General features: G+C 46.3%; 1 protein-coding gene and 1 pseudogene across 1 annotated transcript; one reads left to right on the top strand and one right to left on the bottom strand.

Moving 5' to 3' along the window:
- Positions 1 to 54,224: 54,224 nt before the first annotated feature.
- Nol10 (nucleolar protein 10) lies at positions 54,225 to 136,917 on the bottom strand. The gene is made up of 21 exons (XM_051143807.1): positions 136,762 to 136,917; positions 134,201 to 134,246; positions 131,622 to 131,720; positions 127,744 to 127,821; positions 126,774 to 126,811; positions 125,271 to 125,407; positions 124,225 to 124,290; positions 122,048 to 122,108; positions 120,308 to 120,393; positions 116,802 to 116,880; positions 115,484 to 115,633; positions 111,682 to 111,748; positions 106,490 to 106,542; positions 82,739 to 82,865; positions 80,984 to 81,063; positions 80,700 to 80,798; positions 79,206 to 79,295; positions 68,958 to 69,131; positions 68,171 to 68,418; positions 58,806 to 58,908; positions 54,225 to 54,590 (listed from the first exon to the last, which is right to left on the bottom strand). The coding sequence occupies exons 1-21, from the start codon at positions 136,825 to 136,827 to the stop codon at positions 54,471 to 54,473; spliced, it is 2,067 nt and encodes a 688-aa protein (XP_050999764.1). The 5' UTR covers positions 136,828 to 136,917; the 3' UTR covers positions 54,225 to 54,470.
- On the top strand, positions 91,952 to 92,860 carry LOC127187708 (endoribonuclease LACTB2-like; annotated as a pseudogene).
- Positions 136,918 to 144,179: the final 7,262 nt, after the last annotated feature.

Genomic DNA, 144,179 nt, shown 5'->3' with positions numbered 1-144,179 from the left:
TCTGATGCCATCTCCCATTCCTTTCTTTGTGTTCTGGAGTTTGGCTGACAGAGTTTGAACCGGAAGGCAGGATCCAAACCCCAGGCCACACACTCAAGGCTGTGAGGCTGGAAGCCTCAGCTCTGCTTGCAGAAAGGACATGACGAGCTCCATCTGAGCTCTCCCATGAAGCCTCTGGTGGGTGCTGAAGTGGAGAACTATGCAGTCCCTGTAGACAGTCTTAATTGAGCTGATGGGCTGAGAGGCTGCAAAGAACTTTTCACAGCTCCTTATCCAGGGTGTCACCAGGACATGAGAACATGCTTTGTTTTGTTTTTCGAGACAGGGTCTCTCTGTCTTTGCCTTGGCTGTCCTAGATTCGCTTTGTAGGCCAGGTTGGCCTCCAACTCACAGCAACGTGCCTGCCTCTGCCTCCCCGAGTGCTGGGATCAAAGGCGTGTGCCACCACCGATGAGACCATATTGTCTCTAATAAAGGCAGTTTTGCTTTATAGATCATTCTTGAGAGAAGTTGGACATAAACAAACGGAAGACAGCCGGTGCTCATGGGCTGACAGGACAATTCCTCTAGAGCGGACTGCACAGGCAACACTATCAGCACTTCCCCCAGAAACTGGGAAGCTAATTCTAAAGTGTATGTGGAAATGCAAATTTTCTACAACCAAACCAATTTGGAAAAGAAGAAGAAAATCCAGGACTCACTCATGCTTTCTGATTTTATTTTTTCCCCTTTTGTTTATTATTAGAGGGTGTCTGAGTGTGCACTACAGCAAACAAATTGAAGTTTTGGTTTCTTTAAAAACTCAGTTATGGAGCCGGATGTGGTAGTGCACACATTTAATCCCAGCACTCAGGAGGCAGAGGCAGGCAATCGCTGTGAGTTCGAGGCCAGCCTGGTCTACAAAGTGAGTCCAGGACAGCCAAGGCTAACACACAGAGAGACCTTGTCTCGAAAAACAAAAACAAACAAACAAACAAAAAACAAACAAACAAACAAACAAAAACAAAAAACCTCAGTTATGGGGCTGGAGAGATGGCTCAGTGCTTAAGAGCGTCCTGAGTTCAATTCCCAGCAATCACATGGTGGCTCACAACCATATGTATTGTTATCTGATGCCCTCTTCTGGCCTACAGATGTACATGCATGCAGAACACTGTTTACATGAAAACAACAACAACAACTCAGTTATGAATTGGGTGTGATAGCTCACATCTGTAATCCCAGCACACCAGAAGGCAGAGACCGGGGGATCTCTGTGAGTTTGAGGCCAGCATGATCTACAAAGTGAGTCTGGGACAGCCAAGGCTACATAGAGAAACCCTGTCTTGGCAGGTAGGGGTGAGAGAACCACCACCACTACCAAAAAGAGCTCAGTTATGTTATGTAAATATATATATTTTAATCCCACGTGTGGAATATGGGACTGCTTTAGTATGTCCATAGCTGATAATTGCTTAATTTGGGCCATGGTCTGTACCAGCTGCTAACAGCCTCTTGCCGATCAGAGAGGCTCATGGTCTTTGCCAGCTGGAGTTAGTGAAATTCTGAAGACTCTGGGAGAGTATAAATATCAGAGCCCAGAGAGAAGAAGTCAGGCTTTGAGGAGCCGGGTGGAGGGGAAGAAGGTTGCTTGTTTGTCTTGCAGCGTTTGCCCTTTGCTGTTGCTGGACTGCTAGATATCCTGACGACAGAAATTGGTATTGTCCCAAAGAACCCAACCACCCCAACCAGCCATAACTAAATCTAAACAGGTCTACATACCTTGTCTCTTCTAACTTTTTTTCTCACCTACCTAGGGCTGGGAATTGGAAGGAAGGGAGAGGCATTAAGGAACCCCAAATAAATTAGAGTTAAAAAAAAAAAAAAAAGAAGCTGAGAGATAGTGGCACACGCCTTTAATCCCAGCACTCAGGAGGCAGAGGCAGGTGGATCGCTGTGAGTTCGAGGCCAGCCAGGTCTACAAAGTGAGTCCAGGACAGCCATAGAGAAACCCTGTCTCAAAAAAACAAAACAAAAAAAAGCACCTACAGAGGTCAGAGGTCAATTCTCAAGAGCCAGTTCTTTCCTGGGAATTGAACTTAGGCAGTGAAGGTTAGCCTGACATGTACAGTAGGGTCCAGGCCAGACAAGGCTACCTAACTAAGAACCTGTCTCAAAAAAATACAACACACACACACACACACACACACACACACACACACACACACACACACAAAACAAGCAACAACAAAATCTTTGTGAACTCATATTGAGAGTTCTTAGATATATAACAAACAAACAAACAAACAAAAAACAGGGAAATTCAACTTCATCAGAATAAAGCCCTTTTTTGCTTCAAGACACACAATTAGAAAGGTGCAAAGACAGAACAGAAACTGGTAGAAAACATAAGCAAATACACTCCAAATATTTAAAGAATTTTACAATTTAGTAGCATAAGGCAGGCAACCAAATTTAAGAGAGGCGGAATAACCCTGCTAGCTCAGTCAGCAGAACATGAGACTCTTAAAATAGGCAAAATATTTGAACATAAATTCACAGACAAGTGGCTTCACACGCATAATAGATGTTCAACACCATTAGTCATGGGAGAAATGCAAATTAAACCCATGCTGTGGTGACACTCCACACTAGCAAAGATGACAGTGATTTCAAAGATTTGCAATTCTAAACATCTGCTGGAGCAGGGAAAACTTAACCCTTAAGTATGGCACTTTGGCATGCAGAGTATTTTCAATTAAATGGCAGCCGAAGGCTTCAGAAAGCAGCCGCTGAACAGTGGCTTAGCTGGTAGGGTACTTGCTTATCATGCACAAAGCCCTCGCTTCGAGCCCAAGAAGCAGAGAAAAGCAGATATGGCGGTACTTGGGAGGAAACCCAGCTCCCAGGAGGTGGAGAGGAGGATCCAGGTGATCTGCTGTAAGCAAGTTTGAGGTCAGTCTGATGGACATGAGATCCTGTCTCAAGAGTCAAGGTCCTACCGAAGCTTGAAAAGCAATCAAGAAAGACCCTTAAAATCCATCCCAGGCCTCCACACACATGCGTACACACAATGCACACATATATACAAGAAAAATAAAACCCCATACTTTCTAACTATAAAAACATGAATTTGAGACCTCAAATCCCCAAAGCATTCAAGGCCAAGTGATTGTAGGCCAAAAGAAACCTTTTCTCGTTATAAGTTAATTATCTCAGGTATTTTTATGATAAAATATGAAATATAATATGATAATTTATGATAAAATATAAAATATGAAAAGCGATAATACAGACAATCAGAAAAACAGTAGTGTGTGTGTGCTTGTGTGTGCATGTGTGTGTGTGCATGTATATATGCATGTGCATGCTGTGTTTAAATGTGTGTATGCACGTGTGTATACCTGTGTGTGCATGTGTATGTATTTATGCATGTCTGTTATGCCTAAAGATTAAGATAATGATAGATATAAGGGTCAGATATTATATTGTAGAGGAGTTTATTAAGTGAGCATAGTGGGGGGAGAAGAAAAGGGGGAAGGGGTACCCCAGAGAGAGACAGAGACAGGAAGAGAGAGGAGAGGAAAGTAGAGAGAGAGAGTAGAGGGGGTAAGAAAGGGAGGGAGGAGGGGGTAGAGAGAGAGGGGGGAGGGAGGAGGGAGGGAGAGAGAGGGGGGAGGGAGGAGGGAAAGAGAGAGAGAGAGAGAGAGGGGAGGGAGGAGGGGGAGAGAGAGAGAGAGAGAGAGAGAGAGAGAGGAGAGAGAGAGAGAGAGACCATGGGCAGGGTCTATCCTTTCATATGGCCCTGGGCAGGGTCACACCCCTGTGGCAGGTAAGCAATGACATTAGAAGTAGGGGGCCTGAAGCAGAATACGTACATTGTCTGTATGCGTGTGTGTGTGTGTGTGTGTGTGTGTGCGCGCGCGCGTGCGTGTGTGTTTGAGCACGGGCGCTCATGAAGCAGGATGCAGGTGAGGTACGACTTGTTTGTTTGTTTGCTTCGGTTGAGGGGTTGTAACAGCCAAGTTTCCAACAGGATACATCTTCAACAGGAAGAGCACATGGCCCCCTCCACTGGCCTCCCTGGCCTTGGAGGCGGAAGAGTAACAGACATCCACGATTTTGACAACAGCTGTCCCCAAAAATATCTCTTGCACTGCAAAACGACTGCACCACCAGCAGAGATGAGGACAGCTGGTAAATTTCTAAACAGTGGAAGGAACCTCAGAAGTAAAGAGAGAGACCTTGACTCTTTTTCTTTTGAAAAAAAAAATATTTTTTTTAACAAATACTATAAATCCAGCATGATGCTGCATGCCTGTAACCTCAGCATTAGGGAATCTGAGACAGGAGGATTACAAGTTCAAAGACAGTACGGGCTACATAGCAGAGGAGCTGCTGAAGAGGGTTCTCTGGTTGGCTGGTGGGGGCGGGGGGCGGGGGTTGGGGCTTAGCTTGGACAATAGCTGAGGCATGTGAGAATGTAAAGCCACAGACCTGGATGAGAGTCACACACAGAAATGTGTCAGACATAGAGGGGTCCCGATTAAGCCAATCTAACCAGATTCTTATCATAGGTGGGTCTTGGTGGCCAGACATCCGAATGAGGGCCCCATCTGTTATCAAGGACACTTGGAGGCCAGGGGTAGGGAATGCCAGCCATGCACCTCCTCAGTGTTCTTTACTAATATTGGGTTTTACAAAGAAGCACATAGGTGGGCCTAGGAGAGGGCTCAGACCCTGGCTAAAGTTTGGCTCAGCAAAGAATCTTTGTCATGACAGGTCATCAGGGAGCATGTGTCAGAAGCGGACAGCTCAGTAAATTTTCATTAAAAACCAGCTCACTGGCTGGGCGATATTGGTATACATCTTTAATCCCAGCATTTGGGAATAAGAAGCAGGCAGATCTCTGTGAACTGGAGGCCAGCCTGGTCTACAGAGTGAGTTCCAGGACATCCAGGACAACCCAAAGAAACCCTGTGTCAAAAAACCAAAACCAGGAGCAGGGCATGGTGGAGCATGCCTTTATTCACAGCACTTAGAGGAAGAGATAGGAGGATCTCTGTAAATTCAAGGCCACCCTGGTCTACAAAGCGAGTAAAGGACAGACTACACAGAGAAATCCTGTCTCGAAAAAAGTAAAAAACAAACAAACAAACAAACATAAAGAAAAACAAAACCAAAATAAACAAAAACAAAACAACAACAACAAACCCCAACCAACCAACCAACCAAAAAAACAAACAAAACATCTCACAGGTCAGATCCAGAACATTCTAGATGCTCCCCTGGTTCTCCTCCCTAAGTCACTAGCTCCTCCAGCATTAACCTCTCCCCCAACTCCTTCCAGCACACATTTGAATTTGGCTAGCTGAAGGTGTGCAGTGGGGACTAGAGTGGTGGATCAGCAGTTAAAAGCACTTGCTGCTCTTGCAGAGGACCTGGGTTCCGTCCCTGGTGCCCACATAGCTACTCGCAACCACCTACAACTTCAGTTCCAGGGCTACTTGGCCCGAAGTGGCTGCTGCTATCGAACTGCCTCTCCTCGGGGCTGTCTGCATCCCCTGTTGACCTGGTATGTGCTAGGGATGTGAAAGTCTGGGGCCTGGCGAGCTCAATGATTTGTAGTAGGTGTTCTTGGTGTCCCACATAGCAGAGAGAGGAGGCACAGGGGAAAGGTGCAGACATGCTGAGTAGGTGCAGGCAGAGGCCCCCACTCTTGCCTGTACCCTAACAAGTCACTGCCAGGCCTGGGGCCTATTGCTTGAACTGATGACAACAGCACTGGACCAAGTGAAATTGTCCCATCCATGCTTGGCTACAGCCTTCAAAGTTGCTATGTGAAACCAGGAAGGAAGGAAATGGGGCTAGTGCCTACAACTGGGCACAAAGGACCTGAGTCTCCAAAGATCAATGACAATTAGGACAAAAGCATGCTCTGTTGACAAATTTTGATATTTGAATCCTGAAAAGAGTTGCAGCTGGGGTGGTGAGTCACAGGAGGGCTATATCTACGCAAACAGAGCCACCCTTTAGGCCAGCGGAGTGGTGTTTCTCCCACCAGGTTGAACAACTGCCTCTGGAAAATGGAAGGTGAGTTTCTACCATACACCACAGGCCGGAGAAAAGAACCATGGGCGATCTCTCCAAAGTGCTCAGCAATGGTGTTGAATACAAGACTGTCTTCCAGGACTGTGCATAGAGTCTGAGAAAGTTGTTGAAAATAAGAGTAGCAGGGAGATTCCAGCCTTGCTCGCCATTAAATTTTTTAAAAAGTCAGGGTGACCTCCAAAAGCAATATTTGGTCCCTGTCTCATTCATGCTTCCAGTCGCTTCAGCAGCATTTGAGCTATGAGGGTGGTCCAACCTTCTCCGTGGACTTGTTCTTCCCAGGGACAACCACAACTGTTCACAAAGCCAGCCAAAAGTTTGAAAGGAGGCCTCGCAGCCCAGTTAAGAAGGCTGGCCCTCGAATGGAGTGGCTTTGCTTAGGGGATCCTGTCACTACCATTCCCTCCCAACTGTGACATTCTGCTCAGTGTCGGAGCCTTTGTGGCCTTTATTCTCCATGGGGGTGGGGATGACACTTATTGCATTGAGTAGTGATAAGGACCTATCAGGACAATTCTGAAGAGCCCAGGCAGGCATCTTTGGAAAGGCAGGCGGCCTGTTGATAGCAGCTGCTATGGCACTGGCAAATAGGCAGAGTTGGTGTGGGGCTTTGCTCAGGCCCAGCCCTCTTTGGAAATTTACATCCCTTGCGAAGCTCCATTGTGAAACATCAAAACTTCGACGTGGAAGAGAGGAAGACAAAGGGCAGACTCTGAATCAACCGGCAGGTGTCTGCCCTTCAGAGACTCCACCGGAGGGTGGGCCCGTGACTCACCGCAGATCCTTTTACTTTTCCTAGTGACCAACCTGATTTTCCCATTACAGGGCAGTGATTCACCGCTTGCTGTCGCGGTTATGTAACTGGGTCTGTTTTGATCTGTTGGGGTGTCTCTATCTCTAGTTCTATGTCGCCTCTGAGATGCTTCGGGGACTCTTGTACTTTACATAACTTGGTCCATGGTAACAAACAGTTGTTGAAATGCCTTCTTCCCCTTGAGAACGAAACAACCTGTTTCCTCCATCTCCAGGATGTGAACCACTGGGTGGCGGATGAAGGCTCGGCCTAGAGCCAGGAGGCCCCTCGCTAGGCCTGGCTGGCCTGCAGACATCATCTGTGTTCCCCATCTTCTCAGACCTTGGTTCTTCCACCTTCAGCGAAATGTTGGCCTATACAAAGCCTAAACTTTGACATGTAAACAATTTACAGTGCTGTTAATGCTTCTCAAAGACTCTAGGCAAGCATTCCAGCGATGGCAAACTTGATGTTTTCCATCAGGCTCAAAGGTGGACGTGGAGGCTAAATTCCCAGACAGACCAGGATAATGCAGCAGGGAGGGGAAAATGGCAGATTTCTGCGAGAGTTCTTAAAAGAGAAATCTTAAAAAGCCCAGAGGTGGGAGGGAATGGAATTCCTTCCCCCATCCTTTTTGTGCTATAAATGACAAAACGAAGGCTCAACTACACTGGTGCCTCCAGTGTCATTTGGATCTTCACATTCAATGCTTTGACCAGACCAGGCAGGAGAGGTCTTCACAGAGCTGGCTGTTGCACACACTCTTGCTTGGCTCATCCCCCAACAGGAGAACATGTCCTGGGCTTGGTCAAGTTACAGTAGTGCCTTGGACACATCACTGGACTTCCCTGTTGGTGATGAAGGCTCAACAAAACTTCCAGTATTTCCAGTCTGTGGCATTTACTAGTCTTCTTCGGTTGACATGAGCATCTTTGATCTGTTCTGAAAAGTTCTCGTACACATTGTCTTTTCCACAGCACGACTGATCTCTCCTTTTTTGCTTCTTTTTTCAGTGTCAGTTGGGTGTATTTAGACTATTTACTCTCTTTTTTCTCTCTGAGCTGCTTTTTTATGCTTTATTTTGGACTTCCTACACTGTCGTTTGAATAATTTCTTCTGGCCTATCTTCCAGTTCACTGATTTTCTCTTTGCCTGTATCTAATCAGCTATTAAGCCCATCAATTAAATTCAATGTTCAGTTATTATTTTTATTTTTATAAGCAAGCTCAGCTGGGTGTGATGGCACACATCTGTGATCCCAGCACTCAGAAGTCTGAATAAGCTCTTGAGTTTGAGGCTAGTCTGGACTCATGGTGAGATCATGTTCAAAGAAAACAAAAAAAGCTTTGTTCTATTATTATTTTTTAAATCAGCTTTTCTTAATTTTCTGTTTCTGGAGTACACTTTAAACTTGATGTTCTGTGGTTCACTCAGCACTCAGGAGGCAGAGGTAGGTGGATCTCTGAGTTTGAGGCCAGCCTGGTCTACAGAGCAAGCCCCAGGATAGCCAGAGTTACCCAGAGAAGCCTTGTCTGGAAAAAAGAAAGAAAGAAAGAAAGAAAGAAAGAAAGAAAGAAAGAAAAAGGATGTGTTCTGTCTTTTAACATAACAATTTTAAATTTTGTTATTTCTGATTCTATTATGTGAATTATGCGGGATTTAATTTGTTGCTTCTGCCTCTATGCTCTGTCCACCTTGTTTCCCTGGAAAGTACTTACCAGGACTGTCTCTGGGGCCAGGGTGACCGTGACACCTGTCAGAACAGGAGCACAGTGGCTCCCACAGTGATCCCGGGACTGATTCCACTCCAGGATCTCCTTCATGTAAACTTGCTTATTGACACATGTGGGCTGTTCAGGTAAAGTGAACTGAGATGCCAGTGTGCACACATTCCTGCAATGATCCTCTCTTCTCATTCCTTGGGGACAAAATGATTGGGAGGAATCGCACTTGGCGCCCACTAATCCTGGCTCTGTAATCCAGCATTGTTCTGACATAATGGCTGAAGGCCTGCTAGGCTATGGCTCCTGGGCTAACTTTCTTCATCTGAGCATGAGGTGAACTTACTGCCGGTGCACAAACCCTTACATACTATAAGGAGGCAACGTCCCTCGAAGTGAAATACAGGACGCTCTGTTAGAATAGTCAGACGTGGGTGATGCCTGCGCAAATTAAATACCCCAGAACCATAAAAGCCAACTTGCAGAGTAGCCGAGGGATTTTAGAGATACAAAATGAAATGGTCAGCAGCAGCACTTTCCCCTCTGAGTAGAAAAGCGTGAAGGTAGGAACCTGGCATTATACTTAAAAAAGAGGCTGGAGTTGGTACGGTGCCCATGGGCTCAAGGCAGACAGGACCGATTCCTGAAGGTTGTCCTCTGACTTCCACAAGTGCACTGTGACACGTGTACACACACACACACACACACATACACACACACACAAATAATAAAATGTAATGCAAAATAATAAAGACATTCAGAGGTAAAAGTCAGGAAAGTTGGGCTTTATGCTCACAAGTGTCCTAGGGAAGAAGGAGAGTTCCGGGTTCTGTCTTTTTTGTTTGTTTGTTGGAGTGGGAGGAGGGGGTGTCTCATGCAGTCTAGGCTGGCCTGCAACCAGTCAGCTGCCTCAGCCTAGCTCCCAGAGTCTCTCTCTCTCTCTCTCTCTCTCTCTCTCTCTCTCTCTCTCTCTCTCTCTCTCTCTCCTCTGCCAAAAGAGATTGCTCTAAAAAAAAAATCTTCTTCTTTGATGCAGATGATGGCATGTATGTAAGTAAAGAAATCTTGACGTTCCCAGGCCAGGCCTGTGGGTGATGAAGCTATCATCCTTTCCTCTCTCGGTGCCAGGGAGAGGCGTCGTCAGTGATACTGGAATGAGAGGAGCTTCTTCCCTGTGGGCAAATCACACCCACAGCACTTGCTCTCCAATAGGAGCATCAGATGGGGCTGGGTCCAAGAGGACGCACCTGCCCTACTTTGGTGAATTCTGCTAAATACCTGTACAGTCGTACCCTTCCAGGTAGAGAAAGCACTTGGCCTGTCTGCTCCAAGATTAATGGCTGTCACTATGAAAATCAATTTGGCTGATTCTCAGGAACCTAAGCATCGATCTCTCTTAAGATCCAGCACATACCCAAAGAGCTGTGCATTCTACCACAGAGACATTTGCTCATCTATGCTCATTGCTGCTCTATTTACAGCCCAACATTGGAAATAACCTAGACATCCACAAACTGATGAATGATAATGAAAATGTGTACATTACACAATGGGATAGTATTCAGCTGTTAAGAAAAAAGTCATGAAATTTGCATGTAAGTGGAGGAGTTAGAAAATTTTATCCTGAGTAAGGTTACCCAGACTACAAAAAGACAAATATTGTATATTCTCTCTCTCTCTCTCTCTCTCTCTCTCTCTGTTTTATTTTTGTTTTGTTTTTGTTTTTGATACAGGGCTTCTCTGTGTAGTCTTGGCTGTCCCGGACTTGCTTTTTAGACCAGGCTGGCCTTGAACTCAGAGAGATCCGCCTGTCTCTGCCTCCCAAGTGCTGGAATTAAAGGAGTGCGCCACCACCACCCGTCCATTGCAGCAGATGGAAATTAACGCAGAGACCCACAATTAGACAATGAACAGAGAGTGAGAGACTCAGCCATAAATGGAATGTCTTCCCCAAACCCTTCTCACCAAGGTTCAGGGATCTACACTGAGATGGAAAGATTGTAAGAGCTGAAGCTAGCAGATGACTCTAAGGACACAGTGTCTCCCAGACCAACAGGGCCGATGGACGTATGAACTCACAGAGGATGTGACAGCACACGCAAACATGCACAGATTCAGGGCAGATGGGGTCCCAGCACTGAGAGGGAGAAGTAGACACAGGGTCCCTCACCTAACCAAGATGCTATTTGCAATCGATACCTGCTGGCAAAGAGAAAATCAGTTTTCTTCAATGAAGCTACGGTTCCACCTAAAATGTTACCTTATCCCCACATTAACCATAACCTGACTTGGATTCTTCTGTGAAGGCTTCCAATCTCTGTGTAGACCTCACTCCTTCACGGCCCACATGGAGGAAAGAAAGAACCCATTTCTGCAAGTTGTCCTTAACTGCCACACACACACACACACACACACACACACACACACACATACACACACACAGACTCATACACACACACACACAGACACATACACATGTTCATATACACACACAGAAAGAGAGAGATACACATACACACACAGAGAGAGACATAGACACATACACATATATACATATACACACAGATAGAGACAGAGAGAGAGGCAGAGAGAGAAAGAGACATAGACACACACACAGACACACACAGTGTAACAAAAATCAATCAATAGAATTTAAAAAAGAAATATATATAAGTGAGTGAAGGAAAGGCACAGATTATATATGCAATATAATATAGGTCTAGAAAAAAACACCCACAAGAAAATACTGGGAGAAAAGAAAGGAGGAAACACAATAAAACATTATCCATAATTAATTATGAATGAGCTATAAGAGAGTTTAGTATTTAAGTAATCTCTCATAACTGGGGCTGGAAAAATGGCTCACTGGGCAAAAGTGCTTGTTGAGCAAGTGTGGGGACCTGAGTTCAGATCCCAGGGCTCTGGCGGAACTTCAGATATGGTCACCTGTGCACCTACAACTGCAACCCTTAGATGGTGGAGCCAGGAGAGACACTGGGGGCTGCGGCTGCCAACCTAGCTCAAGTTTCAGTGCGAGACCCTGACTCAAAAGAAATCATGGGACAGCAAGGGAGCAAGACATGGCTGGCCTTCCTCTGGCCTAGGTATATGTGTGGATAGGCACATGTGTCTGCACACACATGTATATTTCACACACACATAATTAATCATCTCTAATAATTTCCTAATTCTCTGTAACATACTTCTTGACTTCAAAATTATAGCCCATGCCTATAATCCCAGTACTGAGGAGGTCAAAACAGAAGGACGGTCAGTCATTCAAGGTAATTCTCAGCTACATAGTGAGTTTGAGGCTCGCAAGAGCCATGTGAGACTCATCTCAAGAAGACAGAAAGCAAAGAAAATTAAAAATGTGAAAGCAGGGTGGAGAGATGACTCAGGGGTTAAGTAAGAGCACTGGCTGCTCTTCCAGAAGACCTGGGTTCAATTCCCAGTACCTACATGACAGCTCACAACTGTCTGTGATTCCTATTTCAGGGGATCTGACACCCCTACACAGACATATATGCAGTCAAAACACCAATGTACATAAAATAAGAATAAATTATTATTTTTTGTTTGTTTTTTGGTTTTTTTTCAAGACACGGTTTCTCCATGTAGTCTTGGCTGTCCTGAACTCACTTTGTAGACCAGGCTGGCCTCGAACTCACAGCAATCCTTCTGCCTCTGCTTCCCAAGTGCTGGGATTAAACAAATTATTTTTTTTAATGCAAAAACATGGCCAGATGGCTATAGGGAGACTGAACACTTGACAGAGGTGTGCTGGGTGGAGCCAGGAAGAGAACAAATCACAGTGGGCCATGTAGTGAAAGCCACAAAAGTGCTACCTTGGTAACGGGGAGACCCCAAGGGAAGACTCTGGCTTGAGCAGGTCCCCAAAAAGACATGCTCCCCAGACTCAGATGACAGCTGAGCAGGTGAGGCCAGGCAGGCCACCTGAGGGAGGCCCAGACTCAAGGCACAGCAGGGTAGGAGGCACCCAGAGCAAAGTCCTCAGGATAGAGCCCCCTCCCCAAAGGTGAGCTCTGTCGGTCTGCAGAACTGGGGGAGCGGGGCGCTCAAGCCAGGGTGGATGTTAGTGGACCTCTGTTCTGTTTTGTTTCGTTGAGCTTCATTCTTTTGTTGTGTGGCTCACGTTAGCCGAGAACGTTTAGGCTTTGTGTTTCAGCCTCCCAGGGCTGAGACTACAGTTGTGTGCCACTGCCCTCAGAGTTAGTGGCTTCTGATGTGGACCGGGCAGCTATGTGGAGGAAGAATGGAGGCAAGAGGCCAGGAAAGAAGAGCTTCAGGCAAGGCAAAGAGGGGCAGAAAGATCCCCTCAAACCAAAAAGACAAGATTAAGGGGAGCAGTTAACAGTTGGCTGTGGTGCACGACAGACAGGAGTAGCAATGACCCCCACATCCAGGCTCAGGAGAAGCCATATCTCTTACAGGAACATGAGGGAGAAGCATGGTCCTGAAGGAGAAGTGAGGTCCTCAATCTCAAAAGGTTTCAGGAAATATCCCTGTGCCGGATGAGCGGACCCTACCACCTGGGCTGGGGAGAGTGGACATAGGGCTTGGCAGTCACTATGAGTCAGGAGCCATGGAGCTTAAATATTATTTAGGATGGTGCAGGGCACAGAATGGGTAGGGACTGAACTCTGAGCTTGGGCACAGGGACATGGAAGAAGCTAGAAAAGGAGGAGGAGCAAAGGACAAAGGCAAGCAGGAGTGACCCCGTGGGAAAACCGAGCGGAAGTGATGGGTGGGCAGGATGCAAGGCTGAGTCTAGCCCTTGCCTTCTCTCTGGATTTTGGTTCATGGACCTCAGACCTGTCAAACAGTGGCTTTGGCTAGGTGGTCACCAAGGTCTACTGATTATTAGAGCTGTTGCTTTTGCCCCATGTATGAGTAGCTGCTGCATTCCAGGCACTGTGCAGTCCTCTGTATACACAGCCTCCTGTGGACCACAACCTTGTTAGGAGAGCATCATTATCCTGTCTATGAGACAGAGACAGACAGAGACAGAGAGACAGAGACAGAGATAGAGACAGACAGACAGAGAATATATGATGTCTAGGGCACTGAGGCAAAAAGTCAAGTTTGTGGCTCTCATTCTCCCCATCTCAGCAGCCATCCTGAGTCTTGCCTACACAGAAGGGAACCTTCCTAGATATTGGCTTGGGGCACCCCTTCATGTTCAGTCTGCCAAACACCATGGTTAAAGCCAGCTTTGTCTTGTTCCAATGCCAGGAAGTGAGCGAGGCACAAATATCCCTCCTGTGGTGACTGGGATGCAGTAGGCAGGTCCTGTGAGGGTGAGATTGGCAGGCCCAGTAGGGGCCCAGGCAAGAGGCCCCAAGCAGAGGGTGCTGGGTAAACAACCACTTGAGGTCTCTCCTGCATGGGACAGCGGTCATTTTTTTTTCTCCCCTTTACAGTATTCACTGGGGCTCAGAACACATTGCATAGTCAAGCCACCAACTGGCTGCTTTCCCTCTAGGCTATGGTTTCTCTGAATCTTGCAAGGTGCTCCATGCTGGTATGAACAGGTCGCTGGGCTAGGAGATTGTCTGCACTTTGGATGGCTCACAGTTATCACCCACATTTGAACTGTGAGGAGCTGGGCCTGGCCCCAGAGTCACCTAGAATGTCAAGGTTCCAACCCCATAGCAGTCCAAGGAGGGTACCTCCCCCTCTGTCACACATGAGCTAGTGTAGCTGAGCCACATGCTGTTCACAGGGGCATGTCACTAACAGTCCATGGCAGGGCTGACATGAGTTTGTGCCCACAGGACAAGAGCACCAGCCTGTCAAGCTTCCCATAGGAGAGAGGGAAACTGAGGCTCCAGCCTCATACTAGAGACTCCCTTTCACAGCACCCATCATTTAGCGGCATCTACCGTTAAGGGACTTTTTGTCCCTTTGAGAAAAGGAGATGCCTTTGCCCAAGGTCATTGGCGAACAAGCACCCTAACATAGATCTTCTGATTCTTTGTCCCACTTCCTCCTTTGCATCCCATAACCAGCTTGAGCACCTGCAGAGAGCTGGTCATCCTGGGATGGGCCCGGCAAAGCACAGAGTCCCGTCAGGAGCCTCCTCTGTTTGACAAGCAGAGGCCTGTCCCAGGAAGACAGCCTTGTGTACGGTAGACCGTGCGCAGCCCAGACGGATGTTGTGGACAAGGCTGCTGTAGTAACCGCAGGATGCTGAGCTGCGGGTCTTCATCCCTCACCCCACACCCCCACCCCCCGGCTCCCCCAGGACCCAGGCTCCTAATTTGGCCACCGAAGCCAAGTTCAGCTCCAAGTAAGGCCGCGTCTAAGCACAGACCTTTGAAGACACAGTTCCTCCTAAAACTTTGGAGAAGCCAATTACAGTGGCGGGAGCGGTAATCACTGCAATAAGGCTAATAAGCGGATTTATTATAGCTGACGATGGTTTTTTTTTTTTTTTTTCCTTGAGAAAGAAAAGAATTCACTGATATTAAAGCCTGATTTAAGTTTTCCTTCAAGGCCCTGAGAGGTGGCTCAGGTTCTGGGGTTCCTCTCAAGAGGGAAGCTGGTGAGAAATACAACAAACAAAGCACCTTTGTGACCCGGCTCTCTCAGGTGAGACCCTTGTCCTCAGAAGTGAAGCGGGTGGGTCAGGAGTTAGGACCATGTAGGGAAGAGGTGGGAAGAGCAGACATGGGGCCACCAGACTGGCATTCACTGTGTGCTTGCTCCTCAGCCCCCTGGGAGCCTTGGCTTCTTCATCCAGAGTGGGGATAACACTCCTAACGCTTCGGGGGTTTGGAGGAGAATTAAATGCAGCTACATTACATTAAGTTTAATTAAAGTATGTGTACATGTCTGGCAAGCAGGAGACAATCTATAAATATTAGCAGCCTTCCCTAATAGCAGGGAATGCTCTGTGGAAAGAGCCCAGGGCTTTAAATGCTCACTGTAGGGTGTGTGTGTGTGTGTGTGTGTGTGTGTGTGTGTGTGTGTGTGTGTGTGCGCGTGTGCATGTGCGCACGCATGCTACAGCACATGGGTATAGATGTCAGAGGACAACTTGTGGCATGCAACACTTGCTTCTCTCCTTCTACCAAGTGGCTCCCCGAAATCAATCTCAGGGCCCCAGGTTTGGTGGCTGGTGCTTTTACCTGCTGACCCAGTTTTTTGTTGTTGTTGTTGTTTTGTTTTTGTTTTTTGTTTTTGTCTCTTGCCTATAAAAGCCTAGAGGTAAATAGACCAGAGCTGATGCTGTGTTTGCACAACCCCCTGGGATTCAGGACTCTCTAAACTTGCCCTTCTGCCAAGATCAGCAGGAAGCTGCCATCTCGTGGTCTCAGGTAGCTGCCAATGTCCAGCAACCACATCCTATATCCAGCTAGCAGGAAGGAGTAAGGGTGCATGGTGGGGTTTTCCAGCTCTCTTTGAAGGGATAGGCCGGAAGTTAGAGATGACATGGTTGGCCATGTGGTCCCACTGGCATCAAGGCATTCTGAGGAATGTTGTGTCTCTTCCAGGAGCTGTGTGTCCAGCTATATCTGAGGTCCTCTCTCTGAGGAAGTGACTAACACTGGGGAGAGCAGGCTGCCTTGGCCACAGTGCCCCATGTGACAGGCTGCCACATGAGCTAATGGGGCAACAGGTATGGAATTCCTCAGAGTACCCGCTCCTCAAAGGGCTCAGCCATACTTTCCCTCTCTGTCCTAAGCAGGCCTATCTTCTGAAGGCTCTCTTCCCATGAGCCTCTGGTGCTTCCAAATCTCTTGTTTGGCTCAAGTTACAGGGAAACAGGGTTAGCTTAGAGTTGGGGGAGGGGAAGGGGATTGGGGACATGGCGCTTTTTCTTCCACAGATTATTTGGCAATAGTGCGAGTCAGGTAGCATGGATGTCTTAACCTCTAAACATTTAAATTAAATATAAAAAAGAAGCCAGGCGTGGTGATGCATGCCTTTAACACCAGCACTTGGGAAGCAGAGGCAGGAGGATTGCTGTGAGTTCGAGGCCAGCCTGGCCTACAAAGTGAGTCCAGGACAGCCAAGGCTACACACAGAAATCCTGTCTCAAAAAACAAAAAGCAAACAAACAAAAAAATAACAAAAAAAAAGTAACTTTGTTTTGGATAATACTTATTGATGCGGAAAATTTTAATTACTAATATTATCAGTTTTCTTTTTAAGGAAATCAAATATACAAAGCAGTAGGTGACCCCAGCTATGACAATTTTGGAGTTCCTTTTTTTTTTTTTGAGACAAGGTTTTACTATATAGCCCTGACTGATCTGGAACTGCAATATAGACAGGCTGGCCTCAAACGCATATCAGGCCTGGCCCTGAAGTCACATTCACACATTGCAAAGAATCTAAAGATGATTTTTTTCTTTTTTCTTTTCTTTCTTTCTTTCTTCTTCTTCTTCTTCTTCTTTTTTTTTTTCTCCCTGAGACAGGGTTTTTCTGTGTAGCCTTGGCTGTCCTGGACTCACTTTGTAGACCAAGCTGGCCTCGAACCCACAGCGATCTGCCTGCCTCTGCCTCCCGAGTGCTGGCATTAAAGGCGTGCGCCACTGTACCCGGCTTACCCTGGTTTCTTCCCAATATGATCTTCAGGGATTTCTGTCTCCCCACCCCCCTTTTGGTTTCCCAGGAGCCCAGGCTACTTCCACAGTCATAAAAACAAATAAATACACCCCAATGTACAGGCCCAGCACCTAGTAAGGCAGGTGGGCAGAGCCCCCAAACCTACAGTTCTTCACCCCAGGCTTACTTTTAGGTTTGGGTCAGGCAAAAAATAAAGGCAACAGCCACAGGTCCCCAGAGGCCTGGAAAGGGTGGGCCACTAGATTCTCTGAGCTAAGGAGGAAAATGTCTGAATATGCCCGTGAGCAGGCTAGATGTGACCCTGTGAATGGGACCTCTCTTTTGCAGACCCTCACACTGAACAGCCCCTCCTCAGGCCTCTGCTCTCCTCTCCCCCTTGGCTTGGGGTGGGGGTTAGTTATCATCCCAGGAGAAGACAGTCAGAGTGGCTAGCTGGGGCTTCTGGTCCCAGCTTCTGGCCTCAGTCTTCCTAACGGTGCAATGGGGAGTTGGGCCTGACCTCCAGAGCTCTCAGGCCAGAACTGCAAAGGCTCTTCACTCAGCGCTCAAACCCACTGCTCCTCCAGGCCAGGTTCGCTCTGAGGAGGCCACTCGCCTCCCTTTAACTAGAACAGCTACTGTCACTTTTCACATCATTTATTCACAGACAATCTTGCTTCAATCCCGTACACTTGGGCACTCCACTGCTGCACTATAGGAGAAGGAGCAAACTTGTGCTGTGCTGTGTGTGTGTGTGTGTGTGTGTGTGTGTGTGTGTGTGTGTGTGTGTGTGGTCTCTGATTGAGGCAGGTGAAGGGGTGGGAATGGGCAAGATGTGGGAAAGGTTTCAGGAGAGAGACTGGGCACTCAGTCACTCTCCTATTTTTTTCTTCTTGTTGTTTTTTGTTTGTTTGTTTGTTTGTTTGTTTTGTTTTGAGTCAGGGTCTTCTCTGTAGCCCTGGCCAGCCTGAAACTCACATCAGTCCTTTGTCCCCAGCCTCCCAAGTGCTGGGATTACAGGTAGCAGCTATCACCTGCCTCTTCTTCCCTTTGCTTTGAACTCTTCTTTTGCCTCCTCTCCTCTCTTGCTCTCTCCCTCTTTTCCCCCACATCAGCTGCAGATGCTCCAATGCATGCCCCACCATCTTCCTCCTGGGGTGGAATTCTGTCCTCCTTCCTGATCTCAGCCTTGCAGCTCGGAGCCTTGGGCTCCACCAGCTGCAGGCGGACCCTGCCTTCTCAGTGCAGAAGCAGAACACCTCCCTTATAGGACACTACCTGCCTTGTCTTTCAGGGCACCCTTCATAGCAGGCCTCTAATTTACTCAACTGCTCCGGAGTCTGCTGCTCTCCTGTAATCACCTGGCTGCCTCCCCACACAGGCTCCCAGGAGCCTTTCTGTGTCCTCCCCTCTCAAGTCCCCGAGGGCCCTCTGAGCTCCACAGCCCATGCTCCTGTCTTCCCCGGTCCCCACTCAGGCTCTTTAACTGGGCCCTGACGCTGCTTCTCCCAGTGTGTCAGCGCCTGGCCCCATTGGTCGCAGCTATTCTAGGAAGCTAGTGGAGCCAACAATTTTGTGCTCATAATTGTGTGTTATTTTTTTTTTTTTAAACAGGGCTTTGGAAACAGAGTAAGCCCCAGGGCCCAGAAAACCTGGATCCACCCTGTTTCCTGTTCTGGCAACTATCATGAGGCTGGTGCCCCATGTCCAGTGTTCCCACAAAGGGGCCAACTCTGAGAGTCAGAGCCTAGGGTGATACAGGACATTTGGGTGTGCATTTGAATTTGAAGGAGGCTTTCTCCCTGGAGCAGGGGTGGGTCTCAGGAAATTCAACAGCCACTAAAGCTGTCCTGAGCCAACGAACAGAATTCACTGACCACAGAAGAATTTTAAAAAATTTTCTACAGATTCATAACTTAGAGCTTTTGGGTGGTGGGGCACAGCTCCTGTGTAGTAGGAACTGGTCCCCACAGATGGGATACCCTCAGAGACGCTAGTCTGGGGGCTGTGTGTGGGGCTGATGGCAGAAACTGAGGTGAAGCATGTGGAGGGGGTCAGTGCAGCTGGCACACTTGTTAGCACACCTGCCCCCAGTCTGCCTAGCAACCTATGATGTCATCACCTGCCCACCACTAGGTGGGCCAGCTACACAAGGAACAGTTTTACTCCCTCCCACCTTGCAGTTCAGTCCCCTCTTGATATTTAACAGAAAGATATTTTTTGCAGGATGTTTGATTTCCAGAAGACCAAAGAGCAAATCTGGATGGATGCTCTTTAGCCTTGCTGTGGATGAGGATCACCATGTGGTCTTGACCTCTCAATACCTTGGAATGGGACCTTGTTTGTAAATGAGGTCATTACAGAATTAAGGTGAGCTTTTCCTGCAACATCTCAGACCCCTAATCCAGTATAATGCATGTTCTTATAAGAGGAATTAAGGAGACCCAACACAGAGGGAAAGGCCTGGAGTAAAGGAACAGAGGTCAGAGGGACACAGCCACACACCGAAAAACAACAATCCCTACTTCCGGCAGGAACCGGAAGACACGGGAGAATCCTGACACACACACTGATTTCCAAGGGAATGTGGCCCTGCCCATACCTTGACTTGGGACAATGTAGTCTGTCATTTAAGTCATCAGACCATAGCACTTTTCTCTGGTAGCCCCCAGAGAGCTAAATACACAAATGGCCATTGTGACTCTCTTTGGGATACAGGGCTAGGGAGTGTGAGCCACCTGACCATTCAAATCACCTATGCCCTGAACACTTGGCTAGCCTAGACACATCACCCCCCAGGGTGTAGCCATATCTAGAGCTGCCTTGTTACCACTGAGTTCCCTGGGCTCCCCACAGCTGACACCCATCTTTCAAATGGAAATAGGTATTCTCTGAAGAGTGCATGGCTTTTCTGTGGTCCCTCCTTTCATGGGGGCTGGCCTCAGGCCTCCAGTGTCTTCTGGGTTAATGTAGACATGTACACCACCACTGGCTTTGCTAGGCCACTGGACCCCCAAACGTCAAGAGGGCTGCACCAGCAAGAAAGTCTGTTACTGCCCAGGTCACAAAACTGAGAGCCTTTGGTTATGGGTGTTCAGGAAGCGAGACAAAATGGCCACAAGGATATAGAAAGTGAGCTGTGTTTGAGGGGAACTGGCATGATCTGCCATGCTCCCTCTCTGTAAGTAACAGCAGCTTTCAGGCTGTACTCAGCCTTGCCTGACGTTACTCCCGCTCACAAAGCAACGCCAGTGACCCGAGTTATTCTGTTTAGAGGGCAAGTTTCAAGAAAGAATGACTCAACATCTTGTTTAATAAATCAATCACATCTGCCAGGTGCTAGGAGGCACCAGGTGATAATTGCTATCTAGATCAGTAAATAATGACACCTGAGAATCTATTACGCTGTGTCAGGAACGAATGCCAGGCATATGAACTTGTCAATCACCAGGTGGACCTCTCGCCTAGAACATGGAGAGCACACAGTACCTCTGGCAGGCTGAAAACTTTTAACTTCAGAAAGCCTCAGACCCTCAATGTCCCTGACGTTCTCTTCCCCTCCTGTCTCTCACCCCCACCCCCATTCTACCTTGAGGAAAGCCTTAGAAACTAGACTCCACCCCTGACACAGGTGAGTCATAAAATCCAGTACTTTCCCCTACAGACAGACATGACATCTAGAAATAAGACTGGAAGTGTAAAGCAGTGGCAGACCACTTGCCTAGTATTTGTGTTGGCATATAAGCGGCCTGCTTCTAGGTTGCTTAGCAACCTCTGACGTCATCACCTGCCACCACTGCCAGGGGCCCAGGATAAAAAAGGACACATATCTCTTAACTCCTTTGCACTCTCTCTAAGGGGATCCCCCTTTCCCCTTTCTCTCTCCCACTGTCTCTCTGTCTCTGTCTCTCTACTCTCGTGGCCCACCCAGGTCCTAACTCCTCTTCCCTTCGTTCCTCACACTTCCATAACAAGTCTTTCCACAACAGATCTGTTATCTCACTCTATTTATTTAATGGTACCAGTTTTATCCCCAGCACTCAGGATATGGCTGACACAGCCATAGGAGCTCTGCTGTCTGCACCCTGAAATTTGTGCATGTCATTGAACCAGCTGGTTCTAACTGGACTGGGTGAGGCAGGGTTCTTACCGCATCCAGAACTGTCAGCAGAGCCCCATATGTCATCTAGTAGAACATAGAAGACTCCTGGAAAAGGACATCTGGAGGGCCGGAATCACCCTGAATGGGGTGACTTGGTGTTCAAGGGCACTGAGAATCAGTGGGAAAGCCACTCAAAGCTTCGTTCCTGGAACAGGCAGTTCCATTTGTAGTTAAGGATACAGGTGGGATATAGCTCAGTCTTTGAGAAACAGATTAATCATAAACGGGAATGAGCCTAATTTGTGGTTTTGTTGTTGTTGTTGTTTTGTTTTTACTATAAGATGGCTTTCAAGCCTAAGACAGAAGCAGACTGGTTCTTTACTTCCTGCCACCCAACCTCCTTTCCTTTGGCTTAGCTGGGATGATTGAGGTGTGTGCATTAGTTACTTTTCCACTGGTAAAACACCATGACCTTATACAAGGAAGGATTAACTTGGGCTTACGGGTCCGGTACAGCAGACAGGAAGTGTGGCAGCAGGCCGGGCATGGTGGCTGGAGCCGCTTAGCGCTCACATCTTAAACCATAAGCAGAAAGCAGTAAGATCACACTGGGAATTGAATGAAAACGAGGACGTGACCTGTCCTGGGTATGGTTGAGGAGAAGGATTTTACTGTAGACACGAGGGAGACTATAGCCAGAGGCATCTGGAAGAGTCCAGAGCCAGAAGAGAAAATAGTAGCCTAGAAATGACCAGGAGAGTGAACTGGGCCATGGGTCAGGGGTCGGGGTGGGGGGAGCAGGATACATGGAGGGAGGAGGAGAAGGAAACAGAGGTGAGAGAGGGCCAAGGGGATCAAGAGAGAGGCAAGGAAACCAAGAAATGGCAGAGAAGTCCCTGGGCTGGAGAGGTTTAGGGTAAGGGGGTAAGAAGAGGTGTGACACAGGTACTGAGTGAGCCTGGTAGCCGCTGTTCTCTTTAAGGATTTCTCTGAGACTTGACAGAAATGGCAGAACCGTCAAAGCCTGCCCCAAGTGGCATACTTCTTTTAGCAAGGCCATCCTTCTCAAGCCTCCACAAATAGCACCACCGACTGGGGACAATGTATTTAAATTCCATAGACTATGACAGACATTTATCATTTAAACCAGGATAATGTGGGTTGAGCCACCTGCCTACTCCCACAGGTAAGCAGACTGGGAGCCTGCTCGTAAACTTGTTTGCCTTTTTCTTGTTGATCTGTCTCTCATCAGATGAGTGGAGGAAGAAACGTTTGTTTTCCCTGTGAACTTGTGCCTGGAAAAAAAAAAAAAAAGAAGGACCAAGGGCAAAACCAAAGCTATCGCCTGAAGGATAGATAAAGTGAGGATAGATAAATGGCAGAACCAGCCTCTTTCATAGTCAGGCAGGGGAGTCCCAGGGCAATGTGAGTCTGGGATGTCACAGTTGATGGTTGCCTTTACTTACAGATACTGTCTCAGTTTGCTTTCTGCTCCTGTGACAAGACCATGACCAAAATCAATTTGGGTAGAGAGGGTTTACTTGTGTAACACATCCCAATCGTTGTCTGCCATTGAAGGCAGCATTCTGGAGGCAGGAGGTAATGCAGAGACTACAGTGGAATACTGCTTATTAGCTTGCTCAGCTTTCTTTTCTTTTTAAATTTTATTTATTTATTTATTACATATACAGTGTTCTGCCTGCATATAACTCCTGCAGGCCAGAAGAGGACACCAGATCTCATTGTAGATGGTCGTGAGCCATCATGTGGTTGTTGGGAATTGAACTCAGGACCTTTGGAAAAGGAGCCAGTGCTTTTAACCTCTGTTGTTCAACTTGCTTGCTTTTCTTTCTTTTTCTCATTCTTTCTTTCTCTTCCTTCCTTCCTTCCTTCCTTCATTTCTTTCTTTCTGAGACAGGATTTTTCTGTGTAGCCTTGGCTGTCCTGGACTTGCTTAGTAGACCAGGCTGGCCTCGAACTCACAGCGATCCACCTGCCTCTGCCTCCCTGAGTGCTGGGATTCAGCTTGTTTTCTCACGCATTCCAGGACCATCTTCACAGTGGCTAGATCCTCCCATATCAGTCATTAATTAAAAAAAAAAAAAGCCCCATAGACTTGCCTACAGATTAATGTGATAGAGGCATTTTCTCGGTTGACTTTCCTCTTGCCAGATGACCCTAGCTTGTGTCAAGCAGACAAAAGATGCTAACTAGGTAACAGACAGGATGAGATCTTAGAGCCATGCTTTGTTCTAAGAGCCTGAGATCTAAGAAGACAGCGGGTTAAGTATCCTAAATATCCGTCTTTCATCTCATCTCCAGCCAGGATGTTAAATATGGAGGAGGAGAGGACCAGTTCAAGAAAGTGGTTTTCTGATGTGCACGTGCACATAACAGCACTCACCCACATCCTGTAACCCCTCAATAATAATAAATAAAATTAAACTAGCCCTTCAATACAGCACACTTCTGTGTCCTGGGAGTCATTCTAAGGGATCATAGAAACATGGGGGAGTCTGTGGAGGTCTTTGCAATTAGTCAGCTAAAGGAAAGTGAGGTGGCCTGAGACCCCTGAACTTGTAACTGTATAAATGAGGCCATCACTGTGTGGATTGTGTCCTTAGTCCTGAGGCTGGCTGACTCCAGGTAGCACCTCCTCTCTGGAGACCACATCTTCTTTGTCTCACTCCATAGCAACATTGACCTCTCTGATTGGCCTCATGCCTCTTAGCTCTTCCTATTGTGAGAAGAAACTGTGCTAACACTTTAACAGAGCCTAGCACCCCTGGCTTCCCCTGAATAATGCCTGTTACCCTCTGGGAGAGTCAAAACTCCTTGCCCTGCACACGAAGACCTGTACTGAGGCCTCCCTCTGACCTTCCTCTTCCTCCAGGCCAGCCTCAGAACTCTCCCCTTGACTTCGCTCTTCCCTGGTAGCTTCCTGAACCCTGTTGATACAACATAGGTCCAAGCTCCACTTTGACCTTCAAAATTTAGCAACAGGCTTGACTTCCTCCGGAAAGTTTATCTTTGACCCCTTCCCTATGACTCAGAACCAACTTAAAGCCATTTCCCCTGCCCCAACTTCTCCAACCCCCAACTATACTTGTATCCTGTGATGGAAGTTTTGGCTGGCCCTTTGATGACTGAACCGCGGCCTCTCAAGGGCAAGGGTGCTGTCATCCAACCTTGTGATTTCACCCTGGGCACATTCATGGTGTGGATGGACCCACGCATGAGTCATCCCTTCTTAAGAAACCTGCACGATTCAGTAAGATTTACAAATGTTTATCACATGGATTATCGCCAGTACCCTCTCAGCTGTAGGTCAAGTTAACATCGCACGAAGAAGACACAGACTCCCACCTACATCCTTTGTATCATCATGTGACATTTATCATCACATGACTCCAATGAAGAGGATTCACTATGGAGATATTGGACAATATTACCTAATTTTATGGAGTTTTGTTGGTTTTTGAGACAGGGTTTCTCTGTGTATCCCTGGTTGTCCTGGACTTGCTTTGTAGACCAGGCTGGCCTCGAACTCATAGAGATCCACCTGCCTCTGCCTCCCAAGTGCTGGGATTAAAGGCATGCACCACCACACCCAGCTAATATTACCTAATTTTAACTAAAGCAACTGAAATAGAGAAGTGGATGGGCCTCGCTGGAGCATTCGCTCAGTGGGTAAAGGTGTCTGCTGCCAAAACTGATGATCTGAGTTCAATCCCCAAGATGTGCAAGGTTGAAGGAGAGAACCAACTCCCTTCACGTTGTCTTGTAACTTCAACAAAGATGTCATGCCATGGTACCTGATGCAATGGGCATCTACACATGCACAAAACATGTAAAATATTTCTAAAGGCTGGGCGTGGTGGCACACACCTTTAATCCCAGCACTCAGGAGGCAGAGGCAGGTGGATCTCTGTCAATTTGAGGCCAGCCTGGTCTACAAAGCGAGTCCAGGACAGCCAAGGCTACACAGAGAGACCCTGTCTCGAAAAACGGGAAAAAAAAATTTCTAAAGATAAAGTGAGATGGCGAGTGGGTACATTTAAACTGTAAAATATGGGGTTCATGGTGCTTTCAAGTTGCCTCACACATCCATGTGCCAGGGAAGATGTTCCAGTTCTGGGGACCTCCTCTGGCCTTGCTGATGAGACACCTCTTCTGGTTGGGCTCTGGCATTCTCTATGATAGAAGGTGACAGAAATCAGAGTGCTTCCCTAAGCCCCGAGAGCCCTTCAATGAGTGATCCCATTGCAGCTGAGGGCCAGGGGCTGGGACTGTATGCACCATACTCTGGTGACCCCATGGCTGGCTGGAAAGTGACCTGAGAGGGCAGTCTTCCTGGGACTGAGGCCTTCAATTTCCGAAGTCTGAGGTTAACTCCAGAGGGTGTCAGGCTTGGATTAAATTGCCTGACATTGGCAATTTAATTACACTGGTGTTGGAAATTGACTGGTGGTGAGTACAAACACAACTCAGCAAAACAGGTGAGCTGAGCTGTGAATCACAGAAACAGTACAAAGTGAATCACACAGGATGTCAGTTGCCTCTATGTCAGAGTGTGGCTTCAGAGCTGCTGAGCTTGCTAAGGAGCTGCCTGCCTCTCCGCAGGTGCCGTGCCCCTGATGAAAGCTCATGGAGCCACTTCTGTGCTTGATCCAAGACAAACCTCAGCAAGGCTGCTATTTCTGGAAGGACTGTTCTGGAAGGACTCTTCACAAATCTTATGCACTTAACAGAAATTGTGGAGAAATTCATTTGGGCTGTTTTCAACTTTGCTTTGCTTTAGTAGAATATGTCTAGGAGGTGATAACAGTGGGCAAGGACTTAACATGGACTAAATAACTGGAAGATAAAAAGGCTCAAACGCTGTTGGGAGTGTTCATGGAACAGTATTGAGGTTGGGGAGATGGCTCAGTGGCTAATGTGCTTGCTGTGTGTCTTAGTTAGGGTTTCTATTGCTGTGATGAAACACCACAACCAAAAAGCAAGTTGAGGAGGAAAGGGTTTATTTGGCCCACACTTCCACATCACAGCTCATCATCGAAAGAAGTCAGGACAGGAATTCAAACAGGGCAGGAACCTGGAGTCAGGAGCTGATGCAGATGACTTTCCTCATGGCTTGCTCAGCCCGTTTTTTTTTTTTTTTTTTTTTTTTTTTTTTTTTTTTAATAGAACCCAGTGCAAGGATGATAGCACCTACAATGGGCTGGACCCTCCCCCATTAAGAAAAGGCCCTGTAGTCCTGTCTGTAGCCAGATCTTTCTTTTTTTTTCCAAGACAGGGTTTCTCTGTGTAGCCTTGACTATCCTGGACTTGCTTTGTAGACCAGGCTGGCCTCGAGCTCACAGTGATCCACCTGCCTCTGCCTCCCAAGTGCTGGGATTAAAGGCATCCGCCCGGCTTCTGTAGCCAGATCTTATAGAGGCATTTTCTTAATTGACGTTCCCTTCTCTCAGATGATTTTAGCCTATGTCCAGTTGACATGAAATTATCTAGCACACTCAACTGAACTCATGAGGCCTGAGTTCAGATCCCCAGAACCTACCCAGGAGCCAGGCACAGTCGTATTAGTCAGTAGCCTCAGTGTTGAGGGACAGCTTCTGGTAGATCCAGGAGGCTTGATGGCTCGCAAGTCTACCTGAAATGACAAGCTTCAGGGTCAATGAGTGACTCTGCCTCAAAGAATGCGGTGCAGAGCAATTGAGAACAGCATGCCAATATCAACAGCTGGCCTGATACGTGTCTGTGTTGGTGAGTGTTCAAACACACATATACTATACACAGTACATTAAAATTTAATTAATTAAAAACTAACAAATAAACTACTATTGACAGCTAAGGATGCAGTTCAGGTGGTAAAGTACTTGCCTACTATGCACAAAGCCTTGAGTTTAGTCCCCAGAACCACATTAAACTGGTTATAGGAGCATATACCTATAACCCCCAAAACCTGGGGGGCCTAGGTAGAAGGATCAGAAGTTCAAGGGTTATTCTTAGCTACACAGGGAGTTTGAGGTGAACCTGGACAACCCACTGCTCAAAAAAGGGGGAACAATCATGCGAGCAGTCATCCAGTGGGAACGTCTCTGTGTCCTGGGTGCTGCAATTGGGGCTGACAAGGTTTGCTTTTGTTGAGAGGCACTGAGGACAGACAGGGAGACAAAGCACTTTCCCAACTGCAACTGACCTCTCCAGGTAAAAACAACGTGTTATTGAAATACTCAGAGACATTCAAGTGACATTTGACCTGGAATTTTAAAAGAAAAAAAAAAAATCAGGATCCAGTTACAGAGATAGGACAGGAATTCATGACCTTGTCCCGAGGCAGGGGAAGGGAGGCCACATAGTCCACAGGGCTGCCCCTGTGATAAAAACAGGAACTTAAGGTAGACATGGGTTTTTCCAATGCTTTGAAATGGGGGAAAGAGGGAATAAAATCTTTTGTTCCAAAGATTCACATACGATCAGAGGGCAAAACATTAAAAAGATCCAGTGAGTTTAAAACAAATAAACCAAAGATTAACTTTGTGGATTCATTGACCTTTCCTCTGATGTCAGTTGGTGTGGATTCTGAGAAAACACACACACACACACACACACACACACACACACACACACACACACGCACGCATGCACGCACGCACGCATGCACGCACGCACGCACGCACATGCACTCGCGTGTACCCACATGAGCATGTACACACATATACATACATACACACACAAACATACACATGTACAAACACACATGTGCACACATGGGCACATTCCTGCACACACTTGTGTGCACAAATATACGGGCCTGCATGCGCACATGTGCGCGCATGTGCGCACACACACATATATATACAGACACATGCACACACACATATGTACATATATACACACACACAGGCACAGGGAAAAGTGATGGGCTCTGAGGACAGACAGGGAGACAAAGCACTTTCCCAACTGCAACTGACCTCTCCAGGTAAAAACAACGTGTTATTGAAATACTCAGAGACATTCAAGTGACATTTGACCTGGAATTTTAAAAGAAAAAAAAAATCAGGATCCAGTTACAGAGATAGGACAGGAATTCATGACCTTGTCCCGAGGCATGGGAAGGGAGGCCACATAGTCCATAGTTGAGGATACAGCTCAACCCTGGATTCAATCTCCAGCACCGTGAAAGTTTTAAAGTAGAGGAAAGCAACTGCTTTATTTGTACAATTAAGCATATTGGAAAATACATTAAGAAATATTACTGCACTGTGTAAACAATTAACAATCAGTGTCCAGTAAGAAAAATTCATATCTGCACACCTAAATAAACCTGAGACCAACAATGACAACGTGATGGGAAGCACAAATTCTCTGACTTAGAAGCTATTCCAATGAAGAGAACAGGTGGGTTTTCAACACAGCTGTTAAAAGTATAAACACTGAAGCTAGGCACAGCGGCACATGCCCTTTATTGTAGTTCTTGGGAGGCAGAGGCAGAGGCAGAGGCAGAGGCAGAGGCAGAGGCAGAGGCAGAGGCAGAGGCAGAGGCAGAGGCAGGCAAGTCTCTATGAATTTGAGGCCAGCCTGCTCTACAGACTGAGTTCCACAACAGCCAGGGCTACATAGAGAGACTCTGTTTCTAAATATATGAGGCAGGTGGAGTTAGTCAAACCTCCCTAGATAATTCGCAAAAATAAAAGACTGATGACAGGGATGGTAGAAAGTTAATTAGTCATGTTTTTAGAGGAAAAGAACTAGTGGATTTAAGGAGTTCAACCTGGTGGACAACTGAGCCCTTCCCTCTTCACCTGCCTGTATCTGTGGCTGGGCAATTTTTCATCTACGAAGGCCATCTCACCCAAATCTGAAATAAATCAACAACTTAGAAGCCTACCTTCAGCTCAGTAAGCAAGCTACCAAAGCGGGTGTCTAAGGAAGGGACTAGCCCCTGCAGTGGTGTTCCACCACCGACAGTCACTGTTGACGACTGAGGGTGAAGGTTTTGTACTGTTAATGAAGACAAGCATTAGAATGATTAAAAGGCATTACCACTGAGACTCCACTGTCTCCATGTTAGTGTCATCTCCATGTTAGTGTAAATTTGATAAACACACATGAGAACAATAACTCTTGTGCATAGTTTGCAATTAAAAAACACACACAAACATGGCTCCAAGACATTCTTTTCTGTTCCATAATAATCTCCATCTCACCTACTTTTGTTTTAAATTAACTAATTAATCTAGTGAGTGTGTTTAAGTGTATATATTTACACATATACCTGAAGTGTCTATGGAGGTCAGAAGAGGAAATAGGATGCCCTGGGCCTGGAGCTCCAGGCAGTTGTGACCCATCATGTGGGTGCTGGGACCCCAACCCACGTCCTGTGAAAAAGCATCAAGTGATGTTAACATCTGGGCCATCTCTCCAACACCATATCTTTTTTTTTTTTTTTCAAAGTGATTTGACCTCTCTCCTTGTGGGGGAGGGGGCAGGGGGGGTAGCTTCTCACTTCACTTTGAATTTGGGTCTTTCGTTGGGCAGTCGAATGCAGTGCACTAATACATGGCATTAACATCTGGCTCTGAGATATTCAATGTCTGCATTACTCACTAGGAGAATTTATTCTTGGCTCCATCCAAGCAGTTAGCAGAGACAGGTGCTTCCATCCGTCCCCGCAATCTGAGTTTCCATGAGTAGACCATCTTGGATGGCCCAGTCTACAAATGACAGCAAGCCAAGCTGTCTCAGTCAGGGATACAACTGCTATGATGAAACACCATGACCAAAGCAGCTCAGGGAGGAGAGGGTTTATTTAGTCTCTACTGCCACCTCACAGTTAGTCACCAAAAGCAGTGAGGACAGGAAGTCAACAAAAGGCAGAAACCTGGAGACAGGAGCAGATGCAGAGGCCACAGAGGGGTGCTTCTTACTGGCTTGCTACCAATGGCTTGCTCAGCCTGTTTTCTTATAGAACCCAGGACCATCAGCCCAGGAGTGGCACCACCCACAACGGGCTGGGTCCACCCCCCCCCCATCAGTCACTAGTTAAGAAAATGTTTATGTACAGCCGGATTTTTTTTTCCCCATACTGGCCTAAGGCACTGACTTTCAGCCCACATATTATGAACTCCTCAAAATCCAATGCAATTTAAGTTCCATTCTTTATTTTTTTAAAGATTTATTTATTATTTATACAGTATGTATGCCTACATGCTAGAAGAGGGCACCAGATCTCACTATAAAATGGTTGTGAACCACCATGTGGTTGCTGGGAATTGAACTCAGGACCTTTGGAAGAACACTCAGTGCTCTTAACCTCTGAGCCATCTCTCCAGCCCCTACAGCCAGATCTTACAGAGGCATTTTCTCAACTGAGAATTACCCCTCTTTGATTACTCTAGCTTGTATCAAGGCAAAGTGAACCTAGCCAGGACGCAAGCCAACACTATACTGTACCACAGAATTTCCCTGCTGAGCCCTACCCAGATTCCCAGCCCTGCAGAGCTGTGGCAGATGAAACAGTAGCTATTGGGAGACATTAGGCTTTGAGGTGGTTTGCTGTGCAAACTCCTTAGTACGTAGCATTTAGCCTTTTACACAAGCATGTATGTGCCACATGAAATTTATCGCTACAGGGTCTCACTGCGTGGCCTAGGCTGGCCTTGAACTCGGGGTCCCTGTGTTCCAACCTCCCAAATGCAAAGATCGCAGCCTGTATCACCATTCCCCACTCTGTGTGTGAGTGTGCGGTTAATAAGTACTACATGCATTCAGGCTGTTGTGCAGTCATGGTCAACATCCATACCCAAAACTTTCTCATCCTGATGTCAGACTCTATCCCTACGCAGGACCACCTCCTCATCCCTCCTACTACCAGCCCAGGACAGCTGCTGCTTAACTTCCTGGCTTAGGCATCTGGCCACTCTAGGGACCTCAGGTGCCTGTTTGTCCTTTTGTGTCCCCTTATTTTGCCTTGCCTAATGTCCTCAAAGGGAAGCCACAGGGCATGCCCCAATCTCCATCTTTTTAAAAGCTAAATTGTATTTTATTTTGTGTCCCAAATATCTCCCTCCAGGCTGTGCCACAGCTTTGTTGCTCTGGCCAGGCTGCTCCATTGTTACACGACCCCGCTTCCCCCAGCATGCCTTGCAAATGGCTGCCTCTGAGCCTTGCTTATCCCATCTCTCCCTTCTTGAATGTTCCCCCTCATCTTCTCAAGCCCTTCCTGTGTGTTTACAGCTCAGCTCGGCCCCAGTTTCCTACAGGAAGTATTCCCCCTGCCCTCCCCCTCCATGACAGCTGTGTCCCTGGAGTGGCTTTCTCTGTCTCCATGTGCATCTGCATCCTAGCCACATGCCAGCTCCTGGGAGGGAAACCTGGTGTCACTGTTCTCATGCCTCAGCTGAGCTCACTATAGGCTTTGTACACAGCAAATGGCTGGCAAGTAAACCTAAAGTGTGGGAATAGGGACGGCCTCAGTCTAACTGCCTGGTCAGTTCTGAGGTGCACAATGTACCTGCCAACCCATTCAGCCAGCCAGACCATGGCTGCCTGGAGTACATACAGTTCAGATCAGAGGACTAAGAGGCATAAATTCAAATTCCTTCTGGGCTATTCAGTGGCCATTTGGGCAGTGGATAGACAGCAAGAAGGAAGGATCACACACAGTATTTAGCTGTGAGAGGCTATGTTGGCTTAGGATAATAGCTAATTTTATGTGTCAACTTGACTGGACTACGGGGGATTTGGATAGCTGATTGAATATTATTTCTGGTGTGTCTTTGAAGAGCTGTCCAGAAAAAAAAAAAACTAGCATTTTAATTAGTAGATGGACTAATTAAATAAGACCTACATTCAACAGCATGGATAGGCCCCAATCAACAGAGCAGACAGGCCAAGGAAGGGTAAACTTGCTCTCTGTTCAGCTGGGGCATCCTGGGATGTTGTCCTTGGATGTTGAAGCTGCAGGTTCCCAGGTCCTTAGTCAGACCAGACTCATGGCCTTGTAGATGATGTTGGGACCTCTTGTCCTCTCTAATCACAAGCCAGCTTTTATGATTACCCTCTTTCTGGGTGTGGCCATTGGTCTTGTTTCCCTGGGGAACCTATTTGCGAAAGTCAGGTCCCCAAGATGTATAGCATAGTAGAAGGCACACTTTCTTCCTGACCCAAACTAGGAAGTAACCCCAGAGCTCTGAGGCAGCCAGATTTCCTTATGGGAACAATTTAGTAGCTATGAGAGAAATTTAGCAAAATAATTAAGGTAGTCTCTAGTCCCGCCCTCAGAACCGTCCATACTGATTCTCCCATGCTCTGCTCAGTCTTTGTGGACTACCAGCTTCATCCAGCTCCCAGGCTCACACACCCCTACCACTAGATCTGTTTCATAGGAAACAAAACCAAGTTGTGACCTTGGCTCCTGGTCACATAACAAGGAGGGCATGCTGGGAGCTGGGACAGCCATCTGATGCCTGTTTGGTCTTTCTTTTTCTTTTCTTTCTTTCTTTCTTTCTTTTTTTTTTTTTTGAGACAGGGTCTCTCTGTGTAGCCTTGGCTGTCCTAGACTTGCTTTATAGACCAAGCTGGCCTCGAACTCACAGCGATCCTCCTGCCTCTGCCTCCCGAGTGCTGGGAGTAAAGGCGTGCGTCACCACTCCCGGCCTGATGCCTGTTTTGAAGTAAATATTTTGCTCCAATGGAAAGAGCTGAAGCAACTGGAGTTACTAATGTTTTTCTTACCAGTGACATTTTGTCTGATGAACCAACCACGTGGTTGTCAAGTCCCCTTCTCAGGGTCTAGGAGTTGGATTTTACTTGTTACTGAAATGTCTCCTTTAAATGGTTCTAAGTGGTAGGAATAAGTGAATAAACTTTTTTAAAAAATATGGACAATAGTGATGTGTATATGGGAAAAAAAACGAAAACCATCCCAACTTCCCCACCAGCATCCGGAGAAGGAAGGAGGCCCAAGCAGGGTGAGAGTCTATGCCCCAGTTATTTCACTTCTAGATTAGCCCCAAAGAAAGTGATCCTATGGACCTCATAGATGGGGACCTGTTTATTCCTGTCACTGGAACAGCCTTGCACAAGGGCAAGTGTCATGCCGCCCCAGGCATCCTTCAGCTTTCAGTGGCTAGCAGGACCTTACGCTGCGGCCATCCCACGTGTGGAGGTCCTCGCTCCTGGGGCTGTGCTTCTATTTTGACCTCAGCCCTTCCTTCCAGGAAGCCTTTCTTTGCTCCCTCTTGGGCCTGACGTGTGGCCTCACTCAAATGACCCTTTGACTTGTGCAGCCAGTGCTCCATGCAGCAGCCCCCGGGGCCTTCCTATCCGGAAGATTAGATCAAGAAGTGAGGTCATTTGGGTTTAGCATGAGCAGCAGGGACTGGGTCAAAAATGAGCTCTGCATCCCTTAGAGCGAGCCTGTCGGGGACTGTCTGTCACAGGCAATTTTTTTTTTTTAAAGGAAAAAGGAAGGATTGTTGGAGATAGCAGGAAGTCATGTGAGTCATTGTCATTCTTCAGATTTTAAAAGCACATCTCAAACCAAGCCAAAGTACTATATGCTACAAGGAGTGTAAGAAAATATAAGGCACTGTGTCTCCAAGGAAAACCAGTCACAGTGCTTATGTCTGGCAGTGTCTAGGCAGAAAATTCCGAAGTAGTGTCATCTCATGTTCAAGAGATTAGGACTGAAGCCAGGTTCCATGGTGCTCGCCTTTAATCCTAGCATTCTGCAGGCAGAGGCAGACAGATCTCTGTGAGTTTGAGGCCAGCCTGGTCTACAAAGCGATTCCAGGATAACCAAGGCTACACAGAGAAATCCTGTCTTGGGAAACCAAAAGAGAAGAGTGGGAGAGAGAGAGAGAGATTAGGACTGGGGTTAAATACCATACATGAAGCTTGGTTTAACTCTCAAAACAAACAAACACAAAACAAACAAACAAAAAACCTTAAAGCCGGGCATGGTGGTGCACGTCTTTACTTCCAGCACTTGGGAGGCAGAGGCAGGCAGAGCGCTGTGAGTTCAAGACCAACCTGGTCTACAAAGCAAGTCCAGGATAGCCAGGGCTACACAGAGAAACCTTGTCTCGAAAACCAACCAAACAAACAAACAAAAAACAAAACAACAACAACAATAAAACCCCGGAAAAAAAAAAAAAGCAGGCTTGGTGGTGGAAGACTGTGATTGCAGCTCTTGAGAAGTGAAGGCAGGTGAGTGAGAAGTTCAAGGTCATTCTCAAATATGTAGTAAGTCCAAATGCAGCCCAGAACCACAGGAAACCTTGTCTCAAAGGGAAAAGGAGGAGGGGAGGAAGAGGAGGAGGAGAAGCAGGAGGAGGAGAAGGTAGCTATTCAGTCTAAAGTCCCCCAGTGCTGGCTCCGAGTACTCCTTCAGCTGTGCTCCTTCAGCAGTGCTCCTTCAGCTCTTGTCTTCCTGTCCCAGTGTAGCTGCTGGAACTTGATCCATGACCCTGAAGCTCCCGCCACTGTGGAGGAAGAAGCCATGGGAGAGGATTTCATGGGTGTTTTGCTTGCATGTATGTCTGTGGACCACATGAGTGCATGGTGCTCACAGAGGCCAGAAGGGGCCTTAGGACCCCCTAGAGCTGGAGTTTCAGATGGTTGTGAACTGCCATGTAGGTAGCTCACATATACACAGTGTTTCTTTGTGTGGCCCTATCTGCCCTGGAACTAGCTGTAGACCAGGCTAGCCGCCTTGTTTCTGCCTCCTGAGTGCTGGGATTACAGGCGTGTGCCACCACTGTCTGGCAGGATGTTCATACTTAAAGAATACCAGCATCCAGATTTGGCATGCCTCACTTTGGCTCAGATTAATCACCTTGTACACAATAAAATGGCTGCCCCCGCTTTTTGTTTGCTCAGAATGTGTTGGGAGAATGGGTGGAGGACTGGGGTGTAAGCTTTGAGAAGTAGGGCACCCATACCACAGGACACACGGGTGCATGGCAGTCAGCCCCCCGCCCCCGGCAGCTGGCATGGCTGGCTGTACTGGGGTCCATCCACAGAGGTGTAATGCGGGCTAGCCTGCGGAGCTCTATCTCAGTGACTCTCAGGATCTCCACCCTCAAAGGCCTTTGTCCCCAAAGCTCTCATTCAAAGACACCTGTGTACAGGCTCTTGCCACCTGCACAACCCTGTCTTGTTAGTCCTCAGCTTGAACTCCTGTGTGTTCTTAACACTCCTTGGTGGTGACGAGACACAGCCTGCTTTGTGCTAGGCAGGGAGGAGCTGGGGAGTGAAGAGGGATTTCCCATTCCAGTGTCACTCTAAGTCCAGTAGCTGAGGGATGGTGACAGGTGACAAATAAACCTTTGCCATATCTGAGGTGTGTGCATGTGTTAGACCTTGAGAAACAGACCCCTCTGCAAAGTTGAGGGACAGAAACCCAAAGGGAAGGTGAGGCTGTGAACGGGCAGAGGCACGATGGCTGGTGCCAGGGTCACTGCTCTTAAACAGAGTCACGGGCCATTTCTCCACAGGGAGCTCCACTCTGCAGGTCCTCTCCCCCCCCCCCCCACTGTCTATTCTACAATCTTCAAAACCCTAGAGGCACATAAAAGCACACACTGCCACAGGCAGTGGGGAGCCACACACCCCGAATGACAGCCTTCCCTTTGTCCCACCAGACCCCAAAGCTCTCTGGTTTCTCCTGCTGCAAAGGTGGGATGTGAAAACCCTAATCTCACTGCTGTGAGGTGGCCCTCAAGCTTGGAGGGTTAGGGCCTGCCAGGACTGTGGCAGGGCGGTCGGACTCACAGGAGGGCTATACCTTCAGGTGACCTGCTCAGGCTCTGCAGGCTTTTTCCATATTTACCAGTGAACTTTCCATTAAACAGTCAAAAGTACATATTCTCAGCGCCAGATGGCCAGGATACACGTGTCTGCAGCTTTTTCCAGGGAGGGAGCTGCTAGGCCGGGGCTCTGGCCACAGGAAGGAAACCTAACCCTCGGCATCAAGGAAGTAATAATCCCACCTCACTTTCTGGAATGTCGAATGCAGCTCATCCTCCAGACCTTGAGAGAGGCTTGGCAGGAAACAGGCCACGGTCTGCAAATCCTCTCCCCGCACTAGTAAGCACACTCCTTGGATGCTGCTGGAGCACTCCCAGCCCTCCTCCCCTTGCTGCCTGGGGGTGGCAGGTAGGAGGGCACTTAGGATTCCCTCTCTCTAGAACATTCAGCATCACAGGACCAGTCCTTTCAGGTACTGAGAAGGAGCCATGAATGCTGCAGGGACCTGTAAGGGTGCTGACAGAATACAAACTTGACCACGGTCCCCTTGAATTAATCCAAGTGCTGTGATTAGGGCCTCCAGATCACTGGCTGGCTCCCTGTCACTGGAGTAATGAATCACTGCCAACTGATGGCTTGGACACCAACCCATTATGGTGCTAGGAGGTCAGTGGCCCTGATGTAGCAGGGCTTGCGCCTTCTCAGACCAGGAGGCAGGGTCTGTCCCAGGTCTCTCCCAGCATGAGCACTTTGCCGGCCATCTTTGACACAATGCCTCACCTTAATCCCGGAATCTTAACTTGATTGCCTCTGTGAAATTGGGATGTAATATTTGAGAGAAGAATTTTTAAAAAAATCGGATTGATAAGTAAGGTTATATATTTGGAGAGTCTAGGGAACCTAAATTTAATGTGTAAAATTGTCAGGGAAGGGTAGGATGGGACCCAATTCAGAGCCTGGTTCATATGTGGGGATCTGATGCAGTAATCGCAATGTAGCTCTAACTCAGGCTTGGTGGTGAGCACCTTCATGACGTTCACCGAGCTCTGCCTGTGTGCCCTACTCTCAGGAAAATATGTGCAGGTCACAGCAGCCTGAGCACGGGACTGTCATATCAGTCCACCTTCAGGGTTGTGGATTTGAGTTTCATTTAAAAGGGGGTAGGGACTGGAGAGATTGCTCAGAAAAGTTAAGAACACTGGCTTTTCTTCCAGAAGACCCAGCCAGCTTCAATTCCCAGAACCCACATGAAAGTTTAAAAACAACAACAACAACAACAACTTCTATAACTCCAGTTCCAGGGGTATCCAACACCTTCACACAGACATACATACAGACAAAGCACCAATGCACATGAAAAAAAGAAATGAGTATGTACACACACACACACACACACACACACACACACACACACACACACACACACACACACACACTCAACCTGGCTCTGGCCCAGAAGGAAGCCAGAAACACGAGCCCAAGGACACTGAGAAGGTGTTCATTATGCCTTCCCTTGCCTTCAGGGAGGAATCATCTAGACCCAGCTGGACAATGAAGACCCTGGTGTTGGCACGTGCACTTGGGACACGCCATGGGAGTGTCATTCTGGGAGGAACATACCTGTGTGATGACTTTTAACCCCAAAGATGATGCCACCATACCAGGCCTCCTGCATCCACCCCTGCTGCTCGTTACCAGACCAAGAACATACTGAGGTCTTTGGAGAAGATGAGGTTGGATTCAACCCTGTGTCTGGACCAGAGTTTGCAGAGAGTGATTCTGCCAACACTGTCGTTCTTGATTTGAGTAAGAAACTCACCTACTCTATAAGATGTTAACCTGGGCAGACGCAGAGCGACCCCCCTGAGAGTGGCCACTGTTGTGCCCCCGGAGGCCTGCTGGAGGGGAGCCTTGTTGAAAGGATGTGCTACTCCTCAGCCAGGTATTTTTGCTGATCGTGCTGAAAGCCTGGAACTTCTGGGTTTCTTATTTATGACTGTGTCATGCCGAGTAACAGTAACAGTAACACTGAGAACTGTTAAAGGTGTACAGAGACCCATGAAGTCAGATCATAGCATCCTCCACTTGGTATTTTGAAAAGGAATTTAACATGGAAACTTTCATTTTTCCTCTACAATCAGGGAAAAGAGGGGGGCCATTGATGCCACTGTGGGTTCCAATACTTGTTTTTCTTTTTTGTGTTTTGCATGCATGCATGTCTATGCCCCACATGCGTGCATGCCTAGTGCCTATGGAGGTGAAAGGTGGGCTGAAGCTATAGGTGGTCTTGAGCTGCCATGTGGGCACTGGGAACTGAACCCATGTCATTCACAAGAGGAGCAAGCGCTCTTATTACTGAACTGTCTTTCCAGCTCCTGTTTTGTTTAAGACAGAATCTCGCCATGTAGCCCTGGTTAGCTTGGAACTTGATATATAGACCAGGCTGGCCTTGAACTAAGGGATATGCCTGCTTTTGCCTTTTGAGTAGGTGGGTCTTACCATGCCTGGATCACTGATTGTTGTTTTAAATCTCATTCTGTGCGGGTAGCAAACACAGCGGATTCTTTTTATCTTATTAATTCAATTAAATTCACTGTAAGAAGCCAGGTGTCGTGGCACGCACCTATAATCCCGGCACTTGGGAGACAGAGGCAGGCAATCTCTGTGAATTTGAGGCCAGCCTGGCCTACAAAGTAAGACCAGGAAAGCCAGTGCTACAAAGAGAAACCTTGTCTCAAAAAAACAAACAAAAAGTGGCAGCAGGGCTGGAGAGATGGCTCAGAGGTTAAGAGCACTGGCTGCTCTTCCAGATGGTCCTGAATTCAATTCCCAACAACCACATGGTGCCTCACAGCCATGAGGGAGAGGGAGAGATAGTTTAAAAGTACCCTACTCCTGAGAGGTACTTGGAGGCCAGGATTCCTTTCATCCCTGGCTTCTGCCACAGAGATGCTCTCATCTTCACAGCCCAAACTGGATTAGCACACTTTTGGTCCAGATCTCAGAGGAGAAAGAGGGAGAGTGGGCAAGCCACTGCTCTTCTATCTAGGCATGTGGACTCTGTTGGTGCAAACCTGCCACACCCAGATCTATTTATTTGCCCAGCTAGTCCTTTTATGGGATGAGAGAAGTTCCAGGCAGTTAGGTGTTAGACCACACCTGACAGCATCGGTCAGAGTCAATTGTGAACAGTCTCCACCACTGGCCATGCCATCAGCCTACTACTGGTCATAACTACTGACAGTTTGGACAGGTAACTTATGAACTTTCACTCCTACAGAATGAGGGAGCTGTCTGCTTCTGTCTCAAGGGGTACCGTATGTTCCTGGGATATTCTGGGTACACCACTGTGCCAGAAGTTAACAACTTTATTTATCCTCACAACCTTAAAAATGGCCATTCAGTCCAGATGGGTGAAGGTTTATTGGGTACATGTTAATATACAAATATGCAGGTACAGACTGGGCACATCCTTTGTCAACCTGAAGCAAGGCTCCTAAGATGACAGGACCCCTCCCACCTACCCACCCCTGCCGCTCCCTTAGGCATTCATTCACTACATTGGTCTTGGTTGAGGAGGTACAGAGCAGAGGCCTTTAGTCACAGAACTGACATTTGTCTCCTCCATGAGACACTACTACTTCCCAGGGCCAACCTGGTGCCAGCTGGTACACACCCCAGGACAGGTCTCCCTACTGGGAGAGACTTACAGGTGCTTTGTCTTGGTAGCTTTGACCCTAAAATCTGAAAGGTCAGGTAACCTCTGCACTTGCCTGTGGGAATAGGACAGGGGCAGCCTGTTGTGCCTGGAGGGAGCCCGCCAGAGGCCAGGCTGGGAGAAGGAGCATGACAGTCATAGTGACCCTTTCCCGGGAGTCTGGCTAGGGTTACTGGAAAAGCCCTGCAAGCAGTTCTCTTGGGTGATGTCAGGGCTGCCTGGGTTGGACAGCCCAAGGATCTGATGGCCTTTGTGGCTATGCTGTCACTTTTGGAAATTCATTGTGGAAGCTGGGAAGAAGCAGGTTCCAGGCAGGGCCCTGTTAAGCTTACTTGTCTCCAAAGGCCCTGCCTTAGTTTAAGGTACTATTGCTGTGGTAAAACACCACATTGAGGAGGAAAGGGGTTATTTGGCTTACACTTCCATCACTGTTCATCATCAAAGAAGTCAGGGCAGGAACTCATGCAGGGCAGGAACCTGGAAGCAGGAGCTAAAACAGAGGCCATGAGGGGGTAATGATTACTTCGCCTGCTTTCTTCCTTCCTTCCTTCCTTCCTTCCTTCCTTCCTTCCTTTTTAAAGACTTATTTATTTATCATATATACAGTGTTCTGCTGCATGCCAGAAGAGGACAGCAGATCTCATTGTAGATGGTTGTGAATCACCATGTGGTTGCTGGGAATTGAACTCAGTACCTTTGGGTGAGCAGCCAGTGCTCTTAACCACTGAGCCATCTCTCCAGCCCCCTCTGCCTACTTTCTTATAGAACCCAGGACCACCACCCCAGGCATGGCCCCACTCACAATGGGCTGGGCCCTCCCCCACCAATCACTAATTAAGAAAATGCCTACAGCTGGATTTCTTATTTTTATTTTATTTATTTATTTATTTTTGAGACAGGGTTTCTCTGTGTAGCCATGGCTGTTCTGGACTCGCTTTGTAGACCAGACTGGCCTCGAACTCACAGAGATCCACCTGCCTCTGCCTCCCAAGTGCTGGGATTACCGGTATGTGCCACCATGCCCAGCTTACTGCTGGATCTGATGAAGAAGGTTTTCTCAATTGAAGTTCCCTCCTTTCAGGTGACTCTAGCTTGTGCTAAGTTGACATAAAATCAGCAAGGACAGATACTGTACTGCAGATATTGCTCACCCAAGATGTAGAAGATTTGGGGGGCCTTGCCTCTGACATTGCCCTTCTATTCCCAGGTTAGTCTTTGAGCCACTCCGTTAATTGAGAACCCCTTCTCTTCCCTGTGAGTCAGGAGGAGAGAATCAGATACATGTGGCTATGTGTGTGGCTATGAGTCAAAAGAATTTAACTTCAGGACCCCCAAACAACTTGTTGTTCAGACTGCCCTAGACCACCACAATGATTATACACCTGACTCCAGCCAACAAAAAAAATCTATCGCCTACAACAGCCAAAGAGGGGTCCACCCTTCAGCCTCTGGACCCCAAACTGGGACTCTTAAGTCATAGACGCACTTCCTTTATGTAGACTGCATTCTATGCTTCTATACTCCCCTCTAATAAATCTGTACTTCTGATCCTACTCTGTTCTCATCGGACTGTTTGCATGAAATTAAAAGAACATGAACACTGACCATGGCATACCCTCTAGTAATACTGGGAGCAGGAAGTGCCTAAGAAGCCTTCTAGTTCACTCCCCACAAATCTGACTTCCTGTTGCAGCTATAAATGCATGGCATACACAGGTACAAATTAAATACCAGAACACAAGACAGTGTCCATAGTATATAGAAAACTTCTACAGGGGCTGGGCATGGTGGCACTCGGGAGGCAGAGGCAGGCGGATTGCTGTGAGTTCGAGGCCAGCCTCATCTACCAAGGGAGTCCAGGACAGCCAAGGCTACACAGAGAAACCCTGTCTTGAAAACAAAACAAAACAAAACAAAAAAACCCCAAACTTCCATAAAGCAATAAATAATAAAAAAATGGTATATACATGCCTTTAATCTCAGCACTGGGGAGGCAGAGACAGGCATATCTCTGAGTTTGAGGTCAGCCTGGTCTACATAGTGAGTTCCAGCACAGCCAGGACTACACAGAGAAACCCTGTCTCAAAAGCAAAACAAAACAAACACACAAATAAAATACATACATACATACATACATACATACATACATACATACATAAGACCCAGCTGGAAAATGGGTAAAGGGCTTGGATAGTGGCTTCTTCTTCTGGTAGTCCCTATGCACCTAGAAAAATGCTGAACAGCAACAGGGAAATGCAAATCAGAGACATGGGAGGAGCCTATGAGATGGCTCTGTGGGTAAAGGTGCCTGCTGTCAAGCCTGACAACCCGAGTTCAATCCCCAGGACCCATATGGTGAAAAAAGCAAATCAACTCCTGCAAGGCGTCTTCTCACCCAGATATGGACACACAGACATGCACACTAAATAAATCTTTCTTTACAATGATGGAGGGGGAAAAAACCTTGGTAACTCCTCCCTCACAGCTGCACAGTGCATGCTAGCCAGGAGAGAACGAGCCGGTGTCCCCAGGAACAGAGGAACAGATGGACAGAATGCAGTGTGCGTGCATACAACAGGGTTATTACTCAGTCACAGGAAGGAGTGGCATGCCACATGCTACCACAGAGATCAACTTTAAACACAACATGGTTAGTGAAATGAGCTAGACACAAAATGTCAACACTGGATGATCCCATGACACGAGGCAACTGCACAGTTAGCAAGTAGAACAAAGGTCACCAGCTGCTGGACAGATTAGGGGTCGAGGGGCACAGGGGGTCAGCGGGGCAGATAACACAGCTGTGGAGGTGGATGGTGGGGATGCCACACAGCAGTGTGGACATACTTAGTGCCACTGAATGTCATGTTTAAACACGGTTAAAGTGGGGGCTGGAGACACAGCTCTGCAGTTGAAGTAGCTTGTGTTTCAGGAGGATCCGAGTTCAGTTCTTATCACCCACACGGGACAACTCTTAATCATGTCACTCCAGCTCCTGGGGGACCCAGCACCTTTTTCTAGTCTCCACAGGCACCTACACACATGGCACACACATATATATCCACACACATGCATACATACATTACAAACTTAAAGATCTTCAAAAAAAAAAAAATGGTTAAAAGGTCATTTTGGCACCTTTGGTGGTTAATTGCCAGTCTGACAGGATCTAGAATGTAGGAGACAAACTTCTGTGTGTGTCTCTCTCTCTCTCTCTCTCTCTGTGTGTGTGTGTGTGTGTGTGTGTGTGTGAGAGAGAGAGAGAGAGAGAGAGAGAGAGAGAGAGAGAGAGAGAGAGAGAGAGAGAAAGAGACAGAGAGAGACAGAGACAGAGAGACAGAGAGACAAAGACAGAGAGACAGGGACAGAGACAGAAAGAGAGAGAGGAGAGAGAGAGACAGAGACAGAGACAGAGAGAGACAGAGACAGAGAGACAGGGACAGAGACAGAAAGAGAGAGAGAAGAGAGAGAGAGAGAGAGAGAGAGAGAGAGAGAGAGAGTGTGTTTCTAAATTGATTAATTGAGGTAGGAAGACCCACCCTAAGTGCAGGAGGCACCAGTCTCCCTGGCTGGGGTCCTGGACTGAATAAGGAGAAAGAGCTGAGCACCAGCATCCACCTCTCTGCTTGACATTGCAGATGCAATGTGCTCAGGGGCCTCATGGCCCTGCTGCCATGCCTTCCCCACCATGGCGGACCTATACCTTCCCCACCACAGTGGACTGTACTCCTGAACCATGAACCGTGAGGCAAATTAAACCCTTCCTTTCTCAAGTGGCTTTTGTCAGAGATGTTGTCACCATTCACAGCGTGAAGCTGCTGAGCTGGGTGGGCCTGCTTCCTAGGCACTGAACGTAGGGGAAACGGCATGGAGTGGGAGGCCCGCTGTGCTGCCTGGCTCTCCCTGGGCCTGCAGATGTGGCTCCTTCAAGCACTGGCCTTTTGCATGGAAACCACTTAAGAGTCGGGAGGGAAATTCAAGTTGAGTCATTATTGTGGGATGTGCAAAGGTGGTGCAGGACCCCCCCCCCCACCGTCCCCCGCCCTCAAACTTGGCATCCTCGGAGGAAATGATTTTGTTTTGCAGCCTCCCCTGTCACCTAGCTGCTCATCAGGGACAACTGTGTTTCCTATCTTAAGACGGTTCCAAATGGGGCATGCTGGTGAGCACTTCCGCAAACACATCCAGGAGGAGCCTGTTGTGCTCCAGCTCTGGGGCCCACGGCCTCCAGGGCTTCCACAGGAAAAGGCTGCAGCTGGCAGGAAGCCTGGGGTGTCCTAGGCTGCTTTCTGGAGTTGATCTAGGCTTTAAAAAACAAGTATCAGCTATCAAGTCTCATCTTGGTAGCCTTGACAGCCTATGACCATATATATAGTGGGGGAGGAGGTTCCCCCTTGGTCATAGACCTTAGGGGAGGGGAATAGGGTGAAAGCTGGAGGGAGGAATGGGAGGATACAAGTGATGGGATAGCAATTGAGTTGTAATCTGAATAAATTAATTAAATTATAAAAAACAAAACAAACAAAAGGATACCCAGTCCCTGAAGGATGCTCACTCTACCTGCTCCCAGTGAAACCGGAACCCCAGAGGGTCCTGCCTATGTTTGGATTTCAGCCACCCCCCTTTTCTCTTCCCGGGTACCTAAACTCACAGATCCTCTCAGGAGATTCCCCTGCAAATGCCCTCTAGCAGAAGGCCTATAACAGGAGCACCAGCCTCCGCCCCAAACCCTGTGGAGTCTCCTCATTGCTCCACTTCCTTATCTCCTTTCTCTTTTAGTATTTCCAGGACCACAGATGTCACCTGCCTGATCAGGGCCCTGGCAGGGAAGGAAGGATGAACACCCAGATGGACATCTCGTCGCTCACCTCCAACATAACCTGCTGGTACCTTTGTTTCCCTCAGTTAAATGCAAATTCAGGTACTAAACTTGTTCCTATTCCTAGAACCGTGTGTGTGTGTGTGTGTGTGTGTGTGTGTGTGTGTGTGTGTGTGTGTGTGTGTTCAGCATGGTCCTTGGGGTTCTGCGGGGAAGGGCACAGCGCTAGGGTTACATAGTTGGTAGCACTCAACCCAGGCAGGTTGGTGGCTTTTCAGGACACTCAGCTCCCAGGAAGAAGACGTGGTCTGCTCCCGACCTTGCCCATTATTGCTGTGCTCAGCTATTATCACTTGGCCAGGAGTCAAGTGCACAGAGCACAGCGTTCTTCCTGGAACCTGCCAGTGCTGGGTGTGGCTAATGTGACGGGATAAGTCAAGAGAGGAGGAAAGATTTTAAAGTAATATTAAAAGGAGAGCGGTGGGGGATGGGCCACTCTGGGGTGCTGCCCTGTGCTTTGAAAGTGGCCCTGAGAACTCCCAGAAGTCAGAGGAGAGGGTGGGGGTGGGCTGGGGTGGAAGGATATGTAAACCATAGCAGTCTCCCAGTGAAGAGTCCCGGCCCCCTCTCCCTGGCTCTTCACATGGAGCTCTGCTTGGTTGCATTAAAGGCAATGACCCCACTTGTGAGGTCAAGCCCTGAGGGGGAAAAATCATTATTTTTCAGAGAAATGTCTTCAGTGACTCTTCAAAGAGCATCTTGCTCTCTCTCTCTTTCCCTCCATGGATGAGAAACTCACAGTACTGGGGTAATAATCTACTCCAGGCTTGAGACTCTTCACCAGCTGGTGTCAAAATAAAGGAGGCTCCCCACATCTGGCCTCCACAGTGAATCCCCTACTGCCCCCCCCCATACTGCTTCAGCCTCTGGTTCTTACCTCTGCATGACGCTCTGTTAGGGAGCCCCAGGGTTCTGTGCTCGCCTCAGTTAGCTCTTTCTGAAGCAGGCCTTCTCTGTGGGTCCTAGCCACACAAGGGACTTTACTGCCATTGTTTCATCCAGATCCCAAGGACTCGTCAACGGCTTTCAAATCTCAGCTCTGCCTATTACCTGCCAATTATTTTTTTTGTCCCTCGTGGAACTCAGTTTCTTGGCACAGCTGCTTCATAGAGACTGTGCCAGGCAGCATCATGCCCACTGCTCAGGCAGCTGGGCCCCAGCTCTATCTACTCTGTCCCTCTTTTTCTTTTTCTTTTTTTTTTTTTTTTAAACCTGTGAATCTATGACAATTTGTGACACCTAACATCTTCCCAAGGTACAGTGGGGACCTCTAACCACAGATCTGTGTCCCTAGGAGTGCTGCAGGTATAGACATCCTGGGGTTCCCTCCCTCCTTCCAGTGAGCACAGCAGATGTGGCCAAGTTTCACATGCATGAGCCAAAGCCCCACGGCAGGTTGCACAATCCCATAGTTGAGGGCGAGCAGCCTGCAAACCTGCTTGTGGTAAATGTTCTGCTGGTGACTGCTCTCCTTGTGGCAAGTGCTCTTCTTGTGGTGAGTGCTCCACCTGCGGTGAGTGCTCTGCCTGTGGAGAGTGTCCCATCTGGGATGAGTACTCTGCCTATGATGAGTGCTCCATCTGTGATGAGTGCTCTGCTTGTGGTGAGTGCCCAATCTGTGATGAGTGCTTTTTGTGGTGAGTGTTCTGCCTGTGAGTGCTCTCTTTGAGGTTAGTACTCCACCTGTAGTGAGTGCTCCATCTGTGGTGAGTGTTCCGCCTGTGGTAAATGCTCCACTTATGATGAGTGTTCTGTCTGTGGGAAGTGCTCCACCTGTGATGAGTGCTCTGCCTGTTGTGAGTGCTCCACTAGTGATGAGTGCTCTTCTTGTGGTGAGTGCTCCGCTTGTGGTACTCTGCTTGTGATGAGTTCTTCCTACTGACTTGTGATTATGGCTCTAGCTTTTGAGGCTTGGGAGGAATCTGTGTCGTCCCGTTAAGTTCATGTACACAGAACATTCCATAGCAACACCAGGATCCGAGTGTGAATGGACACTGGCCCTTGCTTATCTCTGATCCTGACGTCTCCATTGTCCTTAATGTCACTAATTAAGAGAGATGTTCTCTAATCTGAAATTTCATTTCTAAAAACCAGTATTGAGTTTTCCATCTAGTTCCCGAGCCTTCATTGATGCATCCAAACACTGACAGAGCGCAGGTAGCTGCTGAAGCCAGTGGGCGGGCTCCTCTAGGTCCACGTGCCTGATCCACAGACTGGTTTAGTGAGCCTCAGCAGAGAGAACCCACCATCTGAAGCTCTCCTGAGTCAGCCCAGGACCTGAGGAAAGGCAGAGAAGGGGAATAGGCAGGCAGCAGGCTAGGTGCTCTGTGGTGTGGGGACTGCCACCTCATGTTCAATTTGAGGAAGCTGATACTCAGAGAAGGTAAATGACATCCTGAGGGTTTTGTTTTTGTTTGTTTTTTCAGCTTCAACTACTTTTAGACTTGGCCTAGAACTGATGGGTGTAGTTTGGGAGGACTCTTAGGGATGGGCTGGGAGGACTTAGGATGACTCTTAACTGCTTCCCTTGGTGGTGGCTGAAGGGTTCCCTATGTGAGTGCTGCCCACCGAACTCACAACAGCTGCCTTTGCCTGGCTTAGTTTTCACTGACTTCCTTACTTATCTTTCATTTTATGCTGTATCAGAGGTCAAAGCGAGAGTTGAGCTACACCTCTAGCCTCTGACTTCCACACTCCCCTGTTGGAGGAGGTTTTTGTGCATTGTGTATTCAAACGCCCATTGCTCATTTCTGTACCCAGAGATCTGGCTGCAGTTGGACTTTGGCACTGTCATTATTATGAAGCCTCTTCTATCTTGGTATGTTGTAAGCATTGTTCTCCATCACCTTTCTGATTGGTCAAATAAGCTGCTGAACAGCCAATAGCTGGGCAGGAGAGGATAAAGCAGGGCTTCTGACTCAGGGAGAGACCAGAGAGTCACTATAAGAAGAGTGGCCAGGGCAAGACTAAGATGCCAAGTAACAGGCCACATGGCTGGGAAGTAGGCCAGGCCATGATTGTCGGGCTAGCATAGCTGAATTCTGCCCAGCTACAGTGTCTGAAGCTTTTAATACAACAGGCCCCATGTCATTATCCAGAACAAGGGTGGACATAGACAAGCCATACATTTATACCCCTGAATTCCATTAATAACAACTGTGGAGGCCACAGGGCCACCTCCTCAGCTCAGCCTTCCTCCAAGTGTGCCCCACCAGCTGTGTGCGCACTGCTCCTCCCTCCACACCAGTCTCCTACCGTAGTAGCACAGTGACAATAGGGCTGCTGCCACAGTATTTGAGAAGTCAAGGTTGCTCTGGCCTCAGCTGACCCAGGGTGGCAGGGTCACTAATGGCAGAGATGACCCTAGAGGGCTTTGGAGGGACTTGTGGATCTTGGTTTGGGGGGCGGGCGGGAGGAATGGGCCTTAGACAAGGCTCTGAAGCTCCTGTGACACACAAGGGTGGTGAGCTGGCTAGCTGTTGATGCCTTGAGTGACAACTCCGAGTACGAGTTCCTGGTTCCATCCCTTGGGTAAGGAGATGAAGGCCCAGACAGGAAAGAACTTTGCCTCAGGCCAATGAGCAGGTCAGTGAGCCCAATTCTAACCTGGCTGACATCAGATAAAACAGCATGGAAACCATTCAGCTCCAGGCCTGTCATGTCACTGGGTATGGCACATGTTAGTGTGCTAGGTCTATGTCAGCTTGACTGGGCCCCACCCATTCACTGTCTAAAATGATGATGTGCCGGTCTCACCTAACCAAGGTCTGAGTGGAAGGGAAAGGCATGTGTGGCTGACTGCCCCCAGCTGGGACACTCACTAGCCCTTTCTGTAGGCAGAGAGGGTCTGAAACGTCAGCTCTTCGTAGGCCTGCAACCTGTGGCCAGTGGACTTGCAGTTTTCTATCACTAGCTGCCCTGGATCTCCAGCTTGCAAACTGCAGCCCATGGAGGCGTATCACCTCTCAGAATTCCATGTAACAACTTTCTAGCAAATTCCGTTTCTCACAAAATTGGGACTGTGTCTCCTCCATGCAGCCAGCAGCCACCCTGAGTTTGTGGCATGCTGGGTGCCATGGATTTACGAATTGAACAACGTTCATTAGGAAGCACCAGGTGCTTGGGAGGGGTAACATAGTTCTTGCCACTCAGCAGCAACAGTGACTGTTACATGAACAGTCCATAAGTGGCTGAGAGACTCTGCCCACCCCACTCCCTACCCCCTAGCTATGAGATTCCAGACCCCACTGTGACAAAAAGCAAAATGAAATTCACTCCTTACTGCAGACTTACGGTCCTGGAAAGTCAAGTTTTTAAAGCAAACCCATTGTCATAGCAACCCTCTTAAAACATGATGTGGCCTGGCGCGGGCGAACATGCAGGGTAATTACAATAGTGCTTTGTATTCGGCTCCGCCTTTCTTCTGAGGGGTTTAATGGACCTCACTCATTAAGCTCCACAAACACTCTCTGAAGTCTTCAGGGGACAGATACTATTAAACCCATTTTACAGATGCACACACCAAGGAACGGCAGGTTAAGTGGCTGTGCCACTAACTGGCAACTTTGCTGTGAGCAAGTCTAGACCAGACCCAGGTCTCCTCTTGTTTCCTCTGTTGTCTTCACTAACAGACTCCATGCTAGCTTTGGAAAGCCCTCCATCATTAAAGGATTAGTTTCTCACAGCCTGGGATCCCTGACTCTTCCGTCTGTGCACAAACACTGATGGGGTGCAGAGGGAAAAGGAGGAGCAGGGGCCATGGTCCTGGGGCCAGAGCAATGGGGAGATCTGCAGAGGGCACACCCCCCCCCATGAGGGGTGACATGATCTAAGACTGTGGGGTATCACTCACCATGATGTCCCAGGGGACACAAATCTGACATCAAGCCACACCTGTTCTAGTCTGAGTCCTCTGTTCTGTTCCTGCCACAGTGGCCAAGGCGCCATCCGACCTGAGCACCACTGCAAAGCTCACCTGAGTCTCCACTGAAGCCTGGGGAGTCCCCAGGCCAACCCAGACCACTTAACACTAGAAACATGTTTTCAGAGCCGGGTGTGGTGTTGCACGCCTTTAATCCCAGCGCTTGGGAGGCAGAGGCAGGTGGATCGCTGTGAGTTGGAGAGCAGCCTAGTCTACAAAGTGAGTTCAGGACAGCCAAGGCTACACAGAGAGACCCTGTCTTGAAAAACCAACAGCCAAATCAAAACAAGAAATGTGTTTTTCAGGCCCTAAGGCTTCAGAACTGTCTACAGTTTACAGGGGGTGGGGAGGTGGGGTGGGGCTTTTGGTGCATGTTTTGGGGTTTAACTCTGATTTCATTCAGCCTTACTTTGTAGAATACTCACTGTAGTGCCTGTATTTTTTTCTTTCTTTCTTTCTTTTTTTTTTTCTTCTTTTGTGGGTGCTGGGAGTGTGTGGGAACCTGTGACTGCAAAAGCAACAGGTGCTCTCAAACACTGAGCCATCTCACCAGTTCCAAAACTATTTTTGTTTTATCCAGACAGTGTTTTTCTGTGAAGCCCTGGCTGTCCTGGAACTCACCTTGTAGAGCAGACTTGCCCAGAGCTCAGGGATACGCCTGTCTCTGCCTCCGGAGGGTGGGGACCATAGCACGGCTGTGTTGCCTGTGTTCCTGTGACTCTTCAGTCTCCTTGCTGCACAAGATCAGGGCCTTTGTTTGGTCATTTGCAAGGAGCATCAATGAATCAACTGAACAAACCATGGTTTTGCTGTTGGGTGGATGGTGAACAGGAAGGAAGGACAGCACGGAGGGTGGGGGTGGTGGTAAGTTTTACTCTGAGTACTTTGAACTTGAGGGACCAGATGGCCATGAATTTGGTAGGTGGCTTTAGAGCACTGAGAAGAGATGACAGACACTATGTAAGGAGAGGAACGAAGGCTCGAGGAACTGGCCCAGAGCCTGTCTGCTGTGTGAAAGGGCCAGGCAGGCCCCATTAGAAAGGGAAGTCTCAGAAAGAAGCAATCACTGCCCAGGCAAGTGAAGCTTGGCTAGACTGGAGGGACACAATGGGACACAGTGTCACTGGAGTAAGGGTACAGAGCAGGAGTGGGGCCCTGGGGAGGAGAGTTCAAGGTTACACTCATTCAGCAGAACCTGGATAGGGCTGTGCGAGCAGGAACTGGGCAGTGAGCTGAGGAGGGCTGAACAGGGAAATCCAACTGGGTGGGTGTTCCGGCTAGCTGGACTTGAAAACTCCTCAAATCCCCAGTCTAGGATTCATCATTCTGTCCTATATCTGAAAGAAACTTAGAGCTACTTGAAGAATATAGCTGGACTCCTTACCACCTGTCAGCTCTGAAGTCCTATTTGGGTTGGGCTGGAGCAAGGACAAAGAATAAATTCCTCTTCCATATGGTGTGTGTATGTGTGTGTGTGTGTGTGTGTGTGTGTGTCGTGTGCACACAGTAGGTCTCCACCTTCCTGTAACTCCCACTCCAGGATGCCATGCCTCTATAGAAGCCCACTCACTGGCCATTGCTGGGCACTTTCTCAACTGAGGGTCCCTCTTTGAAAACGACTCTAGCTCATGTCTAGTTCATAGAAAATTAGCCAGCACACCATCCATTTATAGTCACTACCCTAGGAACTGACTTCTCTCTCTCTCTCTCTCTCTCTCCCTCCCTCCCTCTCTCTCTCCCTCTCTGACCCATCTTGGACTTGCTTTGTAGACCAGGCTGGCCTCAAACTCACAGCGATCCGCTTGCCTCTGTCTTCCAAGTGCTGGGATTAAAGGCATGTGCCACCACGCCCGGCTGGAAGTGACATCTCTGTTATGTTTTCTCCTTTAAGTTTGCACGCATGCATGCATGCATGCAGCGCACATCTCATGTGAATCAATTCCTTCCTTCTACCATGTGGGTTTCAGAGTCCAAACTTATCTGTTCCCTTATATTACAATTTCTCCCAAGGGTTATTTCCAATTTCCTTTCCCCCTTTCTTCCTCCAACCTTTCTGTCTTAATCCTTTTAAGTGTCTTATCTCTTCTGGAAGCTCCAGTGGGAATCACTCCTCAGCATAAAGTTTAACTTCTGACACTAAGCACAAGGTTTAATGTTCAGGCCCATCCCAGTCCGCTATTGTGACAGGACAAGGCAACATAGGGGTTCCTCCATTTTGTATTCTTGCTTAAGCCACTTTAGGTTTAACGGAATTTGATCTCCTTGCTGGAGAATCCCGTGGAAAAGAATTACTCAACTCTAACAACCTGAGGTCAAGATGCTCCAGCTAATTTATCTTGGCTTCTGTTAAGCTGCTTTCTTGTGCAAACCTTCCCCAGCAGCTGCCAAGTGAGATGCCAGGATGTGGTTTTGCTTTAAAAACAACAAACAAACAAACAAACAAACAAAACCCCCCAAAAAACCTTATGCCAAACGCTTGGTGATGCACTTGGGACCCAAATACCGGAGTGTCGTCCCAGTTGGCTGGAATAAAGACTCTCAATTGGCTGCAGACTACATTTGAGTGGTTTTCCCTAGTGGGCACCTCAAACAGCTTAAGTAAATATCCATGATGTGGCAGACGTTGCTCTAGAAATTAGATACATAGCCAGCCACAAACAACACATACTAATTAAAGCATCCTCCCCAGCCCTCACTGAGCTGACATTCTGGGAACAGGAGCCAAGACTGGACAAGACGATGAACAAGCTGCATGCTGCTGGGACACGCTGGCTTGTTCAATGTTCTCCCTCCGCTTTTGTATGTACATTTTCTATAGAAAGGTTTTACATTTATTTATTTGTGTGTGCATGTGTAACTCATGTGTAGTTGGTTTTCTTCTTCCACTCAGGAGGTCAGCTCTTGGTCTTTACACTGAACCATCTCTGAAGCCACCACGGTGAGGTTTTAAAAGTGTATTTATATGGTGTATCATTTGTAATCTTGGCATGCTGGCACTGAGGTTTGATAATTTAAATAGGGCAGAATTGACCAGACAGGGGGAGAAAGTAACCGGAGAGGACTGGGGGAGCTGAGGGGATGGCATGTGTAAAGGCTGAGAGAATGCCTGGAATGTTCTACAAAGAGCTAGGTCAGTGTGGTGACAGCAAACAGGGAGTCTGTGCCAGGCAAGGGTCCTTCAGGGACTCCGGGTGGCACTGAATGAGAAGAGAGCCACTGGAGGAGTCTGAGAAAAGGAGGAACATGATCTGGACTTAATGTTCTTCCCAGAAGCCTTTCTTATGTCTTAGTCCCTCACCCCGGCACCCTGCACTTTCGGCAAGCCGCCCCGTGTCAATCATGCACCTCTGAGCATGCCTCTGAAACTACTTGAAACAAAAGATTTAGGCACTGGGTCTGGGATATTGAAGCTTTGAGAGGGATCTGGAGCAGAAGAGGACCCATCACTCTGGAACCCCAGTCCCCAGGGCCCCGGTGCCCGGCTTTGGGGCCGCACTCCTCACTCTAGTGTGTAAGTGTTCACCTAGAAGGAAAGCAGCTCGCAGGCCTGGGCGGAACAATGGCTGGTGACTAACAGTGTCGGGTCAGGGATTGAATCTGAAAAGTCTTCCACAGGCCTCTAACTTGAACATCTGTCTCTAGATAATAGTTGGGAGATGCAGGGGGTGTTCTTGAAAGTGGGGGCTAGCTGGCAGAAGTCACAGGGTGCTCAGGAAATTTTGTTTCCTGGCCTGCAGTGATGTGAACAGCCTCTGCACATGAGGCAGCCTCTGAAACCAAGAGCCAAGGTGAATCCACCCTTATGTTGTCCATTGTCTGTATGTGTGTGTGTTTGTGTTTGTGTGTACACATCTCAGGCTCAAGAGACAAGGGGCCACACTGAAAGAGGAAGACAGTGTGACCACATCCACACCCTGATAAGTGGGGCATTCTGAGGCCATGTGACTTGACAGTGCTAAATTAATGTGTCCCACCTGTGGACACACCGCAGGTATAGTCCTATGAGCCTCCATTTCATTTGTATACACAGCAAACTCCAAACTATGGAAGCCGGAAAATTAAAATTTCCACAGACAGACTTCCTCAGAGAAGCCATCCAAATGAAAGTGCCCTCCTTTATAAGCTTTGCTCCATCTCAGTATTTCATCAGAAAATAACTATGTAATTTTGTGACAAGTTAAAACAAATAGCCAGTAGCATTCATTTATTATTTATTACCATTAATTTATATTCTTGGTACAAAAATAGTTTTAAAAGTATACCAAAGAAATACAAAAGCAAGCAAGTAAACCTGCCAACACAGACTCATGGATTTAAACAGGCCAATCAGCAGACACCAGGTAAATAGGGGTGTGGCTTCTGTGTGTCTCAGTCCTAAGGGGCAGACCACACTGAGAAAAAACATTCTGGCTAGGCAGTGGTGGTGCACTCCTTTAATTCCAGCATGCAGGAGGCAGAGGCAGGAGGATCTCTGTGAGTTCAAGGCCAGCCTGATGCACATAGGAAGTCCAGGACAGCCAGGGCTACACAGAAAAACCTTGTCTCAAAAGACCAAACCAACCAAACAAAAAACAAAACCCAAATCAACCAACCATTCCTACCACATGATAATGCCTTGTTTTCAGCAGAAGATAAACTTCATTTCATGTAGATCTTTCCAATATTAGACATGATGCCTGCTTCCCCTGAGCTTCTCCAGGGGAGAGGACAGTATTTTAGAGGGTAACAACTTAGAAAAAGCACTCAGGACTACCCAAGCTGGATGGGGCCCAGGTCAGACCACCAGCACCATGCACACACATCTATGTGGAGGTTGAATTAGCATATTCCCTCGCCTGGGTATGACGCCTTTGTGAGAATCCACGGGAGAAACGCTGTTTCCTAGCCGAGCACTGGCACACTTCTCTGGTCAGTGAAAGGGCCGGCCTCTTCTGGGTCTGGACCTCAGGTGGCCAGCAGACCGACGCAGCTTTTTCCTCTCCTGGCGATGCAGTTTCTCGGCCTCCTGTTGCTTCTTTTGCTGTTCAGACTAAAAGGAAATGAGGTGAGCAGAGGAAAGAAAAGAAAAGGGTTTGCTATAACTTTCAGGATGTAGCAAAGGGCTGCCAGCCACAGAGTCCTGGGACCTGCACTGCACAGCGCAGCATCGTGTTCTGCTGGGTAACAGCCTGGGCTGGTGGTGGCACTTGGACAAAGGACAATTTTTGCTGTCAAACGGGATGTTCTGAATCCCTGGGCAAAAGGAGAGCCATCCACACACCAGCCTGACCACAAAGTAGGAGACTCCTGGGATGCTCAAATGGGATTCATGCCTACTTCGGCTTGCACACCAGAACTGTGAGTTCATTCACACAGACTTAAAGGCAAATGAGAAATACTATATTTTGGGGCTGGAGAGATGGCTCAGCGGTTGAGGGCACTGGCTGCTCTTTCAGAGGACCCAGGTTCAATTCCCAGGACCCACATGACAGCTCACAATTGTCTGTAACTAGTTTCAGGGGATCTGAGATCCTCACACAGACATACATATAGGCAAAGCACCAATACACATTAAATTCATTAATTAAAAAAAGAAATACTGTATTTTTATCAAATCAAACATATGTATTTTATCAACTACATATCAAAATGTGTTAGAACCTACACCTGATTAAATAACTCACTCATAGGACTGACTCTGAAGAGCTTTTGGGTGCTAGGGAGGGCGGTTGGGAGGGAGGATGGCTCAAGTCTCCCAGGAAAGAACAGACTTGCTATATTAGTAAGCCCGGGCAGGCTTGGCAGATGGTTCGAGGTTCACAGCTCTGACATGCACCGGGCTGATGGAAGGCATGGAAGGCATGGCTTCCACATGACTTTTCCATCCTCATGGGCCTGCTTGAGAGGCGGGAATGCTCCCAGACTCCACTTGCTCCCCAGTGGCATCCCCATCTCAGCAGACAGAACCCATTGACTAGAGGAGCTGTGGAGTCTGGAAACACACCAATGCTTGGCAGCTAGGGGGAGGCTGTTGGGTGGCTGGACACCTGCTGCACTTAGAGCTTTCGTAACACACTTTGATGAAATGCGGCCATTCACCAGTGCTTCCCCTCCTGAAGAAGAAACTGTCTGTGTTCAAAGAGTCAGGGTGGGGAGGTGAGGGAAGCCAGAAAGAGCCCATCTCTGCATTCTGGGAGCTTCCTGCACGGGTTTCTAAATACTATTCCAGGATCAGTTTCTCCTGTGCATTTGTAGAGTAAACCCTTCCAGTTGTATGGAGGCCTCCCAGTGCTCTATCCCAGGGGGCCCCTTCCTCACTGGGTGAGGGTGGGGATGGAAATGCAACCCCATCTTCCTGGTTCACTGCTCTGGTTACAGCCAGTATGTGTTTTTAAAAATAAAAACATTATGTCAGGCTGCTGAGGGGGCTCAATAGGTTAAAGATGCCTGCCACCAAGCTTGATGACCCGAGTTCCACCCCAGGGACCACACATAGAGGAGAGAACTGACTCCACAAGTTGCCCTACCGCCACATGCATGACATGGTAGGTGTGTGTGTGCGCGCACACACTCACACACACAAAATAACATAAAATATATCAAAAAATGTTCTATGTCAGCTTGGGCCTCTGCTCCCTAAAACTGATTAGATTCCTTGCTATGGGCCCAGAGGCACCTCCTCCTCCAGAGTACTTACTTTGGGGTAATTCTGTAAATGTGCCATTTGCCCTGTCTTTTCCTTAGCAGAGAGGACTGCAGGGAGACCCAGGCTGACCCTTGGGGTGGTTCAGAGTATTGTGTTGGCTTCCTGTGTTACAGGGAGACTCCAGAACCTGGCTGGGGGCTGCATCTGCCCTGTGGACCAAACTGCACATTATCAAGATGCTCGCGGAGTTAGCTAATTCATTCTGATGAACTCCGTTTGTCTGGGTTTGCTCCAGCGAGTATTTGAGGGGGCAGGAGGAGAAGAGGAGGAGCATATCCTGCAGCCTCTCTGCCCTTGAAACTGTCTGTGTAGCTTACACTAGCTGCACACTCGTGATCTTCCTGCCTCAGCCCCAAGGGCCAGGATGAGGGTTACAGGCACGCACTACTATGTCTGGCTTATAAAACGCACTTCTTTAGATACTTTGGGGAATGAAATGCTGACTCCAGATAGGCAGGATGCTAGGAGCTGTGAGGCAAGGGCTTTCTGGAGTCTACACGTGCAAGCGTGGCCCTGTGTTACTCAGCAGGACAGCGAAGAGCAGCCAGAAGCTGGGAAGAGGCCACTATTGTTTTGCAGACAAAGCTCCCCACACACAAAGGGCTGTCATTAGCTTCTCTCCCCAAGGCTGCACTGGGAGACCATGCCACTGTGTCACCCACTCATCAAGATTTACAGGGCAATTAGCTCTTTTCCAAGTCAGCTTTTCCTCCTTCTCCTTGTTCCTGCCCCACTACTCGGAGGCAGCCTACAGCCCTCACAGAGAAGGAAGGAGGACACATGGTAGCTGCTAACCCATAAGCAACAGCTCTGATTCGAGCATCTGTGCAGACTGCCTCCCTGAGAATTCTATTGGCACTGCAGAAAGCACCTATGGACATATTGGGCAACTCCATGATCCTGCCTCAATATGTCGAATACAAAAAACAGAATAAAAAGAAACTTCTATAAACAAACACACAAACATATCTCTAGACATATTTAACACTGATATACTTAATAATAATTAAGAGCATGCCAATCAAGTAATAAAACACACAAATCAGACATTAACTGACATGGCATATTTTCCCAGACTTTCAAAGCCTCCATTTGATTCGGCTCTGACACCACTTCAAGCAAGTCTCAGGGTATCCTCTCATCTCTTCATTTTACCACAAAGCGACATTCAACTTGGTGCTTTCTGACTTAAAAGTTCAGTGGGGTGGGGATGAGTGCGTCTTCTCAGCGCCTATAGTCGGGGCCTCGAGACCAGCATCCTCCCACTGGGCTATCTCCCCAGGCCTGAGACAGGTTTAGCGTGAACATACTAGAGAGTACTGGTGGGCTTGCTGAGTGTGGGGATGTGGTGCAGCTGTAGGGTGTTAACCTAGCAAGCCCAGGGACCTGGGGGACTGATAGGAAGCACCGAAAGGAAAGAAAAAGAAAAAGAGTGAGGGGGTGGCATGAGTGTGCATGTCTTTTTCTGTCCTGTTTTCCAACTTCACTGATGGATTTAACCGGCTTACCACCTCAAAACCAGATTACCAGCCTGGCTGGCTCAGGGCTACTGCTTGTCTTACCCTGTGCTTTGGGGGTGGGGATGGGAGAGCTATGATTGCTATAAGAGCGGTGCTGCACTGCAACTGGCCGGAAGAGCCACACAGAGAGAGACTGAGGGTCTGTTCTGACAGATTGCGCTTCAAGGCAAGATAAACTCGCCCCTTATAGAGTATAGACAATAAGCCCTGTGAAACAGGTCATACTGTGCTCATCTTATTTCAGAAAAAAAGGCTAGCATATCAAATAGTTTAAGCTTAAAAATTTTGATATATTAAAAAAAAAACATTCTGGCCAGTCGTGGTGGCACACGCCTTTAATCCCAGCATTTAGAACTCTCACTGTAGACCAGGCTGGCCTCAAACTCACAGAGATCCACCTGCCTCTGCCACTGCTGGGATTAAAGGTGTGCGCCACCACACCTAGCTCTCAGTTGCTTTTGCAGTCACCCTTTTTACCTGATGACTTTGTGGAGGAGCCTGACTGGGATGAGAAAGGAGACGACAATGTTTTACTTATTAGCTAGCGGTGGGAACTCAGGCATCTTAGTCGTGCCGCAATGTGCAGAAGGCATTATCCCTACAGCTACTTTAGGAAGTGGGTCTTCAAGACAATTTAAAACAGATCACCACCGGCTGAGAAAGCACTAGGAATTGGCCATATTTGGGCAAGCTGGATGGGATCACAACAAAGCTAGTCACTTCCTAGTCTTTCCAGATAAGCACTGGGTGTGTTTAATCCCCCTTCCCGGTCAGGGCTCCTGTGTAGCCAGGCTGCACAATGGGCCACAGAGACCTGGAGGGCCCAGGACCGCAGGTTACTAGGCAGGGTTGACTCCGGCATAAGGTTGCCCCTTGCCCCACATCTTCACTGCCCTACTCTTTCTCGGCTGTCACCCAGCAGGGGCTCCGGCTATAGAGAGGCACTGGAGTAGGGAACAGAGCCTCTTCAGTGGGAGAAGCTTGGAAAGCCCGACACACACCAGTAGCTTTCCTGTGTGAACATTATGAAGCTGCTTACCCTCTTGAGAGTAAATGTCAACTGCTTGCTGCCAACAGTGGTGGCCGACACACTCAAAGTCCCGTGCTTTGCTTCAAGTTTCAAACGATCTTCAAGAGTTTTGCTGTAGAGGATTTAAAAGAACGACACATTAATTAACATGCTTTGACTTACCATTTGGAATAAGATTTAATTAGGACTGATCAAATGAGAAAAGTCTTTCATGCACATGGTAAACAGTAACACTCATCTAACAGAAGCCAGAGAGAGGCAGAGACACAGAGTCAGCTGCCCTCAAACTGTCATTCTCCATAAGCACACTGTAAAAACAATGGCTGACAAAAACACTAATTAATTCAACATTTAAGGAACTAGACCTCAATGGCTACCACTTATTTGACTGAATTTTATTTCTGAAGCTAAAATGCAAGGAGCAGTGTTTCCAGCCTGTGGTTTCCCATGGTGGTCTGCAGCGATGGTGATTCTCAGTCACTCTATTTCAACAGTGCGGTGGGTGGACATGCGGGCCTCTTGTTCACCTTCTACAAGGCACTGACTGGGTACAAACTGAGTTCCCAGTCAGACGGTTGTTGATACTTTTGGTTTTTCCTCACCAGCCTTAGTCAACCCCTATCTTCTGCATGGACAACTGAACACAAATCCGTCCATTCATACTGACAGGGAGCAAAAACAATTCTCACTTTGGATAAATTCTACCTGATTTCTGCCGAGACATCTGCTGGTATCTTAAGGTTCTGACACATTTTATTGCAGAGTTGAATCTTAATTCACGTCTTGATCAGGTTTTCCAATCAATTCTCGTCTCTTTAATACAATGGGTATCTTTGCTACTGTTGGCTGATCTGTAATTAATTTTCTTCTTTATGACTAAAAATTCTTCAAATGATCTTGTGTGTGTGTGTGTGTGTGTGTGTGTGTGTGTGTGTGTCTCAAAGACTTTTATTCTGTAGCACAAGCTGGCCTTGAACTCTAGGTAACCTGGCTTCGGCCTGCTTAGTTCTGGGAATGCACCACCATGTCCAACTCTCCAGGAACAATATTACATTCAAATCTCAAAGCAGCAATGATCCATAAAACTTACCTGCACATTACTGAAGTGCTTTATCATAAATCAGCACGCCGACCCCTCCCCATTACCTCGTGGTTTTGTAGTGGGAAACTGAGGTAGATGTAGACGTGTGCAGTGCGGTTTGGGCTGCTCAGAATGGCTGCAGCACCCACCCACCCCGCTGTCAAGACCAGGAGAAGAGGGAACCAGAAAAGAATGCTGCTTCGTTCTCTTCAGAACAAGTGAACGCACAGAACGAAACCAAGCCCGAGGACAACCTCTCTCCCTTCCCTCCCCTCCTCAAGGCAGCCCACTGATGGACAGAAAGCAGAGCCAACTCTGAGATGTCCTCTCCCCTGGGATGGTCAGCAACCAAGTGTGGCGGGAACCCTGTGCCTGCGGGCGCTGCTACCCAACCAAGTTCCTCTGAGACTTAGAGGCCGATGTTTGATGTTCATACCCTGAGAAATTGGTCTTGCTTTATAGCTACACATAACGTGCTAAGCACACCTTCTACACAGTCTGAGGCCTAAGTGGTCAGCATAAATGTGGCGCTCTTTTCTAGGCGACAATGTTATTAAGAAGCACTTTTAAAGCACTTTTCATCTTCAAAGTTCTTTACAGACTAACTAATTAATCCTTTCAACATCCCTGAGACAGAAGTATTTATCCTTTATAGATGGCAAAAGGGAGGCAAATGTTAAATGACTTGCCCCAGGCCGTATGCGGATCAAGTCTAAAATCAGGGTTCCGGGAAGGAGTTTGCCTTTCAGGTGGGTGTCAGCCCACGGATTTATGGACATTTCTTCAGGAGACATGTCCATCAAGTGTTCTCAGTGACAAGCTTCCACATGACAAACTGGATGAAATTGAAACCCAGTTTCATCTTTTAAAAATAACTAAAAAATGAGGCGCAAGCTGACTGCAGTGCAGCAAACCATTCACCAAGGCAGATTCCTCAGCCTGTTCACGTTTGTTCTTTTTACAGCTTTAACGGTGAGCTTCAAAGCCAACAGGAATTCTGTACAACCATGGAGCCACTGAGACAAAGTGGGCCACAGAGAACCTTAATTTGGGAAGTAAAAGACTTTCAGTCAATTGTGGGAAATTACTACTCTTTCAAGAATGCCCTGACTTCCTCCACTAGGGCACGTAACTGCTTTTCTCCCAATGTTCCCCTCTCCTGTGCCTGTAAAAACTTGTTCTGTCTAGGCTGCTCCGAGAGGGAAGCTGAGTTTTAGGACGGGCCATGGCAGAAGATCAGAGACAGCCAGGGATAGTGTGCTCCAGACTTCTACATTAAAGCAAGCTTGGCGCCCTCCCTTTGAACGTCAGCTTGCTGAGTGTGGCTGCCACCCAGCAGGTCGGTCTCTGCTGCTGGAGGGTGACTGGTCAGAGAGAAGATGGACAGACACAGCTGCAGCAGCACCTAGGACAGCACACAGAGAAGCTCGCACACGTAGGGGACAGACTGGCTTCCTTTCTTGCCCCAGGCCCTTTTTAGTTGCCCTCATGCCAGGCTTCAGGTCTGGGGCGTGGGGGTGCCAACACATGACACTTTCTAATTTGTACAATTATGTATTTCAGGAAGAAGAAATGTAAGCAGGACAAGGTAAGAAAAACCCTATTATGATGGTGATTGCAAAAAGAAGGTACAGGAATTACGATTAGGAGCTAAAACACCCAGCTTCCCAGGGTAAAGCATAAAGGCCGCTTGCGGGAAGAACCGACTGGCAAGGACACCTTAATATAAAAAGAAAACGGGCATGAACTACAAGGGGAAAAATCAAATGAGATATTTATTAGCTGCCCCAGGAAAGGAGAATGATTTACTTCTTTGAGGTTTTAAACATACACATACTTTATAATTTCTTTAATTAGCAACATTTAATTAAAAAAAAAAATCACTCCTCAACCAAGTTTTTAAACCCCTCTGCAGGGGAGGGCAGGTCGAATAGCAGAAGGCAATGTACCTTATTGCTCCTCAGCAGAGAATCCAGTTACATGGCAAATGGAATCCTAACACAAACAGTGCTTTAGTATTTAAAAACTTTAATTTTAGGTACTCCTAAATAACTAACTTTGGGGGCTCAGTGGTTAAGACTGCAGAAGACCTGAGTCCAATTCCCAGCACCCACAACAGCAGTCACATCTGCCCACAACTCCTGTTCCATGTGACCGGACACCTTCTAGCTCCCACGGGTGTCTACCTGCACATACATCGTGCACATAATCTCACCCAGCACACGTACTTACACACTAAATAAGTAAATATTTTATGTAACTGATAAATCTTTGCCATTCCTATAAAGGTTCTTAATGTTCTCAATACTGCTAGTTTGAAAGTGGTGCTTCAAAGGCTAGAGGGGGATCTATCCAAGCAGCCAAAAAATGGGATGCGTTACCTCTCAGCACACTTAGCACTCAACAGCTGCTGCAGCCATGGGGCAGCAGGCACTCTGCTAAGGACAGCCTGACAGGAGCCGTATCATGTACAGCTTTTGATCCATCACATACATTCTGAACAAATACCTGAGGACACTTGTAGCTGTGAGAAATGGAAAAGCACAAACAACCTAAAAACACATGCCAAGAGGAAAGGCTACATAAGAGCCACACCCCATCCTAACGACTATTACGCCGCCACAAAGCTGACTTAGGATACTCATAAGCACAATTTCCAAGACTAGCTGTTAAGAGAACAAGCTAAGCAATATGGCTGACATGACCTGTGCATGCTGAAGGAGGAAGCTACAACTCATGGGAGCAAAGAAGGCTGCTGTGTGCACACAGCAGCGCCACCTGACAGGTGCATTCTTTGGAGTTACAGCCTGTGTTCACGTATGACTGGTATATGCCATTACACTGTTCTTAAAATATGGGACTAGCTGGGCACAGCGGTGCACGCCTGTAAAGCACACATGGAGGCAGTGGCAGGTGGATCTCTGGGAGTTCGAGGCCAGCCTGGTCTATAAAGTGAGTTCAGGACAACTGAGGCTAGGCAGAGAAACCCTGTCTCAGAAAATAAAACAAAACCCAACAACAACAAAAAAATATGGGACTAATGTTAAAATTGCAGTTCTGAAGTTGTACCTTGTTGAGCATGCCTGGAATTCTAGCACTTAGGAAACTGAAAAGAAAGAAAGAAAGAAAGAAACAAACAAACAAACAAAGAGTGTGGTCAGCTCTCCTTCACTATCAGTGCGGAAAGCTGGCTGAGGGTGACAATGTGCCACAGATGGATAATGTCGTCACCATAACGAGACTCAGTAAGAGCTACTAAACTACCTTTGCAGAATGGCTCCTCAAAAGCAGGAACTACTTCAGAAAATCTGTGAGTTCCCCAAACCTACCCCAGAGCAGCAGTTCAAAGAACAAACAAACACACAGTGGACCAGAAGAGCCACCTAAGAACCATTGGGCTTCTGTGCCTCTGTGCTGCGTCCTGCAGGTCTTGGCTGCCCCACACCCAAAAAGGCCTATGTCCTAGACCCCAGCTGAGGCAAGTAAGCATGGTTCCCGTCTCTTGCCCTGTCACTACATGCTTCTTTCCTGAACCCACCGTCAATCAGCTCCCTGCTCTCACTTCTCTACCACCCAGTTCCTGAGGTTGAGTCCTCCCTGCCTGTAACAAACACCCTCTCAAGTCTAAAGTCTTTCCCCATCAAGCTGTGGATTCTTATCCTTCCCACTGCCAGATACTGGGATTAACTGCACTGTTTAAAATATGCTTAAGATCTCCTGGGCATCAACCAGTCTGCTCCAGTTAGGTGTTTGGTTTGAGAAAGAGTCCCAGAGGGCAATCCACAACACAGCCCTATTCAACCTCTGCCCCACAGCCTCCCTGTGGGCTCTCTCTAAGATGAGCTCCATTTCCCTCCTACCTCACCCCTGTTGCCCCACTGAATTGCAACCATAGGCCTTTACACAATTAGTAGGTGCTCTCTCTAAAGTTCTGTACATCACTTTGCACATGTCTTGTTTTCTAAATAGATGTATATGACTTTTATCAGACTCACCAAGTTGCTTTTCCTAGGATTCTACTGTCACCACACATTATCCTCAACACAACACAGCCTTTCCTGACACACACAAAGGGCTAGTGTCTCTCAACCCAACACATGCTGCGAGCCCACTGGACACCAAGATGACACAGGTTCTTAAGAGTTCATATGCTGAAACCCAGTTCCATACTCTGAGTGTTAGATTTGCTTCACCTCACAGAGAACATGCTAGATGCTTCAACGCTACCCTCAACTGTTCCATTCCGCTTTTGGATTAAATCAGAGGCCAGTGCTATAGTTGGTGCCCTTCCCCCACCCCCACCTGGCTCTGAGTCTGTCAGCTCTTCTTGTCTCTCAGCTTTGGCTCTAGCTCTTCTCAGACCCTCTGACAGTGTGAGGAGCTCCTTGGGAGTTCAGTCTTTCCCGTACAGGGGCCTCTTCTGCTTCTGTGATGCACTTCTACCACAACATGCAATGTTGCTGTATAAAGTGCCTCCGCTATTGGGGGAGCGACTGATGAGAACAGGTCTGATGGTGTTAATCTGAGTTGGACAGTTAGTCGTCCATGGCTCTCCAGGGCCTGGTGGGACCTGCCCCCACTCCACTGAGTGCTCAGCTTTATACCTTTCAAAAAAGCCAGTTCCAACATGACTCTTACAAAGACTGTGTTGAATTTCCCCCAAATCAAGCCCTTTCTTTCTTTCCTCTCTCTTGTGCACATCTCTGACTCAGAGGCCATCTGCTAGGACAGGAACAACACAGACAACTGTCCTTCCTTCCTGTCCCCAGGGTCTGGAGGAGGGGTCTTAGCTTGTCCATACAAGGTACTACTTGGAGTTTGATGAATGGATAGTGGGTGGGGAAGCTGATAAGTGAGTGAAAACCTCACAAATACAGTTAGCAACATACAAAGCATGACATGTGTGTTGATGGACACGTGTAGTTATCTAAAACCTGCTGACTATGGACTGCATTTACTTTTTGTCTTACAAAAATAGTTTTCAAGCTGGGCAAGTCTAAGTGAACATTTAAACACAACACACTCCCTTTTGATGCTGTCTTTTCTGGGCTGCCTTGTGGCGAATCGCAGACTACACATAAGGAGTCATTTCAGTTCTCTGAAGGGAGCGGTTCAATACTTTATTAAGCAGTATTAAGATTTGCTTTGGCCAATGCAAGCCGACTCCAGTAGGTTAGTCCTTTAACCAGCAGGACTTTTCAGGAGAGCACAGGTACTGTGACTTCCCCAGCTCTTTTCAGGGTGACTGCATTACTCACTAAGAGCTGAGGTGACTCCCTCGGCCATGGCTTATTTTCTGTTTAAAAATAAAAAGTTTACTCTATTTTATTTATTTAGTGTGCAGAGAGGGAGTATGTGTGATAGCCAAGCAACATATATTAGCTAGTTCTTTTATTCCACCACATGGGACCTGGGGTCAAACTCAGGTCATCAGCAAGCGTCTTTACCCACAGAGCACCCTGCTAGGCCGGTGATATATTCTTCAATTAAAAAAATTATGTGTGCAGTCTGTGTGAGTGTGTGCTGTGTGCATGGTATCTACAGAGGCCAGAAGAGGGAGTCAGATTTCCCAGAAGCCATAGTTACATGTGGTTGTGAGCCCTCTGACGTCAGCACTGGAAATGAACTCAGGTTCCTGAGAACAGCAAGCACCTTCCTTCAACCATGGGGCCATTCCTCCTGCTCCATTAAATAAAAACATTTAAAACCTTTAAGTTTTTCTTAGATGGCATTTTACATGTATGAGTGTTTCACCTTCATATACGTATGTGTACCATGTGCAGGCCCCACCCTACAGAGGTCAGAAGACAGCATCAGGTCCCCTAGAGCTGGAGTTTCAGACGGTTGTGAATCACTTTGGTGCTGGGAACTAAGCCCCCCTCCCCCATTGCAAAAACAACATGTGTGCTTTTGTGTGTGTGTAAGTGTTTCTAAGAATGTGTGTTCTTAACAAGGCTTATCTCTTCATCCCTAAATACAAAGTTTTAACCTGTTTTTTACACTGACATCCAGCTCTGGCCCACAAGAAGAATGTTAGCAAGCTCAGTCACACTCCCACCCCCAAATGTATCTGATTCCAATGCACTGAGAACAACCACTGCACTTTCCTATCAGCGGTGTTCTTGAGCAGACCACGAAGGGGTGCCTGGCAGCCTATCTATGCAGCGCCTGTTCTGGTCCACACTCTAGTTGAGAAGACATAAAGGGAGACAAACGCAGCAGAAAATCTAACCAACAGTGCACTCCGCAGAAGCTTCCACACACTGTCTGTCCACACACACAGCCTATGAGCGACATCTAGACAATGTAAGTTGCACAGTTGTGGACCTCCTTGCAAAGCTGTTTAGCAGTTTCTCAAAAGGCTGAGCACAGAGTGGAAATAGGGCTGCAATTCCATTCACACATAGCTGAAAACATTCCAGCCTGAGCTATGGTTAAATAGCTTGGGCTTTCTGTAGAGTGAGGCTCCGTCTCTGAAAACGACAAAACCAAACAAACAGGAGCCCCCAGACTATGACTCTGTGTGTGTGTGTGTGTGTGTGGGTGTGTGTGTGGGTGGTATCACTAGCTTCCTTATAAAACAGCTTTGATTAATTAGAAGACACATGCGCTTCTAGATTCTAAATGGAAGGAGCCACTCACCATCTGCTGTCCTAAGCCTGTGGTAGACAAGCTGTTGAAGTGTGGAGATGAGAAAGCCATGTCTGAACCCCAGAAGCAAACTGGTGCCTCCCTGGCTCCACCTGTCTCCTCTTGGACTTTCTCAAAACCACCTTTTCCTGGGTACTGGAAAAGCTGAAGGACAGGAGTGGTGCTGGCTCTGCCTACATACATACCTTAGGCCAATCCTCTTTGGCCTTACAGCTTCTCCCAACTCTTCTCTCAAAGACCATTTAGAGCATCCAACGTTAGCTTACAGAGTCTCAAAGGGAAGAGGCACCATTGATACTTGACAACTGGGGGTTGATGTTTCTCTGTTATAGTTCTATGTAACATAGAACCATGTGAAGCATGTCAGGTGGGCAGCCTGGGAGCACTAAGCCTATCACACTGCTGCACAGCACCACGAGCAGCAGCACCTCCAGGACATGCTGTCTTCCGCCCCACTAAACATGAACGCCTCACTCCTCTGTTGCCCAGGTAGTCGGCTCTCTTTCTGTCTCTCTGCATCTGACTAATGTACTGACCTTTTCATATCTCCATTCAGTTGCAAAGGGCTTAAAATTTCTAGCAAATTTTTGAGTAATTTTCCAATAATCAGGTAACTGAGATAGGGTAAACATGACCAAGATTCTTACATGCGTTTGGTATTTTTGCCGATGTGTGTGTGTAAGTGCACATACACGTGTACATATACATGTATGCAGAAGCTGGTGGCCAAAGTTCAGTACTTTCTTCAATCACTCTCCACTTTACTTAATTAGTATATTATTTTTGAGACAAGGTCTCTCTATACAGCCCTGGCTGCCCTGGAACTTACTGTGAGCCCAAGTTAGCCTTGAACTTGTAATCCTGCTGCCTCTGCCTCCTGAGTGCTGGGAGACTAAAGCTGTGTGCTGCTACATCCTGCTTCTACTGTTTGTTTGTTTTGTTTTGTTTTTTTTTTTTTTAAGATATGATCTCTTACTGAACTTGGTGTTTGCAGATTTGGCTAGACTGACTGGCTAGGCTGCAGGAATCAGTTGTTACCAGGCAAAAACAATTGCATTCAACTCTTTTTGCATGTGTGCTGGGAATCAAATTCAGGCCCTCACATTGGAATAGCAAACACTTTACCAAGTGAGGAGTCCCTCAGCCCTTAGTCTGGCTGTGAAAAATAACTTCTGTTAGCCTATAATTCCAAGACTCAAAAGTGAGGTGGAGGCAGGAGAATGGAAAATTTGAGGCCATCCTGGGCTTCATAACAAAAATTTCTTAAAAAAAAAAAAAAATCAATTAAATTTTTGTTAAGAGGCCAAAACAAAAAACCTGTTGCCTCTGATCCTGCTCCCTGAACTGCTGGGCATATGGAATAAGGCAGGTGCAGCCCGAATGAAGCCCAGGGACCGGAGTGTGGCCTTTAGAAGTTACAAGGGTTCCAACATGCTCAAATATAAAAACTTCAAAAAGCTGCTTAACAAGCAGTGAGGGTCCAGTGGCTTTACCAGTTACTGCTGGGTTGCGGGGGGAGGGGGGCTCCCCTACCTCACACTCCCACACTCTTCCCTGGTACCCACCACCCAGAGAGGACAGGTGCCATTTCGGGGCAGTGTGAGAGGAGGAGAGCAGGGCTGGACTCCACAGTGGTACTCACTTCATCAGTCTCTGCTTGACGGCGGACTCTTTGAAGCTTCTGAACTCTTCTCCTGCTTTGATCTCGTAGAACTGAGGCTTCAGGACCGTCTGCTGGTCCTCCCTCAGCTGCTGCTGCCACTTCACTCTGTCCTCCTGCTGCAGCAGTCTGCGCTGCTTCCTGACTTCCTCAACCCAGTCTTTTTCATCATCTGAGCTCTCTGAACTTTCTGCATCGCTGGGTTTTCCTTCCGGTTCTTCCTCCTCTTCCTGAAATTAAAAATAGCAAGGAGAGCTCTTCCCCTAGCCAAACGCAGACCATTAGAGGGATCAGCCCATCAGAGTACGTGACAGCTGCTCCATCACACAGCAGAAGAAATGCCTTTAATTAACAAGATATACTCCAGGCTGAATGTCAAGCAATTAGTATGCAACTAATTACCTCTCATGTACAATCAAAGGCTTTGTAATTCACAGAAAAGTGTATGTTAAAGAAGCAGTAAACATACAATATCTGTCTTTGTGAAATGTCATGTTTTCCCTCTTTGAGGTTCTATATTTTATATAGAATATAGTTACGTGCACACACAATCACATATGCACATATGACATGAGAGTAGAAGTGCAACTGCCTAATGGAACAAACAGACTCCCAGGAGGGGAAGGAGTGAGGAAGAGAGGTAGAAGTATGAGGGAACCTGCTCAGGCCAGACTTGTGTCAACACAGGGACAAGCATGGCACAGAAAAAAAGGGCTTTAAAACAAGCAAAGAAGAAGAGGCGCCCAGCTAAGCCAAGGGCTCGCATTACATTTTTGGAAAGTTCCTGCTGCTCCAAGAGTCTCAGCTGCTTCTTCCTCTTCTCACTAATCCTCGAGACGAGTGGGTTGAGAAGCCTGAACTCTTCACTTTCCTCGTCCACCTGGAAGTCGGGGTTCTCAAACATAACTTTAAATCGATCGTCTGTGAGGATATTAGGGAGGCTCTGTGGGAGAGAAGGGACCAGTTTAAGTCAGTATCTGAATAAAAAATCTCATCACTGGTGCCTCACATTTGACCATGTCCCCTGGAGGGGGAGACCTGGTGGCACTCAGAGGAAGGACAGCAGGTTGCCAAGAAGAGTCTTGATACCCTATGAGCATATACAGGGGGAGGTAATTCCCCTCAGGAACAGTCATAGGGGAGGGGAATAATGGGAAAATGGGGTAGGGGGAAGGAATGGGAGGATACAAGGGATGGGATAAACATTGAGATGTAACAAGAATAAATTAATAAAAAAAAAAAAAGAAAAAAAAATCTCATCAGAAGATGGTTTTACAAGGCTTACTCCATAAGGTATAGACTAATATTATAAAATGTCCCAAATTTCTTTAGAACTGGTTTCTTGAACTTTCTAATTGATTCTAGGTTTTACTTCTCACCAACAAAACAAATTCTATTGACATATCCAACAGCTGATTGATAATTCTTCACATTAAACACAATGACCTAAGAATGAAACTTTTGAGCTAATGTTATACTTACTATATAGAAAAGAATTTTCTTTAACTGATATTTTTAGTGCAAAACAAACACAACTCAATTAAAAAATACATAACATTTTAGGATATGGCTTTTGTTTGTTTGTGTGTTGAGTCAGGGTTTCTCTGGGTAGCCATGGCTATCCTTAAACTCACTTCATAGACCAGGCTGGCCTTGAGCTCAGAGATCTGCCTGCTTCTACCTCCCAAGTGCTAGGATTAAAGGTTTGCGCCACCACTGCCAGGCTAAGATATGGCTTTTAAGTATAGCTACCATATTAAACTAAAATAAGAAAGCCTTCCAACATCATGCTCCACAGGGGAAGGAGTTTAAGCTATCAGCTGGCATGGTGGCATAGCTGGCATGGTGGTGTAGTTGGCATGGTAATGTAGCTGGCATGGTGGTGTAGTTGGCATGGTGGTGTAGCTGGCAGTAGCAGTTTCCTGACTCCAACTAAGGAACTATGGAACTCCCAACTATGGAAGCTCGGACACGTCCACACGTTATAAAAATAACTCCATTAGTTTTCTCCCTTGGACCATGGATTATTCTTAAAGGACGCAGTACAACTATACATAATAAAGCTTTGGCTATTCAGGGTAATTGCCATAGTTCAGAACTGACATTAAATTCCTTTTTATTAACTGGGTGGTGGGCTTACACCTTTAATCCCCGCACTTGGGGAGCAGAGGCAGGCAGATCTCTGTGAGTTTGAGGCCAGCCTGGTCTAGTAAACAAGTTCTAGGACAGCCAGGGCTATACACAGAGAAACCCTGTCTTGAAAAAAAAAAAAGCAAAAAATTAAAATAAAAATTCCTTTTTATTTGCAGTGTTTTAAGTAGCACACTTCCTCACATGTATAATAAACACAACTGCTCACTGACACAGATAATGGCCGTCTCACATGCAGGCCCGGGAAGCCAGTGGAAACCAGCTACCCCGGAAAGAGTCTAAGCCCGAGTGACAGCCTGGAACGGAGCTGGGAAGGGCCAGCTTGTTTGCGACAGCTCTCACTCACCAAGCAGACTTTATTTCACTGGCTGGTGCCCCTCCTCTGAACTAAATTTTGAATGCCACACCTTTGTGGCGGAGCTGTATAAAAACATGGCAAATCACAAGACATGTGGGAGTATGACGCGCTTATACTTGTCTGAAGCTCCAAACAGATAATCCCTTAAGTAAAATCCCAACAGATACCAAGTTGAAAAAGTCTTCCTTGAGGAAATATCATTTCTAAAATAGACCAAGGAAAGAAAAGATTAAGTTTTGGGCTCCGATTGAAGAAGGAAGAAAAAACTGCAATGTGTTTGTTACATGAAAACATGTTCATAAAGGCATGCTCAGAACGTATAAAGGGCGTTCAGAGTGTATGAAGAAAGTTCAGGGGTATGAAGCATGTTCACATGTGTGAAGGATGTTCAGGTGTTATAGGATGTTCACATATGTGTGAAGGTATTCAGAGGGGAAAAGTAACCCAACAGAAGTCCAAGATGGTATCCTGGGGACACGGCCTGGAGGAGGAGACTGGAAGTCAAGCAGGTTTCGACACACAGAAATTTGAAGAGAGCACTGGATGGCTGAGCGGTTAAGAGCACTTGCTACTCTAGCGGAGGATGTAGGTTCTGTTCCCAGCACCCACACTAGCCAGCTCACAGCTCTCTGTGACTGCAGTTCCAGAGGATCCAACATCTTCTGGTCTCTATGGGTACCTGCATGCAAATGGTGAATATATAGATATACTCAAGCCCATACTCATAAACACGGTATAAAATTTTTTTAATTAAAAAAAAAAATTATGAAGAGAACATTTCAACTGACTGAGGAGTAATGAATCATCTGACAAGAACAAACCAGCAATTTGGAAAACATACCTTAAAAAAAAATAAAAATAAACACAAACCAAGCCAGACTATGAACACTCTCACTATGCCATGACTGTTTTTCTGAAGACCTGGGGGAGCCACTATTCAGAGAAAGGGCAGGAGAGAGGAAGACATGGTGAGAAACCCAGGGTGCTTTAAGGACTTTGGTGCAGCAGGCAAGGTGAACTGTGCACTAAGAGGTGGCAGCGACGTGGCACATGGCTAAGGAACAGACTAGAGCCATTAGAAGATTCAGAGGCACCCTAGGAAATGCTGGAGAGAGGCAGGGCCCGGGTGAGGGTGACGGAAGTCAAAGGGTGGGACTGACACCAAGGCAGGGAGCAATCACCGTGAAACCCATTTCTAGAGAGGTGAGAGAAGCAGTGGCTGGATGAGGTGAGAGCGCTGAGGGTTAAACGTGGGGTTGGAAATGCTCTGAGCTGTTAGCTGAGGGGGCAGGCCGCTGCGAATGATGGGTTTAGAGCCATCATTACGTCATCAGGATAAAAGGTGTGGCTAGAGCAAAGAGCAAGAAATGACGTTCACTTAAGACTAAGTATGACACAGGCGGCATCCATGTTCCGACTGACACCGTTAGGAGTCTTGGGAGCAGTAACTCACATAAGGACCCAGGACACAGGAGGGGCCATTAGGTAAATTTTGGAGTCATTTGTAAATATGGGAAAGGTGATATTGGCCACCTACCAATATTTTAAGTCAAAAGTGATATGCCTACTTTTAGGTTAAAAAATGAAGAAGGAAAGCATTCTAATACCTTGCTGTACTTAGCAAAATTATTATATTTAAAATGAGACTGTTAAATAAAATATGTTGTTGGTATTTTTAAAGTTTTTCTCCCTTAATTTACAATAAATAAATTATTCTGCCTAAAGACAAGTGTGCTTTAGATGAATGATTATAAAGTAAAAACTCCTTTGACCCATCTGTAAAGGTATTTCCCCTAGGGATTTTTGCTTGTCTAATTGCTTATTTTCACAGCTGTCTTAAAAGAAAAAAAGAATAAGACAGGGATGTTCTTGAAGTAATTTACAAGAGTCTGGCTGGTGATCTGTCTTATAAACACACACACACACACACACACACACACGCTCAATACTTGCTTCAGCGTTTGGAAAACACGTGAATGTGGTGTTCAGCCCACCTCAAAGAATCACATTTCCGGATCCAAGCAGACACTTGTTATTATCTTGTCCCAATATAGAAACATACAAATATCTGCTACTTAATACCCTGGCTCTCTAGCCCCACCTCTAGCCCAAAGAAAGAGGGGGAGGAGGCCTTGTGCAGGTGGGCAGTACGGTGAGAGGGAGGTAACAAGGAGAGGAAATGAAGGCTGGCACTCCAGGTGGAGGTGCTTCCCCAGCCTGCGGGCGACAATCCTCAGGGGCTGATGCTAGGGGCTCACCTTCCAGCAGGATTACCTGAGGGTTGCTGATGTGGGTACTCCCCAAAATCCCTCAGCTAGTCTCCTCCTCTGAAATTTCTTACATCTTTCTAGTCCCCCACCCCAACTATGAACAAATAACTAAGACTGTGGCAAAAATAACGCCCCCCCCTTACCCCCCCCCCCCACCAAGAGAATCTCCACCACCACCACTAAACACTAAGTTTCCAGGCTGAGCGGCTCAGCAAGCAGCCAGTAATCCATCTGGGCCAGACTGCAGCCGGGAAGTGCACCTAGTATGGCATGGTGGCCACGAGTGCTTTGCCAGGATATCGCCTGTTCTATTTCAGGAATAACCCTCTCATCACTGCCTGGGGAGGGCCTAGGCCAATGGAGTGTGAAGCTGCTTTGAGAACTTGTGTCTTGTATTTAATTATGCTCCTGGGCCCTCAGTGGGCACTGACTGCAAAGTATTCAGGTAGAACCGACGTTCCTTCAGAAACCCAGGGTCCTTCCAATTCTTTGTTTAAATAGAGGACATGTTCAGGGAGATCCTAGGATTTGAAGGTGATCGGTCCAGAAAGATCTAGAAGTGTGCTCTTCAGGATTAATGTACAAACAAATATATCTGACCTACACAGACTCTTGCTGCCAGGGCCAGACTTGTGGTACAGAAGAAGGGGCTGGCTGATTGGTGATGCTGACACAGAACTTAAAAGGGTTCCTAACACCAGGGGAGAGCGAAGTCATGTGAGGTGACTTGGCTACAAATAGCATTTACATAGTTTCAACACTGTAACCACCAATATTGACTTAACCAAAATTACTATCTGGTATCAGTGGGAAGGAAAAGTCCAGAAGAAAAGTCAGCAGCACAAGCAACAGAAGGAAAGAGTTTTTTATGCCAAAATAACCAGCTAAAGAGGTGGAAGTGTCCCCACGCAAGTGTAAGCAAGGTAGGAAGGAAGATCAGGGAAGATGAGGTGTGCTGTCTATCACGCCAGCACGCCCTGCAGAAACATCTAGTTTTAAGTGTTGATATCACTGTAATTAAAAAGAACACAAAAATTGTAATTGGCAATAAAAACCACTTTAGATGATAAGATTATGTCCACACATAATCATATATTTTGTTCCAAGAGTGATGAGATACTACTTTAAAATAAAGCCTTAGTGGTATTTACTGATTCCTGAGGCTAACACGCCTCTTGTGTGATTTGCTAGCCCCGGCACATGTGCAGCCTCTCTCACACAGAAGCTAGGAACAACACCGACTACAGCAACATAGGGAAACTGAGCAAAAAGGGCTGGCGTGTACAACAGGATGCTGTGGGAAAACGGTGCTAGCCACGTGGGTTGTTGAATGTCAAACGGGGCACAGGTGCCTGTGCATTTCACAGCTGCTTGTGCATATGGGAGCGCATTTGTGTTTGTTGAAAGGCAACTGTAATTAACACCAAGTTCTAAGTCCCAATGGCCCCCCAGACAGCGCTCCCTGATGGTCTGCATGGTAGACTACACGGTAGGTCACTTCCCATTGTGGGCTCAATATCAACTGTATGGTAAAGAGCTTCTCAGACTCCATGACGTCATCAGTGGGAGCAGTAGCTGGGAGCAGCGTTCACTGTCTGCTCTACTAGGCTCCAGTAGCAGGCAAGGCAGGGCTCACTTTCAGTCAAGAGACAGCAGTGGCGCTCTGAGGGGTTCTGAAGAGCCCGCTCACAGGTAGAACTGATGGTCTGCAATAGTTTGGAACTCTTTCAAGCGGTCTTTACTGATGGGGGAGGGGGTTGGTTTCTTTCCTTAATTTGTGAGCCAATTTGGTTTGAAGATAAAACCACTAGATGTTAAAGTACACAACTCTGTCTAAAGGAGACCATGTATCATCTGTATTTCATGAATAAGACTGAACTCTGGCAACAGGGCCTGACTTAGACTAAGTCAACAAAAAGCAAATCAGGGCCCATTTTACTAAGAGAGCTTCCTAGAAGAATCCAGTGACCCAGTGACGTGGCTATAGAGCCAGGAAGAAGACCCTGCAGTTGACAGAAGAACGCAGCATTTCTAAGCCGCATCTTCTCCGAATCCAGCACAGACAGTACATGCCCAACAATTATGCTTACAGTAAGTGCATGCAGTCTTGGTTGTGAGGTACAGAGCAAGTGCTAGCAGGCGTCAGCGCTGAGGGACACAGGGAACAGACTTGCCTGGAAGTAACATCCACGAAGCTGGAGCCCACACATTAAGTTAAATACCATCAGGGCCTTAACAACAGGATCCCAATTTCAGTGACCTCTGAAATTACCCAACTGTGGTATCACCATCAAGTGTAAACTCCTACACTCTCGCACTCCTATTCTGTGAATGGGAGCCAGGCTCCTGACCAGCAGCTACTATGTTGCTTCTTTCAGTCCTCTCAGTGATGTGTCCCCATGGCCACCAGTTTACACAGCCCAGGAGCATGGTGCTGCCAGCACTTGTATCCCAAGTTAAACCCACTTCACAAAGTTGGTGATTTACAGGGAGAAAAAGATGAAAATGTAGCAGAGGGAGGGAGGGAGGCACAAAGAGAGAGAAGAGCTGGGGGTGGGAAAGGGGACACTGCCACTGGCTGGCACTTCAGATGCAAATTAAGAAAAAAGCATGAGGAAAATATTTCAAAATAAGTCAGAAAGCAGTTGCAATAGAAGGTAAATATCTCACTTGGAAGGACACCAGCAAAACCCTTCATATTAAAGGACCTCTCAGAATGGCTAGGATGGGGTTCAGGGGCACAGGGCTTGCCTGGCATACATGAGATTCAGGATTTAATCCCAGCCCTGCAGAAATGAATACACTCTTGGGGACAGTTTAATGGTATTAACAGGGCCATGGATGAAACTTTGGAAGAGCGCAATTTACTAGGACAAAGAAAAACATTGGGTCCATATTGAAAGTATGGGAAGAGAAGACAGCAAGATTGTTCAAATTATTCTTGGCAGCTTTTTACAAAGTAAGTAATTAAGTAAAACACTGGGATGTCTTCTACTGTATATGTCATTTTCCTAGACTAGGTTAGAGTTCCTGAGGTTCTGACAAGCTGCCAGGGGAGGAGTGGAGGTAATTCCGCACTGCTGATGAGCACAGCTTTGTGTGCTTCCAGCTCTCAGCTCATGCCTAGCATTCTGTACTACCCCGCCTCCATCCCACCTCAACAAAAGACTCCCAAAGGAAAGGCTCCAGAGATGTCTTCGTTGGCTAAGTGTGTAACCCAGCACCTACATGAAAATCTGGGCATGCTAGTGTGTCCCTGTAATCTCAGCACCGAGGAAGTAGAGATGGAAGCCAGGGGACCACTGGCCATCTAACCTAGCCTAACCAACAAGCCCACACACCAGTGGGTCAATGTCTCAAAAAACCGTGTAGACAGCGCCCGAGGACTGCATGAACGCCCAGTGCATGAGCACATACACAAAGACCCTGTCCCCAACACACACACACACAGTCTCTCAAAGGGGATGGTCAACTTCAGCATCTTCACCATCACAGCCTTGTGAGATGCCTCTGCTGTATACCATGATGCTCAAAACAGCAACACTGGATTTAGTCCACATACTCAAGTGTGTCGAGAACGCTGAGCCTGAAGCACACCTGAAACACATACATCTACAATTTAAATTAGCTCCACTCGCTTCCTCTAGGAGCTTCGGGCTGAGAAGGTACAATAATCACTTCCACGTGGCTTGTAAAATGACACTGTGGAGTTGAAGTCACAGGCTAATTAACCATCCTCAGGCTAAGACCAATGTGAATGCTCTGAGAGGAAGGCCAGCAGAACAGAAGGCCACATATTTCCACGCTGTAGACCCCACACACACTGGTGTGCATCAGGAAGGGACACAGCTACAGCACAAAAATGTCAATTTAAGTTAGTAAGCTCAAGGCATTGTTCAGAGTTGGCTTATCAACCATGCAATGGAAACACAAACAAAACCATCGATGTATTTTACTTTAAAAGGACTTTTGAATATTTAAGCAACTTCCTTAGAGGATGTAACAGGCCAGGATGAAAGCCTTCTGGGAGAGGTTAAGAAAGAGAAGGCAACAAAATGGAGCAATGAGTCTGAGCTCCTATGGAAGTCACAGTACTAAGACAGTCCTGACCTGTCCTCACACATTACAGGTAAAGTGAAGCTGAGGGAGCCATTTAACCTCACAACAGCACACAAGGCAGCCTCAAATCAGAGCCTGGGTTCTGAGGAAGGTAGAGAAATCACAGAGCACAGTGGGACTCGTACAACTGTAGCTTGCATTCACCCATCCGCTTGGAGAACAGAGAGAAAGAATAAGCTACTGGGCAAGGAACTTCCTGGAAATCCCCAAAGCTCACAAAACCCAAGGCCACAAGGCCAGGCCGTTGCTCCAGGGCCTGCATGCCCTCTCTTAGTGGGCAGGGTTGTGGGGGTTCTCTAGCTGGCTGCCCTCAGCAGCTGAGGGAACAGGACTGGGAGGAACCTCAGAGTCTTCATTAAATCTGGAAAAAATAAGGCATATCTCTTCACCTTAGGATAATACTAGCTAGGACTGTGCTAACTTTATAATTTTATGGCTGGTCTCTGTCTACTGTTGCCTCAGAAAAGGCAAGTAGGTAGCAGTTACATTTCCACAAATACCCTTCCATAATGCCATGTGAAAAATAAAAAGCAGCTGGTTGTGGTGGTGCACACCTTTAATCCCAGCATTCGGAAGGCAGAAGCAGGTGGATCTCTGAATTCAACGCCAGCCTGGTCTACAAAGTGAGTCCAGGACAGCGAGGGCTGTTACACAGAAAAACCCTGTCTTGAAAAAACCAACCAAACAAAAAACCCAAACAAACAACAAAAAATCTTGAGCCAGAAAATCCTACAAAATCATGCAAATCAAGAGATTCAAATTTTCAGGCCAGGTGGTAGTGGCACACGCCTTTAATCCCAGTACTCAGGAGGCAGAGGCAGGCAGATCTCTGTGAGTTCGAGGCTAGCCTGGTCTAAAAAGGGAGTCCAGGATAGCCAAGACTACACAGAGAAACCCTGTCTCGAAAAACAAAACAAAACAACAACAACAACAACAAAAAGAGATTCAAATTTTCATGTTGGTTTTCAGAAGACCTGTGAAACTGCCCAAGCCATCAAGGATGTGAGTACCTGAAAAGCCACCAAGTATCTGAAAGATGTCACTTTAAGAAAGCAATTCATGCTGTTCCACAACATAATAGTGGAGTTATAAGGGGTGCTGGGGCCACAGCAGGGCTGGACACAGAGTTAGTGGTATAAAGAGTGCTGAGTTCAGAGAGTAATGCTGACCGAAGTGGTTTTGATGAAGATTCTCTAGTCTCTGACCACACCGAGGGCTAACAGAGATGCACCACCGAGGGCTAACAGAGATACACCACCGAGGGATAACAGAGATGCACCACCGAGGGCTAACAGACGCACCAGCGAGGGCTAACTGAGATGCGCCACCGAGGGCTAACAGAGATGCACCAGCGAGGGCTAACAGAGATACACCACCAAGGGCTAACAGAGATGCACCACTGAGGTTCCAAAGCTCACAGTGGGTTAACCCAAACACCAGTCATGTGTCCCCCCAACAGCCCCCCTCCCCAAAGCAGATGATTCTGACCAAAAGGAGCAAACTGTACCTGAGCACAATTCAGGAAACAAGTTCAGCATAAGGCTTAAGTGAATTAAAACATGGAAGATGTAGCCATTTAAAATACAGAGAATTTATGGTAATAACACGGGAAACTACCATTGCTGTCTTTTAGAACCAGGGTAATGTTTCAACATATACATGGTGGTCTTGCTAGTACAGTGTATAACTTTAAGAGGATTGCCATAGGGGGGAAATCAGTCAATACCAGTGCTTTCTCAGTATAGAAGATTATAGGAGGGTGGCTTTCAGCTTCACTGTTTTTTTTCTATTTTCCAAACTTCCTGTACTGAGCACATTTTATCTCAAAAGCAAAGGGTGGGGGAATCTCAATAATAAAAAGATATACACTACTTCCCACGAAATACAAAGCAACTGCTGGCTGTGGTGGCGCACGCCTTTAATCCCGGCACTCGGGAGGCAGAGGCAGGTGGATCTCTGTAAATTTGAGGCCAGCCTGGTCTACAAAGCGAGTTCAGGACAGCCAAGGCTACACAGAGAAACCCTGTCTTGAAAAAAAGAAAAAAAGAAAGAAAGAAAGAAAGGAAGGAAGGAAAGCAAAGCAACTTATTGATACTTTTTCTGCCTTAGCACATCTTACCTTGACTTTCTTTTTCAGTGTAGACTTTTGTTTCTCCTCTTCCTCTTCAATTAACTTAAGTGCCAGTTCTTTGTTAACTTTTGGCAGTTTCTGGTAAAGAGATGGTAACAAGATGCACTGAGGTGAAAACATTTAACATTAAAGGCCAGCAGCTCTGGGGTAGCGTAAGTTCACAAAGGGCAGGCAGCTCACGCCTATTTCCTAGTTTATCATCTCTGGTAGGAAAGAATGACAGGAACAGCGGCAGGTGGGCAAATGGCACAAAACCGCAAGCATGCCTGTTGCTAGAAGCTGCTCTCTCCAGGCCTCTTCCCAGCTCCCTGGGAGGGAGCCTCAGAGAGAAGGCCTGGAGCCCTTGGAATTGCAGCCACCTGGGCCTCCCTCTGCTGCAGTTGGAGCCTCTGAAACGCAGCTGTATGCTCGCTACAGTGCTTCCTGCTCCCGAAAGAGTGAGTCCCTAGAGAACTCTAGATGGGAGCTTAAGGGCTTCAGAAAGGAGGCGGCTACCTTCTGTGCTCTTCCACATCACGCTCCACTTACTGTACTAAGTAAAATACAACTCTGGCAGGTACACAGCTTCCTTTTGCTAAAACACACGCACACTCACTAGCTCTGCTGCTATAAATTCTGAATAAACTGTGGAAAATGGAACAAGTATTGAGGTAATCTCAGCAACGTCACTAGCTTTTTTGTTACCGAGAGTGTGTGTATGTAATACACACATTTTAAACCAATGTTCAGTTATAAATATTTTATCACTCGGTGATTGGACTTAATGGACCGGATGCCAGAGAGCCAGGAACGCGGGATCAGGCAGATACGAAGCTCCTCCCTGTGTACTGGCTGGAACCACCTCACAGCAGTTCTTTACCATGGGAACAGCAGGTGGCTCTGGCAGCAGTGGTGGATACCAGTCTGCAGTTTTCAGCACACCCACGACCATCCTCAAATCACAAGAGCACCAGCCCGCAGCCCCTTAGGACCACTTAGGGTCCTCCTCAGCCCACACCTCTCTTGCCGCCTGGATCTAAGTTACCGCCTCTCTTCTCCCCACCGTGGTGTTTCTGTCCTTTTGGTGCTCTAATGTCTGGTGGACACTAAGTCCTCTCCACCAATACAACTGGTGCTGTTGGTTTCCTGACTGTCTCCTGAGCATCCTGGGATGCAGAGAACCGGAGAACCAACCTCAACAGGAGGAGATGGAGAGAAGCGGATTTCTAACATCTGTCAAACTGAAAAGCTCTGGAAACTGTCCTCAGATGTTCTCTGTGCAGCCCACAGCAGCTGCTGTAGATCGTCGCCCGGTGTGGGTTCGTCCTTTGATTAAGATCAAGTACATAGTCCACAAACACCTGCCCACCCGCCCTCGTGTCAAAAAACACCAAGAAAGCAAAAGATGGAGAGCTCTGGGCATGAGGGCAGACTTCTTCAGAATAACACACAAAATGAAGACTATTTTCCTCTGGTAAACTCAAGGCTGAGTAGAATCTTTACCTTTAACTGGACTCTCTGTGCGCGTGTTTCTTCTATCTTCTGTCGAATTTTATCTTTCCTATATTCCTCATAAGCAAATGGATTGACCATCAATTTCACCTTTTCAGAACAAAAGGATGAAAAGAAGGAGAATTCATATTTAGTAGCATGTATATACCGTGACTACTGTACCAAAGAAAGCAGGTCCCTCACAATGCAGCAGTATGCTTTCTGAAGGCAAAGGTAAGGCAGAAGCAGCTATGGATGGCTCACCATCACCCGAGATACCTATAGCCTGGACTTACTTTGTGGTAGAGTCTGATATCCATGAAGAACCCATGCATGTATGCTCGCAGGAAAGGTGATCCAATGAGATGCGTGAGCCCTGGCAAGGGTAATCAGAAAAGGGTAGGTCTTTATGAGGTCTTCATTAAAATGTAGGTTTTCTTTCCTTTTTTACCTTTATTTTTATGTCTATGGGTGTTTTGCCTGCGTGTATGTCTGTGCACCGCGTGCATGCCGTGCCCATGGAGACCAGAAGAGGGTGCTGGATCCCCTGCGACAGGAGTTACAGAAGGTTCTGAGCAGCCACATTGAGTGCTGGGGATTGGACCGGGAAGAGCAGCCAGTGCTCTTAACCATGAAGCCATCTCTGCAGTCTTTAAAGTTTATTGTAAACAACAATTTAATTATGACACCGTTTCCCTTTAAAACTGTTAACCATGAATATTTGGAGAGAGAAAAAAACATGGATGTTAGGAGACGATTCATTTTCAAAGGAAACCATGTGTGGTGCATGAAATCCAGCTTTGGTGGACTATCAAGTTACGTCCTTCCTTTTCTTCCTCAGTGGTGCTAAAGACTGAGCCAAGAAGGGCAGCTGGGCAAGCTCTCTAGCACCAACACACTCCTCCTGCCGCCTTTTACTTATTATGAGATAAGGCCTCACTAAGTATCCCAGGCAGGCTTTGAACATTCAATCTTCCTGCCTCAGTCTTTCAAGTGAATGAGCCTACTGGCCACTGTTCTGAGGGACACATGACTCTGACTTCCACAGTTAGACCTGAAAATTAGACTGGGGGGAAAAAACCCCACACAGCAGTTTAAAGTAGTTTGCATTTTGGATTAACAAAAAGTGGCAAAATTAAACTTAGGGTGCTCTTTTATTGTAAGTACAAGAGTTAATCAGAAAATACTCCAGCTTCCAATGGGTTAGTGTGGTTACAAGGATGCACTTTGCAGTGGAGTCTTAACAGAGAGAACTCAACTAGAATGGCATGTAAATGCACACAACTTATCTGTGTGTCTAGATGCACCTAGCACCTAAAAGCTCCTCAGAGTGTGTGGGCTGATTGAGTACCCAAGTATAAACATTTCTGTTATTGTTGTCACACGGAGGGTCTTGCTCTGTAGTGATGGGTCTCACTACAGGTCTAAAAGCCACAAGTGTGCCAGTTACAGACTGCAAAGTCTAGGCACCTTGATCCAAAATAAAGCTCTTTGCAAACTGATGAAGCCAGGTGTTTGGGACAATGATGGAAAGCTGTGTCCTTAATTTAAAAATCTAGGCTCAAAACCCTGAAAGATTTGAGGGTCAGGTCAGTGCTCAAAAGTTCTGACCTTTGGAGCACTTCAGATTTCTGGTTGGAATGTTCTGTCTGCACTAAGGATCCTTTCTATTGAAGGTTTGAATCCTAAGTTATGAATAAGTCTAAGCAATCCATGCTTACAGTCTGAGATTTTAAAAGTTATCACATTTACATTTCTCTCAAACCCACATCACTCACATGCCCCTGAGAAACACTGCACCCTCAGGATGGGCCATCAGTGTGCTAAAGGGAGTCTCTCCCCTCTCCCAGTTAAGGCACAAGCTTTAGCCGGTCGAAACTTACTTAAGCTTTTCTGGGCAGAGATTCTAAATTTGATTGTTTAGAGCATTTTGATATCTGATTTGGCAGAAATAGGACATTTGGAAAAAAATCAGATAAAAATGACTCAGTCAATTCTAATGTCCAAAACTCATAAAAGTGAAAAAATATGACAATTTTATCACATTTTACCTAAATTTTCAAGGTCCTTCTTGGTGACGAACTTGTAGTCATCGTACACTGTGCTCTCTGGGTTTTCTTCCAGTTCTTCTGTCAGGTTGTCCAGGAAGGAACACCACCTGGGAGCAGGACCCAGGACCTGGGGGGAGACACAGGCCAACCACAATTCACCTTACATCAGGGTCCTTAGTCACAGTTGCAAGTATTTGTTTCAACCAGAAGAAAGGCAGCTACAGTCTGTGTAAATACAGCAGGGAACGTAATGGAAAAGGAATAAACAAGCAGAGGAATATGGGCTTGAAAGGGGAAACATGCCAAAGATAGCGCGCTGTTACATTAGAGCCACGAACAGGCAAGCAACTCAGACACTCATAATAGCTTTGTCCATTTACCCGCCATGTCCTTTATTCAGAATAGTCCTACAATTCTACAACATATATTTACTATGAGGATTTTAAAGAGGCTTGTCAACTCCAACAAGCAAAAATAATAAAATTACCTCCTTTCAAGATTTCTCACAATTATTGCTAATTCTGTTCTCCGTTGTGTGGCCCATTTACTTAGGAATGAAGTGCTTAGCCCACACAAGCATGAGGATCTGAGTCTGATCCCCAGAACCCATGTTTAAAAAAAAGATGGATGGGATTAAGGATCCATATCTGAGGTTGACCTTGGCCTTTACACATACGGGCACACACATGTGTATTCACACCCTCCCATACACAAACATACACAAAACTAAAGTGTAGATCATACTTAATAACATTGTATTATATGCCCCAAAACTATTGACAGCATAAAAAAAATTTAAACAGTCTCACTAAAAACCAAGTATGGTTCTAGTCAGTCTTTAATAAATAGTATAGAATATACACAGAATATTATTATATATACATTTTTTAGTTATCAATTAAAATTAACATTTTTTTTTTCCACATAGACTCCTTCAGACCCAAAGCCTGACCCAGTGAAAGTCTAGAGGACCGCACAGAGCTTACAGCAAGTTAATACAACAAACCCTGCTCCTCCCTACAGTGCTGTGAATGCCAGGCAGCTTTTTGTTAACAGTACCTTTCCCGTACCACGTCACACCCACTGAGGTCACTGCTTATTTCAAGGGAAATTTGCTCATTCCCTGAGGATACCACAGACAAGAGAACCTGGGGTCAGCACAACGGAACTTTCAATGATAGCTTACCTGTGTACTTCAGCAGTAATTACACAGGGGAGGCGGGGAAACAAAGTCATAATGGAAGTTAGGAAGTTGAGTTTAACTTTTTTTTTTTTTTTTTTTTTGGAGAAGGTAGGAAGACAGCAAAGGAAAATAGCTCTGTTAGTATCTTCTTCGATTAAAGGGGGAAAAGTGGGGAAGGAGGACACCAATGTATTACTGAAGAGGCTACGGAGCTATGAACATGAAAACAGGTCTTTATTCTACTTTTAATGATTAGTGAAATGGTTTGACTACAAATATAGATAAACTTTCAAGCAATGTACTCCATGAAGGACCTTCTTAAAGGAAATGCTGGGTTTTAGGTAATTGTGGGGTGGCAGCTTGAAATCAACAGATACCTATACTCAACATTACAATATATATAAAGCACTTTTGGGCATGATCCCTCTGAAGTTTAAACTCCACCCCCAGACCTTTGGGGCTTTGTGATGGGACTAGAGAGTGCTTATTACTCCTGCAGAGGACCTGGGTTCAATTCCAACCTGATGATTCACAACTGTGTGTAACTCCAGTTCTAGGGAGCCCAACTCTCTTCTTCTAATCTCCTCAGGCTTCTGCATGAACATAGTATACATAAACTCATGCAGGCACACACACATATACACATTTTCTTTTTCTTCTTTCTTTCTTTCTTTTTTTTTTTTTTTGGTTTTTCGAGACAGGGTTTCTCTGTGTTGCCTTGGCCATCCTGGACTCACTTTGTAGACCAGGCTGGCCTCGAACTCACAGTGATCTGCCTGCCTCTGCCTCCCGAGTGCTGGGATTAAAGGCGTGCGCCACTACGCCTGGCCATATACACATTTTCAAACAGCTTTCTTAAAAGCTAACATAAGTGCTGTGTAAATAACTATTATACCATATTGCTTAGGGCAAAATAACCCCCAAATCCCCAATTCAGAAAACGTAAAATCCAAGTGTTGTGTAATAGTTTCCTCCGAATTCAAAACATTCCATCCTGCAAGGACGCTCTACAACTCAAAAGGGTTTCAGGAAGTTCCTGAAACTGACCAGATTCTCTATGTCTTCCCTGACAGAGTAAGCAATAGAAGCAGAGAGTCCAGGGCGGGAGAGATGACTCAGTGGTTAAGAGCACTGACTGCTGTTCCAGAGGTCTTGAGTTCAATTCCCAGAAACCACATGGTAGCTCACAACCATCTATAATGTGATTAGATGCCCTCTTCTGGCCTGATAGTGTATATGCAGGCAGAGCGCTGTATACATAATAAATTAAAAAAATTAAAAAAGGAAGAGGAAGAAGAAGAGGAGGAGTCCCTCTCAGGTGCAAAGCCGACTCTCAGATGAGCTGCAAAGATAATTAAGACCAGACCAGCTGCCTGGAAGAGGTTTAGACCAACTGAGGCACCTTGGAAAGACATTGTTGGGGGATAGTCTGATGTATTTTGATGCTAATTAATAAAAAGCCATCTCACTTGGGCAGGGCAGAGGAGATAGAGGTGTGGCTAAGGTACCAGGACAGAGAGAGAGAGAGAGAGAGAGAGAGAGAGAGAGAGAGAGAGAGAGAGAGAGAGAGAGAGAGAGAGAGAGAGAGAGAGAAATCCTGTGAAGAGGAGATCAGAGGAGAGACCCTGAGGAGAAGAAAGGAAGGCCGCCATGGGTTAGATGGAGGAGAAGCACATGGCCGGTGTGGATGGAGATTCCGCCCAGATGAAGAACATGAACACGTATTTGGGATTATGGGTGGGAGGCAGCTTGATAGAAGTTATTAGAAGCAGATGGCATGAGATTGGGGCAGGGATCCCATGCCTGCCTCATTATGGGAAGTAGTTTAGAGAATTAATGTCTGTCCTGCCCCAGGTTAACTAAGCCTATTTTAAAATATAACAAGTGTCAGTGTCTTAATTGATTGTTAGCCAGGTGTACTGATAATATAAATAATTAAAAACAATAATACAGATAATTTCAAACCAATAAGACAGTCTTCAACTGTTAAACTACCTGCAGGCTGTGTAGGATGCTTTGGGTTCCCAGCTTTGTGAGTTGTGACCCGTGCCTGGGTGGGCTCTGGTGATGCAACTGTCTTTGGAGTCATTTCTGTTCCTGTAGGTAACCCCAATAAAACTCGGGGTTCATCAAGTTGGACTTTGGTGGTATTCGTATTTTGGTCTGTTGCGGGTTGCCTATCTGGTGAAAAGACATGTGTGTTTCATTTCCCCAGGAAAAACACCACATCTGTCTATATTCAGTGTCTTCAATCTGCAGCTCACTAAGAGCAGGAGGAGGAGCCACAGGTGAGGCCAGGTGGAGTCCTTGAAGGACCCATGAAAAGAATGGATTTTGAGTTCTGACTTAAGGAAGGTGGTAGGAATAACAAAGTGCCAGACCAGATATAAATCTAGTTTTCCATAGTCTTCTATGCATATATTTATTAGTGTGTATGTGTAGAGGGGAGCAGGGTGGTGGTCAGAGGACACCAGCAGGGAATGGTCCTCTTCCTCACCACGTGTGAGGATCCCAGAGATCAAACAGAGGTCATGAGGTCGCCTGCTGAGCCACCTTACAGGCTTCTTTTATAATGTCTTGTGACTATCCTTCTGATTACTTACCTGGATTCTTGTGGAACTGTTTTAATTTGTCTCTCAGGAGACTGGTGTACTTATGGTAAGTGATCTCTGCAGTCAGATCCACGGAGACCAGGCACTTACGATGAGTGATCTCTATATTCAGATCCATGGAGACTGCATACTTAGGATAAGTGATCTCTACAGTCAGATTCATGGCCACTAAATTTTATAGGAGGGAATATTTCCATCAAAACCAAAAATAAACCTAGTGCTGACTTCCTTTTCAGAGTGACCTCACAGGCACCGTAGGAAGCGGAGCTTACTAAAGGCATTAACAGTATGCTTCTCCACACCAGCACTTTGCTCACAGACCTACCAGTTAAGCTGCAAAAACCAGCATCATACACCTGCAATGCTTACAATGACTGTACACTAATGTGTCAAAGACCCTCACTGTCTTCCAAGGCATGTTACATGTCAGCTAATCTTTAAAGACACATTAATTTACTCACTAAGTTTGGTTTTGACAACTTGAGGAAAACTTTAAAAAAAAAAAAAAAAAAAAAAACAACTGACAGTCCGTCATATTCTCTGAGCTAGAGCTGTAACTCACTTAACACATTCCAGAGCCTGAGGATAAGATGGCATGACGGGTAAAGGTGCCTGCTGCCCAGCCTTGGGACCTACTTGGTGGAAAAGTTGTCCTCTGACCTCCACATGTAAGGAGCCTCATACATATACAATGCACAAATAAATAAGTGCAATAAAAAAACAAGAAAGAATTATATTTGTTGACTATCAGCAATGCCGAGGTGGACCACAGAATAATCTTATCCCTTTGCAGCCACATGAGTTAACCATTATGTTATTTTGACTGTTTTCAGGACATTCTAAAAACAGATAGAAGTATAAATTCTGGGATTAGAGCAATAAACCACCACCATTCCTGGTCCCTTGAATGCCATAGGCCAAGCATGCGCTGATGTGCTTTCACTGCAGCGTCCACTCTAGTGACTACTCCAGCACAAGTGATCACTCTAAGGAGCTGAAGCCAAACAGCAAGCTGCTAGTGTCACTGTGAAGCCAAGTATCAGAAACAACTGGGGCCAGGCTTTACAGCACAACACAGAATTTTAGGCATCTTAAAAATTAAAGATAGAGTAAACATTCCATAGGTTATGGAGGAGTCTGGGTTAGTGGCCCATTATTAAACCCACTAAGACTATCTGTAGCTGAATCACATATATTCATACCACTGATTTGGGACAAAATAAAGACAAGAGCCTCGTTCATGTCAATCCAGTCCAGCTTGAGTCCTAAGGAGTCAAGTCAGTTATAAAAGTGGAAAAGTAGCTTTTTAAAAAATATATAAAAATTACAGAGATGACAGCACCGTACAGTAGAAATATACATATTAATATATACCAAATTTAGCTAAGCATCAATATATTATGGGCCACTATTTTGATTATTAATAATTTTATGCTTGTACAGCATGCATCTTTAGGGGAGAGAACATATTTTTGTAAATTAAGACGTTTAACTCTAAGACAAATTCAAAAGAAAACTTCCTTCTACAACTTACTCCATGTTGGCTACAAGACCCGCCAGCACCAGCATGTATTTTCCAATTCTGACAGCTGAGGCTTAATAATGAGCGATCTTAGGCTGGGTGAGCCACAGGGAGGAGCTGTCTTTGCGCATATAATTGCATCTGCAGCATAATGAGCTGCCTAATTGCACATCCAAGTTTACATGCATTAGCCTGAGTAACTATGAGTCACTCAAAGACGCACTGCTCTGTGGTAGCCTTTGTCCCCTGTTCCTAAAACTCAGATTGGTATCACTACAATTTAATCTCAGTGCCTAAGACATATTTGATTTTTTTGGGAACAATTTGAGCCCAGGCTGGTCTCAACTTACTACATTCAGGATGACCTTGAACTCCTCCTAATCATCCTACCTCTGCCTCTCAAGTGCTGGGATCATAGCATGCGCTACCACGCAGCAAGCTTTACTTCTGAAAAGGAGAAAAACTATCTTCCGTGATTTCAATTTTAGTTTTAGACACTGAAATAATAAGGAAAACAAGGCTAAATGAAACAAATCTTGTTCACGATGCTTCTTCCCTGTCAGCTGGTCAAGGAACAGTTAGTCTACACAAGGCTCGGAAAATAAAAATGAGTGTTAGCATTTATGCATTCAAGGTCCAGGGGAGACTGGACACCCCAAGGAAACAGTTATTACACAATAAAAACCAGTATTAATGCCTACAAGCAGCTTTCAGTTATTAATAGCAGCTCCCACCCCCAAGCCTTGTTAAGATGACAGTAAACAAATATAAAAAGGACTTAACCATGAGGGACAGAGGAGGGTACAGTGTCGCAGGAAAGCACACCTGGTGAGCAAGCGCACATACAGAGGTGGCCAGTGGTGAGAAGGGCACATCTGGGAAGACAGGAGGAAGGATGGCCCGAGGAAGGGGGTGACAGGGCTAGGTTCCCACCACCGCTAAGGAGCCCAGAGGGTCTCGGTTGGATAGGGACATCTTCTGCCGTCCGTTCTTGTTTCAGAATGAGGCGGCGGAGTGCTGCCTACAGATCGTGTAAGCGTGAGGCGAGGGTTGCACCTGGGGATCCTGTGTGAGAAAGAGCGAGGCAGGAACTCTCGGAGGAGAGATCCAAGCTATGCTACATGGCTTTGGGGCCACAGGGAACAAAGGTGCAAGTGACTCAAGCTGCAGGGCTGAAATGACAACTGGTCTGGATGTCAGACCCTGGGCTCCCTTTCCTAGGCCCTTGGAGGGCAGAGGCCAGGAGCACACAGCTGGGCTTGTACTGCGGGAAGAACCCAGGGAGCAGGCTCTTCAGAAAGCCAAAGGTTCTGGGGGGTCCCGAGGCATTGGCATCGTGAAGGGTCAACAGGAAAACTCCCAGGGGACAAGACGTGGGGCACAGGGGTTTCCAGGCAGCAGCCATCACCTCACTCTCACACCGATCTCCAGGCAGCACTCCACTCACTGCCTCATTCCTAAACAAAGAACGGACTACAGAAGATGTCCTTATCTAACCAAGACCATCAAGCACAACCGTCTTCCAGGGCAGAGAAAGTGAGCAAAGCTAAGCAGAAATCCTGCCTTCCAGGAGCCTAATTCCCATTAAGAGAATCATGGAGGAAAAAGTTATGCTGTGAAAAGGCATTGTGGGGAAAGCGGGTGGGAAAATGTGCTGAAGAAGAGGAGGTAGGCAGGCCACCCCTTACTGACGTGACTGGACAGAGAACCAGACAGGGAGGAACTGCAGAGCACAGCTGGCAACTGCAAAGGCTGTGTGGTCAGAACCGCTTGACTTGAGGTCAGCAAAAAGAGCTGCCTGGTCCAGCCGAAAGGGATCTTCTTACAGGCCGCTCACTTCTCTTTTACCGAGGGAAACAGAAGCCATCAGAGGGCTCTGGCACAGGACTGACTTGATCGGACTTGCATGTGCAAGGCCACTCTGCTCGAGGCTGGAGGACTTGCTGGTTCCAAGCATTTAAAGAAATCTCTGTTCAATCATTAACTGATGAGTAAGCAAGGCAAACAGAGACTTCTTTGGCTCCCTAAAACAAAGAAATCAAACTTTCTAGTTAGTCCAGAGGCCCTACCAAGCAAACAGGCTCTGGATGGGGTGGGGGTGGGGGCTGAGTTCCATAATCTCCATGTTATCTTTAAAGTCTCCAGTTTTCAACATCATCAACAACAACACAATGACAAGACACAAGGGTGAGGGGGCCCATGGGGTGAGGGGCACACGGAGGTGACACACACCCTGTATGCGCTAGAGGTGGGAGACTAGAGCCTGCCTTTAGAAACAGCTTCCTACGTAAAGTCATAAAGACACTCAGCCACTGATAAATGAAGGGTGAGTGCTGTGCGCACAGAATCAACTAAATCCGTTACTCAGAAGAAAGGGAAAAATGAGCACGGAGTAACTAACACACGCCACAGCAGACGGACCCTGACAGCGGCTTAGAAACCCACACCATCTATTACGTCATTCCATTTACACGAAATGTTCAGAAACCGCTCTACAGTGATAGAAAGGAGATGGCTGGCTGGATGGTGGGATGTGGGAGCGGAGAAGAGAGGCAAACGGGAGCTTCCTTTTGGTGTGGAACACCCTACAGTTAGACAGTGGTGACAACTGCATGATTCTGACTATATGAGAAGCCACTACGTTATACCCTTCTAAAGGGCAAACACTAGAATTCTTGACAAAGTTGTTTTTTGAAAATCTAGAAGCCTCTCCTCCACCATCCCTGTCTTTCAGATGGAGACACTGTCTAGGGGCTCGGGCGAGCTCAGCTGTCTACGTTCCCTGTCCTGAAACATGCTCCTTCTAAACGAGACTATGCAGACTGCTCCTCACAATTCGATCCAGCTGACACTTCCAGCAGGAGTCTCAGGACACACACCAAGAGCACCACTGAAATGCTTTCTACATTAGGTGTTCAGCTTTGTAGGACTCATATTTGCATCATTCTTTCTATCTTTTCATTTGTTTTCAAGTTTTGATTATTAAATGGAGTTGGGGGCAACAAGTTGGTTCTGAGGGCCAACTTCCAGGAGTCATTCCTGGCAAAGCTGAGCCACAGGGGAGGCCAGAGAGACCCAAGGACTTGCAAGGCCCCACCCCATACCCGAGAAGACTGCCTAGAGAGTAGTTTCCTAGCTGAGCAGACGAAAGGACACAAAATCAGGCCATCCCTTTACCTTTTTGATTTTTACATTACTTGAAGGCTCAGATTTTGTCAAGGAAGCTGTTAGCAAACATTCCCTGCAGGCAGGTCTACTGCAGTGTTAGGAGCCGAACAGCATTAGAACACAGGAACTCGTGAACACCAACGCTTCTGCTACACTAGCAAGTGGGGAAGCAGAATGACACTCAAGTGAACTCTGGAGTTTATGTGAAGAGGCACTTTATTCAAAAACAGGAAGCCAGGCGCGGTGGAGCACGCCTGCAATCCCAGCACTCAGAGAGCAGAAGCCGGTGGATCCTGGTGAGTTAGAGGCTAGCCTGGTCTACAAAGCTAGTCCAAGATAGCCAGGGCTACAAAGAAAAGCCCTGTCTCGAAAAACCAAAACCAACAACAACAACAACAACACCCACCCATAAAATGTCTTCATCAAATCATCTGTCTCAGTTATTTAAGTTAGACATATTTAGGGCCAGGCATGATGGCACAGGCCTTTAGTCCCAGTATCCATGAGGCAGAGGCAGGCAGATCTCTTTGAGTTTAGGGCCAGCCTGGTGTACATAGTGAGTTCTAAAACATCAAGAGCTAAATAGAGACTCTGTCTCAAAACACAAAATGAGATGGAGAGAGAGATTCAAACCTAACTCATGAGGTAAAAATGAAAAGCAACATGACCGCCGCCTGGCCCATGGGGCCGGGGGGGGGGGGGGGGGGGGAGGGGAGACAGCTGCGCACTGGGCGCCGCAGTCACCCAGGGTAAAGATGGCTGTGACTCTGCAGCACATCGAGCAGCTGTCCAGTCGGGTGGTGCGCGTGTTGGGCTGTAACCCGGGTCCCATGACCCTGCAAGGCACCAACACGTACCTGGTGGGGACCGGCAGCAGGAGGATCCTCACTGACACCGGAGAGCCGTCAGTTCCAGAATACATCAGCTGTTTAAAGCAAGCATTGGTTGAACTTGGCACAACAATCCAGGAGATTCTAGTGACTCATTGGCATCATGACCATTCCGGAGGCATAGTAGATATTTGTAAAAACATCGGCAGTGACACTACCTACAGCATTAAGAAACTTCGACGGACTCCTCAGAGAGAAGAAACTATAGAAAATGGAGCACAGCAGTATGTTTATATAGAAAATGGAGAGCTGATTAAGACAGAGGGAGCCACTCTCTAAGTTTATACACTCCTGGCCACACTGATGATCACATGGCTTTACTCCTGGAAGAGGAAAACACCATCTTTTCTGGGGATTGCATCCTAGGAGAAGGGACAATGGTCTTTGAAGACCTCTCTGATTATATGAACTCACTAAAAGACTTACTAAAAATCAAAGCTGACATTATATATCCAGGACATGGCCCAGTAATCTATAATGCTGAAGCTAAAATTCTGGAATATATTTCTCACAGAAATAACCGAGAAGAGCAAATTATTACGTTATTCCCTGATAACTTTGAGAAATCATTTATAGTAACTGAACTTGTGAAAGCGATTTACAAGAATGTTCCAGAGAATTTACTTAAGATGGCAGGGCATAATCTCTTGCTTCATTTGAAAAAAACTAGAGAAAGATAGCAAAATATTTTACATCACAAGTCCTGACAAGAAATGGAAAGCTGTCCTTTAGTTGCCGATCAGAAGCTCTATCTGGTTTTACTTTTAGAGACTGAAACATGTCATATACCCAGCAGTGTGCTATACTACCAAATAACTATAAACTGAACTATTAAAAGCCAGTGGCCCAATTCACAGTGGACGATGAACTTTTCTCCAAAGAAGATACCTAAGTGAAAAGAGGTTACAAATCACTAAGCAACACAAATACAAATCAAACCACAAGAAACATCTTCCTATCCATTTGGATAGCGCTGTTTCCTAAAAATAGATGAGAACAGCTGCTGAGGTATAAAGAAAGTGGAATAAAAAAAAAAAAAAAAAAAAAAAAGGAAAGAAAAGCATTCTATCTCTATCTGCTTTACATTAGAAAACTATGAATGGCATACAGTTTTTTTTAAAGTTTCTAATTAAATAAAAGAGAGAGAGAGAGAGAGAGTGTGTGTGTGTGTGTGTGTGTGTGTGTGTGTGCAGCGGTTGCACACTTGAGTGCACTGTTCTGGAAGCTAGAATGAAGCTCTTGGAGCTGGACTTACAGGTAGTCGTGAGCTGCCCTACATGGGTGCTGGGAACCACACTCAGGTCCTCTGGAAGAACAGTACAGCTTTTTAATTGTCAAGCCATCTCTCCAGCCCCACAAATGAATATTAAACAGCATAAAAACTCCTCAGCTTCCATTTCCCTTCAATGTTGATTGAGAAACCAAACAAGGAGAAGGAGGGGAATGTTAACCGGGCCTCATTCAGTGTGGGCTGAATGAGAAGAACAGATCTTTTAAAGGGCTCCCATCCGCTCTTTCCAGAGGAGCTGGGCCTCGCTCCTCGGCTACAGACCACAATTTGATGTTTATCACCATATTGCACTTGATTCCAGAGCATTTCCTAGAGTTCACACCAGAGCCTGCAGCAACAAGATGCCGAGCGCTGTCCTCTGCTCTGAGCCTTTTCTTCGTACATTCTCCTTACTGCTCCAATCCAACCTCACAAGGCCCTGGACATGAGAGGCACCAGGCCAACTTTACCCCTGGAGAAGGAACGGTGTTATCTCTTTGATCGTGCACCTGGAAGTGAGCACTCCCCACCATCTCGCTTTGCCAAGAATCACAGATGGTTTAGCATGTTGTCCTTGGTTGTCAGCACACCAGTTGCTTCCTTTCTACCTGACTTCCTTGCCAACAGAGGATATGCTAATAAGTTTTCAGCACATTCTCTGGGGCTTTCCGAATCAGCTCTTAAGTTTACGTAAAACCAAGAGTGCTATAATATACAAAACACCCAGGGAAGGAAACTTCACAAAAACAAAGGAAGAATAAAACTATTAAACATTCTAGGGTACTTTCTCAAAATTGTACATTTTAACAGTGCTATCCTAGGAGGGTCAAAAAGTCTTGTTACCTTAGTGGTTGCTCATTTACCTCCAGGGGGACATGCTTGGGGACCAGGAGATCCTGAAGAAGACATTTTAAACCCAGCAAAAGACTTCTTATGTCCTTCAAATAAAGCCAAAGGAGAAATGGGAGTGGAGGAGCAAACCAACCAACCAAACCACAAAAACCCACCAATCTGGATTCAATCAGATAAAACGTGGCCAACTTTTAAAGCACTAGAGAGACTTTAATGTGCACATTTCCCCCTGAGGTTAATTGAGACTGCCTCACCTGACCGTATGAAGGATCTGAAGATGTGTGTGAGGGCTATGAAAAGGAAGAGTGTGTGTCCTAATAATCCTTTTTTTAGTGATGTGTCAAGATAGATTCCAGGCACCAAGGAAAGCCTAACCATCATCATGGCTGTAAAGACGCTCCATATAAAAACAAACAAGCAAACAACCTCAATCTTATCTGAGACTAAGAATAAAAAGAAAGGAGAAGAAGAGGAAGAAGAGAAAAAAGGCGGGTGGTGGGAAGGGCCGTGGGAGAGGGAAAGGGCGAGGAGGGAGATTTTGGGCAGGGAAGGAACTATGCAATTTGGTGGGAGGCAGTTGTTCAGGGGGAAGCAAAGGTTTAGCCCTGGGGTGCTTAGCAACCAAGGCAAAAGGAGGTATGTAATAAGGAAGAGGACCAGGGGACTGGTGGAAGGAAGCACACCAATAGACTCAGAAGGAGAAACCCATTTTTGAAGCCGGAACTGAAGCAGGCAATCACAGACCTACCTGCCAGGGCCTCTTAGGACGTATAGCACCCTTTAAGAGAGGTTTACAGAAACTTCATCTGACCTCAACTGTCATTTATGAAGATGGAAGTTAAGGAGTCTAAGTTGTGTGGATTAATGGTTGAGCCTGATTCTGGGATATTTATGGCTGTACTGTGCAAGACTCCAACATGGCCACTGCTAGTCACATGAGCTACCTAAGGAAAAATGAAAATGAAAACAAAATCTAGCTAGGTGTGGTGGTGCACACCTATAACTCCAGCACTCAGGGAGGCAGAGGCAGGCGGATCTCTGTGAGTTTGAGGTCAGCCTGGTCTACAAAGCAAGTCTAGGGCAGCCAAGGCTACACAAAAAAACCCTGTCTCAAAAACAAACAAAAAAGTTCAGTTCTTTAGGCATTTTGGTCACATCCCAGGTAACCCTGGGTATAATAAGTACCAGGAAATCCTGAATTCATACAGTATGAACCAGGACACCCTGAGTACAGAAGGACCATGGCAGACCCCAAAGGCGCCATCAGCATAGGCACAGTGTGCTCGTGCGTGCATGCGTGCGTGTGTACTGAGAAGACCGACACCCTAAGCGCTGGCAGCCTGCCCACGGTGAGACTGAGTAGTAAGCTGAGCACTAACAGTCCCCTCTCCTCCCTGACTATGGTCACAATGTGAGCAGCTTTGTTGTCACAGCCATAGGTAAATAAGGAACTCATCAGCAGGTGTAACTGTTGCACATCTGCACAATAGGCTTTGACATAACAGATAGAAATAAGCTGGTAAGACACAAGGAGGCATGTGGGAAACCTAAAAGCAAAGTACTATAGGAAAATCAATCTGAAATGATTATGTAGTAGATGGAAATGTGTATTCTGGAAAAAAAAAAAAGGCAAAACTGTAAGACAATCAAGAAGCCAGGAGCTACTGGGCCTGCAAGGCTGAGAGAGGGAGGAAGAGGTGAAGCGCACAAGGTTTTCATAGGACTCCATCATTGTAGACAACGGTACAGTACCTCTGAAAATCCACCAATGCACAACACTGCGAGTGGCCAACTAATGCAAGCTGTGGACTCGGGCTAATGATGGTGAGTCAGCATGGCTTCAGCATATGCAAGAGACGTGCCACTCTGCTACAGAAGACTGATAGGAAGACAAGCATAAGAGTAATGTCCTTCTCACTGTTCCACTGTGAGCTGGAAACCGGTCCAGCACCCGATGACCAGATGAATGAGGCACGTGGTCACGGACAGACATGCAAGACAGAGGGACAAGCATACTACCCTTTCCTTCAGTGGTTATCTTTTCATTCCAACTAAGAGTTCCTAAGACAGCAGCAACATAGTAAGCTGGGTGTGACGGTGTGCACCTCTAGTCACGGCTACTTAGGCTGAGACAGGATTGCTTCAGAGCTGGAGTTTAAAGTCGGCTTAGGCAACACAATTGAGACACTATCTCAAAACAAAGAAAGCCAGGTGGACAGGGAGTTCAAGGCCAGTCAGCCTACACAGCAAGATTCTGCCTTTTAAAATTTAAGTAAGTAAAGAAATAAATATTACACAAATGAAAAGAAAAAGCAAAGCCACACAAAGCTGCTCTTCATGGGGAATGATTCCTAGGAAAGGGGCCCAAAGTCAGACTTGCTGGGACTGGGAACACTGAGGGAAGGACAGACAATACCAACCCCACAGTCCTCTTATTTTGTTCTGTATATGCCCAAATTTCTCTGGCCCTCTGCCTTCTATTTTTAAGAAAAGAAAATACAGCTACTGGGCATATTAATAAAAGATAACACCTTCTGATTCCAGTCTAACGCTCTCAGGTGAATCCAAACTGCAGTGCAAACACAGCTCCTCAGTGACCTCACTCACAGGAAACTGGAATGCAAGGCTTACTTCCAAAGAACGACAGCCTGGAGAGCCCTAAGATGGAGAAAAGGAGAGCTTGTGGGCAAGGCCTTGGGTAGTCATCAGATTCAAACCAGTGTCAGACAGGAAGTCATTCATTTCAAGAATGACCTGCCAGGCATGCACCCACTTGAGCAAAAACAGGAATCACTGATACAGTAGCATAATAGAACATGTGCCATGTGTATAGCAAAGATTTCCACGCGTAAGTTACATATTTTTAACCCAGTCAGAACTGAAATTAATGTTTGCAAATGTGGCAGGATGCTTAGAAAATTGCTTCCTGATTTTCACACATTAATGCCTTAGGTATGTCTGCTATTTTTGTGACCCAATAATCGTGATGGGAAGTGGAGAGGGCTTCCTCTGCTAAGAAAAATGTCACAGATACAGTTACTGCCCGAGTGTTTAGATTAGACTAGGAAGCTCCCATTTCCTCTTTGTAAAGTTGGAAACAGCACACACTGCCGTCTAACACTGTGGGTTTCCTCTCACTTCGTAAACATAAACGAGCAACAGTATCCTTTATGCTTTTCTTGGAGATTAAAATCAAGCAGATGTCTCGTTTTTATTTACTACACAGCAAGACACCTGCAAATTACCCATATCTAAACCACTGACAAACCTGAAGCATGTTGCCTTCTCTTTGCTCGGGCAGCTCTGACGTGTGTCTGTCCTTCTAATGGTCTTGTCCCACACACTCAGTGATGGGCAATTTCTTTAGTCCAGTTGGCTGGTTCTCCTCACCTCAACATGCTGCCTTTAAGATCTCACTTTTTCTTACGTCTTAAAAACATGCTCTCTGCGATGGGTTGTACCTAATAATTCCTGAACTTCTTTCTGAGTTTTGCCAATCCACAACTACCAGAAACGCCTCTCAATGAATATGAAGAATCGCAGGGGAGCTGCCTCATGGTCCCGTCTTGTCACGAATCCCGTGTCATGTACATGGGAGTCTCTAAGGTTCCTGAACTTCAATGGCTGACCAAAGCCTTCTGCTATTTTTCACTGATGTGGCTGCTAAGGTCTTCCTGGCCCATTCTGAACTTTCTAACTGCATCTGATAAATCTTCTCCCTTTTGTATTCTAGTCACTATGTTTAATGTTTCTTAACTTTAATTTCATTGGTTTAAACTCTTACACAGGAGGCAGGTTTTAAAGTCAAGTGGATATAATCAAATGGAACATAAAAATTAACTTAAAATGTCATGGGTAATGTGGTACCATATGCCTGTAATCCCAATACTTGGAAGGTGAAGACAGGAAGATCTGGAGCTGGGCTGCACGGTAAGACTCTGTCTCACTAAGAAAAGCAAGCTGGGCCTAGTAAGGCGGACCTATTGTTCCTGCAACTTGGCTGCCTGAGACTAAGAATCTTGAGACTAAGCCCAGCCTAACTGCAGAGTAAATTCATAGCTAGCCTGGAATCTTGGTGGGAATTTATGTCAAGATAAAATATGAAAAGGGCTGGGGCTACAGCTTAGCGATAACAGGCTTCTTACCACCTGTCAGAGCCCAGGGCCCATCCCCAGGACTACAGCTAAATCAAACCTTAAAACCCGCTGGAGCATTCCCTCTGCAGATGACTTATGCCCAGAGCCCCACTATCTGAAATGCCCAGTGGCCCTCTCAGTGTGATGTCACTTGGTGTGCTGCTCATCCCAAGCACAGAGAGCATCAGAAATAGCTGCATGGCTGTCTTGCCCCAGCTCCCAATATCAGCGCATCACTAGCACGGTCCCAGATGCAGAAGGGAAGGGAACTGGGAAGCGGAGCTGAATACTCTCGGCTGAGAAAGTTCTCCAAGTTCAAGGTTCATCCAAGACAGGTGCCCAGGGAGCAGCAAAAGACAAGCCTGACTGAAAATGCTCAAAAGCTGAGCACATGCTCTGGCTCCCCACTCTCACCCTGAGCAGGAAACAGGCTTGGGAAGGAAAGCGAGTCAGCGGCAAGGCCAAGCCTCATTCAGCTCCACCTAACATCTGAGCTCCTTCCCCTTTCGTGATCCAGATGAAGGGAAGAAGGCCTCGAGCCAGGCCAGCTAACAAATCTGACCTTGAACAAATAACCCGCCTGATGTCTCAGCTAGAAATCAAGGTGCTGGCTTGGTCGACCCCAGAGATCCCTTCCTGCTCTCTGTTCTGGGCTTCAAACGCTTCCTCCTCCCTTCAAAGCACACTCGACACGCCTGGAGTCGGGAGGGCACCTCGGCAGCTACTTGTCTGGCTTGTGTTCTGTCTTGTGTAGCCTCTGCTTGCTGGCAGGATCCCCGGGGGATAGGCTTTCTTTTTGCCTATGGCATTACTTCCCCAAACCGAAGGAATATGTTGCTACTAGTCCTATAAAACTGCGATTTCTAACAAAATTACTTCTGTTACTGAGTCCAACAGTCCTGATTCAATAAGCCTTTTTATAGGAAAATGTCATCAATCATTTCCAAGATTTACGTGCATACTAATACAGTAACAAGAATTGAGCACATGCTACTGTGCCAATAGATAGCTCTGGGGAGCCTGCACTGCTGGCAGTGAGCTGAAGCCACTCCACAGAGCCCATCAGGCAGACTGAATCCCGGATCTTAGGAAGGCGCCTGAACAGAACCTCCAGCAGCTCCAGTGAAGAGCACAGGTCCACACAGAAGAAAAGCAGAGCCTATGTCAGGCTTTCACACGTGGCCACTGTGCCCTGCACACAAAGCAATTTTTGCAGAAATTTCAATAAACACACAGCAAAAGGTACATAACCTTGGCTTTCATAGTCCCCTTTCGTAGTTTTCTAGGAAAAGGGTTGAACTAATCTGTTCTACAAACAGAATCACCATGAAATCTTTGGAATAAAGTCCTAGGTCAGCACTCCCAAACACAGGTGCTACATCACATTGCACTGCTGTGTGCTGGCGATCCATCAGAATGTGTCTCCAGAGCACGGGAGCTGAGGCTGCATACTGCAACAGCAGGCTCCACTTCTGAATTTCAATACAGTAGCAGGAAAAAAAAATTACTGCAAACTGCCAATCTGGTCTAAAGACAGTTACAGCACTGTGGACTATGCCTGTCAAAATTCACAACCACTGTCTAGAGCTCCCAACATCTGGTGGTCAGACTTCTCACCCTGGTTTTCAACACAGAAAGATCTAGGGTGAGACAAAACTGCTTTGGGTGCTGGGGAAAAGTAACAACTTCCCTTCAACCCATGTTTTACGTGGGGGTGTGGTCCACAGAGAAGCAGAGAAGTAAGCACAGTGGGGTGTGAGAGGGCTCCCAGGCTATACAGTCTGTGTCACAGCTACTCAGCTGTGCCATCAGGGAGAACACGAGAGTGCGCCGCTTTCTAGTAAAGCCTTGCTTGGTCCCTGGTCTACAGTACAGCCTTCAAGATTATCTGATTCTGATGTCATGAGATCCATTTTACAGCTGACACAGGTGGCTAGAAGCAAGGCAAAATGACTGCCAAAAGCTGTCTGGTGGCCACTTAGCCACCCCCACCCCAGAATAGCTTCCTCCGTGTCCCCGCACATCTTCACTCAAAGTAACTTTATTCCCTGTGAACTTCTACTTTTCTAGGCTTCTTTTAGGATCTGGTTTTGAAATATGCCTAGTTCCTTTGCTTAATTAATAGGTTGTTAAAGTTTCCAAATGCTTTTTTTTTTTTTTTTTGGTACTATGTCTATGCAAGAGTCAACCTCACAGATTCTTGAAAAGTTATCCTTTAGCGGGATAACTTTTTTGGAGGTCTCTCAGAGATGCCCCACAGACAGACAAAGGAAAACGTCCCCTAAACCATCTCGCTCAGGCTAGTCCAGGCTCAGGTCTCAGAAATGTGAAAGCAGATATATCACTTTAAAAATATATGTATACTGTCTATGAGAGGGACATGCATTAATATTCATATATGAAAGACAGAGACTTTCTCTGCTGCTGAGAACCCTGTCTCCTCTGTGTGCCAAGTCAGTTTTGCTCAGGCTCAAATACTACTTCTTACCAGACATAGAAGCACTAGTGCAGGTTAGACAACAGTCCGTGGGTTTAGTTTTGTTTTTGAAAAAATTGTGTGCTTTCTTTTTTTCTTTTTAATTGTGTGCTTTCTAACTATTAGCGATTACATGTGTGGGTGTATACGTGCATGTGCATATAAAGGTCAGAGGGCAATGTCAGGTATGCACTCGTTACTTTCCACATTGCTCCTTGAGTCTCTCACTGGACCTGGAACTTGAGTTTCTGGCTGGACCGGCTGGCCAACAAATTCTTGGAATCTGCCTGTCTCTGCAGCCCAGCACTGGGATTACACATGCGCACCACTGCACCTGGCATGCATATGAATGCTAAGGATCTGAATTCTGGTCCTCACACATGCACAGAAAGCATTTGCCAACTGAATCATCTCCCTAGCACCTTCGTGCTTTTAACTCTGCCCTATTTGTAGGGACTATGATTTCAAAATACCTTCCGAATTTCAAATTAAATAGTAAATGTTAAAATATTTAATCAGTATATTTTGCTGGTTTATGATAAGCAATCAAAACCACAGAAAATATACCTGTTTTTTTCCCCCTAAAAATAAACTGTTTTGAAATAAAGTAACTGCTAGGATTGAAAAGTAGGTTAAATGGCATTTCATATAATCATTATAGCAGCTGAAATTTATGTTTCAAACAAAATTAAAAACATGTATCTTTAACTAACTGAGTTATTTTTGTTTTCTAAATCAAACAGCTTTAAAAACAAGTAATGATATATTTTCCTTTGATATGCATGCACATCCATTATGGAACATGCCGGCAGCTCAGGATCCATGGGTTCCTGGCTCTGGAGCCCAGGGACTTCAATGCCAGCAACTATAGGAGCTTGCTGTACAGAGTCTTGGAGGTCAGGGACGTTTCCACTAGAGAATCAACCTCTGAGCCAGGTTCTGAGGTGGCTGCCTCCCAGCACTTGGATTCCTTCAGGAGTCCGCAGTTGTCAAAGGTGTTCACCATGTAAAACTAACCTGGGGCTGAGCCACAGCTGTTCTTGTCCTTGGTTTCTGGAATTACTGATAAATTAGACCCTGAAGCAAGTGAGGAAACAAACACAACAAACCTCTCTTGACAGAGAACACTGGAAGGACTGAGAAAGTGGGGTGAGGATGAGGGAAAACCCACTTGGTCTCAGAGGACTAGTATGTGCGCGTGTGTGTGTGCGCGCGCGCGCGTGCGTGCGTGTATGCGTGCGTGGGTGTGTTGGGGGGGGCATGTGCTAAAGTCAGGAACTGAGCTAGTCTCCAGAGGGTTCAGGAAAGATGGTATCAGCTGTTACGGCAAAAGGAACGAGCTGAGAGAACACCATGCTGCCTTCTCCACAGCACAGCCTGCAGGGATGTGTGGGATGGCCAAACTGATTTATAAGATGTTCATACAAATCACAGGTCAGACCTCCGAAACTTGGCACAAGCCATGTATTAAACACACAGTTCTCTAGTTCCATAGGCCTCAAACGAGCCTCTGAGCCAAATGCAGCTCCTTAAGTTTGATTCTAATCTCCTGGTAAATGGCAGGCTCTCAGCCCTGGGGCTCGCTCTGTGCTTTGAAGGAGCAGTGAGAAGAGCAGGTGCCAAGTGAAGACAAATGGCGCTGCCGAATATGACTTGGTGCAAGAGTGGCGGGGCAGGCAGGGGCATCAGGAAGGAGAGCAGAGGGCAAGCCACAGCTCAGCACCGGGTCTAGCGAGCCCTCCGCGCACACTGGTCCCACATGTGCCGGCACCTGGGAGAGGAGGGCTTTGAACGCACTTCACACCCGCCTGTCAAGTCTCAGCTACGAAGCTGAAGCTCAGGGCCTTGTGAATCGAGAGAGCAGCTTCTCACCGTCCAGCCACTCAGCCCTCTTGCTCTGCTCTGGCTGCTCAAGTCCCCAATCCTTGAAACAAAAACAGATCGCCCATTGTTGTCCCAGGTGCAGTTTGGGGGCAAAGTGCTTAAGGCCAGGAAAGAACCAAAGAATTACACGTGAATAGGGGTCTCCTCAATTCTAAATTAGCCCGCACATGCCAGGCAATAAAATACAACAGACAGCCAGGTGCAGTGCCGCATGCCTTTAATCCCAGCACTCAGGGAGGCAGGGGCAGGTGGATCTCTGTGAGTTCAAGGTCAGCCTGGTCTACAAGAGTCTAGGACAGCCATGCTATACATAGAAACCCTGTGTCAAAAAAGCTAAAAAAGAAAAAGAAAAGAAAAAACAAAAAGCAACAGAGAAGCCGAGCATGGTGGCACACATCTGCAGTCCTAGCTTTGGAGAAGGCCAAGGCAGAGGCCGGTGATGGTGGTGCACACCTTGAATCCCAGTACTCAGAAGGAAGAGGCAGGTGGATCTCTGTGAGTCTGAGGCCAGTGAAAGTTCCAGGACAGCCAGGGACATACACCACCCTCCCAAAACAAAGAGTGAGAGAGAAGAAGAAGAAGAAGAAGAAGAAGAAGAAGAAGAAGAAGAAGGAGGAGGAGGAAGAGGAGGAGGAGGAGGAGGAGGAGGAGGAGGAGGAGAAGGAGGAGGAGGAAGAGGAGGGGAGGAGGAGGGGGAGGAGGAGGAGGAGGAGAAGAGAAGGCTGAGACAGGAGAACCAAGAGCTTGAGGTAGCCCAGGCTACACAGCTCAAGTTCTGGGCTAGCCTGGACAACATTGTGAGATTCCTATCTCCAAAAGAAAAAAGATGCAGTGTAGTGGGAACGGCTGCTGTGTAGGCCACACTGTCTCCAGCCTCTGCTCCTCAATTCTGGAATTGTAAGTGTGCCCATTGTACCTGGCCCGTTTGGTAACTTTTTTCTTCCAGTGTTAGGTATTGAACCCAGAGCCAATGAATGCTAGCTTTAGATGACTACTTTGGAACTAATATACCTAAGATTGATCCTATAAAACTGGATACAATCCACTTAAAGAACATCATGTCACCAGTCACAGTAGAGTACACATGCTATCCCACCACCTAAGCGGCAAAGGCAGGATGGGGGCTGGGGTGGGGGTTTCCAGGCCAGCCTTGACTACATAGCAGATTCCTGGGCAACCTAGGCTTCTTCCCGAAACCCAGTCACAAGCAAAACCCACACAAGCAAAACCAAAAAGTGAAGAGGTAAAAATTGCATACTTAGCAATATAACAAAAAGACAATGTTTTCAAATATTAGTAGCAGCTATGATACTATGGGGGCAGAATATGTGATTTTTCTTTCCTCATAATTTGTAAAACAATGAGAATAAGAACGTAGATACATCTGGGCATGGTGGTGCACGCCTTTAATCCCAGCACCTGGGGGGCTGCCGCAGGTGGATCTCTGTAAGTTTGAGGCTAACTTGGTCTATAGAGTGAGTTCCAGGATAGCCACAGCTACACAAAGAAACCTGTCTTGAAAAACAAAAACAAAAACCAAAACGAAAAAAAAGAAAAAAAGAACATGGATGATACATTACTTGTATAATTAAAACATTTGTGCCATTTCTGCAAAAGGTCATTTCACAATGTAAAAAAACATCAAAAGGAAAATATTTTTAATACTCACCCATCTCTTCCTGAATGGGAATGACATCAGCATGCACACATTTGCCCTGGCAGAACCTAGTGTTACCCTTGTTTCTTTCCTCTTCCTCACACCCAGCATCTAAACTCATTACCAAGTCTGTCCCCCAACCCACAGTGGCCTCTTCTACACCTCTCAGTACCCAGGCTCTTGGCGGCTACCATGTGCTGTGCTCCAGCCTGCACTCTGGAGCTCCATTCCATGTTGTGCTGATGTGTGGCTGCTCAAGATGAACACAGGAGGAGGAAGAAGCCACCCCTGACAGGAGGTGGGGGGGGGGGGCGGGGCTGCATTCCTCTCCTCATCTAACAGTGTTCCCTGAAGGCCCAGGGAAGGTGGGACAGAGGAAAGAGTTTTTATGGTCCACCACATCTCTACAGGCGGACATGGATTCTAAGCCAGATTTGTTCCTTATTCAAACTGTCCTAGGAAAGTCCTGATGCTGAAAAGGACAGGCCAGCACTGTCTTTCCTTGTGGGGACTGCCACAGCCTGTTCTGGCTGCTTCCCACTTAGATGCTATCTCATACTCTTTGTAGCAGCCAAACAACCTTTCCCAAGGCCAGCCCTGGCTCTCTCAGTTTGCTGCTCGAGGTGGGCTCTTCTCACATGTGTGTTCACACACACACACACACACACACACACACACACACACACACACACACACACACACACACACACACGGACCCTTCCGATTGCTCTATCTCATGAGACTTTCTCCCTGAGCTCTCCAGGCACTCTCCTGTTGCTGAGATGCTACTTCCATTCTGAGACTCACCTCCCCACCCCCAATCTAGCCCATAGAACCAAGCTCCAGTCTCTCCCTGAAGTCACTCTGGGCAGTTCACTGAGTTCCCCACAGGCAGCTAGACCATGCTGGGGGAAGGGTCTCTCCTCTCAGGGACTCTCAAAGAGTCCTGCTCATGATGCAGACCCAAAACTGCCTTTCTTCCTGTTTTAACCCTGAGGATGGAACAACAGTGATGATCTGTGTACTGTGCTGCTGCAGGCATCCAGCATGGTGCCTGTCACAAGGCTGATGCAACCAACAAATGCCTATTAAGCGATGGGAAGATGGGTGAACTGGCGTCTGTGAGGCTGGGGAAAGGAGCACATGGCAATGCAGGAAAACAGCAGCTTCCTGTTTGAACAGTCTTCACTTTATTACTACTCAGAACAAACACCACAGAGTGCTGCAGCATTAACTACCTAAGACAATAGGTGGAGGTTGGTGAAAACCAATCCCCACACAGCTGAGCTACTCCAAGGGGACTTCCATGACAGGAGGCCGAGAGCATTGGGAGTCCACTGCTCTCAAGTCCTTTCATCAGCAACACCCACTTCTCCCCCCAGATCTGAGAAGAACAGCCAATGCCAGCTCTACACGAAGGCGGCCTTCCTGACTGAGAGAACACATCTGTTTCTCTCCTTTTATAGACTAAAAGGTAAAGTATGGAGGCTCCTGGTGTAGAAGAACAGTTCATAGACTAGAAACTATATGTCATCACTGATAGTCCCAATGATGCGGCTTCTCTCGCGTGTAGCTTATTTCTAAAAGAAACAAACTACAATGAGGTAACTAGAGGAACACTAGTCCAGCAGTTCTCAACCCGAGGGTCATGACCCCGTTGGGGGTTAAAAGACCCTTTCACATACCCTTCACAGCAGATGGTTACATCATGATTCACAGCAGTAGCAAAATTACAGTTATGAAGTAGCGACGAGATAATTCTATGGTGTTGGTCACCACAACATGAGGAACTGTATGAAACGGTCGCAGCACTGGGAGGGTTGAGAGCCACTGCTCTAGACTTGTAACTTTGATTCAGACCTCTGCTTAGTCAATAACTAAAAGTTCTAGATTCTGAAATACTTCTAGCCAAACAAACAGCAAAGCTTATCTCAAGACTACTGGTGTTTCAAGCCTACGCTACACAGTACAAAACAACTGGCCTGCAGAATGCTGAGACACTACTCTACCCGGCTTCAGTGCAGCCAAGTCACACAGAGCCCAAAAGCTGTCAGCACAACCAGTTCAAACAGACTCTGTGCCTGCTCCCACTGGCTCTTACCGGAATGTAGTAGATGCCCATCTTGGGGGACTCACTGGCAGTAAGAAGCATCCCTAGAAATAAACACAATGAGCTAGTTAAACACAATGCAAGAAGTACCCTTTTCTACTCGCTTTACATTTTGAAGTGCTTGACATGCCAGTAGGGGCAAGCTGCCTCTAGGCGGTCTTGCACTTCTAGACAAACGACCTCAGTCATAGGAACTGCTGACTCCCTGCCTGTGAACTACCCAGGCTTTGTGAGCCAAGGCCATGAGCTGACTCCAAGAGGCACTCAGTTCTACACAAGGTCTGGGAGGTTTCCAGCTTCGTGCATAAGCTGTACAGTATGAGAATAATAACGGACAGAAAGGCTCCCTTCCTAGAGTCAGGAGTCAAGGAAGCCAAAGGTCCCAGCATCAGAGTTTTTGTATTAAACTTAGTAGTGGGCTGCAAACCAAAATGATTACAGGAGTGTTATACACAACTACCCCATAAAGACCCACATGTCAGGACTGAAGAGATGACGTGGTGGGTAAAAGCACTTGTTGCCCTTGCAGAGGTGCCAGGGCTCGGTTCCCGGAACCTACATGATAGTTCACAACAATCTGTAACTCCAGATGCCCCCTTCTGACCACTGTAGTCAGCCGGCGTGCATGCTGTGTACATACATACATGCAGGCAAAGCATATGCCACTAAACAGTCCTTAGAGGGCCACTAACATTCTAGGGAATTTTAAAGCAATGAATCACTAGAGATGTTTATTTGGTCTCTGTGGCATCACATTTCAAGAGAGCAAAACCAGGCTGGAAGGCAGCTCTGTCACTCAACAAAGGTGTCCCCAGAAGCCAGCAACCCAGAAGTCCACAACTTATTGGCACCCAGCTACTCCATATCGAGTATCAGATGGTTCAGTTGCCAGCAAGCACCCCCAGGTTTTCTGAAGCACCTCTGAGGTGGCAAGATGTTCAACAGCCAAGGCTCTCAATGACCACGTGTGACATGAGCCGACATCTACCCCACCCTTTACAAGGTCATGTGCGATCTTTATAAGCTCCTGTGTGACCTCAGTGAGCATGGCACCCTTTCCAATAAACATCACCAGAACCCATATCATGTGCTTCTCAAGGAGGTAAAATGAAAAGGCTTCTGACATTATCAAACAAACCAGTAAGTAGTCTAAATACCACCCAACAGAAGGAAATTCAATCCCACCATCTACACGGAATCCACCAACGTAGTTGCCTTCCTCAGCCTGCCTTCTGTTTCTAATGTAATGGCAAACCAGACAGCGAAGGTGATGCCAAGAGCAGCACGAAGGCCACTTCAAATCTAGGGCTAGGGAGCTAACGCAGCCACTCTCTCTAGTGAGCAGTAGCGGCTCTTTTGAGGAGACTGGCACTAAGGACAGTGTTTTCACTCAATTCTCAAAATGCTGTGCTTATTGCTCCCAAGAGAAACAAAACTGTTCAGAGAAAGAAAAGACAGCAGCATCTGGAGTCAGAGACACTCTCCTCCAATGTGAGCGGCGACAGAGATCTGGTAAGACAGCACCCTCCCGGGACATGAGCCCACATCACCCGGGTATACTTCAGGGAAAGGTTCACTACAACTCAAAACACAAAACCAGAAACAGTGCGGATCAGCAGGCCTAGGCAGGCTGAGCTCCCTGGGCCCTCTGCAGCCTGCTGCCAGGCTAGGAGATAAAAGTACAGAAAATGAAAGGGACTTAAAAGTCTGTAGGCAGCTCAACACAGCGGTGTCAAGAAAGGACAAAACAAAACCACCAGGCAGTGTTATCCCAAGTGTGATCGCTTAGCCAGCTATTCATCTTTACTGTAATGTACAACAGAATCAATCTGCAAAGGGTTGGAAGGTTAGAAGCATAGGAAAAAGACAGGCAGGCAGGCAGGTGGCTGGCCAGCCACGTTTGAAAAGCACCACATTGAAACATGCAGCTTCAGTGGCACTCGGAACGACTCAGGACAGACATTCTGGGAAGAGGCTGGCAGGGACACATCTGCCTGATCTTGCGCTTCTCAGTGACATGTGGACAGTAAGTTCACTTTGTGAGCTCTGTGAGCACATGTCCCGCGGTTGTCCTCTAAGCCGTCCGCTGTTGGAGGACGCTGGGAGACTAGAGGTATGGCATTTCCCAAAGTCTAGGCTGTCTCTTGCAGCTCTATGTGGTGAGTGAGGAAACGACCTTCTTCTTTCTACCAGTGGCTCTGACCCTCTGATCCTGCTTTTACAGGCTGGGGTGAGACTCACACACGCACCATTTGCATGCTTCCTGTGTCATCATGCCATGCACACTGGGTCCCAGAGCTGTGCTGCCTCTGACAATTCCCTGGCCTGTGTGCAAGGGCTGCTCCATGTATGGGAGCTGTGGAACGGGCTGCTTGAGCAGCCAGATAAGGGCCAGGAAATGAGCCAGGAAGGCAAAACCATTTCTCAATGCTCTAAGCTGCCTTGCAAAGAGAATATCATTACTAAACAAGGGCCATGATTATGCTTGAATTACTCCAAAAGTAAGTATGTGATAAAGGAGGTTTCGCTTCTCTACCCTCTAAGCACACTGTCGGAGTCAAACAGCACAGAGTGGAAGGAAGAGCGGATACAGTAAACCCAGTGCAGAGCAGAGCCTCTGAGCACAGCGAGGAGCCCAAGCCAACCAGCAAGGCCAGCTCCCGACTGTGAAACAATTACTGGCCTGGCTGGCTTACACTTAACTGCTTCTTGGAAGTTGACAGAAAAAGCCACACATGGTAAAAGATTCCTGAACACACTGAACCAACCTATCCTCCCCACATGCATGGTCTGCTGAAGCGAGATTTGACACAGAGGCTGCAGGATGGCTTTGGTTTGTCTGAAATTCTGTCCCCCACCAAAAAAAATCCCCCAAAACCCAAAACACAAGGTTTCTCTGTATAGCCATGGCTGTCCTAGAACTAGGTTTGTAGACCCAGGCTGGCCTCAAACTCACGAGATCTGCCTGCCTCTGCCTTCCCAAGTACTTCTCTCCCACGTGCCTTGCCTCTGCCTCGCACACCCAGCTTGTCCACAATCTTTAACCTAAACACACTTCATCAGGTTGGTAGACCTCACTGAACTTTATCCGGCTGGGGGACTCACTTTAAAACTCAAGCAATCCTTCAGTGCTATGTTAGGTCCAGCACAGATAGAAAACAAGCTAAGTGACACCAGGAGGAGCAAGAGACAGACACTCTACCAGAAGACTGGCCTGACTTCATAAAGGTTAATGTAGAAAAAAGCCATGACAAAAGAGGAAAGCACGGTGTGTGGGGGTGTTCTCTGCCACCCTTTCGGACTGTTCTTCTCTCCCCTGCCAGTATTTTTCCTCCCCCTTCCTCCATCGTCTATGTCAGTGGCCTCACGGGGCTTCCTGTGTAGCCCAGAATCCACATAAGGCCATTTCAATACCTCAGCACCTTCCCCTTCAAGAGTCCCTCAACACTGCAGAAGTGACCACACACCCATCGCATGAGACCCTGTAACTCTGACAAAGAAACGCAAATGGCACCCGCCTCTCCTCCCTAGTAGCATGTACCTAGAGTCCATTTCAGAAGGTTCTAACCAAGGTCTCGCCATACACCAGTCAGGAAGCTAACCCTGGTGAATTACCCAACACTTATGAAAGGAAAACAGGGAGCCAGCTTTGCTGTCACTAGCCCACAATCCCAGGCTGAGGCAGAAGGATCATGGCTTTGAAGCCAGGTTGGGCCACTGGGAAGCTGCTGGAATAGATGGAGACTCTTTCTCAATAAAACAGAAGTAAACAACAGATAAATAAGCCCAAAAGCCAGAGAGCTGCTGTATCCAATCCTGTGCAGCTTCTCTATTCGCTCTTCTCCGCATCGCTCTAAGTGGAATGGCCCCTGCTATTTCTGTCTGGCCTCACATGCCCCCTTCAGTGATCATACCCACTGTCACTTCTCCAGTGATCAACCTGTACTTAAGAGCATTCCCTCAACACACCTGCTTACCTAGTGACACATGTCCTATGGTGCACCGGGTGCTGGCCTGTGCATCAGCTATGCTATAGTGCACCAGGTGGCACCAGGTGCTGGCCTGTGCATCAGTTATGCTATGGTGCACCAGGTGGGTCCAGGTGCTGGCCTGTGCATCAGCTATGCTATGGTGCACCAGGTGGGTCCAGGTGCTGGCCTGTGCATCAGCTATGCTATGGTGCACCAGGTGGGTCCAGGTGCTGGCCTGTGCATCAGTTATGCTATGGTGCACCAAGTGGGTCCAGGTGCTGGGCTGTGCATCAGTTATGCTATGGTGCACCAGGTGGGTCCAGGTGCTGGCCCGATGCAAACAATCACTACCCATCCCTGTCACTGTCTAATACTTAAAGTCAGAAACACACACGTGCTTACTGCCTCAACTCAGAACACTACTTCCCGGACATTGCAGTTCTAAGCCAGCCCACTCATTATCTGTGTGGGCCCTTTGGTGACAGATGGAACCCAGCCACTCAGGTGACCACCTGCACCCACCTGTTCTTTCACTTCGGCTCTTAGTTAGTCTTCTTGGTGAATCACCTCACCCACAAAGGTGAATGGTTCTGAGACCATTCAATGACTGCCCTCTACATTAGACCCCGGAAGTCTCCTGTGCCTTTGCCCAACTTCTGGCTCATGCCCTGGCCTCCCGGAACACACTGGAACAGCATTGTCTACATGTGTGTACTGGGACATTTCGGCTTTGCAGTCTATCCTGTCATCAGAATTGTGTGTGTGTGTCTGTCTGTCCTCGGGGGACACAGCTTGAGAGTTGGAGGGTTCTTGCATTCTTCTTTTAGACCCTGTTTGGGATTGGCAACGACTGTGCTGCTGAATTTGGAAACCTGTTATATAACTTGCTGGAAAGTACCTGATACAGACTATCCCCAATCCTTTATTACCAGGCGACTCCAAATCCCTAACCTCAATTTCCACACAGCATTACTAATCACATAAAAGAATACACCAAAATAGCACTTCACCTGCCGCCTACCTGCATTTGTTACTAGTTCTACTAATAGCTAGGTGGGCGGGCTGAGCCCTGAGTCATGAAGAGTGCCCCTTTCTGAATCATCCACACTACTTCCTGTCCTTTCTTCTTCCCAGTAAATGAAAAACTCAGGAATTGTCCTGACCAAGTCAAATGTTATCTGATGAAGTAAATGCAGGGCCGTGGGCACCTACCGGAGTTGGGATAGAGGCAAACATCATTAAGGTCATGTTCTGGCTCCAATGAAGTAAATATTTTCCCCTATAACAGCAAGCAAAAAATAAATTACTAAAACCATCAAAGATAGCTTTTTAGCAATGGCACATACAGAAAATAAAATAGAGACACAACCGACTGAGTGCCACATAAAAGGAATAAGCCTAATGGGAAGAACATATATTCAAAAATATTATTTGTCTTATCAACATATCAAATATTCTCACTTTAGAAATGAAGAAACCGGGCGGAGAGTTGATCTGCTCAGAACAAAACAGAAGACTCAAAGCCTTAGCGGAGCCAGTGCACAGTAGAAGACAACAGTTGAAGGCAACTGCAGGAGCACCACAAAAACCCAAAGACAACAAAGTACGATGCGGAACCCTGTGAGTCCAGAGTACCAGTTAGTATACCGTGAAGGCTACAACATTCTACTTTAAATGTGGGGAGGTGTCTACTATACTACGGAAAACTAAAAAGAAAAAAAGGCCCTGAAGGAGGCAGGCATGAAGAAAGGAAAGGAGAGAGAGAAACAAGGGAAGCAGGCCATGCAGAGCCAGGTGCTCTGTTAGTCAAGAGGAAGCATTTAGTCTTAAGAAACAAAAAGTGGCAAAATAAAATTGATTGCTATAATTACAGTGTGATTCCTCAAGTGGTGGTGCTGACAAGTCCTGCCAGCTCTTGCCGCCATAAGTCATTACCGGAAGACTAACACCAGGATGTGGTGCTCCCAGGGCAGAGGGGGAGGAGCTGAAGCCCAGGCAGGATGCTTATTTTACGGTTCATGAAAACCAGTAGCCAAGTTCTCTTTCAACACCCATAGGGAAACTCACCCAGCCCCCTCCCACTCAAGTGGGGAGGAGAGGGAGGAAAAGAGGAAGAGAACAAGGATAAGGATGGTGTGGACCAACAGGGACAAAAGGCACAGAGGTCACAGAAAACTGCAACACAGGAAACACAGCAATAGGGGGTCTGGAAGAACATATCCAAACTGAATTAGTCACGTGCTTAGATAGGATGGGAGCCAGGTCAAGGCAACACCTTCTTTACAGTGTCTTGGGAGTTTTCAGAAAGAAGGGCCAGTGTGGTGGCACACAACTACAACCCTAGCATTTAGGAAGTGGAGGCAGGATGGTGAGTTTGAGGCCACCCTGGGCCGAGGTGAACCTTATTTACATAGTGAAACTATCTCTAAATAAATAAAATATATGTACTTCTACAGTAAAAAGTAATCAGTAAGACTCCTTATTGCTATTATTTTGATCCAGGGTCTCACTGCACAGTCCAAGTTGGCCTCAAACTCTTGGTCCTCCTGCCTCAGCCAGCCTCTTAACTGTGGAAGTTGTAGACGAGCACACCCTGCCCGCATAAATAGCATCTTCCCAGCAATTAGTTAGGGTTGCCAGAAAAATCACTGGCCTAAGATATGCCAAGTCCTCCAGGAACCCTCCCAACTCTAAGCCTAAGGGGCAGAAAGTGTAACTGATGCCTTGCAAACGTCCGGGTGATGTTTCCAAGAATTCAGAAATGCGATGAGCTGGTCCTCTGCCCTTAAGTTAAACAGTCACTGGAACAAACACATCTCAAGGAGAGCTCTGCACACCAAGACAGAGCCAGAGGGATAGAGGAAGATCACCACTTCTGGAGAAAAAACTGCAAAACTTAGAAATAAAATCTTGAGAACTTATTTTTATGTGTTAGAGCGTTAGCCTGAATGTATGGCTATGCAACATGTGTGTCAGTACCTAGAGAGGTCAGAAGAGGGTGTCTGATCCTCTGGGAATGGAGTTACAGAAAAGTTGTGAGCTGCCATGTGGAAATTGAACTTGGGTCCTCTGGAAGATCAGTCAGTGTTCTTAACCACTAAGTTATCTCTCCAGCCCCCAAATGCAAATTTTGAAAAACCTCAAGTACTGGCTAGAAAAGCCAGAGTGGCAGGCAGCTGGACTATGCCTGCCCATGTCCCTACACCAAGCACAGCAGGTGCCTGTAGAAACCAGCACCCACTGCAGGCAGTGAGTGCCAGGGGCATGGGCCTTCTGCCCAGCATCATCTCAGGATTGGTTTTAAGTTAACTTTTTAGGCTACAGAATTCGTGTATATACTGAAAAGAAAATTATTTAGAGTCTATAAGGCTGGAGAGATGGTTCAGCAGTTAAGAATACTTACTGCTCTTCCAAAGGACCTGAGTTCAGTTCCCACACCCTGGTTAGGCAACTCACAAATGCCTGTAATTCTTGCTCCAAGGAGGTCACCTGAACAATGTGGCAGACACATGAATAAAACTTTAATTTTGTTATCATTTTTAAAAAAAGAGAATAAGAGAGAAGTAATTGCTGTACTGAATTCCTTTTACTGATACAATGGAGTTACTACCTTCAGTGCCCTCACAATGGTTTTGAGGCAGAGCCTCACTCTAGCCCAGGCTGGCCTTGAATTTGAATTGATCTTCCTACGTCACCTCCTAGGTACTGACACGACAGGCATGAGCCATGACACCCAGCGAATGCTTAGGTTTTCAAATGAAAAAATGAGCCTAGGCATGGTGGAACTCAGGTAGAATCATGCACTCTGGAGGCCAAACAGGAGGGTCAGGGGTCAAAGGGCACCCACAGTAAATCTGATGCCATCCTAAGCTATATAAGACCCTGTGTAGGGGAAAAAACCTTAAATGAAATGAAAAGCTTAAGGCAGATTAAATTCAGCAATACAGAACTGTGTTACTTTAAAAATAACATTTGGAATAGAGAGGAAACATCAAACTATTCTTAAGAAAACACTATTTGAAAAAAAAAACAAACAAACCTAGCTGGCCATTGAAGCACAGGCACGTCATACCATTAGCTGGGGAGTCTGAGGCAAGAGGATCATAAGTTGAAGGTCTGCCTGGGCTACAAGTGAGTTCAAGGATAACCTGGGCAACTTACTGAAACCCTCTCTTGAAATTACTGCAAAGGTACTTACCATGTCTAGACCCTACTTGTCTGAGATGGGGACAGGTGATGAACCTGGGACATGCGGAGACACTAGCATGGAAAGACGATCAGCAGCTCCAAGAACACTGCTGGGGTCGTGAGTGAAGTCACAAGGTCTCAGAATGGAGCCAGCAAGATGGCTCAGCAGATGAAAGCATTTGCTGTGCCACCCTGAAGACCTGAATTCAATCCCTGGAACCCATGGGGAAGAACCAACACCCAAGTTATCCTCTGACCTCCTTGAGCACACAGCCATGCTCGCAGACAGTAATACAGTAAAATAAAGATGGTGTGTGTGTAGTGTGTGTGTGTGTAGTGTGTGTGTGTGAGTGTGTGTGAGTGTGTGTGTCTAGGCGTGGTTGAGAGGCTCTTCAGGGGCACATCCTCTTTCACAGTGATTTTTCTCTCCATCAAACACACGTCTAGTAAAACGAGTGCCAGAAACCTGGCAAGAAGGCTCAAGTACAGACCCTTGCCACCAAGCCTGATGACTTGAGTTCAATCCCCCAAGTTGTCCTCTGACCTCCTCATGCACAAGTGCACATAAATAAAAAAGTTAAAGAAACAAAAAGCATGCCAGCCAGGGATACCCAATCAGGACACTCCATAATTAGAGACAGGCTCATGTCAGCTTTGCCCAAACACAGATGTGCTCTGACCTGACGTGACTGGCCTGCTGGTTCCCATGGCTACTCAGCAGCCACTTCTCAGGGACCCAAAGAAGTCCTCAAAACACAACAGAAAGAGGAGAAGTTCTGGGAACAGGCAAGGAAAACAGGAAGCAATGTCAACAGGAAGTACGTACGGAATCCTTGTTCCACATTTTGACAATTCTGGAGTCTGCAGACAAAACCAAATCTAGGGAACCCTGGAAATGAACCGACTTGATGGGCAGCCCGTACTGGTGGTCCTTAACTAGCAGCGGCTTATCCGAACGGAGGTCATACAACAGAACCTAAGAGAGAACACAGTTAATTCTAGTCCCACGAGCAATTTCAAAACAAGACATCTAACACTCAGAATAACGGGAGCTGGGAAGGATGCTCAGCTAACAGAGTGCTGACCTAGCAAGCACAAAGCCCGAAGTTCATTCCCCAGCACAGCAGAAAACAGGCGCTGTGGCACAGGCTGGTAGTCTCAGCACTTAGGATATAGAGGCAAAAAAATCAGGAAGTCAAAGTCATTCTTGGCTACATATCAAGTTTGAAGCCAACCTGGGCTACAGAAGACCCTGTCAAGAAAGAAGAGAAAAGAAAAGAGCCAGGCACAGTGACACACGCTCATAATCCCAGCACTCAGGAAGCAGAGGCAGGTGGGTGGATGTGAGTTCAAGGCTAACCTACTCTACAAAGTGAATCCAGGACAGCCAAGGCTACACAGAGAAACCCGGTCTTAGGGGGAAAAAGTTTCACAACATTCTACGAATACAACAAACATATTTACCCAGAGCCTAACACTAAAGTCAGCTCTTGGGCCAGTTTCATGACTTTTACCCTAGTTTTTAGGTACAATAATTTGACAATTGCTGATCTTACTAAGAAAGGAACAGGTGTTCATAAGAGTGTTTCACTTAACTAGCAAATCCGTGGCCTAGGACACAGCAGATGCTCCTGCACCAAGTGACCTTGAGCTGGCATGGTGGCACACATCTTTAATAACAGCACTTGGGAGGCAGAAACAAGCATATCTCTGTGAGTTCAAGACCAGCCTCTTCTACACAGAGCTCCAGGCCAGCTAGGGCTGTATATTGAGACCCAGTCTCAAAAGAATCAAAGACTCCATGCACGCACAAATCTTGGAATATCTAGGGACCATAATTCTTGCTTACAGGAATTCCTAGGGCCTCCAGTATGCACTTAAATCCACAGCGACTCTCCTGTGAGTAGAAGGTCAGTGGACCCCAGAACCCTGCTCCACACCCTGCTCTCCCAAAACCCTATCAAGAATGTCTACGGACTACCCTGCTTTAACTCCAACTCTGAAGGACTACACCAACCTTCTGACGTACTAGAAGGATCTGGAGCCCCCTCTCCACTCTGGCCAAAATGAACAGCCTCACTCGCTGTCCCAAATATGCATCTTCCAATAGACAACCCAAACATTGGCTTACATGTGAAGCTCACCTGCCCTGTAGACGTTCCAACTGCCATGTTCAAGGCGCCATTAAACTTCAATGCAGAGATGGTGGGTAAGCTGTTGATCCTGAAAGGTACACGTTTGTCTTCTGTGACTATGTGAGCAAACCTTTCACTAAGTAACAGGCTCATCATTTATCTTCACTTCAAATCTAACAAGGAAAATCTTATTACTAGCTATTTGTTTATAGTCTAACTGCACCCAACTTTCATAGTAAAAAAAAAGACACTCCATATACAAATGAAGCCCATAAAACCTGCCTTTATCTTCTATTCTATTCAGACAATGGAAGATTGTTTTCAGAAACATCTCGTGTGTGTGTGTGTGTGTGTGTGTGTGTGTGTGTGTGTGTGTGTGTGTGTGTCCTATGCACATGCCAGGAGTCACCTCAGTTATCCTCCTCAACTGTAACCCACGTGCACTTTGGAATAGGATATTCACTGACTCTGGAGCTTCCTAGCCAGGAAGGCCTGGGATCTTCTCGTCTCTACCTCTGCAGCTCTAGGATTACATGTGTGTGTTGCTATAACTGGTTTACATGGATGCTAGGAATTGGACCTAAGTGATGCCTTGTACGTCTAGCTCTTTATTGAACGAGCCATTTCCCTAGCCCCAAAACATCCCCATCTTTACTCAGGGAATCAATTGATCTTGAGATATGTGTACGCTTACTTCCGGTGTGAAATCAATTTCACCAAGGCAGGAGAGATGGCTCAGCAGTTAAGAACATGCTCCATTTTTACAGAGGACCCAAATTCAAGTCCCAGCACCCATTATCAGGTGGCTCACAACTGCCTATAGCTCCAGCTGGAGGGGATCTGACACCTTAGACCTCTGCAGGCACCTGCACTAAAGAACACACACATACACACACACAGACACACACATCCATAATTTAAAACTGTTTAAAAAATAAAATAGATCAACTTCATCCACCTAAAATAAAAGACTAAGAGCCAAAGGAAGACTCTAGGGTCTCTGTAGTTCTGAAGATAGAACAAAAGGTATGGCTACAATTCTAGAACAAGCTCCTAATGCACCGGCTGCTATGAACACTAGCACCAAAAGACTGAAGTACAAAAGGTAAGAGACATTAGACAGCAGCTAGCTGGGGTGATGCATGCCTATAGTCCCAGACTCAGAAGGCTGAAGTGGGGCTATACTGTGAGATCACATCGCACAAAGAGAAGTGAACAACAGCTCTACTTCCAGTCCCCATGGGCTACATGCTGCTGGCCACCAGGCCAGGCCTATGTCTAGAGCATTAGTAAGCCTCTCCTGCCACCTACAGCTTTGGCCTGGAGCTGCACTGAGTGGTGGCTACAAAGGAGGCTGCTGCTCCCCTAAGCTTCCATCACCTACCCTTCAAAATGAGCTTTAGAATAACTTCTCATACAAAAATATTTTCCTACTCCTCCGAGGCTTACCATTTTTTTCAGACCATAAGACGCACTCCCCTCCCCCGCAAAAGTATGTGTGTGTAGGGGGGGATTAGGGTACATCTTATGGCCCAATTGCTATTTTTACTGTTTTTCTTGTTTTATTGCCCTAAAAACTGGGTGCGTCTTATGTTCAGGTGTGTGGTGCACTTTTATCACGTTCTTCAGACAGGTAAATGAATCCTTCAGTAACCGTACAGCTTATGTCCTGAGAACTTTGGTCTACTGTCTCTTCCTACTGGGGCATTGTTAATAAATACCAAATCCACTGAGCTGTGCGCACATATATTTCCTAACCAGCTGACATAACTCTCTTATTAATTACTTCTTCCTGGTTTCCAGGTGAGTCTGCTGACTTTCTCAGGCAGACAGTCAATCACTCAGAGAAGAACAACAGCCTCCTCCATCCAGTATTTGTATCTTCTCCACCTTTTAGAATTTACTAGGTAACCCAAATGACAGGCTACAAGGTTTGTAGGAAAACCATAAAGTTAAACATAAAAAATAAAATACTCAGGTATTTGGAAGAGCAGACAGTACTCTTAACCACTTTGCCATCTCTCCAGCCACCCCCCCCCCCGCACCTCCTCTCTTTAATGCTGATAGGTTAGAATAATATGGGAACTAAAGAGCTGCCTCTGATGGAAAGGCACAAGCTGCTCTGAGGGCAACTACAATTTGGTCCCAGCACCCACACTGGGTTGCTCTCAACTCCAGCTCCAGGTCTAGGAACGCAGCGCCCTCCTCTGGCCTTTTTAGGTGTCTGCACTCATGCACATGCATGCACCTAATCTTAAAAAACAAAACCAAAAGGCCTTACTATGCATTCTTGCATTAGTTTACTCTATGTGGAAGTGAACCCCCTGGCTTAAAAGTTCTTAATATTCTCTACACCATGTCATAATTAGTGCCATTGATTAACACTTTAAAGTAAACCCCAATAGTAATCAAGAAAAATTAATGTTTCTATTGTTACTTTAAATGTAGCAGTTTAAAACAAAAGTTGTATTTCTTAACACATACAGTAAGATTTATATATTAGACGTGTCTTTCTAGTTCTGTTGCTCTTGGTTTGTTTCACACTGGATTGGTTGTTACTGTGGTGCTGAGGATAAAACCTGTAGCTTTGCATCCTTCACAGGCACTCTCCCACTGAGCTGCATCAACTAACTGAGCCATTCTTAACTTTTTTATTTTTTAGATCAAAGACAGTCCATATAAACATCTTTTCAAAGAAATTATGAATTCCCATCTTAAAGGAAATCATACAAAACTTTGCAATAAAGGGTTCTTAGTGTCACCAGACACTTCACCCTCCCATGTGACACATCAGTGGATGGTGTGTAGAGTCTCTCTGAAGTACACGTGGATGTACTGGGGAAGGGGAAGGCATCCTGCACTGACTGGGGCAGAAAAGCCTGGGGCAAGGGTCTGCCTGAGCTGTGGTCCGCCTACACATCTCACAGCTGGTACCTGGGCAGTGCTCCCAGCCTGTGCCAGCCCACACTGGTGAGTGGATGACACACAAAGATGCTTTCTTAATTCAAGCTTCTACCTGTGTTACACATTTTCTCTCTTCAAGTATGCACTACTGTCTAAATGTTTTAACTGTAGGGATTAGACCGACAAGGACAGGACAAAAATCCATCACTCCTTGCTTCCTTCACCATAACATGCGAAGTGCATTTTCTTGCCTGCTAACTGAAGCAGTGGGTCCTACCCAACCACTGACCCTGCAGAAGAGAAATATCAGTTCCTGCCATACACTTGACCAGTCCCACAGCAGCTAGAGAAAAGTGCCACACTGTGTGGCACCGGCTAGAGGGAGCCTCCCTGGCCTAAATGTGCCACACTGTACAGCATCAGATACAGGGCGCCTCCCTGGCCTGCCTGTGGCTTTATAGGAAGAGATTCTTACTGACAACAATCACAGATGCCAGTCTGAGATGTGAGTCAGAAAGAGTTGCATCCTCTAGCAGTCTGCTTCATACTGACAGGTGGACTTAAATCAGAAGGCTGATTGACAGTTACACTGCAAGCTGATGGCTACTCACTCTGAGTCCGCTGTGACGCTACTTAATGCACAGTCTAACACTCCAACTCTGCTTCTTACTCTTGGATCCCAGCATTCCACTCGGCCCTGAGCAAAGGAAAAAGAGACTGATTTTAAGTAAAAGCTATTAGTAGAAAACTTTTAAACATTTACCAAAAATAATAATTATTACTACTTATTTCATGCAGAATCAAAGCTAAGCTTTAATCTATAATCTTGGCATTGTGGTGTTTCACCATGAGGTGACTTACTTTCATAATTAAGAAAAGAAACTACTAATGAAAAAGTCCCAACTATACACACAACCCTTGGATTGCCTCCTAATGGAGGAATGAGTAATAAAGACATTTATATTCTATGAAAAAGGTCTTTATGGTTTTGTCTGTCTGTTTGTGTGAATAGATCACTCTGTCATCCAGGCAACTGATCCTCCCGTATCAGCCTCCTGAGTAGCTAAAACATAGAATAAGTCTTTGCTTTAACCTATATTACTTTTTACTTTTTTACTTTTTGGGTTGTTTGTCTGTTTGTAGACAGAGTTTTTCTATGTAGCACTCGCTGTCCTGAATTCTCTCTGTAGACCAGGCTGGTCTCAAACTCAGAAACCCGTCTGCCTCTGCCTCCCAAATTGTGATTAAAGAGGTGCGCCACCACACCTAGCTTATTTTTATTTTTATTTTTGCATTTTGAAACAAGGATTTTTGTAGCCAAGATCAGCCTGTACTCAGCCAAGGTTAGTGTAGCCAAGGCTAGCCTTCAGCTTTTGACTCTCCAACACCCACCACCAAGTGCTGGGGCACTGTATACCATTCTCAGTCCTTGTTTTTAAGAATTACACTTTAAAGCCGGTTAGTAGTGGTGCACGCTTGTACTCTCAGCACTCAGGAGGCAGAGGCAGGGGGAGTGCTGTGAGTTCGAGGCCAACCTGGTCTACAAAGAAGAGTCCAAGACAGCCATGGCTAAACAGAGAAACTCAGTCTGGGGCGGGGTGGGTGGGTGGGGGGAATCACACTTTAAATATTTAGGCATGAAATATTATGATGTTCATGATTTATTTTCAAATGTCTCAAAAAATTTAAAATATATCAACATTTTAATTTTTAAAGGGAGTATGTAGAATATAATTATGGAACATGTTTTCAACATTTTAGAAGGTATAAACTTTTTAAACTAAATTTTAAGCTGAGGATTGATTAATTGTCTTGATTGATTATCTGATTGGCTCACTGACTTAGACACTGCTAGGCAGGGCTCTATGTGTAATAAATATATATGTATGTCTGTGTCTAGGTATGAGTCTGTGGGTGCATATGCCCAAAGAGGCCAGAAGATGGTTTCAGGCTCCCGAAAGCTCACATCACAGGAAGTTGTGAGCTGCCCTACCTGGGTGGTGGAAACCAATCTCAGGTCCTCTAAAGAGCAATACAAACTTGTAACTGCTGAGCCATCTCTCTAGCCCCTGGGAAATAATTTTTAAAATGAAAAATAAAACTGCAGGCCTGGCAAAGGCAACTTGCCGCCAAGCCTGACAACCTGAGCTCACTCCCCAAACCGATACAGCAGAAGGACTCAACTCCAGTAAGCTGTCTTCTTGTCGCTACACAAGCACTGTGACACGCACACGTGTGCACACACACACACACACTAAATAAATGTAAAAAGAAAAAAGACATTTTAAAGAAAAAATGAAACTGTAAACAAATAAAACACATTTACAAAAATGAAGTGAACACGTGCTAACCTCTATTGTTCCTGTGGCGAACAATCCATGTACTGTATTTATGTCACAAACATTGTTCTCCCTAAATAGTAAAGCAAACAAAGGAAAAAAGTGTTAGAGAGCACTTAGTCCAGGAGAAGAGGCACTCAATGAACACTCTAAGTCTGCAGCCCACCCAAATCCTGTGGACAGACAGCATGCAGACTCTCATCCACACGTGAAACACCATGGAAGCATGGGTGAGCTAAAGGCTTGGCTCACGGTCACCAGAGCCCCGGGCACTCAGGGTGACACCACCTAAGCATGCCAGACAAGAGAGGCCATCCTTCTGAAATACGATTCCACATGAGAAGAAAGTCCTTCTATCTTCTTCCAAAGGCAGCATTCTTAAGAACACAGGCCATCACTATGGCAATCTCAAGACCTGGACGTACGAACAAAGCCTCATTTTCTTATTCACTGAAGTAAATTTTGACCTACCTCAACAGGTTACTGTGAGGATTAAATTAAAGAACAAAATACTCCACAGTGTCCAGAGTATAAAGGATATGTAATAAATAGCAGAGGCTCTAAACAAGAAACTAAGCAGCTGAAGAGCAGGTGATTGTTTATTATGCAATAGTGTATTATGAAGTTACATGTTTCTAAACATAAAGATATTTTAAGCCAGGACAGAACAAAACCATCTTGCCAGCTCAGGATTTTTACCACTCCATGTTCTCCTTTCAGAACCCTCTCATAGGGATTAGGTGAAGTTAGTAAGCTCTGTCTGTACAGACAGGCAGCCGTCCAGCTTCCCTGCCTGCCTAGCTGCAGGGCCCAGACAAGCCGCCTCTCACAGTGCAGCCGCCCTGTGTGAATCCTGAGAGAGCACAGGCCCGGGCACTGTTGGCTGATACGGTAAAGGCTGCACAACACTCGGCACATGCACGTACATCTTTGCACACTTGCTAGTCATCGTTATGAGGAAGGAGGTGCTAGGGTCATTCCTGAAATTTTCTTTTTGAATAAAAGTGGAGCTGAGTGTGGTGGTGCATGCCTGTCTTCTCAGCACTTTAGAGACAGAGACAGGAAGACTGTCATAAGGGAAGACAAGTCTATAGAAAATGCCAGGTCAGACAGGGGTACATAGGAACATTGTCTCAAAAGAAACAAAATGTAAAATACATGCAAAAGAGCAAGCATAAATCAATAAAATTACATGAAAGCTTTTTTAAAAGGGATAGGAAGCTTAGATTGTGTAAAAGGAAAAAGCAAAAGTAACTAAAATGTCTGCTAATAAAGACATCAAAAATAAAATTTAAAATGTTTCCTCAAATTGAGTGTGGCAGTACACACCTTTAATCCCAGCCCTTAGGAGGTAGACTCAGGTCTCTTGGATTTCAAGACCAGCCTAGCCTACATCGTGAGTTACATAGGACAGCCAGATCTACACAAAAAGAGGCCCTGTCTCATGAAAAGGAATTCACAGGAAAAACAATTCCATAAAACAAAATCATGGATGAAAACTTTACTAAAAGTAAAAATGATAAACTGAGAAAAGTCAGAAGTTTCGTTGTTGTTTTAAGACAGGGTCTTTCTATATAATCCTGGCTCCATATAGGCCTGGCTGGCCCGAAGCTTGCTATGTAGACCAGGTTGGTCTTAAACTCAGAGAGCCACCCAATTCTGTCTCAGGAGTGCTGGTCTTTTTTATAAAAATTTAAACTTTTAAGAAATCATCGGGCCAGGCGGTGGTGGCACATGCCTTTAATTCTAGTACTCAGGAGAAAGATGCAGGCAGTCAGTTCAAGGCCAGCCTGGTCTACAGAGCGAGTTCCAGAACAGCCAGGGCTTCATTAACAAATTCTGTCTCAACTCCTGCCTCCCCACCCACCCACCCCCCAAAAAAAGAAAGAAAAGAAAACATCAGGTCTTTTGAGCAAATTTTTTGTTTAAAAACAAAAACCAAAACCCCTGATTCACCTGATTCTTTCATTTATTTATCTGCTGAGGATCAAAGCTAGGGCCTTGTATACGCTAAGTACACAAGATAGACCGATGGTATTAGGGCAAAAAAACCTGAACAGCACTGTAAGTTCTGATTAAGAACACAGTTAGTGATGTTCTTTTAAATGACAGCCCAGGATGTTGGGTCATTTGACAGCCTTGGGCTCCATCTCCTGGCAGAAGCAAGGCAGTAGGACTGGAATACTCACGCGGCATCCGTTTGCAGAGGATTCAGGTACCGCCCTTGTTCTAAGTTTAATCTATAAACTTCCGAGCTGCAGTGACAAAGAGAATCTGGTAAGCCACGGACATTTTCCTGTGAGGAGGGTAAACTTGAGGCACATAAATAGCTCTCACTCACAAGCGTCACTTCTCTTTGAAAAGTTGATAAAAAACCTTACTCTATAAATATTTATACTTTGTTCACAATTAACCACAATCTTGGTAGTTACGAACTGAGACTCTTGCTCCCAGCATCCCCTCAGACTGCACACAAGCATCTGTGATGCCAGCTCCCGGGGCCCTCCCTCCACAGTCCGCCGCTCTGCCTGGGCATCTTAACCCAGGTTCTCGTGCCTGCAGAGAAAGAACTGTACCCACTGGTCATGTCTGCAGCCCCCTAAATAGGTTTTAACAACTACATATGACACTAGTGACAAAATGGCCCACAGAGACATTCATCACTGATAGTGAATGAGCTTGAAGCAGGAACTATAAACTTGGGAGGCAGAGAAACCTGAGGAACTGAAAGGAAAATAAACAGCAGTAGCTCTAAACTGCAGCAACCATGCTACCCTGTGAGGCCTGCGTGGGTTCTGGCTTAAACACTTGACATGTGAATATTTTAAAGTCAGAAAAGATTGTATTAAGTAAAATAGCAGGTGCTAAAACATTACAATAGCCAGGCGGTGGTGATGCACGCCTTTAATCCCAGCACTTGGGAGGCGGAGGCAGGCAGATCTCTGAGTTTGAGGCCAGCCTGGACTACAGAGTGAGTTCCAGGACAGCCAGGGCCACACACAGAAGCCCTATCTGGAAAAGCCAAAACCAACCAAACAGAAAAACATAATAATACCACTTACTAGAAATCACATCTCAGAACATAGCCTAATCCCTTTTCCTAAGATTCACTGATCCCCCTTTCACAGTAATGACACATCATTAAGGACACCGGAACAGATAACGTCTATAAGTGATCTAAGAGAAGCTCTGTGGGAGGTAGAAAGGAGAAAGCAAAAAGTAATCTGATCAGTACCTTGCACCTACAAAGTACAAGTCACAGGACGGGTAGTGGTAAGAGAAGTCTCGGCCGAACTTGGGAATTCTGGTTTTGTAATAAAAACCTGATTGTGAGTGAAATTCAATGTATCTGTCGTTATGTAAGAAGACGATCTGAAAAGGAAACAATCAAAGTTAGTTTACTTAGCTTTCATCATCACTACCCAGGCAAGAAACACTCCTCTCTCCCTCTGCTCACTCTCTGTATTAACATGCAGATGTGTACACATGTGCGCACTTAGCATAGGACAAAGACGTGTGGAAAGTCTGCATAGTATTCAAATGCAAATCTATCAGTGCTAGAAAAAAATAAGTTATAAAATCACCATCAAAGTCCTAGGTAAACAGCTGGTACAGCTGAAAGGATAACTGTCCCTCACAGCTAGAGGATAAGAGGGGACTTTCTTCCAAGATGGCATTTGACATAAAAAGTTACTGTTTGTTTTGTTTTGTTGAACTGGTTTTAACTGGTAAATATCTAAAGGGCACTGTGGTACTTTCCATCATTTCCATTTTAAATTGAGTTAAGGGCTTCCCTAATATAATTTAAAACTACTGAAAATGACGATAAGAAGTCAAGATGCACCAATGGTATTAGGAAAAAAAAGAAAAAGGAAAAAAGCCTATTCAGTTGTGCTCAGACCTGCACCACAGCACACCACAACCTCTTGCTGAGTTACAAGAACAGAGCAAACTGATGGCCCTCCTTATCTTGTAGAAATAAGGAGATGAAGGCCGCCTGGCAAACATGCCTAGGCTAACATCAACAATCAGAACCACAGATCAAGACCGTAAGATGCCTAGCAAAGGGTGACTGTTACCAAATCCTTACAATAAAGGCAAGGCCCCATGATGCTCAGAACCAACTGGACATTAGATTGACCAAAGGTTCTCTCCCAATGTTGTTTTAAAAGATACCACACATCAGACATGTACCTGACTAAAAATACCAGTAAACAGGCCTGCCTTTCACTGCTACTATCCAATGATTGTTAATTTAATACTGGGAATATCATAAAAATATTTATTAGAAAAATAAGTTCTGCTGGGTGTGGTAGTGCATGCCTGTAATCCCAGCTCTCAGGGAGGCAGAGAGAGGCAGAACTCTGTGAGTTTAAGGCCAGCCTGGTCTACAAATCGAGTCCAGGATAGCCAAGGCTACACAGAAAAACTCTGGAGGGGGCGGAGGGTAGGAGGAAAGAAAAAATAAGTTCCAGGGCTGCAGAGATGGTTCAGCAGTTAAGAGCACTTGTTGCTTTTTCAGAGGACCTGGGGTCAGATCCCAGCATTTATGTGGCAGCTCAAAATCACCTAAAGATCTGGTGCCCTCTTCTGGCCTCCAAGGGCAACTGCACACATATGGCATTCACGCATATAGACATACACACATAAATAAAAAAGCAAACATATTTTTAAAAATTAAGTTCTTCTCACTCAATTCTTGAGTGCAGCAAGTACAAGCCAATGCTACAAAACATACCTTCGAATAGTCATCTGATAAAATCTCAAAGGTGACAACTGAAAAATAATAGATCAAAACATAATTACCCATTATTGTTCTAACAAGACCACAAACTTTATGTGAGGATTCTAATTGGTTTTAACTGGTGAGTAATTTTACACAAATGCTGTTTGCCCCACCTCTACATACAGCAAGAAGAAAATTCCCACTAACACTAAATGCAAAGTTAAGTGTTATTTCCATCTAGATTTTTTTTAAAGAACTAGAATAAATTTACAATGACTCCTAAAAAATTTTTGCCATTGTTTTGCTGAGATGTTCTTAATAAGTTTTAAGGCTTTCAAATATAAACTAATGAGCAACTTTTAAAATGCTGCTTTTAAAGAGGGCGCCAGGTTGGGTGTTCATGTGGTGGTGTACGCTTTTACTCCCAGCACATGGGAGGCAGAGGAAAGATCTCTGGGAGCTCGAGGCTGGCCTGGTCTACTCAATGAGTTCTGAACCAGCCATGGCTGCAGAGAGAAACCCCTCTCAAACAAAAATAAAAAGGCAACAGTAACTCTTTGCCTATACAAAGCTCACCTCTACAAAAAATAGGATAAAACAGCTGTTATTAATGGTACACCAGGTGTCTGTGTTCTTTAGAAGCAAGGGTGAGACCAGGGTGATATGCTGGTAATCCTACAGAACACTGTATCCAAATAACTTCTTTCCCTTTGATCCTAAACACTAGGCTAACTGATAAAAGCTAAACTTTGCCATTTAAACTTGCCTTAAAGATAAAAGGCCAGCTGGCTGGCCCACTGAGAACAGCCCTGTGCAGAGCTAAGAGGCTGGCCAGTGTGGGCTGCAGCCTGAAACACAGCACCATATTTAACTACTTTATCTACTGCAAGCAAAATCTACTATACAACCCACTCCCATTTTAAACAGCAGTGTGATGGATAAACATAAAAAGCTACCTATGAGCTCAGGGTTGACCTCTTACCTTCTGAATCCAAGCATCTTTCAAACTTCAAGGATAACTGATAGGTGTCATAACACCGGACTCGAGGCTTGTATGTTCCTATTTAAAAAAAAAAAAAAAATCAGCATCATGCAAAACTGAAGGCTACACTTTGAATAGCCACACCCTACACAGCATCTGCATGTCCTGTCTGTTCTGAGGTAAGATAGTTATCCCCAAATCAAAGAAAGGGCTTTAACAACAGCTCCACACAAACACCTCCAAGGGAACAACAAAGGAAAAACAAGCACGCCATAATGAATGAAATATAAATACTTAAGAAGACTCACAGTAATTCAGTAGAAAAAGACAAACAATCAGTTTGCCAAGATGAAAAAGATGCTTAATATTTGTGTCGGTGAAAGGGTTAAAAAAAAAAGATGCTTAATATCTATGTTGGTGAAAAGGTTAAAAAAATTACTCATGCTGGGTATGGCAGTGCACGCCTGTAATCCCAACACTCGGGAGGCAGAGGCAGGTGGATCTCTGTGGGTTCGATGCAGCCTGGTCTACAAAACAAGTCCAGGACAGTTAAGGCTACACAGAGAAACCTTGTCTTGGAAAAAATAAATTAATCATATACAAAAAACAGATACAACTTCCTTGATAATTAATCTCCAATACCTATAAGGTATGTGATGGAAATTCACCTTGAAACTGTATTTCAACTTACACAAGTTGTGGACTTCAGAAACCCAGCCCCGAGCATGCCAGGGACAGGAAGAATGTCCACTACAACTTCTGTCATACATGGCCAAAGATGCAAAGCAAGCAGGCTCCACTGGTCGAGCAATGCTTAAGTAAACAGTGGAAACCCACACCAGGAAATGCCAAGCACATAAAGATGAGCCATCGAGATGGGGCTCCATTAACAGGCTCCCAAAGTGGGCTGCGCAGTTGCTTCTCTCCTTCCACCACCGTTACCTGTTGTGCCACCTCAGCAGCCCCCCAAATGATGAAAGAAGTGAGTTCAGAGACCGGAGGTGAGGGCTGCAGCCCAGTGTAGATGCTCCCAATGCTGGAAAGCTAAGGGCTGCCACATGGTAGTGGTGGGTAGAGCACACACAGGCACAGAGACTACCTCTAAAGTTCGCTTTGGGGTGCCCACATCTTATGTCATCCTCTTCTATAAGGTTTGCATTCCGCATAAATGTACCACACTTGCAATGAGAAAAAAAAAAACAAAACAAAAACAAAGATCAATTTTTAAAGTACTACACTATGGGGGGTTGGGCGGGCTTGGAGTGAGGAGAAAATCCTATTTTGTAGTGTGAATCAAAAATCTAGGATTTCAGTCAGGCATGGTGGTACACACCTTTAATCCCAGGACTCAGGAGATAGAGACAGATGAATCGCTGTGAGTTCGAGGCCAGCCTGGTCAACAAAGAGAGTTCTAGGACAGTTAGGGCTGTTACACAGAAAAACCTTGTCTCATAAAAAACAAAAACAAAACAAACAAAAAAAGCTATGATTTCAGCTAAAAAGAAAAAAAAATTTTTTTTTTCCAAGACAGGGTCTCTTTGTGTGAATCTCTGGCTGTCCTGGATTCACTTTGTAAGACCAGGGTAGCCTCAAACTCACAGAGATCTGCCTCCCCCTGCCTCCCAAATGCTGAGATTAAAGGCCTGTGCCACCATAGCTGGATGAAAAGAGAAAAATTTTAAAAGCAAAGAGACGTATCTAGCATGGTGATGCAAGCCTATAACCCCAGTAGCTCACAGGCTGAGGCAGAACGTCCATGAGCTCAGTCAGGCCAAAGAAGACATCTTGCCCCTAAAGCAACAGAACAGCAGGCCCTGCAGAGGAGAACAGCGTGCAGACTAGGAGTTCACGGTTGGATGATGACATGTGTGCGGTGGGCCTTAGGAAAAACTATTACGGGCCTTTGCTCCAGCTGCATTTGAGCATGCTTTTAAACCTTCATGCTTCTACATTGTCTACAAGATTCGGTCGCATTATCTTGACTCTCAGGAAAAAGAAATGTGGCAAAAACATACATTTGGATAAAATCAGCGCCTCTGTTTCCGCCTCCATCAGTATGTACCAATAAGGTCTAACAAGGCACTCAGGAAGCATTTGCGAAGCACTGGGTTTGGTCCCCAGCACTGAACAGAAGGAGAGGAGCAGGTCTGAATCCGGCCTGCCTCTAGACTGAATGCCTCTGAGAGAAACCAAGAGGCTGCTTAGCTCTGCGACAGAGCCACAGTTCACACACACCCTCAATTGATTTCCTTGGGTAGCCGATTCCCCCTTCTAGACTACATCACCAAGGACACATTTTATCCAACTTGGTTTTCAGCCACAGTGACAAAGATAGAGGCAGTGGCAGAAGCCAGAGATGAAAGGACTAGCTCTATTGAACTAAGCAGACAAGACAGCAAATGGCTCCCTAATTCCACATCCTCTACAAGTTCCAAGGAAAGGGCCAAAGGGGACTCTGCACCCAACCACACTGTCCCATGACAGCCAACAGCTGTATATAGGCATTTAAATTAAAAGCTATTAAACCAAAACTTCAGTTCTGAGATTATCAATGTTCACACATTCTTGATTAAAAAAACAAAACAAAACAGTCTTTTTAAGGTGAAAGTAAAAGCCAGCTGCTGGCAGTGGTTGTGCACACCTTTAATCCCAGCACTTGAGAAGCAGAGGCAGGCGGATCTTTGAGTTCAAGGCCAGCCTGGACTACACAGTGAGTTCCAAGACAGCCAGGGCTACACAGAAAAGCCCTGCTGGGAAGGGGAATGGGGTGGGGGAGGGAGTAAAACCCAAGGATTCTAAGTAGGAAAGCAATTAATCTTGTCAGGAGTAGAAAATGATTTCATAAAAGAAAGTGTAATTTAACATTAAATCTCTCTTGCACATCTTTCATCTCACCACTTGAGAGGCAGAGGCAAGTGGGTCTCTGAGTTTGAGGCCAGCCTGGTCTACACAGGCAGTTCTAGGGAAGCCAGGGCTACACAGTGAGAATCCGTCTGCAAAACAACCAACCAACAACAAAGCCCTGCCACTTGATCTACACCCGGGAGCAGGGACACATCATTTAGTATCTGTGGATCTAGAAGACCTGAATTAAAGGCCTGAGTTCCTTCTAGCCCTCCATACTTGTGTCCAAACATCTCAGATCTTCTCAGCCCTCTTTCCCAGTTTCTCAAAACGAAACCAGAGGCTAAAGAGCTGGAGAGACAGCTCAGATAAGAGACTGGCTGCTCTTCCAAAAGACCAGGGTTTGGTTCCCAGCACCCACATGACAGCTTACAACTGTATGTAACTCCAGTTCCTGGGTACCAAAGCCCTCTTTTGGCTTTCAGGGCATAAGGCATACACACACTGCATTTACATGATAAAAGGCAAAAAATTCATACATGAAAAATAAATATAATAAATCTAAAAAACCCCCCACAGGCTTAGAGATATGGACACTGTCAATACTGAGACAACATCAATACAGCACAGGACTGGCTGGGCATGTATAAAGCCATTAAAACAGAGTGGAGCAAAACCTGGTATGAAAGCCCGTGCCTATAACCTCAGCACCTGGAAGTGGAGGCAGGAAGACTGAGAGGCCAGTCAAGGATACACAAGTGAGCCTAGAAATTAAAAAAATAAAATAAGAACAAAAAAGTTACTATCTGTGACCTACTCTGAAAACTCATTTTAAAAAATGTAATGTGGGGTAAACTGTTGACTACAGAATCTAGGTTGCAGAGAAAGAGGTGCTCATTGAATCCTTCTGAGTATTTCTGTATGTCTAAGAATGTTGATAGTGAAACCCCAGGGCTAACACAGAGGGTGGCCTTTCCTACCAGAGCACTCGCTGTTAGGGAACACGTGCAAATCGTGACCACAGAGATGCTTACCAGTTGCTAAAATATACTGTCCATCTTTTGACACCTTGATAGTGGTACATACAGTAGGCATTTCAAAGTCCTGAATAAGTTCAATTCTCCTGCGAACATCTACAAAGAAAAGAAGGGGGGGCTAATTCAGCATGGTCACGGCGGGGGGGGGGGGGAAGAGGCCAGAACACGCAGAAGGAGCAGAGCTGCTGCAGGCAGCAGTATACAACCCAAAGGCTCCCAGCACCAAGGACGACCCCAACACGGCCCACCCAGTTTCCTTCTTAGCTCCCACCTGTGACAGTTCGGATCTCAAATGGCCCCAGAGGCCTAAGTGTCTAAAGGTCTAGCTCCTGGGCAGGTGGTAAAACTTCCAGGGGGGAGCAGTGAGGTCTTAGGCCTCTGTGGTCATGCCCTCTAAGGAGACTACAGGACAACTGTTTGCTCCTGGATGCTGAACAGTGAGCAGGCCTTCTACCATGTGCTGCCTCACCACAGGTCCCAAAGCAATAAAACCAGTTGCACATGGACAGAAATCTCCAAGACCATGAGGCAAAACAAACCTTTCCTCCTTTAATCTTGTCTATCTCAGGCACTCTGGTACAGTAATGGAAAGCTTTCTAAAAAGCTTTTCACATTTAGAAAGAAAGAGCATCTTCTTTAACTGAAAAGAAGAAGCCCACAATAATAATCAGACAGTATGAGGGCCTTATTATTCCAGCACACTGTTTCCTTTCTACATTGGTTTGGTGTAAGCAAGCTGCACAGGGGTTCTCGTATTTAAAAAAAAAAAAAAAAATCAGACAGAATTTTAAGACCAAAGTCAAGGAGGAACAAGTAAGCGCTAAAGCATCCTTCATCACTACAACAAAAATCAGTGTTTTCACCTGAGCATTTCTAGGCTTAAGCCTCCAAAATCTCAGGCTTATATAAGAAATTAGCATAGAGCTGAAGTTTGCCTGTTAGTTCTGCCTCTCTGGCCAAGAGAAGCCTAGGCCAGAGGAAGACCTAGTAAGGCCTCTGTGGACCACAGCACTAACACCTATTCTCAAGACAAAAAGTCTGTCAGGCTAAGGATTCTGAGTCGTCGCTATTCGAATGTGCCTACTATGAACACTGCCTTGTTTATAAGCACGAATATTAAGATTACAGGAAGGCTTGGGGGGCGTGGCTCAGCACTAGGTAGCATGCTTAATGTGTGTGAGGCCCTGGGTTCAATCCCTGACACCAAAAGAACAAAAACCAAAGACTGAGCCACTTGAATTGCTAGACACCTATCGGTCCTGAGCAGGTCAGGAAACGGCTTCTGCCCGTTTGTTACACATGAGCACCCTGGAAGGAGATCGGGTAAAATCCCAATCTGTAAGCTCTGAGCAGCAGCTGTTTCCTCCCGAGTTAAAAATTGCATTTTCTACCTGACTTTAGTACTATATAAAGCGCATTTTTCTAAGAAGCTTGCCAAAAGATCTCAGTCTCACAGCCAGAACCCTCCCGGTGCTTGGTTTTTAGAGACTCAACTAAAATCTGAAATCTACAGGAAGTTAACCCTCCTTTCATTGGCAACCTGAAGTGGAAAACAGGGGAATAAATTCATCAAAGTAAGTTACAGGGGCTGGAGAGATGGCTCGGAGGTTAAGAGCACTGACTGCTCCTCCAGAGGTCCTGAGTTCAATTCCCAGCAACCACATTGTGGTTCACAACCATCTATAATGAGATCTGGTGCTCTCTTCTGGCCTGCAGGTGTACATGCAGGCAGAGCACTGTATACATAATAATAAATAAATAAAATTCTTTAAAAAACAAAACAAAACAAAAAAACAAAGTCAGTTACAATCGGGCCTCATGTTTACATGCAGACACCTTACTCACAGCGTTCTTCTGTTCATAAAGAAGATGTTTACTGCCTCTCGATTGCAAAACTGAGAGATTCAGCTAACAGGGAAGGACTCTGACATTCTAGCAATAAAGCCATTATGGAACTGTTGGGATAGACCGCCCTCCTTAGGCCTCTTGTGTCCCTGTGCATCTTGCTGAGTGTGGCAGTCCTGCTAGAGTCTGACCACTTTTACCAGAGCTGTGTCTTGGGGTTACAGGCAGCAGAGAAATTTGACAGATGAGGTCACGGAAAGGCAGGCCTGGTTTACAGTCTGCTACCAAAGCAGTGGGCTTCTCAGCTCTGGGCTCCACCCTGAAGTGTGTGTGTGTGTGTGTGTGTGTGTGTGTGTGTGTGTGTGTGTGTGTGTGTGTGTGTGCGCGCGTGTGTGTGTGTTTTCCGAGCCATGCTGAAACCCTCCCAAGGGACTTGGGGCCAGCCGGAACAAGCATGCTGATGTCCGCGCCATCCGTGCCATGTCACGAGTACTGATGTCTGTGTCTCTGACCCAGGAGCCTTGCTGCCACCCATGAAACAGGGAAAGGCTAATGTGTTAGCTTGAAAGGGAAAGGAGACTAACTTCTACACCAAAGGGAGACAGCAACCCCAACATCATCAGAGAGAAGGGGCACAAAGCTTATTTCCCACACCCCACACTAGAGAGCCAGAGGACTGAGGGCACTGTCACAAGGGCAGGTGACACAGCTGGAGCACCGTGAATACTCACCCACATCCTTCTTCTGCAGTGCTCGCTTCTTCCTGTCAGAAAGCCACTATGAGAAAAACAAACAATGAGCTTTAAGACACACCTAAATTGTTTCCGGCTTGCAAAATAATGTTCATTTTGGAAAATGCAAGCTTAGAGGAAATAACAAAATGGAGAGTGGGGCTATTCTATATCTTAACTCCATGATAACATATTTTCTGGATTTTTGTTTTGCTTTGTTTTTGAGACAGGACTTCTCTGTGTAGCCTTTGTTGTCCTGAAACTCTCTCTGAAGACCAGAATGGCCTCGAACTCACAAAGATTTGCCTGCCTCTGCCTTCTGAGTGCTGGGATTACAGGTGTGCACAATCACCATCTGGCTGTTTTCTAGACTTAAAAAAAATATCTTTCCATATACTAAACAATTTTTTGAACAACTGTTTTACAAAGCATTAAGCATAAAACTAATCCATCCAAGCTAAGTGAATGTAAAAGCTCAAAGTGATGGGTTTTAATCTCTATATGGGGTGAGCACCCCCAAAGTGTGTGCGTGTGTCTGCTCTCGTATGTTGAGACAGAGTCACACTATGTAGCCCAGGCTGAACACAAGCTCACATTCTTCCTGTCTCAGCCTCCCAAGCACTGGGGCTATAAATGTGTCCCTTTTGCCAGCTAAAATTAATTTCTTACAAATAATAGGAACAGATATATGACTGGCTTAAATAGCTGACCCTGGATAAGAATAGTGTTTTTCTGGGCAGTGGTGGTGCACACCTGTAATCCCAGAACTCGGGAGGCAGAGGCAGGTGGATTTCTGTGAGTTCGAGGCCAGCCTGGTCTATGAAGCAAGTCCAGGACAGCAAAGGCTACAAAGAGAAACCCTGTCCCAAAACAAACAAACAAACAAACAAACAAACAAAAAAGAAGTGGGTTTTTTAAAAAATTAATTTTTCAGATTACATCTCAATTGTTATCCCATCCCTTGCATCCTCCCATTCCTCCCGCTTTCACCCTATTCCTCTCCCCTAGGTCTATGACTGAGGGGCCCTCCTCCCCCTCTATATGATCATAGGCAACTGAGTCTCTTCTTGATAGCCTGTTATCCTGAGTGCCACTGGGCCTCCTCATCAAGGGGACGTGGTCAAATATGGAGCACCAGAGTTCGTGTGAGAGTCACTACCCGCTCTCCACTCAACTGTGGAGAATGTCCTGTCCATTGACTAGATCTCTGAGTAGGGGTTTGATGTTTACTGCCAGTATTGTCCTTGGTTGGTGCAGTAGTTTGAGCAGAACCCCTGGGCCCAGAACCACCCGTCAGAATGTTAGAAGTGGGTTTTTTTGTTGTTGTTGTTGTTGTTGTGTTGTTTTTTTTACCAGAACAGTCAATGAAAGGAGCTTTTGGTCTACAGGCAACAGTTGAATGAGCAACAATGAAACACTTGTCAGTTATAGTGATGCTGAGTGGATGGGCCTCTACTGGGGTACTTTTGCTTCACAGAGGGCTTATGGGGATTCTTGAAGATTTAATCTGTCATCACAACTGGTAGGTGTTAATTCTGGTATCTGGTGGGTATGGGCCAGGGATGTTGGCAACCATCTACAAAACAACCCCAGCAACAAGGAATTGTCCAGCTCAAAATGTCAGGAAATTCCTGGTTAAAAACTCCAAAGAAAAGCCAGGTGTGGTGACTCACGCCTTTAATCCCAGCACTGGGCAGGCAGAGGCAGGCGGATCGCTGTGAGTTTGAGGCCAGCCTGGTCTACAAAGCTAGTCCAGGACAGCCAATGCTACACAGAGAAACCCTGTATCAAAAAACAAAAACAAAACACCAAACCAAGCCTTCAAAGAAATGAAAAATAAATAAGAAGTGCCATTTCTAAAAGAACCATGGACATGGCGGAATACTCCTTAGAAGTTTCTAGTCGCACAGCAGATTCACCTCTCAAGACCCTACATACACACGGAGGCAGTCTGCATTTGGAACAGGGTGACACTCCAGGAGGAGTTTGCCTCCCATCTGTAGTATGTGAGTGAGCTGCCTTGCAGCTGTCGCTAGTCTCTGTGACTGTACTGCTCTGACTGTATTTCTGGAAGTGATGCTTCACTTAAAAGGCATGAGAGCAGTTTCTAGACAGCATGTCCAACACATGAACCTAATGCAGCCAGAACAAAGGTGTTGTCTTAAGGCTTCTATGCTATTATAAAATCCACATCACGGTCCATCACTGAGGAAAGGAAGGGGGCCGAAACTCCAACAGGGCAGGAACCTGGCGGCAGGAACAGATGCAGAGGCCATGGAGCACTCAACCAGCTTGCGTTCTTATAGACTCCAGGACCACCAGCCCAGGGATGGCACCACCCATCATGGGCTAGGCCCTCCCAGCAATCACTAATTAAGAAAATGCCCTACAGCTGGATCTTATGGAAGCATTTTCTCAGTTTAGGTGTCCTCCTTTCGGGTAACTCTAGCTTGTGTCACGTTGACACAAAACCAGACAGCACAGTCAGCCAATGGTAAATCTTAAAAATATCTATCATTAGGGCAATAAGAAGAGGCGACAGCGAGGGGACAAGGACTCACCTCAGGGAGAGACTTGCCGCAGCTGAGACTGTAAATCTTCACCTCGTTGAGACTGGAGACCTGCATCGCAGCGTGGAGCTGCCGGGATCCGGCACGCAGTCACTGATCGCCAGTAACCCGAGTACTACTCCAGCATCCAAAGGCTAGGCAAACCAGCACAGCGTGCGGGAACTGGCGCGCGCTGATGACACACTTCCGGCGCCGGAAGTGCGCCCTCCCTTGGACTCGGCGAGTGATGAGGCGCCAGAGGCGAACGGAGCCTCTGCGGAGAAACGCGCACCGGCTCTGGGGTCGGAAAAAACTAAGATGAAAGTGAGAAGAAAAATCATAGGAGAAAGCATGAGGTGGGGAAGCGAATTTGAACCTGATATCGTTTGAGACAAGTATGTGACAGTTATAACCACTTATCATTTTTAGAAACTGTAACTGCTCTTGCAGGACAGTTTGCATCTGTTGTCCACATCTGAGGACAGTAGAGAGGGCCTTCTCCCGTCTTCCTCTGTATCCTCCTGCCTCCACACACATTATGAAAAGAGGAATCTGGGAAAGAGAGAAAGGTTACGTAATGCTTTGTCCAGTCCTGTCAAACCACCGCCAAATCCTGGCTGCGCCAGAGAATCTTCAGTAGAAGAGGTTGTCACTTAAGCTGTCATCCTCAAGGTCCCTCAAGTCTACCTCTCGACAAGGGTGGGGTACTAACGTCTTCATCTGTGCGTGGACCGTGGCTCACTAGACCCTGTTGGCTTTGAGAGGCTTGTACTCTTCGCGTCTGCGTTTTCTTTCTGGGCAAAGCAGACCTGCTACAGGACCTTTCTGTGCTGCTTCTGCATCCAAGTAGCGTTCACACGTGTGCTAGAGTCCCAGTTCTTAAAATGGTGCCCTGGAGCCAGCCTTGGTGGCGCACACCTGTAATCCCAGCACTCAAGGAGACAGGGGCAGTCGGATCTTTGGGAGTTCAAGGCCAGCCTAGTCAACAAAGTCCAGGACAGCCACGGCTACACAGAAAAACCCTGTCTTAAAAAACAAACAAACAACAACAACAAAAAACCCAACCAAACAAACAGAAAACCATGGTGCCATGTAGACCGCCCCGTGCTTCAGTTGCAGGTCGCTGTCAACACCTGCGAAATCTGAGGTTGAACAGCGGCTTCAACTCCTTTCTGGGACAATCGCTCTTTCCTCTGGGAGCACCCATAGGTGTACCGAGAATTCTTGACTTAGCTGGATGAAATGAGGTTAACTGCATAGTCAAGTTAGTCAACTAGAGGACCTTTTGAAATTGGGACAGAGTGCCCTCTTATGCTCACATTCTTCCAGATTAGACTGGGAAAATTGCCAGTTCCCAAGCCTGGCATAGAGGCTCCCACCTAAAATGCCAGTATCTGAAAGGCTGAGACTGGAGACTTACCAAGAGGTCAAGGCCAGCCTGGGTTACAGTCTCCACAAAATAAATGAATGATTTTGAAAGGGTTGGAATCCCAAAACTCAGCATGTAGTGTCTCAACTCAATCAAAGGTCACTTTACATCTTCAAAACTAGGAATTTCTCTGGCCTCTAGCCCCTGGTTGTAGTCTACCTCTTACCAGCACCATGACTTCTCACATCTGTAGGCAGCATCCTTACCTCAGTGCCCCACCATGCTCTTTCTGTTCGCTGACCACTGTCTTAATAGCCTCCTCGGCTATGTCTGTAGAATAGCCCCTTTCTGCCTCTGGTCCCCATATTCAGGATCTAAGCCTTGGCATTTTCAAGTCTGTGGTATTAAAACAAAGGAAGAATGGAAAAGGCAGGGTGTGGTGGTGTGTGCATACAGTCTCAGCACTTCAGAGCAGAAGGAAAGAGGATGAGACGTAGTACCTATATAGTGAGTCCAAGGCCATCCTGGGCAGATGGGGCAGTAGGTAAAAGTGCTTACCACCATGCCTGACACCCTGAGTCCTTGGGACCCACATGACAGAAGTAAAAGAAGAGGCTCCTGCCAACTGTTCTCTGACCTCCATATGCCCTCAGTGGCATGGTGATATCCATACACAATAAATACATATATAAACATTTTAAAAGAAAAATTGAAGCAGGAGTATTGGAAGATTTATTGATGCTATCTATTTCTGACTTTGTAGTTAAAGGCCCTAGGCCATTTTATTTCAGTTCAGTTCTGTTTCCTGTCTCCTCTAGGTGTATGAGCATTTTGTATCATTCTGTTTTTGAATCTCTGCCGTGCTGGAATTTAGAGTACCTCCCATACCCTTATGCCCACGTTCCACTGGTTTCTCAGGACTCACATGCTAAAGATTTAGCTCATTGTCCTGTGCCTCTCTGTACTGTATAAATGCCATTAACAACAGAGGGGTTCCCCCCCCCCCCCCGACTGGTCCATTTTTATGAGCAAAATGTGCAATTATTTAAAATGTCCTGCAGTTTCAGTAGTATTGAGCTAAATGTAATGCTGTGTTTTATTTCTAAATTTGGCTCTTTTTTCTTCAGGCACTATAGTTCCCTTAAGACAGCAGTCCATTCGAAGTTAATGAAACTCATTTTATTTTATTTTTCATTTTAAATTGTGTGTCTTGTAGCACACATTTTTTGTTTGGTTGGTTTTGATTTTTTTTCCAGACAGGGTTTTTCTGTGTGGTCTTGGCTGTCCTGGACTCATTTTGTAGATCAGGCTGACCTCAAACTCACAGTGATCCACCTGCCCTGGCTCCCTGAGTGCTGAGATTGTAGGCGTGCACCACCATGCCCGGCTTGTGGCACACACCTTTAGTCCCTGCACTTGAGAGACAGAAGCAGGCAGATCTTTGAGTTCAAGGCCAGCCTGATGTACAAAGCTAGGTCAGGAAAGCCAAGGCTACACAGAGAAACCCTATCTCAAAACAACAAAAAAGAAAGAAAGAAAGAAAAAGAAAAACCAAAATCAAACAAACAAATCACAAATCACATTCATAAGGACTCCACCCTCAACTCCATGATCCCCTACAATGGTTTCAGTGTGAACTGTCACACTCCCTAAAAGTGTTGATGTGTTAAACACTGATCCCCAGCTGATGGTGATATTGAGAAGTAATTGAATCCTAACAGCTCCAGCTTGCTAGCTAGCTAAATTGACTCTTTTAAGAGTTGGGACCTGGGCTTAATAGGTAATAGCCCTTGTACCAAGCCTGGTGGGCTGGGGGTGTCTAAGATTGATCCCCAGAACCCGTGTCTTGAGGGAAAGAAATGATTTCTGCACATTGCTCTCTGGCCTCCAGACACATGTACACCCACACAAAATAAATACAATGTGAAGAATTTTGTTTTTAGGTTGGAGCAGCTTGGAGCAAGTAGGGCCCTGGGGACATGCCTATGAAGGCTCTCTCTCCCTCTGCTTCCTCTATCTTCTTTTTCTCTGACTTTCTATCTCACTCTTCCTCGCAACTTGAGGCATTCATACTCCTGGCTGCATGTTCCTGCCACCGTGGTGCTCTGTCTCACCACAGCCCTGAAGCCCATAGAGCCTGCCAGCCATGGACCAACACCTCTGAGAACAAGCCAGTGTAAACCGGTCCTCTTTTTAAGTTGCTTTCTTGGGTATTTTGTCACAGCTGCAGAAAGCTGACTGGCAACCCCCCAAGACCCCTCCCCCTAATTCCATCCCCTTGAAGAGCAGGACTTCAACATACGAATTTGGGGGAAGAGGCACACACACATAAAAAGAAGGGGGGAGAGTTGTGCTGACCCAGAGTCCTCCAGTGTTGTAAGCGCTTCAGCCTTTGTTGATACTACACAGCTGCATGAAGATGATTTTTTTTTTTATCACTCCAAACACATCCACTCTGTCTCCAGCAAGAACAGCACAATTGAGAGTGAGCAACTGCACACAAGAGAACACAAGCTTTGCTTCAAAATGAGCTAAGTCTGCACACTCCCAGGCCAAGGATCTGACCTACTTCACTCTGCAGCCTTCTGCTGAGGAAGTAGCTGGGTTCAGAGTGGCTGCTCCAGTGCTTGCAGCATCTTGTCTAGCAAGGCACCGGGTCCCTGGGTAGCAGTGAACTTGGCTGGAAGGCTGGGATACTCTTTTTTTTTTTTTTTAATTTATTCTTGTTACATATGGTTATCCCATCCCTTGTATCCTCCCCATTCTTCCCCCCCCCCCCCCATTTTCCCATTATTCCTCTCCCCTATGACTGTTCCTGAGGGGGATTACCTCCCCCTGTATATGCTCATAGGGTATCAAGTCTCTTCTCGGTAACCTGCTGTCCTTCCTCTGAGTGCCACCGGGTCTCCCCCTCCAGGGGACATGGTCAAATGTGAGTCACCAGAGTACGTGAGAAAGTCATATCCCACTCTCCACTCAACTGTGGAGAATGTTCTGACCTTTGGCTAGATCTGGGTAGGGCTTTAAAGTTTACCGCCTGTATTGGGCTGTGATACTCTTGAGGCTAAGAACACAAGCTTCTGAGCCAGACTGTTTCAATGCTGGCTCTGATGTGTGCTGCTGCATAATGAGAGTTAACCCCCTGCCTCTGATTCCTCCTTTGAAAAAACAAGGCTTATATAACAGTGCCTACTGCAGCTGGGTGTTGTTAAAGTCAATGTGTTTATGCCACATATCACTGATTCCAGAGTGTCACTCAGACCAGGTTGACCTGGAACTCAGATATCCACCTCCTAAATACTGGGATTAAAAGTGTGTGCCACCACACCAGGCTTGAGCTGTTTATTTGCAGAATCCTTTGACTAAGGGCCAGAGAAGTAGATCACAGGACAAAGGTGTTCGCTGCTGAGCCTAACAACCTAAGTTTGATCCCCGGCTGGGAGGAATAAGCTGTGTCTTCTGACCCCCCACATAACTGTCTCCAGATTCCTTAATTACTTAAAATGTTTTAGCATGTATTTTAAAAGAATCCTTTAACTAAAGATTGTTGGATATTCACTGTGAACAAACACAAGCTAATTGTTATATCTGTGGGCTACAATCTGGCCACAAGACAGCTGTGTGTGATGCTTTCCCAACCTCTCTCTTTATGATGAAATTGATGCCTGACATTGGGACCACATTTGAATTCATTCCCTTAAAACTTGCACACTGCCTGTTCTGCACAGTCTAGAAAATGACCTATAATAGCCATACTTAGTGAGTTTATTAACACAAAGCAAGCAAAAATAAAACAACAAATAGCAAGTAGCAGGCAGAAGCAACAGGTAAGTGAGAAAACATCAAATTGAGTGGTCAAAACACCTGGCACAGATGACTGGACCGGTCCATTTGTGAGAACAAGGTGTCACAGTATCAAAGGAGCCCCACAGTGTTTGCACACTTACAAACATCCAACAGAAATCAACTAGGAGGGTAAGGCGATGGTCAGCTGGATAGAACTGGCCGTGGATGAGCTCTGGGCCTCTTTTTCCCACTGCAGCTGAGATAAACAATAACATCTGTTAGAAATACCTGCCCCTTAGCTGTTCTCAACCATACAAACTCTTTAACTATTTTATTATTTTTAGTTGTGGTTGTGACTGTGTATAGGTATGAACATGTGAGTGCTGGTGAAGGCCAGAGGTGCTTAATCTTGCAGGGCTGGGGGTACAGGCAGCTGTAAGCTCCCAGTGTGAGTGCTAGGAACCCAAGTCCTCTGCAAGAGCAATTTGTGTTCTTAATCCCTGAGCCCTCTCTCCAGCCTGATGTAATGTTTTTAATTCTCTTAAGTACTTGTTTTTTGTTTTCCTTCTACCCCATTACAGGGTCAGGTAATCAGCCTGACACAGGACAGGGAGTTCTGGTGGAGAAAAAGGAGAGTTTCCTTGCTCCCAGAGTCAACTTCCAACAAGTGTAAACATTGTTGGGATTTAGCAGTGTAATGCACATAGCATTGGTACATCGTCACCATTTAACTCTGGTGGTCAGATCTGAGTAACTGGACCATTGTACTGTGAATGTTTAACTTAACAAGTCTAATCATAGTGAAGAGGTATGACAAAAGACACTTGTCTGGAGACACAATTCATTTCATGGATGGTTTAGTAAGGCAGAAATGATAACACTATACATAGCTTAGCACTCACCCATCATTATGACTATAAAGAGAGATGATAGCTAGTCATCATTAAAAGACTTGTTTAAGATAATGAATAAAGGTATATCAAGACTGGGGACTGGAGAGACAGCTCAGCGGTGAAGAGCACTAGTGGCACAATCATGAGGACAAGGCCTTCCATCTCAGCACCTGCACAACAACCCAGGTGTCCTATAAACACCTGTAATTGCTTTCAAGGGATCCCGTGCCTTCTTATCTCTTCGTGCTCACAGACCCACCCACCTGTACAAGCACATACACATGCATTCACACAGATACATATCTAAATAGATGGAAATAAACTGAGAGAAGATGTATTGAGACTTGGGAAAAAATATTTACAAAATACATAGGTAACAAAAGACTAGTGTTTGGGAACGGTGAGGAGCCTCTAGCTGGGCATGGTGGCACACCTCTGTTATCCCAGGCCTGGAGAGGCTAAGACAAGAAGATTCTGAGTCCATGGCTGACTAAGGTCACCCAGGAAGGCTAGAGAGATGGCTCAAGGGTGAAGAGTGCTTGCTCTTGGTATCACAATTGAAACTCCACTTCCAGGGGATCTGCTGCCCTTTTGTGGCCTCAAAGGACAACTGATCTCAGACACACATTTCTTCCACACAAAAATTAAAAATAAAATTAAGGGGCTGGAAAGGTGGCTTAGTAGTGGCTAAGCACACTGATTGTTCTTCTAGAGATCCTGAGTTCAACTTCCAGCAACCACATGATGGCTCACAACTATCTATACTGAGATCTGATACCCTCTTCTGTCATGCAGGCATACATGCAAATAGAAGCCTCATATACATAATAAATTTAAAAATCTTTAAAAAATAAAATTAAGCTGGGTATGGAGGAATATGCCTTTAATCTCACCCCTCAGGAGGCAGAGGCAGACAGATCTCTGAGTTCAAAGGCAGCCTTGTCTACAGAGTGAGTTCCAGGGCAGCCAAGACTACACACACAAAAAAACCCTGTCTCAAACTGGGAGAAATGAATGAATGAGTGAATAAATAAATAAAATTTAAATTAAAAAAAATCAGCCTTGATGACATAGATCCTCTTGATGGCTCAGGAGGCTGGAGCAAGAGAATTGCAAGTTTGAGGCCAGTCTGATATATATCATAAGTAGAAGGGCAGCCTGGATAACTTAGGGAGATACTACCTCAATATTTTTTTAAAAAATTAAAAATGGCTGTAATTGGTAATAGAATACTTGCCTAGTGTACAAGATCTTGGGCTAAGTCTCTTAAGACTGTAAAGAAAATAAATATAACTTGTAAAATCAAAACCAAACAGAACTCTTGGTACTCAATAAAGATAAAACAATCTAATAAAATATGTTAGAATTTTTATGACCAATAA

This window comes from Acomys russatus, chromosome 1, assembly GCF_903995435.1.
Source record: "Acomys russatus chromosome 1, mAcoRus1.1, whole genome shotgun sequence".
Classification (NCBI taxonomy): Eukaryota; Metazoa; Chordata; class Mammalia; order Rodentia; family Muridae; genus Acomys; species Acomys russatus.
Note: the sequence above shows the minus strand (reverse complement) of the source record. Positions and strands in the feature narration are given on the sequence as shown.

Bases quoted from the DNA above. Each gene is read 5' to 3' on its own strand.
- Nol10 (XM_051143807.1), bottom strand. From the start codon at position 136,827: ATGCAGGTCTCCAGTCTCAACGAGGTGAAGATTTACAGTCTCAGCTGC. The intron at 127,822-131,621 runs GTAAGCATCTCT...TTTTTTAAATAG, and splicing joins ACAGTATATTTTAGCAACTG to GAACATACAAGCCTCGAGTC. The intron at 111,749-115,483 runs GTACGTACTTCC...TTGCTGTTATAG, and splicing joins AAATGTGGAACAAGGATTCC to GGGAAAATATTTACTTCATT.